Source organism: Populus alba, chromosome 9 (assembly GCF_005239225.2).
Source record: "Populus alba chromosome 9, ASM523922v2, whole genome shotgun sequence".
Lineage (NCBI taxonomy): Eukaryota > Viridiplantae > Streptophyta > Magnoliopsida > Malpighiales > Salicaceae > Populus > Populus alba.
The window spans coordinates 978,699-1,101,357 of record NC_133292.1 but is presented as its reverse complement, the minus strand read 5'-3'; the positions used below and the strand labels follow the sequence as shown (position 1 = coordinate 1,101,357).

The window sequence follows — 122,659 nt, the reverse complement described above, 5'->3', positions numbered from 1 at the left end:
TATAGGACAAAAAGTACAAACTACACATCATTTTCGGATTGGGTGGTTTGCAAGAGACACCTTGGAGTTCGCTTCAGCAAGATATGCAGTACTCGGTGATGATGTTCTCATCGCTGATACGTTCCACCACTTCTCCGTTCATTTCCAATACTGATCGTGAAACACCCATTTGAATAAGAGCAGCAGGATGTTGAGGTCCGAAATTCAAAGTGAAATTTTTGATTTGCCCGTTCTTAGTCGTCGTCATGGGAAAGAAAGGCTCAGAAAAGAAATAAGAAAGAAGATCATATTCCCTTAATATTCTTGTACAGTACTACCAGTACCATATAATGCATCTCCTTCGTCCTAGCGCGTCTACCTGGCGTGCCCGCCTTGCATCGCTATTGCCGCGGCAAAAAAAAAAATAGCTCACTGAGCGATGATTGATGCAGCCCCCACTCTGAAAGCTGAGGGAAGGCAGTGCCTCGATTGTTCCAAAGAGAGAAGGAAGGGAAGGATTCAATCCAGCCCCAACCATATAGGGTTCCTTACGGCTACCTTGTTTCGAACGAAAGCTCCCTGGGCCGGAAGTAAGTCAAAGATCCAGTGCGCATTCGGTGTCAGATTGCCATTTTGATTCACTACTATGTTGTCGAATCAGATTTAGCAGATTCTTTCTTATTTTTAAGGGTCCGCGCCATCATAAAAAAAGAGTTTTTGGCGATCTCTCATAAAGTGCGGCGCTTTCGAGAAAGTCCAAGTCCTCTCGGCCCCCATTATTACGAACAATACTTGCCACAGGTAAAAACCCATACCTCTACAATACTGGTGGCAGTCTTTCTGGCGAGAAGAAGGTATAAGACTCTACCAATTTTTTTCATAAGTCTTGTTCACGGAACACTGGGCTCGGCTGGCCCGCATGGAGCCGGAAGAACCATCCCGTACCAAACCATGGCCCAAAGTCGATCCATGTTATAGATATTTTCGGACAAACAAAAAAAGAGGTAGATAGACACCTAAAATAACCAAAAATAAGAATGATGGAAGAAAAAAGATATCGTGATGTAAAAATCCATTATCATCCCACTTTCAAATTCGTGTAAAAGTTGGAATCCAACTTTCTAATAGTTAGTTGTCCCAGTTCGGGAGAGAATTCCATGATTCAAAAAATGGATGTAAAAAGTAAAGGGAGAATGCCGCTGCTGTAAAAAGAAACAAGAAAAGCGGATCCGGGGGTCGATTGTCGCCCGACCAGAAATGCATCCCCCACGGAGATAAAATAGACTAACCACCCCTGCCCCTGAAGAAAGAAAATGGAGAAGATTTTAGGCTTGATGAAAAGAATCACTAACCATATAAAGTAAGAAAGATCCTGTAAAATCACCCCAAAAAAAAAAATGATCCCATATACTGACTTCTGTTGTAAATTGTGGAAATGTCCAGTCAGGTGGGAGATTCAATTGTGCGTGTCCATAAGCTGTTTTAGATTCTCAACCAGCTCGCATCAACTGTGTTTACTTATATAGAGGGTTTTCGACTGGGCAGGTAGTTTGAACTTGCTTTGCTGACTTTTTGATTTCGCAATCAATTGACACAAAGTTCTGTATTTTTAAGGTGAAGGAGTGAGACTTTCTTTTTCATGCGAAAATTTAACCTTCTTTGCTTTCTTTTTAAAATTAAAGACACATCGGCAACTGGCGTATCCTCGAAGAAACTTTGAAAACGTTTTTCTGGTGCGCTTCTAAATAATTGTTTGGAATTGGAAAAGAAGGAGTGGCCTCCCAAAAAAAAATGGAAAATGGGATTTTCTCTCATTCCAATTGTAACTTGGGGCTTTAGGTCCTCTGTCCCACTGAAACTTATTTAGGTTTGGATTCTACTTCTTCACTGACGCAATTAGTGAGTGAAGTGACCAGCATGGGGCACGAATTACGCCAAAATTAAGAAAAAAGTCTTCCTTCTTCTTCTTTTCTTGTTAGCGAAGGACCAATATGGAAGGATTTTGCACGAGAGAGTACTCCCTTTTATCTTTAGGTAGATAGGGATCTCTAAAATTTCTTCTTCTTAGCGCAGGATCTCCGTTCTTCCCGGTAACACTAAGACAATCGCCATTTTGAATAGGCAAAATTTTTAAAGTTTGAGTCCAGTTGTTTTTCAAAAAATTTATGGAAAATATTTGATTGTTAGGATGTTAAAAAATACTTCAAATGAAAAAGGAGAAAGTGAGTGAGAGAAAGAGCGGTTCTGGCTAGAAGCAGATACCCACACACTCAAGCCAATGAAGAAGTGTCGCATATATAATATCAAGACGAATCTTCTTTCTCTTTCCCATATTCAATTACAAAAAAAGGGCTAAAGCGCATACATAATATAGAGCTAACATAAGTCATAGTCGTTATTTTGCGACTCACATTCGTTAAGTTATTATGCAAAACCAGCCATAGGAAAAAGCTGGAATCGTTGAAGGGGCGGACATTTCCAAACTATTCTTCCCACCGTCTCTCCAACCTGCCCCGAAATAATAGCATACGTCTATCTTTGTGGTTGAAGCTTCCCCTTGACTCTTCAAGTGTATGACGAATCATTATGTTTTGCATATATTTATGCTGGGGGCTTAATCCCAAAGCAATCAGAAATAGACAAAGATGATAGAAGGCAGGAACGGAACATTTGAAACGCACTCCAATTCCAAGCCACATTTTCTGATGAATAAGCAGCAACAAGAGATTCACGCACCCTTGATGAAACATTGATTTTATTGTGAATTAAGTTGTACCTTAATATTTTCCACCCAAATGGGTCAAGCCAAAAACCTCGCTACCCTACCGTTACCTATAACCCATCTGCATTCCTTGAAGAACCAAAGGCCATACTTTTCTATAAGGAAGCAGTTCGGTTTGGTAGATTACCACAGGAGGTGCCTATACCCTTAACATACTTCCTTTCAAAATCTGCACCCAGAGTTTATCCGCGTTGTGTAATAAAACCCCATCCTAGGCTTCATGATAAGAGCTCGTTAAATTTTCCTTAGCTTTCAATAATACTAGACCGCCTGTTTTTTTTTAGGGCCAACATTCCCAACGCACCAAATAGGCTTTTTTTACACCTGAATCCAAAAAGGAAAATCTCTGGTTGCTTTTCAATCTCTTCACAAACCGAATAAGGAAGTGCGGGTCTGCATTGTATACGTTGGGATGGGCAGTGACTATCGATGCCAAGGTAGTTACGCCCCGCCATCGATAATTGGCTGCTTGTCTTCCACCTACTTATAGTCCTCTCATGAACTCGAAAATTTAAACAATATCAAATGGATATGTGGCTCTTGTCACTCCGATCATGGAGTGAACGGGACCCCAAGAAACTTCCCGACGGTTCCTTGTTTTGGAAACTGAAACCGAAAACCTCTACTGATTGCACAAAGAGAGACCATCAGAGAGGTTTTTTTTAGAAAATGTATCTTAATTTAGCAAGACTAACTTTCTAGACCGAACACAAAGGAGCTCCGCAAGTAAGTCTTAATGACCGAACTTGATCCATTCATGCTTTAGCGAAATAGTAAAAGCAAGTCATCACGCAAAAAACAATAGATAAAGCTGGGGGTACCATTCTTAGAATAACTGAATATGCTTCCTAATCCTTTGTCAACGCTAGATCATGAGCTATCTTTCCAAGAAAAATATATATATTAGATAATAAATAGAGTATCACCCTTCTAACTCCGGAGAAGACGGCAAAAAGGCATCGTGTCACCTTCTTCTCCATTCCAAAAAAACCTGCATACTACTCGTAAGAAATACACCATCATAATGAAGCTCCAGATCTGGACTAGGCAAAAAAATGCTTCAAACTAAGGTGTATCGAGGCCTCGAATGAAACCCACCGATCCGAGGCCTTCTCGATACTCAACCGTTCCAAGACCATGAATTCCTTACTCCGTCTTCCCTATTTCGATTTTCAATAGAGTACAAAAATGGTGAATCATTTACAAAGCCGAATCCCTCAAGACAATGAGACGCAAAGCCCCGCGTGAAACAGAGCTAAGACTAACTATGCGAAGTAAGATCTTTCATATGGATCGCACCCAACTTGAAACCAACGACGCTGTCCTAGTCGTCGAAGTCGAATAACACCACCCTGTTTGATTCAAAGCTTCTGAAGCGGTAAAACTTTATAAGGCCTGACAGGAACAAGTACCCCTTCCAGGAACATCCAGTACTTATGATACTGAAGTAAGAGCAGAACGACTTCTCTATGTGCCTCTAGGCGCAGCAAAAGCTTGTATGGACTATTGAATGACTTGGTTGACTTGACCCAAGACAGAAAGCATAGCAGGAAGGTAGCTCTCGAACAATGGAAATCAATCATCAACTTTGTTTTTTACCTCAAACGCAGATCAAGATCGCATTCAGGACTAAAAACCAAGAACATCGATAGATTGGCTGGATGAAACTAGAAAGCAACAGTTGTAGAAAGTTCCTTGCAACTCTCAATATGTTAAAAAAATGACTATACCTTTTTGCCTAAGCAAAACACGACTTTTATGATCCTTTCGTGTCCCTCCTTGGCTACTTCAAAGCGGGGATTGCATACCTCTTCACTCGCTTTGCCTCACTGTGCTTTGAATAGCCCTACTTTCGTACCTCATCCTGGGGCAATGATAAATCACCTAAGACCGCTAATGCCCCATCTAATTCAAAACAATTTCAAGAACAAGCCGCTTCTCGCCTTCCCCATGTGGAATAAGTTCCCGTGCGCATTCCATGTCCGATTCTTTACTATGGATTCAAAATTGGGGCCAATCCTGCTGCCTTCCTTGCTTTGCATGTGGTTTTGGAATTGACATCTATCCCGCCTACTCCTGCCCTGAGACTAGTGAAATCAGGTCTGCTCTTGCGCGATGCCTATTCTTTTACTTTTTTGATTCCCTGCTTGTAGATTCACTCTCTCATGCTCTAGGAAAGTTAGGGGAAGTAGCGAGATTCCGATTCCTTAATGGGCGAAGGCAGCCGCTCCAGCAGCTTTAGTACTTACCAGCCCTTATCCCGGTTCTTCTCCGGCTCCACCAGCAGCCTTTATCAGCTGCTATGGTTCCCTTCCCGAATGCGATCTCTTTGGGGCTATAGCCTTCTAATAGGACCCATATTAAATCTCTTAAATGACTTCTGAACACTAGCTAGCTCTGGACCTACCTATATTAGCCATGAGCGATCACCGAGCGGAGTTGAAAGAAAAGAGACTTGACATGCCGCTCGCGAGTTCGGAACGAACGGAGCGGAAGGGATCAATAGTTCCAGGGAGAAGTGAAAAAGACGAGCACTTGGGACCACGGAGCCACCGTTTAAGACAAGGCTAAACGAGGCCATACTTGTAGTAAACTCCTCTCTGAAGAGAGTGAGTCTATAGAGCCAACGAGCCGAATCTATTTTGTCTCTTAATAGCCGATCCTTTAGTTCCGTAGACTATTGTACTAGTAGGGCTCGCCCATTTTCCTCCAACAGTCAACTTAACTTTCCTCCACTCGCCTGAATTACGAGGAGTTATTATACCGAATCCCAGATCCCGGCCCCTTAACCCATCGCGAACTTCGTTCACTGCGGGATAGGAATCGAAAGGTATAGCTTTTACACGGGAACGGAACGAGCCGGAGCGAAGGAGGGATTGTACCACAGCTTGCTTCGAGACTGAAAGGAAAAGTGATCCTATTCCTCACTGCTCAGCTGTCTTGGTATCCGTGTTAGGAAGTCAAAAACGCTCCTTGCCGCTGCCAAACATGTATGTTGAAGTCTCGGAAACATGTTTAAGTCATTGACATTTATCAGAGAATCGACAATTCGTCTCGTCTCGGGGAATTCTAGATCAATCATAGATCTGGGCAGAAACGCCCTTCCCTAAGCCATAAGATACCTTCTCCTAATCATCGGCGTGACACCTATTCTTTCTTTTTCTCGAAAGATGCAGCTACGGCCTTTTTTTTCGGTTTCGAATGGCATTGTTGAAATTACACAGCGAACTCGACCAACAAAGGATGGCAGTACTTGAACCTCACATTCGCGAAAAACCTGGTAACATCACCCCCCTAGCAAAAAAAAGGGAGAACCCAATCGGTCTGCATCTGCATTTAGCATTGCCTTCACCTTTCAATGGATTGGCTGCAGTAGCGGTTCCCTCTTAAGAAGTTCGATCCATAGTCTTATGCCTCGTATCCTTCAAGTGTTTTCCGGCAGAAAAGGAAAAGGCTTCATCTACACCTTTCAAGGGCCTGATTTGACATCTTTTGTCTTGCGTGTGCCGTCTTGTTAATAGCGAATGAAGTAGAACCAGAATGAAGGGGCGATGATCCGCCCACACACATTGGTAGTAGGAGAGGCAGCCACTTGGGGCCTATCCATTCCATACCCAAACGCAACTCAGAATGCCTATGATTAGTATAGTTAACCGCCGGTGCTACTTCCTTAGTGAAGTATCCCATTCCGACTTCTGTAGGGTTTGTTTACCGATCACAGTTTCAGCATTGCACCTCACTAGGACGGCTTTCTTTCTTCCCTTAGAGTCCTTCTAGCGGGTCTTAGTGCCTTCCTCTCTTCCACAAGAGGGAAGATCTTACCAAACCTCAAATACATACTTTTCTTTAAGAATTGGATATAACAAACTACTTAATTAGCATAGAATTATCTTCAGTCCCTTCTCTTCTGGGCTAGGAGTGGAAATCGATCAAAAACCTCAGACCCAAACCCTTAAGTCCATCAGCTACCAATATCTCGTTCTTGAAAAAACAAACCTCTTTGCCAAAGAAACACCATAGGGAGGAAGGAAAACCCATTGAGAGAGAATCTATCAGTTACTTAGGGTGACACAGCTACCCACGCCGACGGCTGCCCCAAGATCGCTGGAAAACGTCCTTCCTACTTTCTTAGCGCTAGATCCGTCCTGAGCATGCTTGGCATCGCCAACATTACCAATCAAAGTAACATTCCTTTACCAAAGCGGGACGGCTGGAGAATTCTGTTGAGTTATAGTTCTATATCTTAAAGGGCTTGCTAGAGGACCCCTTTTAAATTAAACCGGGTTCTGTCACTCCTAAATAAGGTTTCAAAATCGTAGACTTGGGAGTGTAAGCTAGAGCAGAGCTACCTATCTTTGGCGAATTTGTCCAACCGGAGATCGTAGTCTCGTCTCAATCCTCTTTCTTATTCGAAGAGGAACTTTTCCTTAATAGAATAATAGCCTAATCCTGTCGCTATCGTCTTTAGTCTCTAAACCCTCGTAAGGCCTCAAATCTGAAGTCATCCTCTTTTATTCTTTCATCCGAGTTTCCTTCCAAATTAGAAGAAGAAATAAAAGCAAGACAGTCAGTCTATCGACTTCCTTTAGAGGAGAGGCTTCATTCTTCTCCAGCATACACCTGTCCGATAAAGAAAGAGAATATAAGAAAAATCCTTCCCAGTGCGAGGAGAGGAAAGTTCTTATCCTTCCAGCTCTTTTTCGTTCCAGTTTTCTAAGCCAAGTTGAAGAATCAGTCTTTTTCAGGCGTATCCTGCACCTCGAACATGAATGAAACTATCTTCCCATAAGTCGCGTATGGAGCGAGCCGTGTTGGCCGTGATTTCGAACATCATCCTAGGACAAATTAGAGCTATTAGATGAGAAGAGACTTTCACGCCATGGAACATGTCCAGGTCTACCAGAGAAGGCTTTCCCTTGCATTCCACAATAAGGTTAATATAGATAAAGTTCAACATAGGGGAGAAAGTCTTGAAAAAAGATTCTTTCCGGACGTGAACCTCACCCTTAATCTGCTTAGGGATTCAATGTGCAACAGGGAAACTCCATTTTGTGCTCGCTCTCTTCTGTCATGCATCATGGCTGGGTGAGTTGGCCCATTGCGAATTAACCTCGGTGCTTCCAATCTGGTCATGCACTTCTTTAAGATTCGGAACCTGGGAGCTTTCCTCTTCACTTCAAAATAGGGGTAAATGTTTCGTAGGGGGGTAAGGAATATGCCGAGGTCTTAATAGAAAGGGGTGTCTCGTCTGCTAGGCTTTTCCGAACTTCCCTTCGCCTTTCTGCCCGTGAAATCCTTTTATTCTGCTTTTTTCCCAACCCCATTATTTATTTAGTATTAGTATTGAAGCATCTATTAGTTAAGGGGGTTCCAGAGAATCATCCGAACATTCTGAGATAGGGTTGTCAAATGGGGAAGAGGAACGAGAGGAGCCCCTAAGCTTTCCGGCTCACTAGTAGGTGACGAGGGGATTTCAAAAAAAGGGGGTAATATTCTGCCGATGCATTCGTTCGGATACATTCTTCCTTCTTCACCTTTTCAACCCACCCTTCCTAAAAAAGCGAATTTGCCTCTTCCTGGTAATGAATTGAGCGGCAGCGAGGAGGTCCGGTTCCATAGTGATTTCGTCTGCTTTTGGAACTTCGATTCCTGGGGGTGACTCCGGAGTTTTAAATTCTCAGAACCTCCTTCGAATTACAGAACTGGAGGGGGTCTCATAGGCATCTCTCTTCGAGCGGCAGTGCAAGCTCGGATGGTGTTAGCGCTGGCAGAAGGTCCTGGATTAGTTTGTACCGGTGTAGGTCCCTGAGTGGTGACTTGTCCCCCTTGATGTTGTGGCATTGGATTAGTATAGATCCCCAATAGCTTCAGTGACATTGGCGGCTTTAAGGTATGCCTTAACTTCGTTCCAATTGATACGATTTTCATCATTCATGTCATAGATGACATCACGCAAAGTATGACACTCTTCGATGGTATGGCCTGCGTCTCGGTGAACTGGACAGAACTTTAAATAGTCGAGACCAGGAGGCCAGGGGAGTGATCTCTGGGTAGAGAAATGGCTTTCCAGGTCAGAAGGATGGAGAATAGGTAGGAATGGGTAGGGGTCATTTTGGTAGTGAGCTCCATTGGGTTGGGTCCCCAGGGTCGCTTGGGAGCACCTTGTTGCTGCTGAGGGGGGGGCGCAGCGTTGAGCGGGTCTGGGCGGAGCTTGCGCTTCGTTCACTCAAAAAGAATGGAATCCGAATCCGTAAGTGACTTCGATAGGCTTTTAGTTAAGACTGATTTTCTTCCTTACCTTATAGAGCTTTGTCTGATAGGGAATTTTCTGCTCGCTACGCCCCTGCCCCAAGCCAAAATAGCTTGAATAGCTTGATCTGACCGAACTCGCTCTAATGGAAGAATTCTATTAATATGGAATTTCCTGGTATGAGCTTAAAAAGCATTCCCCTGGAGCCTGAACCACGTGAAAGCTAGCCCTCCTCAATCCCAGTCGCATTCGATCTAGAATTCTTCTTCCCCTCGGCGGAACTACCTTAATGGAATTCCGGCTTCGCTAAAAGCACCTGGGCTATGCCTCGACCTCTTCGTTGCTTAACTTGAATTGAAAGCTTTCAGTCATCAAGCTTACCTGCCGCCTAAGTGGTGTGTCAAACAACCGAAAGCAGCCGGTTATACAGTCCCTAGCGCGTGCAGCAAGGAGCATGGTGAAGCGCTGCGCAAAGGAAACTAGCCTTTTGTTCCACTTTGTTGATCGAGAAGAAAATATGAAATGATTGAGGTTGAGAAAACCCTGCCGAGAATCGAGAGGTGGGAGGGCACCGAAGCTACCACCAGACTAGAGAAAGGTTTCCCGACGAGGAGAAAGATGAGCGAATGGAATGACATCATGTATGAAATTACCAACCTGTTGATTCCGGAAGTCATCTCCTCGCTACCTCTGCCAAGTTCCTCTTTCTAGCAGGATTTTCTCAACAAATGTCATGGTAAGTTGCTTTTGAGTTCTATTTTCATTACTCTGAATCTTCTTAGTTCGATTCTGCCTCTGCTCCCTTACTCACAGAATCCCAACCGAACAATTATCATTGCCCTGCTTCCCATTCTCTTGGCTACGACACTGGTTCTATTCAAACTGCTAACTATGATTCGGATTTTCTGCCAGACTTCAGGTTCCCTCCCCGTTCTAAAAGCAAGAAAGGCAAGTCGAATCCCAGGGGTACTTTACCTTTACAGATAGAGAGATCGTGGAATACTATTTAAATATAAGGATCGGCCTCGTCTTCCTTCACACCCCGAATAGGACTTTGCTAGGAGAAGGAGAGCAGTCGACTTGGTCACAGCTCTGATTCAACTGGGAACAGGACCTCCATCTCAGAAGGGAAATCCCACGGCACATCTTGACTAGGCATTCCCATCTCTCAATCAACAGAAGTAGCCCGTCCGATAAAAGATGCAATAGCAGTCCTTCCTCCAACAGATGCGGATTCATTAGCTGCTTCTAGTCCGATAACAAGAACTGGACCTGGTGAAATCTTTCAAGCTGCCCTTCTTCCTTCCACCAGATTACTTTACAGACTGGAATTCATTCAAAAAGAGTACAGGAACTGGTTTAACAAAAAGGGTCGAGAACTACAGTGATCTGATACCTTCTTGTCTGGAAGGTAGGTTATGTAGGCAACAACTCTTCCTAGGTTGTTTCGATCACAAAAGACCAAATAATCGATGAGTAGTATGCTTTATATTGCCAAAAGACCGATGAGCCTTAGCAGAGCGCATACTTTTTTTTTGAAAAAAAGACTATTCTATTTCCTTCTCGCACCTTCCCTTCAGTCCAATTGGCCTAATTGCCTTTTGAATGGGCGTGCTGAACGAAAACATCGCCACATCATGGAAACTCTTCGTGCCTTACTTCTCCCCCTATCTAAGGTAAGGTTAGGCGGGAAGCTTCATCAGGGCTAATATGGCATCTTTCTTCTGTCAGTGTAATTCGGTTCAAGAAAGCAGGAAATCCAGTAATTTGGGCTTAGGAAGGCATCCCTTGGGTAATCCTGCATCTATTGATTCAATTGGGATCGTTCTTATCGATTCATCTCTTTCCCTTGAGCCAGTTCCGACTTGCTTCGCATAGGCTACACAAGCCAGGTTTGAGCTTCTTTATCGGCTTGAGCTACCTATTGTATTGAGTTGCCTCCCCACTGAACTAATTTGGGAAAATAAGAACTGAAGCCCTATTCACAGCTTTTTCGATCTATCTAAGCTACTACGGTGATTTGTGATTCAATCGATGCTAATTCGGCTATTTGACCTGGAGCCGGGTATAGTTTATGGCCTTTTTTTCCTGGTCTTTCATCTGCCTTGAGGCCAGGTGTGGGATCGATCAGTAGGTCAAAGACCCGTAGTATAGGAGTGAAAGCCAAAGATGCATAGGAGGATGTGATGAACATTGACAAATAGGAGAATGACCTGCTCGCTGGGTGTGAAAAAGGAGGCTTGGAAGCGGAGCATTATTAAAGGTCAACAACTTCTTCCCTCCAATCCAATCGGCGGCTGGGCTCGTCACATCGAAATCAGGTATGGGCCACCTTTCCTTCTAGACGAAGATCACAAAACAAGCACTTTCTTATATATACGTTATCTTTAGAACATGATCTTCGAGAAGTGCTGTGATATGAGGCTTTCTTTGTCTCCAACTAATGATCTGTCCTTCAACAACGGGGAAACCCCTCCTCGGCAAAAAGGGACGAGATTCGCTCCGCTTGTATTTTTATTCTATTTCCCGCTCACGCAATTGGTCTATCGCGATGTAGAGCAACAGATGGTACTAACAAAATTTTTCATATTTGGTTGGTAGGCAGGCTGCCGTCCCATGATCAGCTTTCGTATCTTGAAATGCCACTTCGTAATATCTGCTTTACAGGGCAGTGCTTCTTTCTTCTGAGCTTAATAGGACTTTGGAGACGAAGTTGCCCTATACTTTAGGGTCGTATTCTTACCTCGGCCTCTTCTTGCCAGCAGAAGCCCAAGCCTTTAGCTCTTAAAGCCCCCCACCTCTGCCTCTATGTCCCACCCACTCGAAATGACAACATGTTAGGTACTGTAATAGCAATCTTACCCACCTATTGAGGTGAGGGAAACGAGAGAACGATCGGAACTAGTCATCGTATATTACGTGTATAATACTCCCATCTATCCATTCAAGATATTCCCTCTCCCGCGTATGATTGAGCAAAAGCTACAGTTAGAAGAGATTGGTGGGTAAAACTCACATGTGCTTCTAATCATTAACTCGCGAGTCCGAGTTTGAACAGCACGGCATTCTACCCGATTCTAAGATGAAGAATAGAAGTTCCGAGCCCTCACTATTTAGTGATTCGGGACGGGATCCAAGTACAGGTACAAAAGCAATCAACTGGAAGGGACGTGATCTAGCCTACGATCCCATCTCTCTTCTCTTATGAAATTGATAGTTACCCGGCCTTCTAACAGGACATTCATTGATTCACCCTACTCGGACATTCACATTGATCCAGTTTAGGAAGCTTTCAGTCCTGGGAAAGGAAGAAAGGTCAAGAGCGATGCCTACTGCCTACATTAAATCAATTGATTTAATGTAGGTATCGCTATAGCAGATTCTCGAGGCAGGATTAAATTCATTTTTAGTTTAAGTTCTCGTTGCAGCAGTCCCTGTCCCTTTACCAGATCGAGTTGCAGTGCTAAGTACACGAGCGAGGGAGTGAGATTTTGAGGCTTGTTATGCTTTAGCTTCTTACCCTTGGCTTTCTTCCTGGCTTGGCTACGAAACTCTTCTTTCTTAGCAATGATCTGTTATCAATTAATTTCTTCTTTACCGGAATTCGGAGATAGGACTTTTCCGGGTATTTGACTTCAGCTTAGCTGCTTAGCGAATGCCCTTGTGATGAATCGAATGAATGAAATGAGTAACTCACTAGCCCTAAACCATAACTGAAAAACTCTCTTCTCCAACCAAAGCCGCCATCCAGATTCAGAAGCGGAAGCGGAAAGAGTTTACTAAAGAGGCTTTCATCACCTGTTGATCCAGTTTCCCTTTTGATGATTGAGTTCGAGATTTAGGGAGCTGTAAAGGTTGGGGCCAATAGATAGTCAGTCTCTAGTCTCAGAAGAGTGCTTACCGCAATGAAATTGTTTTGCTGCGTCGCAGCTAGTTCCTACCGGCTCTATTCGTTAGGGATTTGGAAAAATCTCCCAGGCACGAGACCTGCTCTTCTATTTCGGTCAGAAAAGGGCAAACAGCCGTCAAAGTAACGAGAAAGACCGCCTTGCCCGATTATTCCTCGTGCGTCTTATTAGAATAATCTATTTTTTTTTTACGACTTCACTATTGGTGGGAGGACTCACGACTGCTGTTGAGAAGAAGAAGAATCATTCACAATCAGAAAGCTAGATCAAGAAAGCAAAGGAAAGGAGTAAAGGAAACCAAAGTCAAGGGATTCATTGAAGCATGAAAAGCGATCTTTATCTTTCAAGGGCTATTCCCAATGAGAGATTACAATAAATATCATAAGATAAGAAAGATCGTATAGCGTAGAAAGTCTTCCTTACTATCTCCTCCCTCCATCTAAGGTAAGTAGGCTTTCTTATAGAGTAGGTAGTAGCTTAAGCGCTAAGAAGCTAAAATCATGCTACAACAACGATATGCGATAACATGCAAGTCGTATTCGAGGTTGAGTATTGGACTTTTCCTGTCAGTCACGAGAAGGATTCGAACCTCCATCTCTGGGAAGCATGAGAGGATCCCAGCGAACTACCATTTATTCTAATCGTGACTTTGGTAACCCGGTTCACCTTTCAGCTACGTCCGGGGGAGAATTTGAAAATGGTGGTCTGAAAGTCTTACCTAAACTCTAAATAAAGCCTATAAAAAATCCTAACTACATACCTCCCAGAACATAATCAAGAGCTTGGGCAAAGTGGGGACTCTGCGTGCCCTGATTGACGAGATCTACATAGATCTGGTTTAGACATTGAATGCTTGCGTCGCTAAAAAAAAGACGTTCGGCTACCTCTTGGAGATTGACTCCTGTTGGTAAGTTCACATCTACAGCAGTATCCCTATAGACTCTCAAAATTCTTTCTAGTTGGGAAACGATTTAGTCTTTCAGTGCATTTATCGTTAATTCATTAATAAGTAATAGCAAGGTCACTCTAAAGAGGTATTTTTCTCCTTTTCTTGCTGCGCGTATAATGGGAAAGCGAGTTTATGAGCTAACTAAGAGCTCTCTTTACTGACAGCATGCAAGCTTACCTTCAAGCCATGCTTACACAAGCTGATTGCTTATATGCCCTAGTTTAACTACCTCGGTTCACTTAACTTGCTCCCATCCTTCTCCCGTCTGACTCTGTATTACGTAATGATCTGTCTTACCTCTAAAACCCCCTTCTCTTCACCTGATACAAGGCAGTCGAAGTCCCCGCCACCCTGCGGATCTCAATCTAGCGACGGCACCCGGAACCACACTGCTGCCGCTGCCCTTCGGGCACACCTCCTACGCTTATCACTGACCTACGCTCTTGCAGCATGCCCCCTTCAGGCAATACGGCTTTCGTAATACGCGAAGCAGCTGAGCGATAGCTCTTCGATCGTCTTGCGATAGCAAAAGCCTTAAGTCTTATTCTTTTGTTCCCGAACAATGATCATTCATTAGGCCGGCCCGACCAAAGACTGAAAGCCCGGTCCGGGCAAGCTATATTATGGAACTAATCTGACCAAACTGGGTCTAATGGAACAAGATCTCGATCTCAATAAGGAATTTGAATCTGGAAGGGCCGGCAAGAATCAATGCGATAGCGAGGTTGAGCAGTAGCAAGGGGCGATAGCGAAGGCGTGGTTCATCCTCTAAGAGAAAGTAGAGGCGAAGGTTCGGATCGAAGATCTTCGCGAGACGGCCCATGAATCTCGAGAATCGAGCGTGGGGCTTGAAGACCCTACCGCATTCCGGCCCCGGGGCAGCATGCCGGGAATGAATAAGGGGGGACATACTGGATCCACTCCCTTGGTTGGGGGCTGTGCCCCCCCTATCCTTTCAATTTATGGATTCCCTGGTCTTTTTTTTTATTCTTTATCTCTTCTCGTGACCTTCTTATGCGAGATAAAGTAACCCTTTATTATCTTATATCATCAGGGTAATGATCCATCAACCTATTGCTGCTATTTATGAAGCACAAATAGGAGAATTTGTCCTGGAAGCAGAAGAACTACTGAAACTGCGCGAAATCCTCACAAGGGTTTATGCACAAAGAACAGGCAAACCCTTATGTTATGGGTTGTATCCGAAGACATGGAAAGGGATGTTTTTATGTCAGCAGCAGAAGCCCAAGTTCATGGAATTGTTGATCTTGTAGCAGTTGCATAAAAAATAGCAGGAATTTAACACAAATCACGATTTGAGATTTTAGTTTCTTACCGTATTCTATTAATTTATTAATTTTAATTTTTTTTAATTTTAATAAAATAGAATATGAATATAGAAAGAATTCATAATCATCCGGTTAGGATCGATCTAAGCCAGCCCATTATGCATACGATTCAACATGCCAACTATTAAACAACTTATTAGAAACATAAGACAGCCAATCAGAAATGTCACCAAATCCCCCGCTCTCGGGGGATGCCCTCAGCGCCGAGGGACATGTACTAGGGTGTATGTGCGACTCGTTCAGATTTCAGATTGTGGGTTAAGATAAAAGAAAAGAAAGAATTTTTCCACTATCCGTGATCAGTACCGATGAATAGGATAGATTGGAAGACTCCCCTTCACTATCTAAAACGAAAAAAATAAGATCTAGAATATCCTTCTATTGTGTATCAAATTTATGGTTTCTATTGGTGCAAATTTAATTACCTCAATTTTCAATTGAAAATGCGAAAGAATTCCCCATTGGTAGCAAATGATTATCTGTTAAGCAGGGCAAATCTTATTTAAATTAAAAAGCCGAAAATGGATGCCTCTACTCTTGCAAGAACGGACTAACAAGGTCAACTAATCCGCATAATTAAATACCGTTACTGTAAAAACGGATCTCGTTGTGAAAGACCTACTACTGGGGAGGGTAGAGCCAAAAAGTTTAAACTTTACAAGTTAACAATAGCATTGATTCGATCAAGTAAGGGGCTCCGGTGTATAGAGAGGACCTCCCCGTTTAAGAAATAACCATAGAAACGATGGAACCCACTATTTATTTATCCATTTCTATTTACTACTACTTTTATTTTATTTACTATATTTTTGTTTGATACCTAGTACCAATAAAATTTCTTATTTCAAGGTATAAAAAAAAGAAAAAATCGTGGTTGGGAAGGTTAAAGTAGCAAAAGCCGTTGGAATTATTATTTTATACATTGGAAGAATCCGTTTTGTTATTCTAGAAAAGGGAAAAAGAATAACTGAAAGAAAGGAAATCAATTAGTTATTTATCAAAGTTTCGTTTATTCAATGACCAGAATTAGACGAGGATATATAGCTCGGAGGCGTAGAACAAAAATTCGTTTATTCACATCAAGCTTTCGTGGGGCTCATTCAAGACTGACTATTATTCAACAAAAAAGAAAAGCTTTGTTTTCGGCCTATCGGGATAGAGATAGGCACAAAAGAAATTTTCGGTGTTTATGGGTCACTCGTATAAATGCAGCAATTCGCGAGAATGCAGTATCCTGTAGTTATAGTACATTAATAAACAATTTGTACAAGAGACAGTTGCTTCTTAATTGTAAAATACTTGCACAACTAGCTATATTAAATAGGAATTGCCTTTATCTGATTTCCAATGACATGATAAAATAAGGAGATTGGAAGGAATCCTTCGGAATGTTTGACTTTGACATGGAATTCCTTGGAAAATGAATTCCGGGAAGGTAGAATAGAAATAAGTATGATAAAATATGATCATAATATGATCAAGTAGTCAAACTGAACAAAAACATTCAATAAAAAAATATTTATTCTTTTTACTTTACCCAATTCGTTTTTTTCAAATTGTCTTTCATTATTAAGAAAGGGTAATGAAGATAAAATACGAGCTTGTTTTATAGCAATAGTAATTAATCGTTGTTGTTTTAAAGTCAACACCGACAAAAATATTTTGTTGGTATGTACCAAGAGAATTACAGTGCGAAGAGAATGAATTAAAAAAAAGCTAGAAAAGTAAAACGATATGAAACTTTTACCAACAACTTTACCGATAGATTTAACTCGACGGTAAAGTTCATCTATATATATCGAGGGAATTACAGATGATATTATAATGAGATTCAAAAAGACAAATTGTATGGTGACGTGCACTTTTACCGATAAAATGATCAATGAAATACTCGATTGAATAATTTTATCAGTAAATCCATCGGTAATATTTAATTTTTGACCTAACGATCGACCCTCATCTCCCTTTCCACCATTTTTCCTTGTTCTTTATGCTTTTTTTTTTTGCAACAAATAATCACCCCCCCTCAATCTCAACACAATTCAACCTTCCACAACAAATCCAGCCATCACATGGTTTGTCAACATCCATATTCTGATTCAAATTTTATTGAGGTTTCTTCACTGTAAGTAAGCAAATTTACCTTTTTTTTAATTTTTTTTTGTCTATTTTTGTAATATAAGAATTTTGTTTGGGTATTTACTTGTTTTATAGTTTTTTCTCATATATTTTTGTTGTATGAATTTATTATTTGTACGTGTTATGGTTTGTTTTAGATTTTGTAAAATTATTTTTGTTGTAAATTGATGAAACTTATGTTGAATTTTTTAATTTGGTGTTTTGTGATGAAATAAATAATAGCTTATTTAACGGGTTCGTTTTATATTTTGTCAATTTTATTGTCAAGTTGTAATTTTCAATAAATGTGTAGAAATTTGAATTTATATAGATATATAATTGATAATGAATTAAGAGAACTATTAAAATAGATTGAATAAAATTGAGTTAAACCAATATTTTTACAAATTTATTTAGTTAATGTAGTTAATTAATACATGTTGACATTATTATTTAAATAGGTTTGATATAAGTAATGAATGATAGTTCATGAAAGTATCGAGATTCACCCTAGGGGTTACAGAGAATGAATTATTGTAACGAGGTTCAAAGTTTTATTAGTTATGCAGTATTAGATGTCCATGCAAAAGTTGTAAGAATAAAAGATTTATCGATCCAGATGTTGTAAGGATGCATCTTATGTGAAAATGGTTCATGAAGAAATACATGTATTGATATACATATGAAGAACCATATATTTCTCATGATACCATAGTAGAGAGGATGTTTGGGTCAACTTTTAGTATTAGCAACGTGCATGGAGTTGTAGAAGACAATAGTAATCCTTCCTTTAGAAAGGATCGTTCAAGAGTTAATTGGTTATCCATAGTGAAAACTAAACATAGGGGTCGTGTCGAGGTTGTTCAGGATGGGAATGATGAATTAACTATGGGAGATGATGTCTTTTAACTTGGTGAGTTAATTGATCCATATCGAATTACTTCGTCTAATGATTTAGTAGAAAATTCAAATTTTTGCATCACCAATAATATTTTTGTTGATGTTGATGTTGACGCTGAGGAATTGAATGACGTTTTGAGTTCTAGCAGATACACACAAGTCGATGAAGATGATGATAGCGACGAAATCAATGTAGAAGATTGTGATGGAAATGAGGACAAGTCAATTAACAAAGAAGAAGACAATTCTTATTAATTTGCACTACCCAATTGTAATGCCATAAACTATAATGTAATATTTATGGATAAAATTCACTTCAATATAATGACAATGATGTTAATATATTATTGAATGGCAATGAAATATTTATTTTATTATTGTGATGTGAACTGATGTTGTTGTGTTGTGCGTGAAGTTGTGAATTTAAGTATTTACAGAATGGATAGATAAGGAATATAAATACATTTTGGCATCAAACACTATTTTACACTTATGGAAATACTGATATAATGTATCCAATGGTATATTCGAGTGGTGATGGGAACAATTTTTCTTCTTCCTGACATTGTTCATGATGTTAATTACACATGGATACACTGATAGAATGTTTCCATTGGTATATTCCAATCGCAATGAGAACTATTCACTTCTCAAGATGTTGATAATTAATGCTTATTTTTACCAATAGAATCACCCACGAAATGGGAATTCCAATGTCTTAACAATTAATGCTTTTTTTTTTTACTGTGGTCTATGTTCCCCCGATGAAATTACCAATGGAATGGGAACTCCAAAGTGTTAGTAATGAATGCTCTCTTTAATTGTTGATTGTTTACTCTTTTACCGACAGAATCACTGATGAAAAGAAAAGTCATCGGTAATATTTGGAGGGGTTTCTGAAATTTTTCGTGTGAATTGAAAATTTCAACCTGACTTCACAAGCGGAATCACCAATATAAATCTTAAAGATATTATTATTTAATATTTCATCAAGAATTCTGTTAGTAAAACCTAATATAAAAGACCACGAGCATAGCTGACGAGGCTTCATATCTTCTTCATTCTTTTATTTTTGTTCATGACCGGAGCCAAAATCAAGCATCGTCTTCTTTTCTCATCCTAAGATATGTTGTCTTTCTTCATTTTTCTCCTTAATTTTTCTCTTTTTTTCAAGTTTTTAATAATCTCTTTTCATTTATTTTGTTTTTTTAATTCTCAGCCGACACTAAGCATGCCATAAAGGTAATAATTTTTCATTCCTTTTTCTTCTTGATTTTTTTTGCATTTTTCTGTTTTTTTGTCATTTTATTTTTCAATTTGTTGTTCAATTTTAATTAAATATGTAGGATTAATTTTAATTATTATTTTGATTTTTTTATTAATTTAGAATAAAGTTTTGTAAATGGAGATGAGATCACAAATGGGTGGTTCATGTGCTCCTCATTGGCCCCATGATTCCGATGACGACCAACCTCCTCCTTCTCCTCCTCTTACACCACCCATGTTTTAGTTTTATTATATTTGAACGTATAAATATTTAAAATTTTTAATACATAATTATTTTTTATATTATTTTAATTTCTTTTTATATATTTGATTTGTATTTATTTTTCTACTTCTGCTCAATATATTTTTTAAAAAAATATATTTTAAAATATTATTAATGAGGTTGTCGACGGAACACATTCATCGGTATATTCTAAAGAGTTAGAAAAGAATTATTGCAAATATCACTGCTACTGTTAACTCTCTAATAGAATTACAGTTGATATTCCGTCAGTGATATATTATATTTGCTGATGGATATACTGACGGACAAATAAAAACACCGATGGAATTGCATATGGTATTCTATTGGTTATATGACAAACTTCCCAAGAAAAATACTAACGGAATGAAGTGGGTAATTTTTTTGACGCACTTTGTCTGCATATAAATCCATCAATAAATTTATTACCAACAAACTTACCGATATAACAGAAATTACCAACAAGAGTTTTTTATGATAGGTTGTTTCTGTCCATGAGACTGTAGAATAAACTATGAATGTAAACACCCACATAAATTTTTGTAAGTAAAATTGTTAAATATGATAGAGTTGGCTCCTTCCTTTGACATGGTCGTTTACTATATATATATATAGAGTCAGTATTGGGTTAACTCTTAAATACTAAGGCAAATCATTGAATCGTAATCTATATAATATTTAAATTGTAAGTTTTTTAAAAAAGTTCTAGAATCATTCCAGGAGTTTTTTTTTTTATCTTAAAATAAAAAAAAACGTATATATTCTTTCAACCATACATATAAGTTTCTAAATACTATTTTGAAAGTTAGTTTTTAACCAAAGCAACTGTGTTTTTTTTTTTTTAAGAAAAAAAACATCCCTTTTAGAATTTCCTCAATAAACAAGTGTTTAATTTTTTCAACAAAAATATGAGTTTTTTTTAACACTTTTATAGTTTTCTCAACAAATAGGTGTTTAACAATGAAACTAACTAATTTTTAACGAATATGAAGGAGTTTATTTGTAAAGGTTTAATTGGGGGGGGGGGGGGGGCCACCATCCATTGTGAGTGCAATCATTTTTGTAATGTAACACCACGTCGTGGGTTAACAACTTTAAAGTTATTATTAACGATAATTTGTTGGATATAAACACAGAAATTAAATTACCCCACTGAAAAATTTATGGATAAGTTTAATGTACTGTTTTATTTAACATAATTATATATAAATATTATATTTGAGAAATTGCCAGCACGCTATCCATCCACTACTATATATATATATATATTGTAAGATGTGTTGGAGAGGATCTAGCCTTATATTTGGTTGAGAATTTGGTAATAGTTATTTTACAAAGTACTTTATACTTAGAAAATATTTAAATGAAATTTTTTATTTTTTAAAATTTATTTTTGATATATCCAATGTTGAAGGGCCATGACCTAGTTTATGAGACTAAAATAACCTTTAAGAAAAAAAAAACTTGATTTAACCTGGTTTAAGTTGCCCAAACTCATAACTCTGGTCATGAGATCAAGATATCCCTATAGAAGACAAATTAAAAAAAGATTATTGACATGACCAAAAGATTGATGTCTTCTCCCAGGTGCAGAAGTGTTGAAGTAATAAATAACCCGGCAAGACTGGGATTGAACCACAAAGAGGTTAATTGTATAAATTATAAATAACAAGACAACAACAACAATAATAACAATAACAATAATAATAGCAGTAATAGTAATAGTAATAGTAATAGTAATTAGTAATAGTAATAGTAATAATAATAACAATAATAATAACAATACTCAGTACGTGGCGTTGTTACACCTGAGAATGATCTAAAAGATCGAATCACAGGTTTCCAGCCTATATACTGAGTTTATGAAAAAGATCAAAGAGATATATTATATAATATAAACAGAATGTAAATAATAATAATACTAGTAGTAGTAGTAGTAGTAGTAGTAGTAAATAAAAGAAGAAGATGAAGAAATTAATGAGAAGTTTGAGATGGAATATTAATGTAAGGATTAAACAATGATAAAAAACAAATGTCAAGGTTAGAGGATCCACCAATGGTATTTCAAACAAGTATAGTATAAACTCTTATTACTCAATTTGGAAACCACACACGGAGGAGGTTCCAATCGGATGATTTGTCATTAATAGCTCATTATAAATTATTAACATGATCATATTAATTATCTTATTTACATAACACCAAACTTTTAAATATAGTCAGGAATTCATGATGTTAACTGATGTTAACAACAAATCAAGTTCCTTTCATAGCCCAAGTGTAGGTAATACCATACAATTGGGCTATGAGAGTGCCAAGCATTTGTTGTACCAAGTATTATACAACACAAATCTAAATTAACCATTTAACAAGCAAGGTATTAAGAATTAGTAAGATAAAAAGATAAGACATGTTAATATTAAATATTGAGGTCCATGTTGAGTTTACACCATACTTATTCTTACACCATTAGTGTAACCTTTTCACCTTGACATAATAAACTTAGCTAAACATAATGAAGAAGAGAAACATAAATAAACAAAACAAGAATTACAAAAAAAAATATAAAAAGAGAAATAAAGAGCATGAACTTGATCTGAACAACCAAACTCCCAAATAAATGGCAAATGCCTCCTTTTATAGGCCAAATTTTGAAATTATTGATTTGATGACTAATTGTTGAGTGGATGGCCAACTTTTGACTTCGTGAAAATTCTTATCTTCTTGTATGAATAAAACAAAAATGCTACCATCAGAACTGGGTCCACTAGAAAACATGAAAGTTGTAGGAAATTGACTCAGCTTTCCAGGAAAAAAAATAGAGGTCATTTGGACTTTTAGAACTCCAGATATGGGCCAAACACTGAACAGTGTTCGGGCTACAGGACAGATTCAGACTTCTCCGTTGTTGCTATAATTTGGACTTGAAAACGGCCTTCTTAGATCTTGATTAAAATATAAAAGTTGTAGGGCTATGTTTTCCTGAATCTGTGTAACAATTTGAGGTCATTTGGACATCTAGAACTTGAGATATGACCCAATTACCGAATAGTGTTCCAGTTTGGACTGCACCAACATCTCTTTTCTAAGTTTCACCCTCTCTTTATCTTCACAAATTTCAGTAGTTGAATTCATCAATCAATCCTTTGATTTATAGTATTAGACTTGTTATTATAAAACATGCTTTAGTTAAGGAGTTATTGATACTTTAAGTGCAAAATGATGATATAAAACCTTGATAAATATGCATTTTTAAGTATTAATCACCCCCCACCAGCTTATTATTAGTCCCTAGTAATCAAAGCGTTAAAATAGAAAAACAATTTGCAAATTCCATAAAGTAAGGCATTCATCATTCAACTTACTTTAATTTATCCAGATAAACAAACTCTCATTAAATTCATATATCTGCTCAATACCTCTTAAACAAGATATTACTAAACCTTTCTTTTGTGCTCAAAATATCAACATATAGTTATGGGGCCTTACTTGGAAGAAAAACAAATTTTTGTTCTAATGTTTAAGGTTAATTTCCTTAGGTTGGGATTATTTGTTTTTTTTCTTTCTTTTTATTTATTTATTTATTTATATACACATACAACTTGAAACACAATGTATCTTTAACCCATGTAACGAGTTTTAGGTTAATGACTCCTAGACCAGTTGGTCTTAGGGCATTAGGTGTTGAGACACCCCTACGAGCTTAGCAACTCGGGTTGCAGATACTGATACGTAAATAGTGCAATGCTTAATTCCCTTAAGCTTTTCTCCTCAATCCATGTAACAAGCGTTGGGTCAATAGCTCTTAAGTCAGTTGACTTTAGGGTATTAAGTGTTAAAACACCCCTTCGGGCTTAATTGCTTAGGTTAGGGAGGCTACGAAACCAAACTTATCTACCTTTTTATTATCATTATTATTATTATTATTATTATTATTATTATTATTATTATTATTATTATTATTATTTTGCAAATTATGTACTATCTCTTTCCCTTAGTTGTTACCTTTAACAAAAGAACATAAATAATGTAATAATCCAATGTGCAACCCACAATCATATGTTAAAGTGTGTGTGTGTAAATGAAGATTTAAGAATACTTGTTAAATGAGCATATGAGCAGAATTAAGTGCTGATAATACGAGAGTTTGTAAACCTGAATATTTCAAGAAGTATTCTGATAGACCTTATTAAGAATGTTTACTAAGATGCGTCTCAAGAGTCACTTTAACAAAAGAACTCCTTTTACTCTGTCATCCTAGTAACAACAGTTTTGCAAATAGTTTATGAAATAGAAAACACAGTTTTTTTAAAAAAAAATATCAACTATTACCCTTTCCCCCCAACCAAAATGAGACATTGTCCTCAATGTCCTAAGATGCGTCTCAAGAGTCACTTTAACAAAAGAACTCCTTTTACTCTGTCATCCTAGTAACAACAGTTTTGCAAATAGTTTATGAAATAGAAAACACAGTTTTTTTAAAAAAAAATATCAACTATTACCCTTTCCCCCCAACCAAAATGAGACATTGTCCTCAATGTCTTAAGGTAGAAAGATAGAGTATAGAAGACATCACCTGAAATAACGAACACTGACAAACCTGAAACACACTTAAACAAATATAAGAAACAACAAAACACAATAATAAAACCAAAAGACGCAAATATTTATAGATAAGAAATTGAAAATGCAATCACACCACCTATATCTAGGCCAGTCGTAGTCTCACACTCTCTCTCTTTTTATTTATTTATTTATTTTGAAAAAGCATGTGTATGTACAAGTAGTTGTGATTGTGGCTCACATCTTTCCTTGGTTTTACGTCCAAGAACGGCTTAAACGCCCTCTATGGGTCGGGGATAGGCTTCCCATCCAGTTTTCTTAAAAACTGGCAAACAGGGTCTTTTTTAGTCAGATTCCCAAGACAAAGTCGAGCATGTTCTTTATAGAATTGGGGTCATAAATCATAAATTGCACAATGCACATCTCCATTAGGGTGCGTCTCAAGAGTCAATAGAAGATTATCTAAAGACCCCTTACTCAGGCCATCCTTAATGAATGGTATTTTATATTCACGGTTTACAGATACCATTCCTAAAGAACGACATGTTGCATTACAAGTCCATCTAGCACATTTGTGACAGACTTGTAGTCGTTTTTATGTTTCTTTGCAAAAGTGTTTTTACCTGTTCCAGGCATGTGTGAAATGAAAGAATTGGAGGATTCACTTGATAACCGAACCTTTGCTTCAATCAGCCAACGAATATCTTCAAGAATTCCATGGTTCATTAACAACCTCAATCTTGCACATCTAGCACGGTAAATTTTTGTAATCGTATTCTGAGATAGAGCGGGAAAATACTTTTTCAATTTTTCAAGAGTGGTGTTCATTTTCAAATAAGAATTGGATGAGAGATTCAAAGAAAGAAGAAAGAGCAGAGAATTGCACAATTATATACACAGATATCAGTTATCATGGGAAACTGAAAGAACCGACTTAAGAGTCACGGAGTACCGTTATCCGCTATTTAACCGGGGTGAGAGAAACTAACAAAACAAAAGTCACACCAAAAAGGAACACAAAAAAAATATGAGAAAAACAAAATAATCAACCTTTATCTATAAGATCATTCAAACCAATGAATTCATTTTCACTAGGAAACTCATCAAAGTAAGCTTTCAAACGATGTCCATTTACCTTCAAAACATTATCATTTTTTGAATTCTCAATATCAAGGGCCCCATAAGGATACACATGTTTCAAAATAAATGGACCGCTCCATCGTGATCTTATTTTTTCAGGAAATAAATGGAGCCGAGAATTATAAAGCAAAACTTTTTTACCAGTATCAACTTTTTGACAATTTTCACAAGTTTTGCAGAATGTATGCGTGTCCTTGAACATGGTAGGCCAATAAAATCCATTTTGTAAGATTTTTGCAGTCGTTTTTTTTTTATGAGAATTGACTCCCACATACTTCAGAATGATAAAGTTTAATGACACTACTTACCTTATTGTTAGGAATGCATCTTTGAAATTTTTGATAAGGACAATATTTGAATAAGTTAGGGTCATCCCAATAAAAGTTCTTCACTTCGTTCAAAAACTTTCCTTTTTCTTCAGTACTCCAGTAAGCTAGCAAATCTCCTGAAACAAGAAAATTGATAGTTTTAGCAAACCAAGGCATTGAATTAAGAGAAAGTAAGGATTCGTTAGGAGAGTAATCATCGATTGGTGGGATGTTAGATGTCAAATCTGTTGTCACTCTTGACAAAAGATCGGCATCAATATTTTTGGTGCCTTTTTCATCCGTGATTTCTTCCTGAGAATAAATCATTTGCAAATCTTCAAATTCATCCGACTCAATTTTACTCAAAGTAGATTCAAGTTGATCATGAACTAATTCTTCAATATGATCTACTTCTTGTAAATCATTATCATCTCCAGGCTGCTTGCAAATGTTGAAAATATTCATCTCCAATGTCATGTTTCCAAAAGATAACTTCATGAGTCCATTCCTACAATTAATCAATGCATTAGAAGTTGCAAGAAACGAACGTCCTAAAATAACAGGAAATGAATTACATTCCTACAATTAATCAATCCATTAGAAGATCTCATTGCCAAACACAAAAGCAAATAACCTCTTTTCCAAGAAAGAAAATAACCGAGTTGTAAGATTTCAAAAGCAAATTGTTTTAGATTCACATCGAAATAATTTTTGTTTTGAAAATGCAAGATCAAGATTTCAAGATTCATTCTAGACCCATATATCCTTCACCAAACTGAAAAGGAGAGAAATGAGAGGATGGCCTCTTAAAACCATTATTTTTCCGAGTCACTGATGGAGCACACTTAGAGGCGATGACCAATACAAGGGGGCAACATTGTGCTTAGAAGGAAAAATTCAAGAAAATGAGATAGTGATTTCCTTCAACTAGACAACGGGGCATTTTGGTTTACAAAAGACAGCTTAATCCTTTCAGCAAGTGATACCGAATGTTTTTAGCAGTGAGACGAGGGGTAATGAATGATCCTCTCAAATTATTTGACGAGTCTGAAAATCTTTAGCAAACAAGTGGGTCACGATGGGAACCACAAAGGCTGAGTTGTGCATACAAATCTGGAAAAGGACTTATATGGGCTAACTCGAGTGGGCTAGAAAGCCAAACGACAAAGATGACTCAAATCAGATTTGTTTGCTAAAGATTTTTTCTGTCGCACCCGACATTGCGGCGGCCCTAAAAATAATTCTATTGAATTATGGAAAAAGAACAGATTTCTGGCATCCGGTTCTTTTGAGGAAAAAATGTCTCGTTTGAGGAGTCGCCACCTAGTATTATGGTCACTAGGAACCCTAACTGGTCAGCAGAGATTCTATGGTACGGGACTGGTTACGTAAAAGGGAAGATATTATCATCCCTTAAATGTTCTGCCTAAGGCAGACTGCATTGCTGGTTTTGTCCTAAATTGTTAAATGTTTATTAGTTTATGCCATGATGATTTGTTTATAATATTCCTGACTCTGGCGCTAGTGAATATTCGAACTCGAATAATTCCAACTCTGGCATTGGTAAAAATTCATAACTACGAAAATTAAATTAGATCAATATTTTGTATTCCCTACTCTAGCGCTAGTGAATAAATAAATAAAAATAAATTTATTTTTTTACGCTTGCACATATTTTTTTATTTTTCTAGCTAAATAAAATAAAAATACAACGAATAAAAATAATATAAATTTAAACCAGTATTTTTATTCCTGACTCTGGCATTAGTGAATAAACCAATAAATTTACATTATTTTTATACATGCATACACATTTTTTATTTTTTTGTATTTTTTTATTTTTTTTGTTTTCTATTTTTTTATTTTTTTATTTTTTTTGGGCTGGGCCCAGCTCAGCCCACATGGGCAGAAGCCCGGCTAGGCCACATGAGGCACGAGTGATCCAAATCACGCGTGTCGGGCCTTTAGTTTTAAAATCAAGACAGGCGGTGAAGATGAATTAATGAAATACGGGGAAAACAAAAACAGAGCAGAAGACTTGCCTCGTCCGTTTGCAGAGAGTTTGCGTGAGATGGCTAAGGCGACGTTTCTGCTTTGAGTTTCCTCTTACTTCCTTCTGCTTGTGTTCCCTGTTGTATTCCTTTTCTATGTCTTTATTTTGGTTTGTTTTTCTTCGTCTTTATGCTATGTTTTCAGAACACCGTCTCTCACTCTCTCTCTCGGCTTGTTTCTGGTTTCGTGGTTTTTGGCCAGTGTTGGTGAGGGAAAGGTTTGCTTCTGGTGTGGTGTTCTAAAACAAGTGTTTAAAAATCAGGCTGGTATCTTTGTATTGCTCTCTTCTAGTTTCGTTCGTCCCTCCTATCTCTCTCTAACTCTCCAACCAGCTCCTGCTCTCGGTGTTGCTCGGTTTATATAGGGCTCGACGGGTGGTAACGGGCGGTAGGCTGAGGGTCGACCACCATTAAGGCGGCCATAACTGAAGCCAACGAACGACGATTACTGCTGCAACGTTCCGCCTCCTTTACTGCGGCAACGGTCACTGGCTTAAAGGAGAAGATGAACAGCCAACAACGTCTTCAAAACGACGTCGTTTGGAGATAAAAACCGGTCATTTTATGTTTTGACCCATGTAGTTTTAAAAATCTTGTAATTAAGCCCTTGGTTTAAACTGTAATTGGGCCTTGCATTTACGCGCCATTTTCAATGTAATCCTTGGATTTTAATTTCGCAATTTGGACCCCAAACGTTAATATTTCTTCAATTAAGTCCTTGATTTCATTAATTCAATTAAATCCAAGTTCAATTAAGTCTCAAAACTTATCAATTCTCCAATTAAACCCTTAATTGGATTAATTAAATTAATTTCAAGCTTAATTAAGTCTCAAAACTTATCAATTCTCCAATTAAACCCTTAATTGGATTAAATTAATTAATTCCAAGCTTAATTAAGTCTCAAAACTTATTAATTCTCCAATTAAACTCTTGATTGGATTAATTAAATTAATTTCAAGCTCAATTAAGTCTCAAAACTTATCAATTCTCCAATTAAACCCTTAATTGGATTAATTAAATTAATTCCAAGCTTAATTAGATTAATTCCAAAGTTTAATTAAACCCCAAAAACTTCCAATCATGTTGCCCTTAACCCAAATTTTAATTCATTCTTCATTTATTTCATTTTACTTGTTTTTTCATCATCATCATTATTATTTTTTTCATCAATTTTTTTATCCTTTTCAGTAAATAAAATAATAAAAAAATAAAATGGTCAAAAAGTGAGTTATGACAGTTGCCCCCTCTTTATAATATTTACTATGAAAAGATAAAAGAAAATTAGCTTTGTGTAGTAAATTTATAAAGAAAAGTAGATAGAGAAAGAATCTTTTTTTTTTTTTTGAAAACTTTGAAAACAGTAGATTGACACACGACCTTTACAAAGAGATGTAGAAATCAAGAAACAAGTCATTTGGAAGACGACCCACATTTTTTGTTTTTTTTTTTTTTGAAAACTTTGAAAACAGTAGATTGACACACGACCTTTACAAAGAGATGTAGAAATCAAGAAACAAGTCATTTGAAAGACGATCCACTTTTTTGGTTTTTTTTCTTTGTTTCTTTTTTTTTTTAGAAGTGGTCTCATTGTAATGGGTGACCTACCCAAGTAAAAGAAAAAAAGAAAATGAGGGCTCGAAGGCGCACTCAAAAGAATGTGAGGGCTCAAAGGCACTCGAAAAAAAAAGCGAGTGCTCAAAGGCACTCAAAGAGGAAAGGGAGGGCTGAAAGGCGCTCCAAGAAGAAAGCGAGTGCTCAAAGGCGCTCCAAAAGGAAAGTGAGGGCTCAAAGGCGCTCGAAGAGGAAAGCGAGGGCTCAAAGGCACTCCAAGATGAAAGCGAGTGCTCAAAGGCGCTCGAAAAGGAAAGCGAGTGCTCAAAGGCACTTCGAGAAGAAAATGAGTGCTCAAAGGCGCTCCAAGAAGAAAGCGAGTGCTCAAAGGCACTCGAGGAGAAAAGCGAGTGCTCAAAGGCACTCAAAGGGGAAGGCGAGTGCTCAAAGGCACTTGAAAGGGAAAGCGAGTGCTCAAAGGCATTAAAAGAGGAAGGCGAGTACTCAAAGGCACTCAAAGAGGAAGGCAAGTGCTCAAAGGCACTAGTGCTTAAAGGCACTTGAAGGGGAAAACGAGTGCTCAAAGGCACTTGAAGGAGAAAGCGAGCGCTCAAAAGCACTAGTGCTCAAAGGCACTTGAAGGGGAAAGCGAGTGCTCAAAGACACTTGAAGGGGAAAGAGAGTGCTCAAAGGCACTTGAAGGGTAAAGCGAGTGCTCAAAAGCACTCGAAGAAGAAAGTGAGGGCTCAAAGGCGCTCCAAGAAGAAAACGAGTGCTCAAAGGCACTCTAAGAGGAAAATGAGTGCTCAAAGGCGCTCGAAGAGGAAAGCGATTGCTCAAAAGCACTCGAAGAGGAAGGCGAGTGCTCAAAGGCACTCGAAAAGGAAGGCAAGTGCTTAAAGGCCCTCGAAGGAGAAAGCGAGGGCTCAAAGGCGCTCGAGAAGGAAGGTGAATGCTCAAAGGCACTTGAAAAGGAAAGCGGGTGCTCAAAGGCACTCGAAGAGGAAGAAAAGCACGAAGATTTTTCAGATGGCTTATTTCTTATAGGCGGCCTTCCCATGTTGAAAAATTCTCAAAAATAAAAAACATTCAACAGCAATTTCGATCTTTAGCCATTTCAAGTTGGCCTTCCACTTGATGGATTCCATTGGAATTAAAAAAAAACTCATTGTCCAATGTCTCAAATTTTAGATGATATGCATGCATCTTTACCTGTTTTGAAATATAGGCCCCCATTTCTTCTTAGTCTTCTCGTTGCTTGACTGATGAGGACTTGCCACCTCTGATTTGGGTCATCTTTGTCGCTTGGTTTCTAGCCTACTTGAGTTAGCCCATGTAAGTCTATTTCCAGATTTCTTCCCATAACTCAGCCTTTGTGGCGCCCATCGCGACCCACTTATTTGTTGAAGATTTATGACTCGTTAAATAATTTGAGAGGACTTATTCATTACCCCTCATTTCACTGATAAAAACATTCGGTGTCACTTGCTAAAAGGATCAAATTGTCTTTCGTAAACCAAAATGTCCCCTTGTCTTGTTATAGGAAATATTCCTCTTTTTTTCTAGAAGAGAAAATACAATGTTGCCCCCTTGTACTGGTCATTGCCCCCAAGTGTACTTTGCCAGCGACTCAGACAAATAATGGTTTTAAAAGACCATTCTCTCATTTCTCTTTTTATTCATTTTAGTGGAGGAATATGGGTATAGAATGAATCTTAAAATCTTGATCTTGCATTTTAAAAACAAAAATTATTTCGATGTGAATCTAAAACAATTTGCTTTTGAAATCTTGCAACTCCTTGGTTATTTTCTTTATTGGAAAAGAGGTTATTTGCTCTTGTGTTTGGTAATGAGATCTTTGGTGAAAATACGTCATGAGATGACCTTTTCTTTCAAAGTAAAGGGCTCAAGAAAAAGCTCGAGGTTTTGTATGAGAAAAATTTATCTCTTTTTGAACATTCATTTTTACCAGCATGAATAATAATGAGTAGTTTACTCTTGATGTCATAAATCTTATGAAAAAGTATTCTTTGCACTTTAAGAGCATTGTTTATTGTTCCAGGTTGCTTACTTGCTTGATTAGAAGGGACTTCTACAGGCACATAACGTAGGCTGTGGTTTTTGGCTATGAAAGAAAAGGATTCATAAGGCTCAAAGAGTGTTTGAGGGTTTCAAAGACTAAGGATCACTATCAATAGTTTGACTTTTGATGTCATTCCTATTTTATTTTGCCGCACTTCTTTGATTTATTGCTTCTTCTTTTTTATTGCTTTGCTAGGGTATACTCACTTTATCTTGGATGTCACTTTTTCTAGTGATTTGGGCATGCCCCCTAGCATTTGAGTTTCTTGAGCTCTTATGCCTTTTTGGCTTTCTCACGGCTTTTTCTCTTTTCTCATTGAAGTTTTCTCTTGCCCCCCAGTGGGGGGTGTGATCCTAGTCAGGATTTTTTCATGAAAGAAAAATTATTTAGGCTCAAAAAGGGATCGCAAGGGATGTACTTATTTCAGAATGTGAAAGGAATAACAAAGATGGCCTTTCCTCATTTCAAGCACAAGCAGTTAAGATCAGTAAACTTTGACCTCATCTGATATGATGTTTTCGTCTTTGCAAAGATGCATTTCATGAATTATGAGCAATGAGTTCACTACGTACCATTATTCGTACATTTAAAAACACACGATTCAAGAGTCATAGTGTAAGGGTGTTTATTCATTTCTCTTTTTTCTTTTTTTTTCTTTTTTCCTTTTCTTTTTGGTTTATAATTTAGTCACCTCAATGATGGAGTTGTTTGATTCAATTGTTATTCTATAAATAGAATGTTAAAAATATCATTTTTGAAAGAACATCAAATTATTTTTTGAAATCAAAATACCATATCAATTTTTCAAAACTCCAATAAGGAAATGGATTTTGGTACAAGAGATGAATTGCGTCTATGAGATCACGCGAGGCTTCAAAAGTGTATTCGTGAGTTCTTATAAGAAAACTCTCTTAAGAAGATGAATAATGATTGGTCGTAAACACGATTGAATGAGAAACTCATTATTTCATTGAAACTTTGGAAAATAAGTTTAACAACAAAGAACTTATGCCAACATGAATACTGGCATAATAACACAAAAGGGGCTAAACATTTAGTGATCATCCATTGGAATTTTTAAAATCTTTCAATCATTCATTCTCCTCGACAAGGGCATCTTTTCAACACTTAGTCGCAGTCGCATGTAGACCATTCTTGACCTACTATCACCATAGCTTTATCTTTAAAATAGTTGATTTCTGGGAGTCGGTGTGAAGCAATTAGCTATAGGAACGATAAGTGTATTGGCAACCACCTTCAATGAAATTGTTCTTCTCAGTCGAGTTAGCAATCTTACCTAACCCAATGGCTTGTTCAATCCTCTCAACTATAACGACCAGGTCAGTGAAATATTGTGCAGAGCTTCTAACCAAGTATTCAAAGTACGGAGCTTTAAAGGTGTTGGAAAATAAACCGATCATCTCTTTTTCCAACATGGGAGGGTTAACTTGTGCAGCTACCTCGCTCCATCTTCTAGCGTAGTCCCTTATGGACTCCTTGGTGTCCTTCTCCATAGCTTGCAAGCTTAACCGATCAAGGCCCACGTCTATATTGAACTTATATTGCCTCATGAAGGCATCAACTAAATCCTTCCATTTTTTAACCTTGGTATTGTCCAACCGCATATACCAAGTGAGGGCAGCGTCACTCAAGCTGTCTTGGAAGAAATGAATTAGCAATTTCTCATCATCAACCACCTCAGTCATTTTGTTGCAGTATGCTTTGAGATGAGTTATAGGGCATTGAGTTCTCGTATATTTGACAAATTCTGGCACTCTAAACTTTTTGGGAATGACAACGTTGGGCACCAAACACATATTGACAGCTTTCACCAGGTCATACAAATGGTTTCCCTCAACTGCCCTTATCCTCTTTTCTAAGGTAGTCCATTTTTCCAAACCCTCTTCTCTCACCATCTTGCCCTTTTGAGATTCTTTCTCAGTAGAATCAATTGTAGACGAAATTCTTGAGGGGTATACTGGCTGGAAATGCATAGCTTGTTGAAATTCAGATGACACCCTATTTGCCCCCAGATTCTGCGGATCGAAAAGAGTTACATGCATATCTTCAGGCTGAGCTCTAAGTGTTGCTTTTCCGAATTTATCTCTCAAAGCCTGCTTGAGTAGACTAGTAAGCCCTGCGACTTCTTCCGTAAGATTGTCCAACTCTTTTTTATGTTGGGCTTCCATCTGAGCTCTTTTTCTCGAACTTGCCCTTCACGGGGTGACAACCTACTAGAAAGATCCTAATTATTGAGTGCATCAAAGGGTTGGTCATTATCTAGTTTCAAAAGGTCTCTCGCATGCTCAGTGATCGTCCATGAAAGGTCGATATGAGGCTTACAAGTAGTGTGAAGATAGAGGCCCTGAGTAATATCAGTTTGGCATATCAACCACTTCCAAGTAAATAATCAAGCGAGAGTTGGATGGTTTCACGAGTCTTACCCAAGCTAAAGCCATTGGGGTACCGATACTTCCCCACTTATCCTAGGTTGTAAAGTGTGTGCTCCCAAAGTGATGCATGACAACATAAACAAGGATGCATGCTAAAGCAGTAAATGCAAGAAAAATAAATAAACAAAAAAAAATAAACACAACAAACAAAATAACAATAATAAGACAAAAGACAAAGCTTAATCCTAAGATTCCCCAGTAGAGTCGCCATTCTGTCGCACCCAACATCGCGGCGGCCCACAAAAATAATTCTCTCGAATTATGGAAAAAGAACAGATTTCTGGCATCCGGTTCTTTTGAGGAAAAAATGTCTCGTTTAAGGAGTCGCCACCTAGTATTATGGTCACTAGAAACCCTAATTGGTCAGCAGAGATTCTATGGTACGGGACTGGTTACGTAAAAGGGAAGATATTATCACCCTTTAAATGTTCTGCCTAAGCCAGACTGCATTGTTGGTTTTGTCTTAAATTGCTAAATGTTTATTAGTTTATGCTATGATGATTTGTTTATAATATTCCTGACTCTGGCGCTAGTGAATATTCGAACTTGAATAATTCCAACTCTGGTGTTGGTAAAAATTCGTAGCTATGAAAATTAAATTAGATCAATATTTTGTATTCCCTACTCTAGTGCTAGTGAATAAATAAATAAAAATAAATTTATTTCGGTTTGTTTTTCTTCGTGTTTATGCTCTATCTTCAGAACATCGTCTCTCTCTCTCTCTCGGCTTGTTTCTGGTTTCGTGGTTTTTGGTCGGTACTGGTGAGGGAAAGGTTTGCTTCTGGTGTGGGGTTCTAAAAAAAGGGTTTAAAAATTAGGCTGGTATCTTTGTATTGCTCTCTTCTAGTTTCGGTCGTCCCTCCTCTCTCTCTCTAACTCTCCAACCAGCCCCTGCTCTCGGTGTTGCTCGGTTTATATAGGGCTCGACGGGTGGTAACGGGGGTAGGCTGAGGGTCGACCACCATTAAGGCGGCCATAACTGAAGCCAACAGACGATGATTACTGCTGCAACGTTCGACCTCCTTTACTGCGGCAACAGTCACTGGCTTAAAGGAGAAGATGAACAGCCAACAACGTCTTCAAAACGATGTCGTTTGGAGATAAAAACCGGCCATTTTATGTTTTGACCCATGTAGTTTTAAAAATCTTGTAATTAAGCCCTTGGTTTAAACTGTAATTGGCCCCTGCATTTGCGCACCATTTTCAATGTAATCCTTGGATTTTAATTTCGCAATTTGGACCCCAAACGTTAATATTTCTTCAATTAAGTCCCTGATTTCATTAATTCAATTAAATCCAAGCTTAATTAAGTCTCAAAACTTATCAATTCTCCAATTAAACCCTTAATTGGATTAAATAAATTAATTCCAAGCTTAATTAAGTCTCAAAACTTATTAATTCTCCAATTAAACTCTTGATTGGATTAATTAAATTAATTTCAAGCTCAATTAAGTTTCAAAACTTATCAATTCTCTAATTAAACCCTTAATTGGATTAATTAAATTAATGCCAAGCTTAATTAGATTAATTGCAAAGTTTAATTAAACCCCAAAAACTTCCAATCATGTTGCCCTTAACCCAAATTTTAATTCATTCTTCATTTATTTCATTTTACTTGTTCTTTCATCATCATTATTATTATTTTTTCATCAATTTTTTTTATCATTTTCAGTAAATAAAATAATAAAAATAAAATGGTCAAAAATTAAGTTATGACATTTCCAAAAGATAACTTCATGAGTCCATTCCTACAATTAATCAATGCATTAGAAGTTGCAAGAAACGGACGTCCTAAAATAACAGGAAATGAATTACATGCTTCAACAGGTTGCGTGTCCAAGACAATAAAATCCACAGGATAAATGAATTTATCGACTTGCACCAACACATCTTCAATTATTCCTCTAGACACTTTTACAGATCTATCAACAAGTAAAAGAGTTACAGAAGTTGGTTTTAACTCACCTAGATTGAGACTCTAAAAAACCAAATATGGAAGTAAATTCACATTAGCTCCAAGATCAAGTAAGGCTCTTTCAATTTTATGTTCTCCAATAAAGCAAGAAATTGTAGGACAACCAGGGTCTTTATATTTCAAAGCATTATTATTCTGAAGAATAGCACTTACTTGTTCGGCTAAAAAGACTTTCTTTTTCACATTTAGTTTTCTCTTCATAGTGCATAGATCTTTCAAAAATTTAGCATAGGAAGGTACCTGTTCAATAGCATCTAACAAAGGTATATTGATCCTTACCTGTTTGAAAATTTCAAAGATTTCAGAATTGTGATTGACTTTCCTTTGTTTGGTCATGGCATGAGAAAATGGAAGTGCTGGCGGAGAATCAGTCTTTTCTTCACAATGTTTAGATTCAACCCCTTCCTTACCCTCAGAGATTGACTCATCATCTTTCTCACAAGGTTCAAGAGTGGGTTTTTCAATAGCCTTACCACTACGAAGAGTGATGACTGATTTGACTTGATCCATGGGTTGGCTTCCGGAACTACTTGCATTTGCATTGTATTGTCCCTTTGGATTTTGTTGTGGTTGAGATGGAAACTTACCTTTCTCTTGGAAACTGAGAGCAGATGTCAAATGCATGCAATGTTTTCTCAAGATTTCCTCTAGGAGGTGGAGCATAAGGAGGTGCATATCCATGAGAATTTTAAAAATTATGGTGTGCTTGAAACGGTGGCTATGAAATTTGTGCATTGTTGCTATCACTCTTCCAACTGAAATTTGGGTGATTTCTCTAACCATTGTTATATGTTTGTGAGTATGGGTTATGGTTGGGTCTTTGGAAACTGTTTAAAGCATGGGCTTGTTCATGGAGGCATTTCCTAAAAGAAGGCAAAGTTGGACAATCATTTGTTGAGTATTCATTGGTTTCACAGATTTGACACACAATGTCTTGAACATATTTTAATTGACCACTCTTTTTCAATTCAAGTGCTTCAATTTTTCTAGCTAAAGATGCAAACTTGGCTTGGAGGTCATGATCTTCCCTAAGGTTGTGCATACCTCCACTATATGTATGAGGTTGAGTTTTACTTGGTGCCTCATAAGTACCTATGGTGTCCCAATTTTGAGCATTTTCGGCTAGCAAGTCTAGGTACTCCATTGCTTCATTAGGGTCTTTATCTTCAAAAGTTCCATTGCACACCAATTCAACCATTTGCCTATCTCTAGGTGTAAACCCTTCATAAAAATGTGAAACCAATCTCCATGTTTCAAAACCATGATGTGGGCAAGTATTAAGCAAGTCTCGAGACCTATCCCAACATTGGTAAAATGTTTCTCCTGGCTTTTGAGTGAAAGTGATGATTTGTCTTTTGAAAGAATTTGTTCTGTGAGATGGAAAAAACTTCTTTAAAAATTGTTGTTGCATTTCATCCCAAGCACGAATAGATCCAAGTCTCAAATTTTGTAGCCATGTTTTAGCTTTATCTTTTAATGAAAAAGGAAAAGCTTTAATCTAATGGTGTTCATGCTACAATTTGAGTCATTATAGGTATTACAGACCTCCTCAAATTCCCTTAAATGCAAGTATGGATTTTCTAGGTTTAAGCCATGAAAAGAAGGTAAAAGTTGAATAATGCCTGGCTTAAAATTAAAATGAGATGCATCAGGAGGGAAAACTATGCATGAGGGTGCACTTATTCTTGTGGGATTCATGTATCTCTAAGTGTTCTCATATGGTTATTCTCAGTATTCTCATTATGAAGTGACTGGTTATCTTCTTCGGCCATATTTTCTGAAAATGATGAGGATACCTTACAAAGTCTACCACTTAATGTATGTGATCAAACACTCATGCACGTGTAGAAAGATAATAAAAGGAAGAAGAAAATAAAAGAAAAAGAAACAAAAAAAAAAGAAACAAAGTTAGATACAAGAAAAGCGAAAACAAAATAAATATTATAATTTGTACAAGAATTTACCTCCCCGACAACGGCGCCAAAAACTTGACACGACCAAAAGATTGATGTCTTCTCCCAAGTGCAGAAGTGTCGAAGTAATAAATAACCCGGCAAGACCGGGGTCGAACCACAGAGAGGTTAATTGTATAAATTATAAATAACAAGACAACAACAACAACAACAACAACAACAACAATAACATTAATAATAGCAATAATAGTAATAGTAATAGTAATAGTAATACTCAGTACATGGCGTTGTTGTACCTGAGAATGATCTAAAAGATCAGGTCACAGGTTTCCAGCCTATATACTGAGTTTATGAAAAGATCAAAGAGATATATTATATAATATAAACAGATCGTAAATAATAATAATAATAATAATAATTATTATTATTATTATTATTATTATTATTATTATTATTATTATTATAGTAGTAGTAGTAGTAGTAGTAGTAGTAGTAATAAAAGAAGATGAAGAAATTAATGAGAACTTTGAGATGGAATATTAATGTAAGGATTAAACAATGATAAAACAAATGTCAAGGTTAGAAGATCCACCAATGGTATTTCAAACAAGTATAGTATAAACTCTTATTACTCAATTTGGAAACCACACACGGAGGAGGTTCCAATCGGATGATTTGTCATTAATAGCTCATTATAAATTATTAACATGATCATATTAATTATCTTATTTACATAACACCAAACTTTTAAATATTGTCAGGAATTCATGATGTTAACTGATGTTAACAACAAATCAAGTTCCTTTCATAGCCCAGGTGTAGGTAATACCATATGGTTGGGCTATGAGAGTGTCAAGCATTTGTTGTACCAAGTGTTATACAAAACAAATCTAGATTAACCATTTAACAAGCAAGGTATTAAGAATTAGTAAGATAAAAAGATAAAACATGTTAATATTAAACATTAAGATCCATGTTGAGTTTACACTATATTTATTCTTACACCATTAGTGTAAACTTTTCACCTTGACATAATAAGCTTAGCTAGACATAATAAGCTTAGCTAAACATAATGAAGAAGAGAAACATAAATAAACAAAACAAGAACATAAAGAAAATACAAGTTAACTAAGTAAAGAAAAGGAAATGAAAAGCATAAACAAGAGATTAATGAAGGCAAAATTTAAAAATTACAAAAAAATATAAAGAGAGAAAATAAAGAGCATGAACTTGATCTGAACAACCAAGCTCCAAAATACATGGCAAATGCCTCCTTTTATAGGCCAAAATTCAGAATTTTTTTTTTTTTTTTTGATCAAATGTAAGAAGTATATAGATCAAAAATGTTTTGCAAGATAAGCTTGCGGTACAGGCTGGAAACCAGCAGAACAACTGTAAGTAAGTCCAGGCAAAGGGAACAGACTCCCTTTGAATAGACCATAGCAAGACAAGCTTGCAGTACAGAAAGTAAAAAGTAATATAACGCAAAGGGAACAAGCTCCTTGAATAACAAACCAAAAGGAACTGACTCCCTTGAAAACAGGAAAATATACATGAACATGGACAGCCCCCATGTAGGCAAAGTCGAAATATCTGCAAAAAACATGCAAAGCAGCTTGGATAGGAATAATGACTCAGATTTCCAGAAAAAAAAAAAATAGAGTCATTTGGAAGAAACCTTCTAGAACTCCAGATATAGGCCAAATCAGTGAACAGTGTCAACGATCCATATTCAGACTTCTCCAGTTGTTGCTATAATTTGGACTTGAAAATGTTCTTAGATCTTGATGAAAAAGCATGAAAGTTGTACGCCTCCATGTATTAATGAATCTGTGTAAAAATTTGAGGTCATTTGGACATCTAGAACTCAAGATATGACCCAATTCCACCGAACAGTATTCCAGTTTAGGGACTGCAAGGCCAACATCTCTTTTCTAAGTTTCACCCTCTCTTTATCTTCACAAAAATTTCAATAGTTGAATTCATCAATCAATCCTTTTGATTTATGTGATAGGCCTGCATTTAAGATGAATATTTCACCATATATTAGGGTATTAGATTAGACTTGTTATTATAAAACATATGCTTTAGTTAAGGATTGATACTTTTAAGGACTTCCTGTTCATAAAAATGGAAAATCAAATCTTCCTTCAAAGCTTCTTTTATTACTGTTCAAAAATACTTTTTAAGTGTAAAATGATGATATAAAACCAATTGATAATTATATCACTTTTAAGTACTTAATCACCAGGAATATAGGTAATACCATACGGTTGGGCTATGAGAGTGCCAAGCATTTGTTGTACCAAGTGTTATACAAAACAAATCTAGATTAACCATTTAACAAGCAAGGTATTAAGAATTAGTAAGATAAAAAGATAAGACATGTTAATATTAAACATTAAGGTCCATGTTGAGTTTACACCATACTTATTCTTACACCATTAGTGTAACCTTTTCATCTTGACATAATAAACTTAGCTAAACATAATGAAGAAGAGAAACATAAATAAACAAAACAAGAACATAAATAAGATACAAGTTAACTAAGGAAAGGAAAGGAAAAGTATAAACAAGATATTAATGAAATCAAAACTTAAGAATTACAAAAAAAAAATATAAAAAGAGAAATAAAGAGCATGAACTTGATCTGAACAACCAAACTCCAAAATACATGGCAAATGCCTCCTTTTATAGGCCAAAATTCAGAATTATTGATTTGATGACTAATTGTTAAGTGGGTGGCCAACTTTTGACTTGGTAAAAATCCTTATCTTCTTGTTTGAATAAAACAAAAATGCTACCATCAGAATTGGATCCACTGGAAAACATGAAAGTTGTAGGAAATTGACTCAGCTTTCCATGAAAAAAAAAATGGAGGTCATTTGGACTTCTAGAACTCCAGATATGGGTCAAACACTGAACAGTGTTCGGGCTGCAGAACAGATTCGGACTTCTCTGTTGTTGCTATAATTTGGAATTGAAAACGGCCTTCTTAGATCTTGATAAAAACATGAAAGTTATAGGCCTATGTCTTCCTGAATCTGTGTAAAAATTTGAGGTCATTTGGACATCTAGAACTCGAGATATGACCCAATTACCAAACAGTGTTCTAGTTTGGACTGCACCAACATCTCTTTTCTAAGTTTCACCCTCTCTTTATCTTCACAAATTTCAATAGTTGAATTCATCAATCAATCCTTTGATTTATGTGATAAGCTTGTATTTAAGATGAACATTTACCATATATTAGGGCATTTTATAGTATTAGACTTGTTATTATAAAACATGCTTTAGTTAATGAATTATTGATACTTTAAGTGCAAAATGATGATATAAAACCTTGATAAATATGCACTTTTAAGTACTAATCAATTATAAAGCTCAATTCTCAACTGACTCAATATTGAATGATGAAATTAAAAAAAAAAATTACCTGAGTCAACTTGATTTAACTTGCTAAGTATTATTCTCAACCGGGTTATGAAATCGAAATAACCTAATAGATAACAAACCAAAACAGATCATGAAGCCTAATTCTCAATCAACCTAATATTAAAGGATGAGATTGGGAGAAAAAATAATTAAGAAAAAAAAAAAAAAAGTCAGCCGAGTTAATTTGCAAAACTCACAAACTCGTTTCATGAGAGTGGGACAACACAATAAAAAGCAAATTCATGGATAAAATTAACAAAAAAAAAAAACTCTGATTGAAAAAAAAAAAAGCATTATTTTAATGAATAGTATTTTTCTGATAAGGGGTATAGTAAAATCTCCTCCTTTTTTAGTTTTTTTTTTTTTTTGTAGATAAAGGATGAGATTAGAAAAAAAAAAATATATATATATATATATATATATATATATATATTAAGAAAAAAAACTAAGTTAATCGAATTAATCTGTCAAACTCACAACCTATTTCATAAGAATGAGACAAATCAATTTAAAAAATCCAAAAAAAAAAAACCATTGATTGAAAAAAAAACATTATTTTAATGAATAGTATTTTGTGAGAAGATGTACAATAAAATCCCCTCCTCTTTTTGTTTTTTTTATTAATTAGACCATTGGCCCGTGTTGTACTGTCATGTGGATTAAATTAATTTTTTTAATGTAAAAAATATTCAAGTGTTGTTAACATATTCTTTTATATGTATTGTAAATGAAAATATTAATTTTACGTTTCCATTCAAGTGTTGGATAGTTTTTTAAAGGGTTTATGTTTTTAAAAAAATTTAAGATATTATTGCATGATCTAATTCTCAAAGTCTGTTACAATGAGAATTTATTCTACATTATAACTATTAGTATATACAAAAATTTGAAATATATAACTATAAGAGAAAACTTTCGAACTTTTAAATTGATATATTATGATGTAGGAAAAGAAAATATTGTATATGTGAAAGACTTGTTCTTTTAACTATCTTAATTTATGCAATTTTATAGATGATTTCTTCACTAAAATTAGAGATTAATAAAAAAAAAATTGAACAGATTTTAGGGACGCATGATGCAAACTCGCGTCTGGGTTTGGCAAGCACACCATACCTAAGCTACTTGGATCTAACAATCATATTTGGGTCTCACATGGTTGTCAGACTCAGGTGCGAGTTATTGTTGTCAAACCCATGTATATTGAGTTTGATAAAGAGTTGAGTGGAGATTTAAAAATTAATTCACATTTAATAACATTATTAAAATATTTTTTATATTCTTAATTTTTTTATATATTTTTTAAAATTAATATTAATAAGCTATAGAGTGCCGGAAATACACATATCTTTTTGAAAGTATGTGAATCTTCCATAATTAAATCAATTCAGCACATAGGAAGCCTAGCAATAAACCCCCGCAAGAGCCCGTGTGGCTCCACCAGAAACCTTAGTCAATGATGGAGATTAGATATATTTATAAATATAAATAATATTGAAGACATGCATGCACAAGTTGCTGTGGTGTAGTGGTTATCACGTTAGTCTTACACACTAAAGGTCCCCAGTTCGATCCTGGGCAGCAACATATGTTTGTTTTACCCTCTTGATCTCTTATTAAAACAGAGAGATGTTTTTCCTTCTCATAGAAAAAGAATTCAATCACCTTGCTTGTGTTCCTTCTATTTTCTTTTTTGCCATTTGATTCCATTGTCTTAAAAATACTTTTAGAAAACCATGCACATATTTTGCCAGCTATGCTTCCCAAAGCCATAAATACCAAAACCAAATTACCTGACACGTTTTGTGTGAACATAAGACCTTAAAATCCCAAACCACAAAGAATAAAACAAACTCATCTAACCCATATAACTAGACCCCTAGAAAATGCCCCAACAAACAAAACAATTATTACCAGTGAAACTATATAAACTTTGCCTAACTCTTCAAGAGATAAAATGAATTATTAATTAAATATTATATAAACCAGTACATAAAAAAAAAAAAAAATGATTGCCCCCATCAATCACAGACATAAAATTTATCTGCAATCCCTTGAATCCAACAAAATCCAAAAACAATAATTTTATAAAAAAAAAAAAAAAACTCACCACAGTGAACATTTATACTTGCCTAGAAAAAAAAAAACATCAAAAAAACCATTGTCATCTCATGCAAAATCAACCGAAGTCTCATTCAACTACACTAGACCAACACTATCTCAAGAACAATCACGCAACCAAGTACATCATAGGTAAGGCTTGTATTTAACTACCAGCCATTTTATACTGAATAAATCAAGAAAATGACAACCCACCAAACGCCTCTGACAACAAACAACCAGCAACTCAACGCATGCCACGCACACTATGAAAAAATAGCAAAAAGCAAATTGCTCACAACTTATCACGATAACCAACTAATTCCTCGATAAGCACTACTCTAATTCACAGTGAAAACACTCACAATCTAGAATACATGACTAAGATCTTTTAGTTTTTTTGATGATGTAAATGCCTTAATTCACATGATATACTAATGAGCAACGTAATATATAATTTGTCCTTTGGAAATACAGTAACTTTTGTGATTTAATGAGTGGTATACCATGACAATAATATTCTACAACTAGTTTGGTACCATTCTAAAAATCACTTTTATTTTACTAATGGATTATTTCATTGGTATTTAGACATTAATTTTATTAAAATTACTTTTTATCGATGGAATCATGGATGTTGAGATAGACATATGATCTATGTAATAAAAAACGATCCAACTCGAGTTAATTTGCAAACCTATAGCCTGAGTCATAAGACCAACATAACTCGATAGAAAAGAAATTGAAGAAAACTACAAAGGCAATATTTTTCTAAAAAAAAAAAAATATTAGACAATGAAATTGTAAAAGAAAATGACCTAAAAAAAGTTGACTTGCTTTAACTTTTTAAACCCATGACTCGGGTCATTAAACTGAAAGCACCATAAATAATAAAAAATAATTATAAAGTCCAATCCTCAACAAATCAAACATTGAAGGATAAAACCAAAAAAAAAATTAATTACATAAAATGATCTAAAATAATATATATATATATATATATATATATAATTAAAAGAATGAAGGTGAAAATTGAAATAAAAAATAAATTAGAGGGCAACCAAAAATTTTATATTGAAGGGTTAAATTAAAAAGAAAAAATAACTTTAATAAAATGAAAAAAATATATATATCAAAAGAATGATGACCATTTTGAAAAAAAAAATACACCAAAAAAATTGATTATAGAATGCAATTGAAAACCAATAAAACTTTAACAAAAAGGTAAAGAAAAAAATTAGAAGTCAAAAGAATAAAGGCTTAGTTGAAAAAAAAAAGATAACAAATTGAAAACAAACAAGATTTTTATAAAAGTGCTAAGAACGAAAATTAAAAATCAAAAGAATAAGGACTAAAACTGAAATATCAAAAACAAAGAAGGGTAACGTGTACTTTTAAAGGGAGAAAAGAGAAAAGAAAATGGAAAAACAATCACTACAAACAATATATTTGCTTCCATCACACATCGCACTAAAAAAAGAGGAAGTGACACTGTTTTCAACGATACAACAAAAAAGCAGTTTTGGCGCCACCTATGCTACCTAAAAGGCACAGCTGCCTCATATGTGCTGGCACATGAAAAGCACACGCCAACAACTTTTTAAATTTAAAAATTATTTAATCAACATAAAATATCAAAATGCCCTCCTTAATTTGAATTAACAAAATAAAAAACATATATGGAAGGAAAAACATGCCTCTGGGCTTATGAACTATTGTTTTCTAATGCCAAGGGTAAAAGTATCTTTTTATTATTCTTTAAATAATGAAAAGACTGAGAAATTTGTGGTCAATAATTCTAAATTTTTTTAACCTTAAAAGGTAAATAAGTTATTTTATTGTCTTAAAAAAAGTAAAAAGATGAATATACCCTTGAAAACCATTTAATGACTAATAGGCCATTGAAAAAGACCAAATTACTTCCAAAATAAAGACATCCATTTTTTCATCAAAGAAAAAAAATAATAATTTCACTATAACAATTCATAGTAATTTGTGTCTAGTGCTACACTAAAAAATCTTTATAATATCATATAAATATATATTCATAGTACATTTATATTTTTTTAATTTAATATAAAATATAAATATCATCATATTGACACAATAAACACACATGTGTGTGTGTGTCTAATTTTATCATTATATATATGCATTTTACAATTTTAATTTATATCTAATGATAAATAGTATGGTATCTATATAAATACCCAAACAAATAAATAATAAATATCTAATTTTTCTCTTAATTGACAATAAATATGATATAGATATCATAAAAACTCAACCCGTCAATTCTCATTGCTTCCATATCTGGCAGATAACAATTGTTTTGGGCCTGTATTTGTGGGTTGAAATAAATAAGGCCCTTCTTGAAAAAGAAAAAAGGTCTGTCACCGACCGGTGTAAAAGAGAAAACAACAGATCTCTCCCTCCTTGCGCAGCTGCTCATAAGATCTCCTTCACTACTGTGATGATAACGAAGACAATTCCAAGGAGCTGAAAATCATCATCATCATCATCATCATCAATCAGCTAAGATTAAGAATTATGATAAACCTAAACCGTTCGGTTTCGATTTGGATCGTATTATCATTATTTCTCTCACTCTTCCTTTCTCAAGCTGAAGTTATAACCCTAACTCCTGAAACATTCTCTGACAAGGTGGTTCTAATTCTTTCTTTTATTATTAATAATTAAATTGGGTTTGTTTATGTGTTTTATTTAAATAATAACAATAATATTATGTATGTAGGTGAAGGAGAAAGACACGGCATGGTTTGTCAAATTTTGTGTTCCATGGTGTAAGCATTGGTAAGTGATTTTATTTATTGATCCTCTGCTTAATACTATACTTATATTTTAATTTTATATTTATTTATTATCAGTAAGAATTTGGGGACCTTGTGGGAAGAGGTTGGGAAGGCAATGGAGGGGGAAGATGAAATAGAGGTTGGAGAAGTTGACTGCGGCGCCAGCAAATCTGTCTGTTCTAAAGCTGATATCCACTCTTACCCTACTTTTAAGCTCTTTTTTGATGGAGAAGAAGTTGCTAAATATCAAGGTTTTACTGCTTCAATTACTTTTCTTTTCATTCTGAGGAATTTATTTAGTAAAGCATGAGACTTTGGAACTTTTCGTTAATTACTCTAATTTTTTTGGTGTGCTTCGGTCTTGCTTGATGTGCTTGAATGTGTTACTTAATGATCTGATAGACTTGACTTGCATTGCTGCTATGAATGTGTTGACGAAATGAGTTGTTTCACTGGGTTTGTTGTTATAGGGTAAAGATGCATATATTCAGCGAATGGCTAAATTTTAGTTTTTCAGCTACTTGATCTATTTTCCCATCTGGGTTTTCTTTGAGTTGTGATGGGCGCTTCTTGAGCTATGAAGGCATGTGGTTTTGAGTTCGTTGCTTGTGGCATGATTTGAATTTTTTGCACAATTTTCTCTGGCATTCATTTGCTCCATCCTAATTTTGTGACGGAAGTTTCAACAACTGGTTATGCAACTGCTTTTCACTTTTCAAATGGGGTGATCCAGGTTATGGAAAATTCTGGTACCTATTTTTAATGATGCAACTGCAAAAGATGAGAGAGGTGTTGCCTTAGGGTCAATATTTGTTCCATTAAGCTAGAGGGCAGCTGATATGTTGACACTTAAACAATGAATGATACTCTTATGAGCCTTTTCAAAAGTTAGTTGGATATCTTGCTGATAGAAATATGTATAGATGAGTTTGAGTTCAATGTGAAGTTATTGAAGGAATATTTAGTGAACTATATCCAAACACAATTTGCAAAGTAATTGTCTGGAAGATAGACATTGGTTCAAAGTATTTTCATCACTTATTTGGGTAGACCTCAGTATGTGAATGGAAGAGTGTTTGTGAAAAGGTAAAGAAAAAACAGAGGAAAGAAAATAATGCGATTTGTATTCTCAAGTTGATTACTTGGGTGACTTAACTTTTTGGTGAGGAACCCAAGTAAAGAAAAGACTATTAAATCTAACAAAGACAGATCTTGCTTAAGAAAAGAAAGAGAATGAAATGATAATGAAAAGAAGATCAACAAGAATGAATGGACTTAATGCATGATCCCAAAACTAACAAGTCTCCTTTGATTTAGCCAGCAATAATAGTTGCGGTCCAGATGGGCAGGAACTTAGAGAACAGTTTATAGTTTTGCATTTAGCTGGTGGTATAAACTGTTCAAATAATGAATGTGTATTTCCTGAGCTTAGTATGCAGTTTAGCATGCCGTGGCTCGTTGTGGTTGCTTGCTATTGTGGAAAATATCATATTGGAGATGCAATGCTCTGGACATAGTTGTGATCTGCAATTTGTATGTGGTATTGTTGAAATCTATTGGGATCTTCCCTAAATATAAAGATGCTTGTAGCATTAGGTTATTTGTCAGTTTAGCCATGAATGCAAAATATTGGATTTTGTTTTAAGATTCAACATAGGGGAAGGCTTGACATTTTGTTTCTACTATTTTATGTGTGTTTAGATTCATAGGATAATGGATTGTTTTCAGGAATGATTCAATGAAGTTAAATTCAACTTCTTTATATATCTTTCAGCATTAGAAATCAATAACCATGCTTCTGTTGCATTTGGCATCTTTTTCACCGGCAGTTTTGTGTTAGTTGGTGCGATGAAATGCTTTTAACCAATGGTTATGCCTCTTACTGAAATGAACAGGGCCAAGAGATGTTGAATCTCTTAAAGCATTCGTTTTAGATGAAGCAGAAAAGGCAGCAGCTAAAGCACAGCTTGGCTATGATAAAGATTTGTGAGCGTTTGTAAGGTAGACTCCAGAATCACTTCAGTGTGCTCTCAATTTAAGGGGCTTGAATTTTCTGTTTTTCTTTGTTGTTTTTTCCCCTAAATAATCCTCTTGTTAAGGTTACTAGGGAAAAACAATTTAATACCGTTTATTATTCTTTCATTCAAATTTTGCAGGCAAATCTCCTTTTCAATATTTCCATCTGTTTGTCATAGTGATTTATCCAGAGACGTTGTGGACATCCCCATTGGGGCAGTGGAGCCTCACAATGGAATAAATTTGATTTTGCAAACGCCCCAGTTCAGATTACCTTGTGCGTTGTAGCAGATAATATTTGACAATATGCCCATTTTGGTTGTCATCTTGTAGGAGGAGGTCTGCAACAATGGATGGAAACCCCAGTCAGGAATATAACAAAAACTTGTAGGCACTGATAATGGATCCATTGCGAAGTTATATCATCCTTACACAGGAATTTCAACATAATGTCTTGAACAGTTTAATTATATTAGCGAGTGTAATTGGTAACATATTTTCTCTTCTAAACAAGCGAAGTTAGTGATGGAGCATTCAACATAAACATAACATAAATATAGAACCGAGTATCCAAGCTATATAATTCCCATCTTGAATCCTTTTAGCAAAGGCATTCACCTAAAATTAGTGATTTGTCGTGCTAAAAACCTTCAATAAAATTCTGTTTATTTTTTTATTTTAAAAAAATTTTAATTTTTTTTTTAAATTAATATTTTTATTTTGGTGTTTTTAGATTATTTAGAACATTTTGATTTTAAAAATAATTTTTAAAAAAAAAAAAAAATTATTTTAATATATTTTTAAATAAAAAATAATTATAACCATATTTTTAAACATAATTTTAAAAATATTTACTATTATTTTTTAAATACACCAAGTTGTTGATGTGAAGGATGCACTTCTAACAACAAATTAATTACTGGAAACCTTACCGCGGACGAAAATAACATAATTTCAAAATATAATGACAATGTAGCACCAGGTTTTGTTGAGACCAGGGAATCTGGAGTGGATTTTATACCAATAAATTATTTTCAAAAGTATACTCGAATTTTAATAAACACAGTTTAAAAGTTTGGCTGAGATTATGAAAATTGAAGAGTAAAATTTATCCAATAGATTAAATACTCGAGTTTTAATAATCATACGTCTTTTCGCACCCTGAGATAGGTAAAGAAGAGAGAGAAAAGGCCAGGCTGAGAACTGAGAACAGCAACTGCACCCTTGGAATATTCAACAGATAGTTATATATATTCATTAGAATTTGGTCGTTCATCAGTAAGAAATACAATTTTATCATGTTTGAGCTTCATGAGATCCCCTTTTCCATAAAGCATCAAACATTTCGTAGCTATATTAGGTAGATCAAAAGGATCTCTTAGAAAAAGACCTTCACGAATTAATGGAACAGAGAGTTAAGCAACCTTGATATCTTCACATCTGTTCATCAGTAGCTGTAAATGGGACTATTGCACTCGAGTGTCTATCTATGCCACCATCAGAAATATCAACAGTATTTGGGAGTGATGCAGTGGACTGTCCTGTTCGGCCACCATCCGAAACATTGTTGCTGCCTTCTTTCTGTAAAAGTATATGACATGAAAAATTTATATGAACTTCCATGTTCTTTTTTAAGCCAAAATTTGTACATTGAAGCAACCATCGAAACACCAAAAAACAACGAACCGGTGGGAAATTTGACCAGGAACACACTGCCTTCACCCTCCTATGATGACATAAAAACATCAACTACGTGTATCTGACCATTTGATGCTCAATTTCATTTTTATATTTCTCATCCATGAAAAAACAATCAACTGAAATACTATTTGAACTAAATATAAATGCGTTCTCTTGCATGCTGCAATACAAGCATCCCATTAATACATTCTTGAAAGCCCTGACCGTGAGTGCCTGAGAATTTCATTGCAGTGCACAAAACATAGCATGAACTAATCTATCCGACATTGCCAAGTATAGAATTCGGTCTAACTTTCTTTAGCTTATGTTTCCATCTGCTTACAAGCGGCTAACAATTTTGGGTAAGGAAACTTAACAAAGTATCAAGTTCTGCGATTATGTCGAGTTCATTTATTATCCTGCATGCCAAGCTCTAGAGGTCTTTTGACCGTGGTTTTGGGGGTGTCAAATAAGCTAGCAACCCTATACTTACTGGTTAAACAGAAAGACTAGTAGGGCAACCACATTTGTATCCGACACTAAACAGAGCGCCCATATAGCAGGAAGACACTGAACAAAAATATGTGAAGTTCAAACTTGAAGATTCTTACTGGCTTCCACCAATTCACCTTCTTCATTCTCACTCCTTCTAAGTTTGTTGACAGACAGAAAACAACACTACATATAATATGATATTTATTGATTAATTCAAACAATTTATGAAAGCAAAAGCATACCAAAATATCTAAAGAAGACATTTACAGAAAGTAGCAGAGAGCCAGATAATTCAAGCAAAAAACAAATTTAGTTAACCAACTCCACCTTAACCATTTTCTCATTTATTCCCCACAACAAATTAAACTACACTAAACTATTTCTAGAGCATTGGTTTTGATCCAATAACTAAACCCAATCAAACAAAAATCAATTGATACAGATTGTATAGAAAAAAGAAAAGGCAAATTAATAATTAAATAACAAAAACAAAATACCTTTTTACTTAACCCTTGAGCAGCCATGAGATCATAAAATTTGCGCATCAGCATTTCCTCCTCTACCTGCAATTCATCAAAATTTAGGATGTCTAGTTTAGAATTTAAAATAAAATATGTGTCTCTGTGTGTGCACGCGCACGCATGTATATGTACACACACACACAAACACACACACATATATATATACATATAATTTAAAAAAAAAAAAAAAAAAACCTGGAGCTTGTGCAATTCATGTGACATTGAATTATAAGCGCTCGTTAATAACTCATTCTGCTTCTCTAAATGCCTACACAACACCCACACACAAAAAAAAAACAATTACTAATTTCGATAACAATCTACTCCTCGTAACATTAAATGAAATGGAGATGCAACTACAATTAAAAATAAAAAATAAAAATAAAACTGAATAGATCTCAATGCTTACTTGAGTATCTCTCCAGTGTATCGAGGATCCATATTTGATTTACCTTATGGAGTCACTGAAAACCCTAGACTAAAAACACCCTGCTCCTCTGTTTTTTTTCCTTCTTTTCAGGCCACGATTTCGATAAAAACTGTTGTTCACATGCTCTGCCTGCACAAATAAATCCAGGAAATTAACTGATTTAACCTTCATGCAATCTCCATATTGCCCCTGCTTTCAATAATTAGTGGATCTTTGTGCATTGCTCGTTAGGTGTTGAACTTTGACCTCAAAAATACAGAATGATTATGTAGAATTTTTTTTTATATAATAAGTATCATTTTTCAAAAATAAATTATAAGTTAGTCTCTATAGTTTTTCAAAATACATTGAACAGTCACTTTATTTTTTAAAAATAATTATTTAAATTCAGTGTTGACTACTTAAATTTAATATTAGTTGATTTCAAAAAATATCTTCTTTTCTCATCAATCTTTTAATAACATCTATATATTTTTTTACCTTTTCTATTTCTTAACAAAAATAAATTAAAAAAGACATGAAATGAATGAAAGTAACTAAATAATTAATATTTGAAACTAGATAAATTTTTTAATTCGTTTATAAACACGTGGGACTCATTTATAGTTTACCCATTTTTATGTTATAGATAAATGAATCATACTTAGGCATAGTTTTAAATCTGATCAGCAGTCAACTTGACCTGGGTCGACTTGGAAAACCAAAAAACAAAAACAGCATTATAAAGTTCATAACCAACTTGAAAAAAACAGCCTCAAATGAATTTGTTGTTCACTAATTCAAATCATCATTTTTTCCTCACCAGCACATTTCCTTCATTTTCTAAATATTGCAAATTACACATAGAAACCACTCAACCTAATTATGAACCAAAAACACAAATTTAATTCCATATCCAAAATACAAACCAAACATAAATTCTAAAATATTTAAAACATTCACATTTAAAACAAAGTTTCCACAAACATAAATTCTAAACCTGATCTTCACTTTGGTTGAATAAATGCATTGAGGTCTTCGGCGTCCATAAAAGCAAAATTTTAATCAAACGTTAATTAACAGCAGGACATTTTTTAATCAATAGATTGATACTACATTCATATCCCATGCCATGATTTGAACGAGCATAATTTTTAGTAATCAAAAACTAATTCAAACACAAACACTCTTAAAAAATTCCATGCCCAACAAAAAACTCCCAACAGATCACAACCCTCATTATAGAATAACCCACATTACACATATTCCTCCTCTTCAAGCAATCTTGACCTCAGTAGTCAATTTAGGTGGTAATTTCTCAACAGTAACAGTCAAAACCCCATCTTGACAAACAGCAGAAATAGCATCAGTGTTGGCATTCTCAGGCAAGATAAATCTCCGCATGCAACATCAACAATAGCAGGGGATTTGAGCAAAAAGGAACAAGTAGGAGATGCCATAGAATAAAATCACTGTATCTAGATCCTAGATTTAACAGAAGAACTCCTAAATTTCTTCAATTCAGTACATAAAAAACCATTAAACCAAAACCCTAAATTTCCTCAGTTTAGTAGATAAAAAAACGGAATATAGAGATGTCATGTACCAAATAATATCAACTCGTGCATATATATAAAATAAAATAAGGATTTAAGCCTTTAACGAAAAAAAACCCGAAAAATCTATGTGTAAAAACTGTGGGTTGAGACCATTGGAGAGAAGGAGAAGAAGAGAGATGTTATCTTGCCTGAAATTGAAAAGGTCAGTACTCAGTAGTTATGGATTAGGAAGGCAGATTGGGTGAAGGGAAGAGGGGAAATTCTCTTCTGCGTGGCTACCTGTTTTGGGAATTAGGGATTTTATTATCCCTAATTCAAAATGGCGCCGTTTATTGAAATAAAAAAAAAAAAACCAAGGGTTTTTTGTGAACCCGGATCGGTCCATCAGTTCCTGGGTCAACCCTCCGGTCCGGGTTTTAAAATACTTGGGTTGTTCTTATCACATATTTGGCATTTTACAAAATAATAATCAAAACTTGAAACTTATTGTGGAAGGATGAGGCGGAGCAAAGAGACTGGCAAAAGGCAAAGCCGCCTCTCCTCCCCATCCAGACCCTCCAGATCCGGCCCATCTCCACCCAGGTCACGAAAATCCACGCTTAGCTCCTCCGCCTCTAGTGTCGATAACCTTGAAGTGGTGAGTGAACAGCAGTCCCCATTCACTACAGGGTCTGAGCTCTTTGATGAACCAAGGAGTTTCCCTTACAGCGTGAAGCAGCAATGCTGGGAAAAGGCAGAGAAGGTCAAAGGCCGAGACCCAGATCGGTGGCGCCGCGACCCTCTCGGTAATATTGTCTTTAGAAAGCTCGTGGGTTGTCCTGGCTGCCTCTGCCATGATTATGACCACATCGTTCCCTACTCTAAGGGAGGAAAAAGCTCCCTGGAAAATTGTCAGGTTTTGCAGGCAACAGTCAATCGTTCTAAGGGAAACCGGACTGAGCTGTCTAGAGCTGAGCTCATTCGAAGAAGTTCCTACTGTCGAGTTTCAGGTCGTGACATGGATTTTGTTGAACTCTCAGCCTATGGCAACGTACGCCGTGAGCAAGAATCTGGTGGTTGTAGAATCCAATGACCACTTAGTTATCATAATTTTATTATTTGTGTAATTTCTCATTGCACTCTGGATTTTCAGATTTTTCATTATTCGAATATCCGTTTCAGCATGTACAAAGTTTCTACACGGCTTTCTTTATATAAAATAGTTGCAACCCCATAGGCCAAAAAAGGATTGATTACATTAACAAAGATCTCTAATACAATCGACTATTATATATTTATTAATGATCATGATCCCCTTTTTTTAATTATTTTAGAATTTCTTCACAAGTTTTAATTCGATTTTTTCAATTAGTAATTACAGTATTGTTTTGTCCTAGTTTTTCATCCATTGATCAATTTCAAGTTATAAACAGCTTTAGAGATAGGGATTTTCACTATATTATATATTTAAAAATATTTGGTTAATCAAACCTTAATTAAAAAAAAGCTACAATATATATTTTTTAAAATACCTATTTTTCGAATTGCTATCTCAAAAGCTAAACGCATCACGCTACACGTTCGAAGTTCGAACAGTCACCTTTGAGAACATCTATTTTTATCTTGAACGCTATAAGCTACATCAAAACTCTACACTATAACGGCATGTACAAGGTCAACTAGCTAACACAATCTTCTCTCTAATCAATTCCAGCATGTACATGATCAATAAACACAAAGTTCGTTTCATTCTGATTCAAAGTGTAAGCGAGGCCAGCACTGACTAGTGCAAAAAGGCAACAGTTGCACCTATTAAAACTTTTGCAGTGTCTGGAATTCATAAGCCACTTTACACGACGAGCACTTTTGCGTGTGTTGCTCAAATCTATCCAACACCTGCAAGACAAAATATGTGAAGTAAACAATAAGTATCAGGAACAAGTTCAATCCTCGCTACCTGCAGGATTTGATTGATACACACCAGAGCCGCTTAAATTTGGTGAACCATACTCGTTTCTTTGAAGAAGCCAACAATTTCATGAAAAGTACAACTTGTGATAACATTCCAATACTATATGAAAGTACGAGAAGATTTCGTTTTTAGGGGAGGATGATAATAGCTGCAGCAGGAAATTCATTACGATATTGCTGCCATCTCACTAACACCATTACTGTAATTCTGTCAGTTTCAGTGATTATTCCACGTCCATTGCTTTTGGAGTACTTGTGTGTGTGTGTGTCTTATTTCTGTGTTCTAACAAATCAAAAAAGGTCCTGCCACTGGAGGGGATAGGGAAAGGAGGATGGGGGTTTTGTACCTCATGTTTTGATAAAACTGCTGATGGCAAAGGTTGTTGGTCGGTGAACCCAAACCACACGGGTTGACTGTTGCCATGTCACCTCAGCCAAATACAAAATGCCAAAACAAAGCAATCTGCTTGAGTGTGTGTGAAAGTGAGCAGCAGAACCTCCCATGGATTGTGAAAGAAATACCTTCTCTTGCCCTGAAGGAAGATCATATCTCCAATGTATACCTTATTCGAAGTCCAATGCTCATGCCATCTTGGAACCACGTGACACAAACTCAATTTGATATTAATGATTTGATCTTGATGAGGTTGACACCAATTTAAATCAAATATAGATTTGATTGCCCAGTGGCATTGGCATGGAACATTTCAAGTAGAAAGCAAATCTAGTGCGGTGAAAAAGATGCTCATTCACAGTAAGCAATGATCAAGTATGATAAATTTGTAGCATATATAGACAATTCATAACTTAAGAATGATCCATCCTATCTTGTTAATATTTTGATTATTTTCTCATTCAAGTGGGATGGAGTGAAATCCACCCTACAATGAAAGCCACTGTAATTTTGGGATTTTGAATTCCACTACCAATATATGCAGCCAGCAAAATTGATGGCAATTGACCTCCAACCAAACACCTTTCAAATATTAGAGAGCTTATCTCCTGTTCTCTAGTCTCAAACTTACATTTTACAATATAAGTCTTTTTTTCCTTTTTCTTTTTCAATATCTCACAACACATCTCTTGAAACTGCTCCAAAACAGAATGTTGCTCCTAATTAACTTGAACATATGCATGGGAAACATTGACCTTTTTTTTTCGCGGGGCAGGGTAGCCAAGCTTCAATAGCTTGAAATTTGTTACCTCTTATAAATACCATATATCTAATAAAATGAAAAGAAAGATCCATAAGCATAGAGCATGATGGCATTCTATCTCTACATACTAAAGGACACGTTTCATCAAAATATCATTCCATATCAGACAAGATAGAATCAACTAGTACAATCATAACACAGGATATGCAGCATTAAACACAAAGGAATCTGAAATGATGAAATCTAGTAGGACTATAACTGGGCAATGGGACAATCTACGATTTAAATCACAATGTTATATGCATGAAACAAATGCTATTTACCAACCATTTTCAAGAGCATATTTTTTAATTCCAGTGTAGTGAGATATGATGGACGAAAGAGTCGTGGCTGCTTTTAAACAGCCACTGCGTAATTGTAAATATCAAAATCATAATCTCTCCTAGATGTGGAGATGCATTGGAGAGAAACTACAAAAATTGACATGGGAGTGAACCTCTCAATTTGTAATAATTTGTCAGATCATGTAGGTGGTGTCATCGAAATGAAGACCAAAGGGAGCTAACATGATTGTTATTACACTAGATAAGGAAGACAATTTATACCCTAAATATGATGAGAAAATATAAAATCTAAACTTTTAAGAAGTAGAAAGTACAGTATGTGTGACAATAGAGCAAGATAGGGCTATATCATGGTAAATAAATAAACATCAATGTACTTGCCACAAGATAGAACACATAAGCACAACCAAAAAATTAGTTTAACCCTGGCATTGTGAACTGGAAGAAGTTTCGAGCACTGCAAACAGTTGAGTGGATCTTCCCAGGTGCCATTGGCACATCGAAGGAACAAATCCATATAATCCATTTCTGAGCACCAACAATAGGAAGTTTTGTGTCTATCTCCACTCTGGAACGAAACAAGCATCACTAAGTTCTAGAATCAACAGCTCCTTGGAGAGGGATGACAGATTGGAAGAGTTCTATACAATTCAGGACAGGAAAAATACATAATTAATATCCTTGAACAACAGTTGGTGTCAGAATAAACAATCCCACCATGCACTTTCATTTGTTATTCACTTCATACTCCAGAATACAAGTTTCTCTCAATATCCTTGGAGCATGGACAATGCCAAAGCTCCCATGATCAGAAACATAAGCTGGAGTGAGGAGATGCATTCACTATACAAAAGCCCGCCCCAAATTGTATTCACAACAAAGGAGGGCCTCTTTACCAGACCTCAAGTGATGAAATGAGGAGGTTGTTGAAGAATAAACTCCAGATATTCTAATTGAAAATTTGAATTACAGTAGCTTGAACTTTTTTGTTAAAACAGGAAAACTACTAAGGTCCCCCACAAAGAAACAATAGAGCACATAAGTGAAAATTTTGTCAAAATGAAACCTTGAAAGCAGGTGCCAAAAAGTTCATTGAAGACGTTTGCAATTCTTTCTCCTAATTATACTCACTTATTCATATAGTAACAAGGTGTGACAAACTCAGCACTGATCCTTGGGTTCCCATCATTGGTTCCAGCAAAGGTCCCAGGAGCCACTAGACTCTGCACCTTAAAAAAGGCTTGGCTATATCTCTCCTTCCTGTAACCTGTGGATTCATTTATCCTAATTAGTAACAAATATGGGAAGAAGTTTTCAGGCACTGATATATACCAGGAACCCCAAAAACAACTTTTCCCATGTTAAACAATGTAATCCAGATTAAAACATCAGAATATGCAATATATCCTTGTGAATTTTAGACTTCATACTGTCAAAATCACAAGTAAGAAAAGTTAAACATGGTTTAGTATACAAATAATTTGCCACCGACATGCATAAATTTCACTGACATATTTGCATTAGGATTATAACAACATTGCCCCAGGCATAAACTGCACGAACATGTGTGTAGTTTTCTCCTTGCGAATGGCCAAGACTTGCCCGCAGTCAGGTTTTCAACTTGAAATCAAGAAAGCACTAATTTTTCACCAGAAACAAAGATAAAGATCCTAAAATTACTAATTTGACCTGAGCCAAACCCCTTTCAATCTTTCACAAAAAGCTTACTTGACACATGAAAAACTAGTTGGCAAAAAATGATCCAGATTCCAGAAGCAGCATGAAATTCATGACGCTTCTTCTATCAATCCTTTGGTTCCAGAATGACTACTCCCAAAGACATTTAGCAGATCTCCATCAAGAAATATACATGCACATGTGATAACTACTGTGAAATTGATGTCTTTGACAAATATGAAAGTAACAAGCCAAACAATATACAAATGACAGATGTTCCTGGCACTGTATACTGCCCTTGATTCAACTTAGCAACATTGAGACTTGGCATTACCTAAACTATGTGATGAATTCTTCAAATCTTACGCAAGCTATGAATCTATTGAGAGCTAAAAGTACGAATCTTCAATCAAGATGATTAGACACATCTTTATACCTTGTGGTGCGAAAAATCAATGAGCGAAGGGTCAGAAACATTCTCCAAGAGGGTATCATAACAGTAGAGCATATCATGCTGAGTGATCACCGTTGAGAACTCAGGTTTATCTAAGTCAGCAGCTAACCTAAACAATTACCATAGAAACATCATTATAAGCGTGTGGCATTTTCAGATTAGATAATTCGATCATTATATAAATTATAATTCAAACATTGAAATAAGAAAGGATCAATCGCATGGGGGGTTTGGTGGCTTGAGCTCTTTCCCAACCATTTTCATCTGGCCAAACAAAGAGCAGACCTTGGGACACCATTGTAGGAGATCTGGTAGCATAAGCTCTTGGAGAGTTGACTGCATGAGCTTCAGGGCCTTCAAGCATAGCCTGAGGAATTTGTGCGCACCATCCACACCCATCAAATGACCATCCACGATATGAACATTGCAGGTGCCCATTTTCATCAATCCGCCCTTCCTACCAAGTCAAATTGAATCTATAAAAATCATCTACTTGGACAAAATAATTTTCAGTTTTGTTTCCTAAGAGTCTAAGACAACATGGAAAAAAAGAACAAAAGAAACAGCAAACGTAACTTTCAAATATTTATCTCTAACCCATGCACAACCCAATCAAACAATCTTAGCCCCAAATTTAGCTTTTTTCACGAACAAGAATGCACGATTAGATTTGAAACATGAATCAGTGTCAAGAAAATGTAATCTGATTCAACTTTTTCACTCAATTAAGACATTCCAAGAAACCACAAAAGGGACCTAACCACAGGGTAGCTTCCAAATTATCCATGTTATGGAGTAAGCAAGCAGAGAACAACTCCAATTAAGAGAAGGGAAAAAAATAAAACATAAATTTGCAAACTTACTGACAAAGGGGCAAGTCTATGGGGACATTGATCATCAAAAGCAACCCATTCTTGATTAGCTTTATCAAACCAAAGAACTAGGTCACGAACCAGAAGCTGAAATGGAGTTGGAAGTAGAGGGTCCAGATCCTCAAGTGAAGAAACACGGTACCAATAATCCCTCCAAGGGAATTTAGAATCATTAACCTCCTCTCCACTCTCATCATCAACTCCGTACTCTGTTTCTTCTTCTTTTCGTAAAGATGGTGGTGACTGTGAGGAGGTGCTGCTACATGTAAAGGAGAGGTCTTTAGAGCTCTTCTAGTTGGTTCTTTTGTGTTTAAGGTTTTGGTGAGTGAAAAAGGAGTGGAATTGAAGGGGGTTGTTGGATTAGTTTGTGTCAAAGATTTGGAGATGCAAGCGGTAGAGAGAGGTTGTGCCATTTTTATTTTTTTAAATGATCTTTCTTTCCAATACATACAGTTTTTGAGGTTTCTTGTTTTTTAGAGAGGGAGGGAGGTGGTTTGCGTACAAGGTTGTTAATCGACTCACTCAGGATGTGGAACTGGAAGTGTCCAACTATACTGAAAGTGATAGCTCTGAAAAGAAGCAAAAACCAACATCCATGCTTCTATTAATTTTATTTATTTACTTACTTGCGAACCTCAATCAGGGCTTATTGTTGCCCGGTCATGGTTGGGTTTTTTTTTTTTTTATCAATGTAAAAAAGAATGATAAGATAAAAAAATCATATACCTAGTCTAGTCATGGGTTCAATTAATAATTTAAATAAAAAGTATAACAAGAAGATAAAAAATAACAATGCAAAAGAGACAAAAAAAAAATTTTAATTTTAGTTCATTTGAATTATCAAATAACTCAATGTTAAAAAATAAAAATAAAAATAATTTTAAAAAACAATAAAAAAAAGCATATTAAATTAGATGAATTTGTAAATTTCATGATCACGAGTATAAAACTGAAATAATCCAAAAAAAAAAGCAGGAAAAATTTTAAATGATGAAATTAAAATGAATCAATTTAAAAAAAGAACAAAAAAAAATCAACTCGTGTTAACCTTTAAAACCAATAATTCTAATCATGAATCCAGAGCTAGCCCCATAGAAGACAAACCGTGAAAAATAACAAAGCAAAACTATAAAAAAAAATATATTTTAAAAAATAAGAAAATATCTTATTAAAAAAAAAGAAAAAAAAATAAGTAAATTCAAGCAAACCTTCTAAACCTAGTTTAATTATCTAAAACAAACAACCCGTATGAAATTCCTAGACTCAGATTTAATAAAGAAGCTTAATTCCTAACTAATTTAATTTTAAAGGATAAAATTATGAAAAAAAAATATATTAATAAAAAAAAACTTGCAAAAACAAAAAAAGATAGCAACAAAAATAAAGGGGGTAAGATTTTATTGAAAAAAAAAACTCAACAAGGATGAAATTATTAAAAATAAAAAATAATCTCGAACAAAACAAATAACAATTAAAAAATAAAGGATCAAATTTGAATGGTTAAGAATTTATAGGGTGAAATTGATAAGTATTTAAAATTTAAAAAATTATTTATAGATTAAAAAATGACAAAGGTGAAAATGAAAAGCTTTTATAATTTTTATAGATTATTCAAGATTTAAATAATAATAATAATAAAAAAGGTAGGGATCAAATAAAAAAAAATAATTACTGGGTTGGTCTGAATCTTTAAAGAAGTTGGTACTTTTAATTTTTTATTTTTCTTTAGTTTTTTTTAAAGGTTTTATACTCTTCAAATCAAATTTCAAATTAAATTTATGGTTTTTTGTAATAGGAATCATGTTTTTTTTTTCAAATTTATTAATAATGGCTTCCTTCACTCTCACAAAGACTCCGCCATCTTGACCTGTAAAAAACAATTCTTTCCAAATAAACAAATTAAAACTTGCAAATGATATGCCTCCATTAAACAGCAAAGAAAAACTGAAAATGCTCAGCCCTTTTATTCACAGGGCACTTCCTCATGCAATTTCGAGCACTGCCCTTTTCTCTTCTCTATTTTCTCTCTACTCTGAAAGAAAGTGCACTTGTTATACTATTCCTTTCCTTGTAACTTTCTCAGTAACCAAACAATTACTCTATATTTAGTTACCACTAAAACATAACAAAAAAAAAAATCAAATTCTTGTACTTGTGCTTTAAAGCATAAACAAGAGTAACAAAAATATAGCAAAAAAAAAAAAGGAATTTAAGTTTAAGAAACAAAAAAAGGGCAGACCTGGCGGATTGCTGTAACCAAGAACTTTAAGATGTTTGCCATCTCTAGGGTATCTACTATCAGCAGCCATAACCCGATAAAAGAAATCTTACGAGTTTCAAAGCTACCTTTTGCTCTAGCACTCGAAAAGTAAAGGTACAATTTGATTACTTGTCTTGTGATGAAAAAACAGAGATAGACAATGAGGTAGAAATGTACTTGGTCGAAGAAGAGACAGTGATAAAAAAATATATTTTCAGAATAATTTTGGAGAGATGTATCATCTCTATTTATCCTGAAATAATAAACAAACACTACCCCTATTCTCAAAAATAAAACTTGTTTGTTTTGAAATTTATTAATGCAAAACCAACAGTCACTCACGAGCTTTTATTTTGAAAACATTAAGTTTTTGATTTGAAAAATCTTGTTTTCAAATTTGCTTTTTTAAAACACAAAAAACTAAAACGACACTCCCTGCCTGATTGGGAAATTTGATGTGTTTGATTTGGAGATCTCAAATTTATAGAGGAGCAAATAAAATCGGGCCCCTTCAGGCAGGGAACAAAAGGCAATACAACAAACGAGAAAATGAAACTAAAAATTGCATTTTTGTTCTTTTTGTGGTTCTTGTAAAACCTACAACATCTATTTTGCTCCGACTGAAGTGTGCATTCATGGTGAAAAACCTACTTCTATTTTGCTCCGATCTAAAAGAGAAGAAATGGTCTCCCAGTACGAGCAACTCAAAGGAAAAGCACGCGTTTGTGGTCGTGTCCTCTCCAATCTAACAATTTAAACATCTGTGTGCCCAATTCATTTATTTTCATCTATTTTGCTCCGATTAAGACGAAGATACATTCATGGCACAGCTTGCAGCCTTCTCACCAGCACATTTAATGCCATACGTAGATAGATAATGGAGGGGCTTACGGAGAACTATTTAACAGGAAACACAACCATCACAATGCTACACCAATGGCAAAGGGCAAATTTAGTTCCCCATGACTCGTATTTTTAAGAAAAGCCTCTTAATTACCAAAATGGATGATGACAAAGATTGTATCACATCCACCATCCATGATCAAGACTCACATTTTGAACAACAGCTTCTAAAATGGATGCTAAAGATCTCATCAAATCCATCATCCATAACCTAGACTCACATCTTGAGCAAAAGCTTCTTCATTATCGAAATGGATATACCAAATCCATCGTCCACGATCTATAGTGAACGAGGGTCGGTCATGTTGAATTCTAGTATCGATATTCCTAATCCACCACAACAACAAAAATTACAGAACACCAGAAACAATCTGCATTAACAATCTCTCCTTCCAACAAGGCAACAAAATGAAGGTCACCATAGAAACACTGGATACCTTAATCTCAGTAAGAAACATACTCAGAACAAGGCATGCCCCTTAAATTCTTTACTTCTCATGCCAATCTTCAACTAGATTTTTCAGGCTAGTATTTCCTCCACCCCTAATGATAATAATGCATACCGTTGTCAAGAAACTACAGTTCAATCACACATCACAGTATAAAAAATATCCATCCACACCAACAAAGACAATTATCTAAATTGAGACTTGCAGTAGCAACCACAAAAACAGAGAAGAATATCAACAACAACCCATCATTAAACTTCCATCAACATCTAATTAACCAGTGCCCATAACGTCATCAAACAACACATAAAAGAAACAAACAAACAAACAAACCCTGACGACAAAATTCTCCACAAGAGAGAATCACAACACGATACTAGAAAATCCCAAATCGTTTACGCAGAGCATAAACCAAAGTATTTCCATTTTTTGTATTTCTTCAGCTATTATAATAATAATAATGATTATGATGATAAGATATAAGTATTCGGCGTAAAACCTAATCACTTAGCAAGAACTTGATTCTCCTGTTGCTGCTGAAAGTTCAAAGGCCTCCTAAACAGCATAATGTGTGGCTCCGGGCGATGTATCGCGTAATGGACCCACCCACGGCTTTGTTGAACTCCAATCGCACGCCACTCACTCTACAAAAAAAATATTTTCAAATTTCACCCCTAAACCTTTCATTAATTCTTTCAACTAACTCACGTCATCAATTAAAAAAAAAACGCATTTCAATTATTTCCGAATTTTTAAATAGTTACAAAATCAAACCCTAATAATAAAAAAAAACCCTAACAATTGGAAAAACTTACTTCAGAGAGGAGGCGATTCTTAGGGAGAAGTTTGGCGACTTCAGGAGGGAGCACCACATGCCTGTACGATTAAGAAAAATTAAAAAATCTGCCAATCCAAACAAAACTTAATAATAATGGTCGCGGCGACCATAATAATAATAATAATAGTAATAGTAATCAATGAAATAATAATAGCAACAAGTAGAAGAAGAAATACCTGTACTCAAAAGTGTCATCGAAATACTTCTCGGAGTACTGGATCTGACCCATTTTTAAGAGAGTTTTTCTTTTTTTGCTTCAAGAAGTTACTCCACTATTTTGTCTCGATCTGCGAAAATAAAATGAACAATTCGTTTCAAAAATAAGAAATTTAAACAATTTTAGCAAAAAAAAAAAACATAGAGAGGTAATAACTCGTTGTGTAGTGCAGCAGAGAGTGAGAGGAGAGGAAGAGGACGACAAAAATGAGAGAGCATGTTTGAGGAGAGGAGCTCTATATGCACAATATGGTAGCAACTATTTATGTGGGGGGTATTATCGGAAAGTCATTATGCTATGCTTCCTGTTAATGTTTTTTAAATTTATTTATTTATTTATTTTGAAAAGAAGGTGGGGGCGTTTTTGAATTTTGAATTTTGAATTTCTCCCGCTTTTGTCTTGTCATTTCAGGGCTACTTCAATTGAAGTAAAGGAAAGGAGGATGGTGTTAGGAAGCGAATATTAGTTGTGTTTTAAAATAAAATTTTTAAAATTTATTTTTAATATTAATTTTAAAAAATAAATTTTAATTTTAATTAAAAAAAGGTTAAAACTAACTCTTATACACCCATACACTCTTAAAAATCATTTTATTTTTTTAATAAAAGAATCGTCGTACCAACAATTACAACCTCTTTGTAATTATCTTTCCCATCTACAACATTTTTTTTTTAATTAAAGACAAATCTCAAATCAAATCGATATGTATTCCATCTATATTACATTACTACAGCTTTGTTGGTTTAATTGTTTATAAAAAAAATAATTCATATTAATATTTATTTTAAAATCATTTAGTTACATGTAGTTCAATGGTTAATGCGTGGAAATAATAAGGTCAAGGTGGGGATTTATTTTATTAATTTTAAGTTTTCTAAAAAAGATAAAGTTATTCACCCTTTATAACAAACAAAAAAATAGCTCAGACCTACAAGTTTAGGCTTTGTTGTGATAGACCCCTTCAAGTTTTTGTACTGGCTATTTAGACTTTTTCTTGGCTCTTTTCTCGCGATGTTTTGATTTTTTTTATATATATTATTTAAGATGTTGTTTTTATTTTCTTTGGGTTTTTTGTCCTTTTTTTAATTTTATTATTTAATATAATATTTTATTTAATTTTATTATTTAGTATTGAGTTGTTAATAAATTGATTTTTGTATTTTTTATCATATAATAAAATTTTTTGTTCATTTTTTAATTTTTTTTCAATTATATCTTTTAATATAAAGCTATTTATTTATTTATTTTTATCTGTAAGTATTAAGTTGATTTGTTTTTTGAACCTACTTTATAAACAATGTTAAATCATGATAACTCCCACACAATTCAATTTAAAACTCATGTTAATAAAATACTCAGTTAGGATTTTTTAAACTTGAATCGTTATATTGAGTTTGATGAGAGTGTTAAAAAGTTTTTGATTTCCTATATATTATTTTTCTATACTCATATTTTTTCATCAACGCTACAATGACAGAGCAGTTAATAAACTAGTATATATACTCATTGGATGATAATATGTTGCGGTTCATAAAAAAATATATATACTATGTTGCAGTTCATAAAAAAAATACTCAGATTATGACGAGTCAATCTTAAAATTGAGCTATTTTATATGTTATTAAATTGAGTCAATCTTAAAATCTAGCAATGAAAGTTACCTTATCATAACCCAATTAGCTTAACAAGTCCAAAACAACTTAAACGATTAGAAAAAAATATATAATTTCACTCATAGTTATTAAACCTAAATCGGCTTAGCGGGTTGACCTTGGACCGATCGCTGGACCAATCCAGGTAAGGTGAAAGACCGGCAAGAGAAAAAAAAAACAATTAAACCCAAGTAACATGATAGAGACTTTTTTTTTTTAAATGTGTTTTTTCTCCTAGCTAGAGACCTCTTTCTTTTTATATTTTTTAGTTGATTATTAACCATTTTCAAAGTTTACTATGTAAATACTAAAAGTATATTTTTTTTTTTTAATGTAAAATTTAAGCCCTTTAGTATATATATTTTTATGTTTATAAGAAAAAAATTATTTTTTTAATATAAGATTTGAAGCATTTTAATACTGTTCACAATAAAAAAAATTATATTTTTTCAATGTGAGATAAAAAAACTTTTTTGGTTTAAATATTTCAATTTAAAATGATAACATAATATCTTTTCGATGTGATATAAAAATACTTTTTGAAATAATATTTTAAACTTCATTATTTACAACATACATAGCCTACATTCGCATGGATTGTTTTTAAATTTTTTCATTTAAAATATTAAAACTTTAAATATTTTTTTTTATTTTTTTCGGGTTGACTCGGGGTGACCCACATCAACCCAAGACCTGGCCTCTTGATCGAGTCAACCTTGAATTGGGTTTGATAACTATAGCTTTACTCCAAATAAGTTTTTTTAATATTAAATAACATATTAAATTGTCTCAAACATCATAACTTAATCTGCCAAACATGCAAACCAAAACTCCATTTAATTTAATAATTTTTTTAAAAAATAATTTTTTATTTGACTATATTATAAACAAGAATAGACATTTATAAAATCAAACACAAACAAAATATCAAAATGCATGTTTACGATTATGATAATTTAATAAAAAACAAACCGAAATAAATTATAATGATTAATTTAAAATTATTCAAATGTTAAAGAATGAGATGAAAAAAAATAAAAATTTAAGAAAACTTAATGTTGAATGGTTAAATTACAAGGGAAAAAAGAGAGAGAGAGAGAGAAACCATTAGGATTACTAATGTTTTTACTGACTGTATTTTCATGTTAAATTTTATGCAAAAGGAGGTTTACTGGCACTAAATTTTGGACAATAAGACTAACAGCTCTGGCTGCCCAGTTAGCAACGCAGTTGCCCTAACACAAAGGTTGAAATAAAATTATTTGAAAGCAACAAAGTGTGGGTTTGTTTTTGAAATAATTTTTGGAGTTATAATTTTTTAAAAAATATGTTTTTAAAAAATATAATTTAATATAATTAATTAAATTTAAATATTTGATAAATTATAACTGAGATTTATGTATATCAAAGTAATTATGAACTACTTTTCGAAAGTATTATTAGTTATAAATATATTAATTTTTTATTACTTTTTAAAAATTATTTTTAATATCAGAAAAATACAAAAAAATATTAATTTAAAATAAAAAATTAATTTTTTAAAAAAACACATTTAAAACATAAAAACAAACATACCTTTACAAAATTCAATTACAAAAATATATAAAAACTCCATTTAAAACTCAATTTTTTAATAAACCTCATAATAAAAAAAATATAATTTGATGTATTACCAACTACCTTGCTCATTTTTTACACCGCACCACAACAAACACGGCAGCTTCAGCTTCTGAAATCAAGTTTTAGATGCTTCAAAATTTTGGACACGCAAGCTGCTTCCAACTTCCGCATATCTAATCAACTTTCTAAAATCCCCCCCCCTTTTTTTTTTTTCCTTTCTGTTTAATTCTACAAAAAGAATTATAACAGCCTGTGAGCTGCTCCAACTATGAGAATATCTTAAGTCATTTTTTACTGTACACAGATGCCTAATAAAGATCCTGTACAGAAGGGAAAGGCCGTCAAAAAAATTGTTGTCATCAACTAAAAGCCCTGACATTCAACCGCCTTCTGATTTACCGACAACTCGACACTTGGGAACCGGCTTTTGCAGCATTAGTGACCCTTGAAACTCCATTATCTGATAACTTTTCCTGTATTCCATCAGCTGCAATACAGCAACACAAGCATTTGTCAAATAATACATAAGGCATGGATGCATGGATGAAGCATAAACACACCCGTACCTCATCTTGAGTTATCGAGCTAAACCCAAATTTGTTTGTCCAAATAGATTCAACTTCTTCAGCTGCAGGAAGTACAAGATTCTTCACATTGAGAAACCCAAGTAGCTTTTCAATACAAGTAAACAATGTCTGAAAATAACCCTGCAGATTGAGAGAGAATACATGTTTTTCAGTCGGAAAAGTTTTCTCCTTGTATAAAAATTAATTAGGCTACAATTGCAAAGGTACAAACAAAATACAAGTTCATCAACACATCTATGGTAAAAAATAGTGCCTATTACCTGTCCTTGCAATTTGCTACTTGTTGCAACTATGGGCAGCTCAGCCAGTTCCTGGCCAAAAATTCTCATGACTGCCGCTGACACTACCTCATGGCTGCATGGCATGTAAAATTTCTCAGTGTGTAAAATTAGAAGTTCTACAAAATAATGTAGGAAAGTTTCATCGATAATTCTTACTTAACCAGCAATACAGCACAGTACATGCCACCTAGATCCTGCCCTTTCATGTCCCCACTGCCAAAACAATTAACTTAGTCAGTCACACGAGAATGACTTGGCACAAATATAAATAACCATGCAGAAAGACACTATTGAGTTCTAACATTTTACATGATAACAAAAAAAGAGTATAATATATATATATATATATATATATATACACACATGTACTTTTTGCACCCACAAAGTATGTAGAACTGCTTACCCTTTAACCATGGACGGAATGAAGTCATGGTCATCACGTTTACGTTTGGTCTTATCCACAGTTATTGGAGCAAAGCGCTCCTGAAGTCCAGGAAAAAAGAAAGAAAGAAAAGTTAGTGCTTAGTAGCAACAAAGCTTCCTCCTTGTTCATTACAAGGAATGGACAGAAGAGTCTTTAAAATTGAACAGAACTAAAACTGCAACTGCAGTTGTAGACCTTCTTAAGCAGCATTCCACAAAAATAAAGGAAAGTGTTGTGTGAAAGTTAACACAGTGAAGAGCAAAATGTTTCTGGCACAATTATGAACATCCAGGATTATTCTCAACACAGGACTCACATGGAAAATGGCAACAGCCTCAGACAGTAGGGATTCAGTAACATCAGAAGGATCTGTTTTCTTACTAAGAAGCCTCCATCTTATATCACCACCACCACCACTCTCTGAGGCACTTTCCTCGTGCTTCTTCTTTATAAAATTCAGGGAAGAATCAGGAAGCTTCTCTTCCCCACGGATAACCAATTTCTGCAAAGCAGAATGAATTCTTTCACATCCAGTGCAACAGAACCACTTTCCCGTTGGCAACTCCTGTTGAACAATTCAAGTCAGCATTTTTTTCATTGAATAAAAACTTAATTTTGAGTGATAAGAACACATATTGCCTTCAGATCTTGCAGCTGATGTTCCTTTAAACAGCCAACATGGAACTCCTTCTCACACTGCAGAAATCAAGCACATATTAGTGCAAATCTGAAATAAAAAACACAAATAACAAAATACAGAAGTAGAGGCCAATTGTTTTTAAACTACATGTAGAATTTGATTTGCAGAACATACCTGATCACAGATAATCACAGTGCGAGGACCAAAAGTTCTTTCAAAATCATGACCTCTGCAAAGGTTAAAAATATGTCAAAAAATTACAACAGGAAAACGTGAGAGAGAACTGCACAGATCAGTGCTAAACATAGCAACCAAACACCCAAACTCTTACAGAACAAGACAAACCGACAAAAAGTTCAATCATATTCTAGATAGTAGGACCAATTAACTCAACCTGCAGAAAACACATCCACCAACTTCAGCCTCAAAAGTTTTGACAATACGAATGCATCGCCTGGTTATTTGTTCTATTGGATCAGTTCCTGCAACCCTTCCTGCCGCTATTGCATTGGCATTCCGCTCCACAAATTTTTCTTTCTCAAAAGTATTCAGGCAATATTTGCAGTACCATTTACCCTTAGGAATTGAAGGTAGAGAAAGACATTCTGCATGGCATAATTAAATATTATACACAAACAAAGAGTGGTGATCAATCAAATTATAAGTAGATTGCACATGCTGACCAAATAAAGAAAGCTGAAATCCATATTTACAATCCTAGTTTTTCATTCGCATTCCAATATACAGCCTGAACCAGCAGATTAGTTTGAGATTGATGCTAAATGAAAACATGCATGTGTACACGCTTGCCTGAACATGCAGACACAAGAAATTGTGTATATATTTATGCACAAAAGTAGGTATAATAATACAGTGCAAATTGCAGATTAGTTTGAGATTGATGCTAGATGAAAACATGCATGTGTACACGCTTGCCTGAACATGCAGACACAAGAAATTGTGTATATATTTATGCACGAAAGTAGGTATAATGATACAGTGCAAATGAGAAAGAGTACTCCCACACTTTGTTTAGAAGCAAGTGCCTATCAAAAATATATTTCATGCAAAAGTGAGGTGTGTGACATTTTGGCATATATTCTGTCTCTTTTCTTGCTTACAATAACAATAACATCAAATTTCCAGGGCTAGAAGCTCTTGCTTTTTACTCATAACAATGAGTTCCTGACACCTTGTCTTTTCCGATTCCCAATCTTCTAACCAACTCTGGGCCCATGGTACCATAGTCTCTGCAAATACCACCTAAGCCACTCCAACTTCATACTTAACAAACAAATCTCCAAAATCACAGGTGCTGAAAGAGTATAGAATCTCTTTCTATATGTAGTGAAAGTAGAAAGTGATGGTAGTTGACATCGAGTGATAGTTGAAAGTGATAGTTGTTGACCAATGCCAACATCAGTCATACTCATCAGGTGAGGGGCGTTATAGCAGGTCTAACAATATCTATGATGGAATTGTGACAATGTAAATACATGAAATCATTTGTTATGTTGATTGGCCAGAATTAAGGGACAAGTTTTCACAAGAAAATTATGTTGGTTTTTGAAAGATGCTGATATAAAAAAATATACAGGTTGACTCTAATCTAATGGCATCCATAACGGACAAGTCTGCAATAGATATATATTGATTCATCTTCATCTTGATTAAACAACATTAACAGTGACAAACTTCCACAGTGCTAAGCTTAATATAAAGGATTACAAGAAGCAGTGCATAGGATAATCAGTAGGTGGAAGAGGTGGTTATAGGACCAAGACAGCCTACTAAAACTGCATACCAGAGATCAGTATCCAGATCCAATTAGTATTATGATCTATAATGTTTCAGAAACAAAGACACAGGTATCCTTGACAACTCGAGTTAGTAAAGCACTTATCTCTTTTTATTTCTCAGTATATTAAATAACTATCATCATAATGCTTTTAACTTATACATTGCAGCCATCTGGGAGTATATAACAAACAAAAAATTGAAGCCAAATCCATCTAACTGCTTCTCAATAAAGAGCCAACAGAGTAAAGCATACATCTAACCTATCAATGCACTGTTATATGATTTTATACAATCCGGAGTGTAAGCTAGACACCCTGCTTACCTATGAAAAGTTTTGACACTCTCCACAGCAAATACTTCCAGTTTTACATTATTTCATGATAATTACATCTGTCCTGTATCTGCTCTACCTTGTCTATTTTCTCAAGATGTAACTTCTCTTTTCTAAGAATCCAATCTCATCGCACCTATCTTATTCCAGAGATACCAGTTCCAGAGCAAAATAGTCCAGTTCATCTTAATTAATTACATCAACGATAAGAGCAATATTCTAAGTAAAAGTTCACCTTGGTGAAAGGCTCTTGGGCATGCATCACAACACAATAGTTTCCCACCATCTCTACAGATCTGGCACAGGTCATCATTCTCCTTGGTAGAGTGCCTCCGACATTTTGACAGAGATATTGCTAATTCATGAAGAGACACGCCATTGGATGTGTAAATGTGTAGGTAACTGTCCAAACAAAAGTTCAGTCAAGAGGAAATAATGAAATGAAAAGGGAGATAAAGAAACAATTTGTTATTTGTCTAAATTTCCCAAAACCTCCTACCAGCAATCAGATATTAAAACTAGGGTGTTAAAAAAAACCCGAGTCATCTGTAATGTTTGCATTATCTGACCCGACTCAACCCGTCAAAGTTGGTTGATGTGGATATTACAAATAATAATGGGTCAAAAAACCGAATAAATGGATATTACAAGTTGGATGTGGGTTGAGATTTTTAAAAACCACCCAACCCACATAACCTATTTAGTTAGTGAGTAACCCTAATACTAAAAAAAAAATAATAAAAAAAAATATATATATATATATTATTTTTTCATCTCATGTTTCAATATGTCATTTTTTATGTTTTGCTAACTATATGTTTCAGATACTGTAAAACACATTGCAATATCAGTTGTGATTAAAGACAAATAATTATATGCTTTTGAAAGTGTATTTTTTTTAGAATCATTGATGAATAAGGGAATTTATATGGTCAACCCACAAATATCTATAATATCCACAAAATTTAGCTCAGCCAGATATATCCAACTTGCTCGGTTCCAAAGATATTTTGAATGGGTTGGGTCTACAATTTGTAAAATATCAGAAGTTGAGTTGCATACAATTACGCATATCAGCCCAACCCGACCTGACCCATGAACACCCCTAATTAAAACCTTGCCATGTGGAATTAAATAATTAAATCTTGAACTTTAATCATTAATCAACATTGCAAATGCAATAAAATCATGTCATGTGGAATAAAAAGCTTAACGCTTGGACTTTTATATTACTCATCATTGCAAGCAATAATGCAGAGTCAAGAGGCTCAAGACCACCCAAGTTTGAACATATAAATACTCACGGTTTTCGACGTGATGCCCAACCAGCATGAGCTTCAAATTGAGAAGGGCTAACCTACTCATTAAATGTCAAAAAAATTAGATCTCTGACCAAATAAATACTCAGGCTAACAAAAAATCAGCAGAAGAAAAGTTACCTCAGAATTGCAGCATGAACAGAAAATTCCAAATCCCTTCTTGTAGCCTACCAGCAATTTCTGCCCAACACATTTATACTTAGAAAACAACAAACAAATCAAATCTATCAAATTATAGCATGTCATCATGGTAGCACCACCTTTCCTTGAGAGTAATATCCAACTTCAGTTCCATCTGGCAAGACCTCTTCTTCAAAAACTAGCTTATGCATTCGAATATCTCTATTAAAATTAAAAGAGTACATGAAAAATAAGAAACAACTCAAACAAATTAAAATACTGAACTTAGAAACCTAAAAAAGAAAGGAGCAAAAAAAAAAAAGAAACACAAGTAGATTACTAACTTTTTTGTAAGTCTCCCTTGACTATTGCTCCGTGATGGGCTAGACTTCAACAAAGCGCTAGATGACTCTGGAACTGGAGGTGGTCTTGGTGTTCTGAAATAACACCAAGTAAAAACATCAAGACTGGAACAACTAATGAGAAAAGGATGGGCACAGTAAAGGAGGCTGCAATCTATTTCATCATTAACCAAAAAAAATAGTTTTTGAAATATCAGCAGTCGGATGTCCACACAATACAGGTATTTAGCATGCACATGGGTGTAATTGAATGATGTCAAATTACAGATTGCACATGCAGCTAAACTTTGCATTAAAACCCAGCTAAAGATCAGTGTCCTAAAATGGAAAATCAAAACAAACTTGACACCTTTATGATCTAGTATCTACCAATAACAAGAATCCACAAAAACATTTGCTGTTAATTAATTTAATGAAAGGTGAATTCATCTTTATCTTTGATGGCAGGACAAGTTCCACAGTACAAGAAGTACCAAAGTTACATGAATAATGTGTTGCAAAAAAATTCAATGGGTTTCACAGCTTGTAAAATGTCACTACCAAACGCAACAGTCTAAAGCACACACAATCATTATTGATATTTGATAACCAGAAAAATAATTTATCCAGTAGAAACAGGGAGGTCTATGAGACACATCACATTTCATTAATTGCATGCTCCACTATCCATGCTGGAAAAAACATGTAAACAAACAACAGGTATTGGACCTACATAAATAGACGGTGACAATAAAACAAGCAGACCATTTATTAAAACAAAAGATGTTCTAAATATCATACTAACATCATTTACTGAAAAACATACCTTTCTTTTGTATCTGTTTCTGGTGCTGAGATAGCTTGTGAATCTTTCAATTCCAAGCACTGACTGCACAATACCTTTGATTTCCTGGTGCCAGCCCCTGTAATTGACCCTGTAATCCATCAAAAATGTCCAAACCAAAACAGTCAAGAATATTTATACGGAACAAAATTAAACGATATCCAATATGATGAGAAGGAAACCTCTGCAGCTCAGACAGAAATTAGATTTCTTGGAAGGTGTAAAGCCAATAGAAAGCCGAATAGCTTCATCCAATATATCCAACGAAGAATTCTTGCATGCATTCATTACATCTCGGAGTGTATTTCCATTCTCCAGGAAAATATACTCTGGTGGACGTTTATTTGCACTGCCCGCATGCAGCTCAAAAATAGTAGGAGTAACAACCTATATTGACAATTAAAAACAAAAAAGCGCTCAATAATTCAAGCTAATAACCAAGATCGGACAAAAAAATTGAACAAAAAAGATAGTTGACATTTCAAAAGTACACAAAATACTAACTTCCTTTCCTTTGCAAACATCGCAGAAACACAAAATTCCCGATTCCTTGACCACCCCGTGCAACCCCTTCTCTCCAGGACCTCTTACCTACAATTAACATTTAACATCACTAAAGGCTGAGACAATAGAAACAACTCCGGTGTTCATCTAAATTATATTGGCATGCTACGTCATACCTTGGGACCTCGCAAATACTTCACCTTTTGTCCCTCGAGTATGCCTGAATCAAGAAGATCCTTCAACTTTGTTGGGAACTTCTTCAATCCATGAATGGCAAACATCTTCGTAGGTGGGGTCGTAATAGCAGCAACATATGAACTGCCTGTGTCATCAACTTTAACCCCGTCAGAGGAGGATAAATCCAAAGGCTCTATCTTCGGCTTCAATGCTGACCTGGTAAACCTCCTAAGAGGTTTTTCTTCTTCCACCTTACATTTACTATCACCATTAACTACAACTGGCTGGAATGACGCATTAACATATCCTCCCTCATCATTTTTAACCGAAACCGAGGACAACCCACTAGTCCCTTCCTCGCATGCATCATCCTTCTTCAATTCACAATCACTCTTGCTCTCTAAGACCCTATTCACCGTCGCCTTTGAATCTTCATCAATCAAAACTAACCCACTAGACCCTTCCTCACATGCATGAACCTTATCACCCTCCTTTACTTCACCACCACCCTTATTTTCTATAACCCCACTTTCCGCCATGACCCCATCCATCAAAACCGGCACCGGCCCATTATTCTTTTCTTCACATTCAACTTCCTTTTCCTTTGCTTCTTCAAATTCCTTCACTTCCACAATCTCCCCATCACCATTGTTGTTCAATAAGGGAGTCAAGGATTCAACCCTTGCCTCCTCCAAATCAATAACAGCAACCTCCTCACCTTTTTCTAACAGACCACCTTTTTTCCTGCCAGAAGACTTCAACTTCTTACTGTTGTTACCGTTACTTCCATTGTTGCCTGGAGAAGAGGAGACCCGAGAGGACCGGGTTCGGCCCAGAGACCCGCAGATCTCAGAATGGGCCCTGAAAGCAAACTCAAACTCTCGTTTGTGACCTGGTCGGACCTTTGCCACTGCCGCATCCTTGGCATCCGTACCGTTTGCCATAATGATTGAGATATAAAGAATCAAAGGCACTAGGCACTCTCTTTTTGGGTTTCTTTAGATTTCAATAGCATCAACAAATACGCATGTTATTTTTTTTATTTGGATTTATTTCTGAAATATGAAAGAAAAATTAGGGTTTGTTTTGAAAGTAACAGAGGATTAGAGAGGAGGAAGAGGAGAGAGATACAATAGGGGCGAGAGAGATACGTAAGGCCACCTTAAATTATCTTAATTGACTGTTTATTTTATTTTTATTTTTATTTTTATTTTTGCTCTCATTTACCAAATGGAGATTGCTTTTGTTTTTAATTTTTAAATGGTCCTTGGAGTTTTGATATTGTATACTCTGGACCCTTCACTATAAAAGCTTCTCGTTTATATCCATGAAATGCACCTCGGTGTAAAATCTCTTACAGTAAAGTTAAATCATTGATGTATATTTAGAGACGCAATGCATTTATTATATAGTTTGTGGCAATGAGCAGGTGAAGAACAATGATGTGTTATCTGCGCTAGTAGTTGAATTTTAATATATGCTAAATCTAAAAAATGCTTTCAAATCCAAGGTCTCAAGATTGACCACATAAAATTAATTACATGAATAATCCTTTTTTTTTTTAATAATCTTTTATTGTACGTGTGTGAGGTTGGAATGCTCAAAAAAGTAAATCCCAAGCATGAGGGCTATAGCCTTGTCGCTGGCCTCTTGCTTTTCAATTTTATCCTACATATGAGAAAGAGGTTGGGAATTACTAGCGGTTTGGTTTAAGAGTATGATAATAGTCATAGTTTAAATTATTTTTTGTTTGAAAATATATTAAAAAAATATTTTTATATTTTAGAAATTATTTTTTATATTAATTTATCAAAATAATTTAAAAGTATAAAAAAATTAATTTTAAACAAAAATAAATTTTAAATTTTTTAAAAAAACCATGTTTCCAAACATTGCCTAAAAAATTAAATATATGAGTTTTTCATGTCATGTAATAACATAAAATTCCTTACTTGTGTAAAATAAGAATAGTATGATGTGTTTAACAATCTTAGAATAGCTATCCGATTTCATGTATAGTGTTTTTCTTTACTCAAGTGTACAATTATACATCATGAAAGCAAATAGACAACAATAATATTACATGTCATGTAATTATTTAAATTTTATTGTTTTTGTGTTTTGATCATATATTAGTTATAAATCAATAAAATTCTTAATACATGTAGGGTCAAATTACTCAAAATATAACTCCAACTAGAACTTTAATCGATGAACTTGTGATGTTATAATAATATAAAAGTCATTTCATTTCAAACCTTTTTTGACTCCATATTTTTCTAGCTTTTACATACAACAAAAATATAGGATTAATTATGTTCCATAGAAATTATTTGCAACTAGTATATGGTGTTTGGTTTTTTACTTATGTATACACTTATTTATTATAAATATGAATAAGCAATCACAATATCATCTAAGTATCATGTAGTTATTTAATTTTTTTTTATTATCTAGAATAAATCAATTGTAAATTAATATGATTTTCAATTTACATGTAAGATCCAATTACACAAAAGGCAACTCTAACTAACATTGTTTTCTAATAACGTCATAGAGTTATAATAGTACAAAGATCACCTCACTTTAGGTGTAACTTATAAAACAACCGTTGATTCATCTAATTTAAGTGCAAGAAGAATCAAATTCATATACAACACGGGCATGATGTGTCTAGCCCTATGACAACCTTGTTTAAGCAAGATCCTAATATTATAAAGATTAAAAGTTAGCAATTATTTTTCTTTTTATGCAAGGTAAATTCAGCTATATCAGATCTTTAATGGGAGATGATTCTTAGCATTCCAAAGAAAAAAGTTTCTTGGTCCACCAAGGAAACTAAGGGGTGGCAAATTTGTTTTCTAAGATATGAAGGATTATTTAATGATTCTCCTAGTTTGGAAAGAAAAATAATAAAGTCGACAACTATGGATGAAATAATCGTTATTCTTGTCCAAGTAAAGCAAGGAAACCAAGTTCTATAAGGAAAATCTAGAGGTGACAACAAAGATCTCCAAGTCAAAATTGATTCTCCTAATTTATTTGGAATTCCTAAAGTCAGCAACTGATCCTAAAGTTACCAGAAAGGATTATTCAACCAAGAGGACTGTTTAGGTTAGGAAATAATATTTTTTTATATTTTTTTTTCTTTGTTACTTGAGATGGCATGCTTCATGCCTTTATTTTGATTTTTATTTTCATGTTTTTGACTTGATTATTAGTATTTAGGCTTGTTTAATTAAGGGTTTGTGTTTGATTATTAGTGAGACTTATACAAGTCCATATCTTGAGTATTCTATGGTTTAACTCGGGTTATTACACATATAAAAACACCTTTGTAATCTAAGTATTAGTTTCATATTTTTGTTTAATAACAATTTAAATTGCCACGTCTCTTTTTACAAGTGTGTGATGGTAAGTTTTCTCTCTTACTATGGTTCACTAATGAACTAAATCGACTTATCAAAAAACAAACATCTTTGTGGTGCCATCATATACTTCTCATTCACGAATCGTTATTTGTTGGGTGAGGGTTTCAGATTCCAATAATATTGGTGCTTAGGTTAAAGGTAATTTATGTGTCACACTTCCAAACCTAATTTCATGGCTTTTCAAGAGTTGTATCATTTGCGTGTGAGTTATGTGACCAAGTACTCACGAGGTTCACATCACAATTAAAATCCAATATACTAAGAATGATCCTATCATATGAGAATTATTAGCAATAAAAGAAGGTGAATACAAGTGACATTGGTGTCATATAATAACATAAAGTTTTTTGCATGTGTAAATAAAATTAACCTGACATTTTAACTTATTGAATAATAATTTTTTTTTAAATTTAGTACATTGTTTTTAGTTTTTGCTTTCATGTAAAATTATTTACAATAAAATCAAATAAGAAACAACGATATTATCTTTGACATATAATTTTTAAAATTTTATTGTTGTCAAGTTTCAATCCTGCATTAGTTGTAAATGAATAAGATTCTTGATATAAGGTGTGTTTACCCTAAAAGTAACTCCAACTAGCACTTTTGATTGATAAAACTTATGGTGTTTTAATGATATAAAGGCTACCCCATGTAGGGAAATATTTTAGCAATCAATGGTATTTTAAAGAAAAAAACTACGAAACTAAATTCTCAACCAGCTCAGTATTAAAAAAATAAATTCAACAAAGACCATTTTAGAAAACAAATTGATAGAAAAACATGTGGGGAAACACTGTAGCAAGAAAAAATTACATGGGGAAACATTGTAGCAGTCCACAATGTTTTAAAGAAAAAACTAAAAAGCTAAATTCTCAACCAACTCAATATGAAAAAAAATAAAATCGATAAAGACAATTCTAGGAAAAAAAAAAAACAATGCGGGGAAAAACTATAGCAATCCATAGTGTTTTAAAGAAAAAAAACTATAAAGCTAAATTCTCAACCAGCTCCATATTAAAAAAAAATCGACATAAACAATTTTGAAAAAAGAAGAAGATAATTTTTAGAAAAAAATAAGAAATAAAAATAAAGAAAAAAAACATGTGGAGAAAGCTAAAGCTAAATTCTCAACCAACTGAATATTAAAAAAAATAAATTCAATAAAGATAATTTAAAAAAAAAACACATATGGAGAAATATTGTACAAAACAAAAACCATGTGGGGGAATACTGTAGTAATCCACTATGCTTTTTTATATAAAAAAATTACAAAACTAAAATTTCAACTAGTTCAATATGAAAAAAAAAAACCTGAAAAGGACTATCATGGAAAAAAAATTCATAAAAAGAAAGAAAACAAATCATACAAAGAAATATTGCAGCAATCCATGATGTTTTTTTTTTTTTTAAATGAAAGAGCTAAATTCTCAACCAATTCAATATTAAAAAAATTAGTAAAAATAATTTTGAAAAAAAAAAAATATATTTTTTAAAAAGTCAATCATGAGAAAAGAAAAAAAATATGTAAAAAAAACAAAACAAAAAAAAATTATTATAATGAAAATAAAAAGCGTGTATTTTTTTTTCACACGGTTTAAATTACAGGTAAATAATAATAATAATAATATAAAAGAAAAATGAAAAAAACTCAATGAACTTGCATTATATTTTGTCAAAGCGGCTTTTTTGTTTCTGCATTTCAAAAGTGTTTTTGAAAAAAAAATTATTTTTTTTATTTTTTTATTGACTTCAAATTAATATATTTTTAGTGTTTTCAAATCATTTTGATATATTAATGTCAAAAATAATTTTTAAAAAATAAAAAAAAATATTATTAACATGAAAAATTATTTAAAAAATAACCACAATCACATTACCAAATAATCTTACAAAACTTACACTCCTTACTAGAAGTCTCCTTAGCAAATGGATGCCCACGAAACTTGCACTCCTCACTGCCATCATTTCATCTTCTCAACATGATCCCAAAATGGATAAATATTTGAGCTAGCCATTTTTTTAACTTTTCCTTGATAAGTGGCAACCATGTTACAAAAAAAAGATCTCATTAAAGGTTAACAATCTTTTTGGCCTATTCCAACGGACTGTCAACGATAATATCCACTGTCACAGTATTGATCTACGACATTTCTACAACGAAAAATTTAGAGTTTTGAGATTTTTATTTTTTAAAGATGTTGTGTCAAAAAACGAGCAAAAAATGCTCTGATGCATTTAAAAAATATATTTTGCGTGTGTGTGTGTGTATCAATTGCTTGAGAACAAAAAAAATTTAAGAAAAAACCACTCGCATGGAGCAAAAGTTCAAGCAAAACCAAAATAAGTACTTGAAAAAAAGAAAAAAAAGACTTCGGAATCAACATCCTTTTCTGGTTTCTCGAATAAAGCATGCAAAACAAGGACATAATTGCAAAGTCGATAAGAGTTTCAGAACTTGTGTGTAATACAATAATCCAAAAATACTATAAAACAAAGATTCATTTTCTTCTCGCCAGTAAACGCTAATCTCCAACACCCAATAGCCAAATAATTTTGTTATTTTTTTAAACATGTTTACGGCCTTATTCATCCCTATACTATTATAACTTATTTAATTAAGTACCCCGACCGTCAAAATAGTTGAATAAGTCCTTGTTACAAGCAAATCTCATCCCTTTACTTGTAACAGCGTCAACATTGAATAGCGACTAGCAGAGCTGTGCGGCACGAGTCCCTAGACTCTTGCTTGCTTCCATTTTCTAAAAATAACTACAGTATTATTATTTTTAATTAATTCTCAATTGGATGAATTGAAACATAAGTTTTATAATCTTCTAATTGATAGTTTTTTTTTTAAATTTAATCCATCTTCATTGTTAGTAGAAAATATATTAAAAATTAACAAAGTTTTTAATTTTTTTTCATTTTAATTCATGTTGAATAAAATGAATTGAAACATCAATTATAATCTTTATTAATTAATTTTAGCACTACTTAAAAAGCTTTATAAGAATTTGTAAAATTATAACTAAAATAATAAAAGTAAATTGAAGTCGAATTTTAAAAAGAAAATAATATCATTTTAATAAAAATAATTAACATGATGATCTGGCCTAAATCCGGGCTCTTTTCCTGGTCTGCTTCTGGATCGTGTCTGCAACTACAGTCTAACTATTATTCATTATGAACCCATTATAAAATAGAGAGGATTCAATAAAGTCCTTTTTACGATAAAAGAACTATATTGAACATTTTAGCAGGAGTGCAAGGACGAATAGAGTCGTAAACCCATCTTACGAGCTGATCAAGCATAAACAGACGAAGCATCAAAACCAGTCGACTCATAGCGCGTTGCATCACGTGTCTTGTGCCAGTGTAAGAAATAAGAATCTTCTAGGCGCCCCGATGATTCTCTGGTGTTGTGATTATTTTTTATTTTATAAAGGCGCGTGATGGAATTCTGTGATTTACGTAATTGTAGAGCTGGGAGCTTGGAATTTCTGTTAATTCGAATACTTTGGTGGTCGCGGGAAAGTATTGTGGTTTGCCACGTGGACATCCGGTTTAATTATTCAAATGGTAAGGTAAGACGAAATTTGAGAGTGAATGAATAATTAACACATTATGGAATAAGGGTAGATGCTTTTGTTAAATCTAAATAAATAAAAGTTATTGGATATCTAATTAAACACGTTATCAATTAATAATGCATACAAGCTCTTATATTAGATTGCATTTGGTTAGTTTTTTTAATAAAAAAACAAAAACATGTTTAATTAGAAATATAAAATAACTCTAGAATAAATTTATGTATTCTCAAGATAAATATGTACCCTCCACGTATCTTTTATTTCAAGAAATCATTCAAATGCTACATGAAATACTCACAACAATTTAATTACTAAATTCCATTCCTCCCCAGATTGTTAGCATTATCTTCTTCTTCTTCTTTTATTTTTTCATACTCAGTTAGAATTTATTACGTTGATTATTTTCAGTTTAATTGGATTTTTATAAAAAAAAAAATAACAAAACCAAATTTTTTTTTTAAAACCGAAACCGGTTCAAACCGATCAGTTTTAGTTTGGTTTGTTTAGAACAAAAACCCAGTTTAAACCGGTTTGGCTTGATTTTTGGGTTGGCTCGATTTTTGTCAGCTTTCGGTTCGTTAGTTTTTTCGGTTTCAGGCTTATAAAACCGGACCGAACCGGTCAGTTTTTTTAAAAATTTTAATTAATTTTTTTTTACGATTTGGTTTTTTTAATTATTTTTTTTTCTGATTTTCTCGGTTTAATCAGTTTTTTTCTCACCGTTAAAATTTATAAAGAACATTCACATTCATATGAATACATTTATAAAAATATAATTTTTTCTTATGATCTTTGGAAAAATTCTAACCTTGGATTCGAATATTAATGAATGGATGCTAGGAGAAATAAAAACGTGCAAAGGACAACGGTTGATGAAGAAGATATTCCAATGGATAATTCATAATTCATGTGTAAAATCCTATCGTATTTTCTTGATACAAGCAGCTCCCCTAAACAAAGATTTTATAAGCTATTCCCAAGTTCAAACACTGTGACAGGGGCTCTCGTCCGTCTTCCAGTCATAAATAAAAATCGAGTTGTGTTTTTTTTTTTTGAGATTGTGGTTGTTTTTTAAATAATTTTTTATATTAAAATATATGTTAATTATATTTTTTTATTTTTTTAAAATATTATTATATTAAAATGATTTGAAAACACTAAAAAATATTAATTTAAAGATAATAAAAAAATAAAAAAATTTAAATTTTTTTTAAAATACTTTTAAAATAAAATGCAGATACAAATAGGTTTAATACTGTAGCTAGTGCTGTCAAATTGCTTGATTGCAGGGGTTTATTCGTAATTTTATAATAATTCTTTTTTAATAATTATTTGCTCATGGAAGCTAGCATTGCACGTGTTAGCGAGTGAGTCGTCTTGCCATTTTCTGGCAACGTGTGTGATTGACTCCGATGATTGAAACCATTGTTCCGTCATGACATTCAATTCTTTTTGACGTCTTCTTCCTCTCTAAATAACAGATGTGATCAAAGGATTTTTAATTCGGTACTCGCAATCTTTTCTTTTTTTTCCTCTTCTTTTCCCTCTCCTCTTAGAAATTCACGCTTCAACCTTTCAAGCCTTTTCTCTTTGGATTTGGTTCCTTCATTTTTTTTTCTTATTTTTTTATTTTAATTAATTTCTAAAATTAATTTTTTTTTAATTTTATCATCCTTCAATTCCCTAGTCTATCATATTTGAGATAATTTTGTATTTTAATTTTTTTTTTCTCAATTTCACCCTCTATATTTTTTCTTTCATATTTGATAATCATTCTTTTTTATTGCTTTAGTACACTTTTTAAATTGAGCTTCTTTTTTTATTTTATATTTTAACATTAAATTGGTTGAGAATTGAGTTTCTTAACTGAATCTAGATCTATGGTTTCACATATTATAAATTTAAAACATTAACTTAGATATAAAAGATTTGTTTTTGTCAATCATTATGGATTAAAACAGAATATTTACAATGCTTGCTCTCTTTCAATTACTATAAATTATTTGTTTTTGAATTGATCAAGGTTATTATTGTCTTTTTACATAATTAAATTACTAAATTACTCTTAAAAGTGAAATAAAACTTAACTCGTGCCTTTTTTTTTTTTAATAATATTTAACTTTTCAAGGCATGGTGTAATTACTCTATTTCTCTTAAAATAAAATTTTTTTTAAAGCTCGACTTTGAGGGCTTATTCATAATCTCGTATTGGTTTTTTAGTTATAATTATTCGGCCTTAGGGATAATTTGGTGTTTTAATTAATATCAATGATAATTAAAAAAAAAAGATTGTTGCACGTGCAAGCCTTCCTACCGTCTAAAACTGTTGTGCGTGACGACTTACAGTAGCAAATGATTAGCTTCCTTGGTGTTTTCCAATCATCTTGGCTGAGTGAACCTCCCTAAGTGGCGCATGCAAGGGTAATTCTATTTTGTTTGGTATCAACTCAAGTTCCTCATTTTCTATCTCCTCCACCTCGATTTGCGTATTATCCCTAAAACATTCATACCAACCCTTTAATTTTTTTCTTTTCAGATTTAATTCTATTTTTTTAATTATAATTTTCTTATTTGAAAAAAATATTTTAAATTGAAAATTATTTTTTAATTTCATGTTCTTTCAATTTTTTCATCTTCGAGAATTTAGTTTTCATTATTTTGATTGCTATTTTTTTATTTGAGATAATTTCTAAAATTTTTTTTTCTTTTTCATCATTTTTTTTTTATCAGATTTGTTTTTTTTTTTTTTGTTGCTATATTTTTTTTTGACAAGTATTTTAGATTGATTTTTTTTAATCTTTCAATATTAAATTGATTGAGAGTTAAGCTTATTAATCTAGCCTGAATTTGAGATTTCACGGGTTGTGATTTTAGAATATTAACCTAGATTTAGAAAATTTGCTCGAATTTGTTTATTTTTTCATATTATTAAATTTAATTGCTTTTTTAATAATATTAAATTAACCAAACTTATTAAACTCAGTTAACTCAATGTCTTGTCTTTACAATTCCTAGTCTGCATGACCATTTTTCTTCTAGTGTTTGGAAAAATTTGGCTTGACTCATGTTGTTGCGCTGACCACCAATATTGGTTTCTTCAAATCACTTTATTGGGTTTTTTTTTAAGAAAAAATTGTATTTTCCATGTTCAAGCTTCAATAATATTATAAGTGGGCTTTTACATGGTTTTATCATGATTATATTTTAGATTATGAGTTTTGTGGTTAATCATGATTGGTCTGGGCCGATTGAATATATTGTTAACTTAATATTTTTTTTATTATAAAAAAATATATCATTCAATATGTCATTTAACATGTCATTATTTAAGTATTTTTAAAAGTATTTCGGCAAGCATGCATCACATTTTTAGCTTCATGAACGTGTTTATATTTTTTAAAAACTTAAAAAAATAATAATATGAATCACGAAATAGCGCAAGTAAAAAAAACTGTTCTCTGACATAAAGTCTATCAAACCTCCAGGACTAAATAATCACATTAAGTTAACAAAAAATTAATAACCCAGCATCCCACAGGATATTCAGAGAGAGTCCAATTAAATTCTTTATTCAAAATCAATATTATGTTGAGCATTTTGTTACAGTTACAAAGAAAATTAATTTCCGTCAAGTTAGAACAGGACCCAATATGGTTGTGATTAAAACTTAAACCAGAGTCCAACAAGATAGCATCCATGCCCATTGGAGGACAAGAATCAATCAAGAATAGTGATGGACTAGATAATTAGTTGCATTACACTACGAGTCCAATTTAATTATTTTTAATGTAAAACAATATATATAGGCATTGTTTATGTTTTCTCTAGTAGAAAATAATTTAAGTTGTGTGAGATTTACCTGATATTAACTCAATTGACTTGATAAATTCAAAAATAATATAAATGATCAATAAAAATATATTTTAACTTAAAATAAATATTTAAAATGACTTTAATATATATATATATATATATATATATATATATATATATATATATATATATATAGATGACAACATAATAAGTGGATCCCAAGTTAACCTATTAATATGCATGTTAGGTCACGGGATCATGATAATTTCAAAGAAAACAAATCAAAATAAATTACAAAGTCAAATCTTTAATAAATTCAATATTGAATGATAAAATTAAAAAAAAAATCAAATTAAAATAAATAACCTGAGTCAATTCATGTTAACCAGCCAAACTCACGGCTTGAGTCATAAGACAAAGATAGCCTAATAGAGAAAAAAATGAATTAAATTATGAAATCTAGTTCTCAGTCAAACCTAGGTTGAAAAATAAAATTAAAAAAAAAATCAATTAAAAAAACACAAAAAAAAAATCAAGTCAACCTAGATTAACTTACAAAGCTCGTGACTTGAGTCATAAAACATGGATAACTTCATAAAAAGCAAGCTAGAATAAATCATTAAGCCTAATTTCCAATCAACCTAATATTGAAGGATTAAATTGAGAAAAAAAAACAATTATTACAATGAGAAAAATAAACTTATGCCAACTAAGTTAACCTGTCAAACTTATGATTCGGGTCATAAGTTTGAGATGATTTCATAAAAGGTACACTGAAAAAAATTATAAAGTTCAATACTCAATAACTTAAAGTTGAAGAACAAAATTAAAAGAAAAATCAATAAAAAAAGAACATAAATAAAAAACTCGAGTCTACCCGAATTAATTTGATATACTCATGACACAAGTGAGATATGAATAATCTTATAGAAAGAAAACTTAAGTAAATCACAAAACCTAATCCTCAATCAACCCAATGTTAAGGGATGATATTAAAAAAAAAATTAAAAAAACTCGAGTCAACCCGTCAAATTTGCGGTTTGGACCATAAGACTAAGATGACCTCTTAAAAATTAAATTGAAAAAATATTTGAAGTCCAATCCCTAACAAACCTAATGTTGAAGGAATGAATTGAAATTGAAAAATTAATTAAAAAAACTTTAGTGAACCTGGGTTAAACCCACTAAACTCGTGACCTGAGTTATAAGACGAAAATAACTTCACAGAAAGAAAACTAAAACAAATCACAAAGTTTAATTCTCAACCAACTCAATATTGAAGGATGAAATTGAAAAAAAAAATCAATTAAGTAAAGAAAAAAAACCTCAAGCTAACTAAGTTAATCTGTCAAATCAATGACCCGGTCATGAGACTGGGGTAACTTTAGATAAAAAAATTATAAAGTTCAATTCCCAATAAATATAATGTTAAAGTATAAAATTGAGATAAAAAAAATATAGATTATATATATAAAAAATAATATTTAATGAATAATATTTTGTAAAGAGGTTATAATAAAATCTCGTTCTCTTTGAGTTTTTTTTTTTTATGTGTTAATTGTTTACTGTAATATTGCATATGTACTAAATCCAAAGGTTGGAAGAGACTATTATGCTCTTAATTTACCTTGTAGAAAATGGTGTGGAGGCTGGCTTCGGAATTTCTTCGAGGCAAGGCAAGAATCATTGCAGAAAACAGAAGTTAATGGTCCGAATGGAGAAGCTTTCTTCAGTGGTTGGAGGAAGAGCAAAAGGGCACATTGTCAACTTTCAATTGCATTAAATGGCAGCGATGAAATTGTAATTTTCATAAAACTTATAAATGATTCTTAGGATAGATTTTAGTTTTTTTTTTTTTAAATATGTTTTTGTTTTGCATAAAATATTTTATAGAAAAATATTTTCTAGATTTTTCCATGTTTATTTTTATAAAATATTTTACAATAAAACTAAACAATAAAAAATATTTTATAGTCAATCTTTAAATTTAATTTAATTTATTAGAAAATAATTTCAACTAATGAAATTTTCTAAAATTTTTCTAAATATTAATTTATTTATAATATTATCAAACTATTTCAACCATTACCTCCACCATTTATTCCTTCACAATCATCATTTTTTATTTTTTTTAATTATTATCATGATTATCTCACCACCACCTTTATGATCTTTTTTCTTCATCACCATCACATTATTTTTTACTAATGCCATGATCACCCAATTATTATTAAAATATATTTTTCGAGCCAAAAATTAAAAAATAATTTACAAGTAAAACATTTCACGGAAAAAAAAAATTGACATGTAAAATGTTTCCCAAAACAAACGGCCCTAAATCACATTTTAATTAATTTAGCCATGAAAAATGTCATCTAGGAGAAGCTGAGGCCTTGAAACATGCAAATATAGGCACATATATACCAAGGGAAGCTGAGGCCTTGAAACATGTATAATAATTAATGTTCTTCTTCTGTCCAGTCTCCAGTTGTCGGAATACCTTGGAGGTGAAGCAAAGAACCCGGAACAACTAGGAATTGAACAGTAAATTCCTTGGATTAATTTTCATATGCTCATGTTCTGTTAAGTAATGGTAATGAATTGTGATTGGTTTTGATGATTTAGTTAATTAACTGAGTTTATTTTCAAGAGTATATATACAGATCCTCCCCTCAATCTCTAAATTTCTAGCTTGGCCCTACTGTAGCCTATAATATGTTAAATATCCTTTTTCAATATTTTATGGGAATTCGTCCCTAGCAAGATCTTCCAAAGTGGCATGAGTGTAGTCAAATTACCAGCATCTTGGATGATCTAGTCCAGAACTTTTCTCTGTCCATATATATATAGATATAGATATAGATATAACAACAGGTAAAGTGAATATTGAATATTGACACTCATCGATGGATAGTTTGTCTCTCTGGCATATTCTCTTTCTTAGCATATTCATATGCAGTAGACAGTGCATAAAGCAGCCTACGTACACAGCCTGGTGCAAAGTGGCCTACCTATTGTATATATATGTAGAGATGAATCTTAGAGCATTCAATCTGAAGAAAAGAACAATATTGGAACCGGATCAATCCCTCAGATGTTTTGAGTTACGTTCAAGAAATCTTAAAGAGGAAAAAAAGTGCTGTGATGACAATGAAAAAGGGCAAAGCCTCAATATTCTGAGATAATCTTTTTAGTTCAATAGTTGCAGCAGCTAGCAAGTCCTTCCATGCAAAAGCTAGCAGTGTTGCTTGTTGAGCACAACATTCTCCACCTACTCATCCTCTATAAAACAACAACATTCGCGTACGATTTGAACACAACAACACCTGATCCTCTCAAAATGGCAAACTCAGCCGCGCCGCCACCAGCAGCCCCGTCGCCAGCCTCGAAACTTGTTCGAATCATAGTTGTAGTCATACTGGCTTTAATTGTTCTTTTTGGTTTAGCAGTCCTCATCACTTGGCTAATAATCAAGCCCAAACAGCTTGTTTACAGGATTGATAGCGCGTCAGTCCACAATTTCAACCTCAAGAACAACCACCTCAATGCCACGTTTGATCTTCTCATAAAAGCTCATAATCCTAATGGCAGGATGTCCGTCTACTATGATCCAATCGAAGTGTCCGTGGCATATGATGGTCAAACCATCGCGTTCAACACCCTCGAGCCATTCCATCAACCCCGTAGAAACGTGACTCGACTAGATGCTACACTCGTGGCTCGTGACGCGGCATTGTCAGGGGCTTTGTCCAGAGACTTGAGGGTTCAAAAAAAGGCAGGAAACATTGGAATGGATGTCAGAATCAAGGCAAGAATTCGGTTTAAGGTAGGAATATTCAAGCTGAAGCATCATACGTTAAGGATCTCATGCTCTCCAGTGAAAGTGCAAATGTCTTCATTAAAAAATTTCGAGACTGCTTCTTGTGACTTGGATTGGTAATTTGTGTCAATGTTGGGGCTATTCCATTACCTTTGCTATGTGTCTTCATTTTTTTTTAAATTTTTCATGACCCTTGGTAGTTGCTTGACCATTTTATTGTACTTTTCTTTATTTTCTTGGATTGTTGCGTGACATTAATTTTTATTTTTTTTTCTATTTAAAGGCTCAATGTATGGATGTTGACGTCCAAAATGCATTTGTGATATCAATAATGATATTTGTTTGCCAAGTTCATATTCGCAATGAGTAATGTTTGTGACAATTTATTTTATCCGGTGTGTTGTGGGTTCCTTTCTTTTCATTTCTGTAATATGCAAGAGAGAACTCCAACTTCTTAGGACTCCTTTTTACTTCTTTTTTCTTCTTCTGAATTTAACTAATTTAGATCTTAAACGAGCAGGCAATGCTATTGAACAATGTACACATTTATACTTGTCGGTCCAAATAATGAATAAACTCGATCCATATATTATATGGTAATCATAATAAAACGAAAATTGAAACTAAAATTAAGGCCAGCTACTAGAGAAATGGGCTATGGCTGTTGGAGGGGAGAGAGGCCCTTTTCAGCACTGAACACACATGCCAGTGTTGTTGCATTGTTGGGAACAAAGGTACCAAGAAAGAGAGAGAGAGAGAATAGTAAAGTGTAAAAAGAAGGGGAAGATATTGAATGTGATTGTTCCCTAGGGATGACTCTCACGCCAAGTGAAACAATTGCTTTAGAATATGAAAAACTACGTCCATAATTTAGTATTTCCAGGTAATTTATTCATTTAGTTGCATTAATACGTTGCAGTTGATGTCTTGTCGCATCGATCTGTCAACATATTATATGCCTGATGAGCTTTAGTTTTATGTGAATATAAATCTTGCAAGAAAAGGGGAGCCAAACACCAGTAAAACACAGGACAATCAAACACCAGCACATGAACAAAATTTGCAAGCCTTCATTAACAACCACCCACAAATACCAGCAAAACACCCGGACAACAGCCAACCATCTAGATGGTGATCCAGTAGTAAAAACTTGAAACCAAGAGATTTGCTTCCTCTGTGGTCTCAGGTTCGAGCCCTAAGTTGCTCATATGATGGCTACTGGAGGTTTACATGATCGTTAACTTTAGGGCCCGTGGGATTAGTCGAAGTGCGCGCAAGCTGGCCCGGACACCCACGTTAAACTAAAAAAAAAAAACACCAGGACAACAGCCAACAATAGCCCTCTCCTCTCCTTCTCACGGCCAAGAACTGACCCTAACATTTACTGCCTAGCCACCCTCCTTTCTCTTACCATTAAATATCCACCACCATCAACCTCTCTTTCACCCACAACCATCAAGTTTGGCTTGTGGCCCTTTTGACGGTTTGTACATCATGTGTTGAAAAAATGATTTTTAAAAAAAAAAAACATTATTGGCATGCTTTTCAGCACGAAAAGCTATCAACCGCTATCCTGGTTTAGTTTAGTAGATAACATCTACTATCATCTGCCCCTCGTGAATAAAAAAAAGAAATCAAATTGAGATAACACCGGATTAATTTATGTATCTTGCTAAGAGAGCATAGGTTTAAATTGTGAGGTTAACAAAAAAAAAAAAAACTATGTTGCGAAGAGGTTTTACTATACACACATGTACTACGTATCACACGTTAGATTCAAGTATTTTTTTTTTTTTTTTAATTTTGATCTTTGATTTTTTTTTTTTGATCTGATTTTTTTTAGTCAAATTTATTGTCAATCGCTTTCATTTTATTGATGAAGGGCATCCTTAAACATATAGGGACTAGAGTGAAAGTGACAGGGAAACTAGGTGACTTAGAATTGTTTCATCAATTAAAAAAGTTAAAATTGACCTCTTGCATTTGAAAGTCACGTGACTTGTGTACAAACAAATCTGAACTATTAATTTATTGACTTATTTTTGAATCGTTATGTGAACTTGACTCTTAAATAAAGAAAGATTATATTTTAATTTCCATTTTTTGTTTTTGTTTGTTTTTTATGCAATTTAATTTATTATTAAAATTTTTATTTTTATTTTAATCCATACACGTGGAGCTTACCTAGGTCTTGATTTGGTCAACAAATGCTATAATATATAATCAATCTAATAGAAAAAGTAGATGGGATGTTTAAAGTAACAAAAAATTAAAAATAAGGGATTCAATTTGACTAAATTGTTTGTAAAGAGTTTAAATTGACAAAATTTCAATAATAGAGGGACAATTAATTGAACCCTTCAAAATGTAACAGAATGATCAAATTTCAAAAGGATGAAAGTTGCAAGAGATCAATTCATTTTTTTTTTCTAGTGGGAGAATCAATTATCAAATGATTTAAATTTCAGAGAAGGTTTCACTCATTTAGCACGTATGAAAATTTTAAAATGTATAATACTACTAAGAACATCTCTTATAATTTTATATTAATTTTTTAACATATTTTTTTTAAAATGATGAATTTATAATTTTAATTAAAGAGAATAAATTTAAATTTATGATAATAATCACAAAAATTCTAATTTTATATAAAAAACTTATTTCAATTCAAAAAAAATAAATTATAAAAATAATCTCAATAATAATTTTACATTAACCCCTTAACACCGGTCACAAATATTGTTGATTAAAAAAGGTATGATGCAAGCCCAAAAACAATATATCACGCTTGTATTAAATGAATCAGAGTAGAGTTATTAATTAACCCGGCTTCAAGTGATTTACATGTATTAATATCTGAAATTGCAATAATAGTTGTTTTTTAAAATAATTTTGTTTAAAAATATATTAAAATAATATTTTTTTTATTTTAAAAATTTATTTTTAACATTAACATATAAAAAAATTTTAAATTAAAAAAATAATTTAAAATAATTTTTTTTAAAAGAATTTCAAAAACATTTTATTTTTACGTAAAAAAGGACACATTCCAGCCTCTGTTAATAAATAACTTTGTGTTCTTTTCAAAAACACGTGCAATCAAACCACCAACAAAAATTAATCAAAATTCTCCATATGCAGTACACTCCACCCAGGTGTAGTCAGGTTTCTTTGGAAAAGATTTTTTTAAAAAATAGGCAATATGACGTCACTCTTTTGAATTGCTGCTCAAACGGTTATTTGGCGGCACGTGTAACTAAACTAAGCTAAACTGACAAAAATCCCTCCCATTTTAAAGTTCTATTTACCCTTCCCCAACAACCAAACGCGAAAACATGGAAACGGCGCCGTTAGTGTGGTAGGTAAAAATCAAACCTTGAATTCGGTGTCGTTTAGTACCTGTCTCCCAGCTTCAAATCACTTCCCGTTGCATTCAAGATTTGCATTTCTCCGAAAACACCCTCGCCAAAACACCCTCGCCATGAAAGAGATACTTACCACGTGTCGAGTCTTGGTTGCTCCGAAAATTTAAATACTCTAACGTTACGGCACGAGTTATGGGCATAATATGTGAAACCATGACGTGTCCACCTTCCCATTTATTAGGGCAGACTATATTTTTAATCGTCCACCTTCCCATTTATTAGGGTAGACTATATTTTTATCCTTATAAATTAATCAATGTAACATTTCTCATATAACCCTATTTGTTTAAAAGATTTAATTTTCCCGTAGTAGCTTACTACTAAATAACTATTTTTTTTCACATGTTTTTTATTAATTTTTATCACTTTCTTTCATATTCATTAGTAATAAAATTTGAGTTATATGAATAGTAAATGATTTTTCACTCAAGGAAAAAACAAATAACTATCATAAAATTTATATTGTTTGTTTGTTTCTATAAAATCAATCATTTTTAAAATAGGTTATTCAAAATCAAAGGTGCCATTGAACCTCTTAGAAACTAGAGGGCTAACATTTAGGAACGTTGAAAACTATAGGATCAGAGTCGAAATATTGATAAACATATAAGGACTAAACTGAAGCTGTACCTATTTGTTATGGCGACTTGTCTGCAATAAAGATAAATCTTCCTCCCGTCCTGCCTTCCTCCCTCCCTCTAAAATAACAAAACAAAAACGAAAAACTCTTCGTTCGTTTCTCTCTCTCCCCTCTCTCGCTGAGTCTGAGTCAGTCCTTTTCGCTACGGTTTCGTTTCCTTTACTTCGAAATTAGCAGGGCTTCAGTCTCACGTTTACAGGAATCGAGCCATGTGTATAAACGGTGCGTCGTTTCTGTTAATTTATTGGTTTCTGATATGGAAATGGTGATGCTGATTTATTAAAATAATGGAAAAATAGAGTAATTTTATGAATCTGTTTTGTTTTGACTTTTTTTTTCAAAGAATGGAAAATGTGAAGGATGAATTTTCTATTGCTTGTATTTTCCTGCGTTTTCTCGGCGACCAAGCGGAGGAATTAGGAATTGAGTAGATTCTTTGGAACCTGTTCTTGTTGGATTCAGATGAGTAAAGGTTACTATAATTGAAACAATAGATGCATCAAGTTCTTGAGTTTTCTTATGTATTTAGAAATTGAATGAAATTTTTTTAATAGGAGTAATTTTGAGTTTTATTAGATTTACAAATTTCTGAGAATACCGTGATTGACATGGTTCGTTTTTTTCAATTTTGATGCAGAGGAAGAGTTGCGTCTGTGATGAGTTGAGGGGAGAAGATTGGATGATTTAATACGGAGGCCATATGATAGTTACATTGCATTGTATTCATTTGGCTTTGTGCCGATGGTGATGAGGAAAAAGATGAATTTAAGGGTTGTTGATAAAATTATGATTTATGCACTGATCTAATTTTGGAAGTGATCACCTGCTTGTATTTATTGTAAATAGATGCACTATTTTTCGTCAACGCATTTTAAGCAGATGTGTTGATAGGTTTTGTTTTTCAATTTGGAGTTTGGACTAATGGCTGTTGCTAGTGTACACAATGTTTCTGTGCTTGATTCTTCTTTCCTTAGGGCATCTCAATCCGAGGCAGTGAGAAGATGGGGTGATGATGGGAGGGCAAGCAACAAGACATCGTCACACCTGCAAATACAGAGGGAGCTTGAGGATGAGCATGTGGTGAGTCATGTCCAGGCGAGGGTTACTGATAGATTGGTCCAATGTCAGAGTGACGGATCGAGTACTGATCTATTGAGGGTGGATGCATCTGATAGCCACAGTAATGACCAAAGTGGGTCTTCAGAGGGTGGGAGTGCTAGGGAGAGTGAGTGTGGACAATGGCCCCCATCTCCAATTGGATTGGAGAATGGACAGGAGGATTCTTCTGATCTAGGAAAGGTTGAAAGGGTGAGGGTAAGGCAGATTTTTCAGGAATGGATGGATTGTGGTGCAAGGGAATGTACATCCAGCATTTCCCGAAGGAACAGTGGTTCTAGAGCAGAATGGCTTGGGGAAACTGAGCAGGAAAGGGTAAGAATTATAAGGGAGTGGGTACAAATGAACAGCCGGCAGAGAGGTGCTTGTGTTGATCGCAGAGAAGAAAAAGGTGCTGAAGTAGCTGGTCAAATTGAACAAGTTCTTGATGGATTGGTCGTTAACCACAATGAAGGCCGAACTGAGCATACTCGGAGGGGTATTCGCAGATTGTGTGGCAGACAGGCTTTGCTTGATATGCTTAAGAAGGCTGAGAGAGAAAGGCAAAGTGAGCTTCAAGGTTTGTTGGAGCATCGCGCTGTAACAAAATTTGCTCATCGAAACCGCATTCAGGTTAGCTGCTATCAAATCTTGACATTTTCAATATGTATGAATCTTGTTTGTATGTTATTTGATTGCATACCATCCATTAATGTTAACAACACAATGTATAATCCATAATGGTGCAAGTTGCACTACGATGAAGGCATTTGAGGTTTAAATATTTACTGGTTACACACGAGGATTGTTCCATAAATCAATGATCATAGGAGATTCTGGGTTTTGAGCAGTTATTTACCAGAGGCAGATTGAAAGCTTGCATATGATTCATATTTTCCATTGTGAATCATTTTTTCTTGGTAAAGTCAAGCACTTGTGGTAAACATATGGATATTTAGCCATTGATGTGCTTGCTTGTGAATTATTTGACATGTTTTCTAGCATTTCTAATATGATTGCCGTGGATCATTTGTTTTGCAGTCATTACTTCGAGGCAGTTTCTTGCGAAATGACAGAATTGTTGAAGATGAGAGACCCACATCCACAGCAGCAAGCGAATTGGGTTTATTGAGGCAAAGACATACGGTATCTGATCTCAGGTATTGGATCTGCATGCTGTATCTTCCCCCCTAACTCCCTCTTTCTAAGGAATCTAATGCTTTTGCAACCATTTTCTAATGGTACTAATTGGGTTTTTCTAAGCAGAGCCTGGATACTTCATTTTATTGTTCCAAACAAGCGAACAATAAATTATTCTAATTGGTAATATTAATCTGAATACCTCCAAAGCGTAGATCTAATTGCACATTAATGCCCCTTCACGCCCTAAATTTTGGATGTATTTGAATTGTATTTTCTTTCGCTTTCCTTTTCTTTGATTGGGAGGATTTCTAATCCTTTATTCTGAAATATTCTTTCTTCCCCATATCATTGAATTCTTTTACCATCCAGAATAAAAAGGAAAGCATGTTTATTATTTAGGGTTCTGTATTTGATTGTAAGAATGTTTCTGAATTCAATACTGCTGCTGTGAATTCAGTATTGAGTGGTACTGTGCTCTTTCATGCTTTATTATTTAGGGGTTTCTCCATATTATGTTTAGCCTTGTCAATTTTATGTGCTGATTGTGTTTTGTGTCACCATGTTATTTTTTTTTTTTTTTTTTAATTTCTACTGCACAATTCTGGAGAGATTTTAAACTAGTAAATTAGTGCTTTTTGTTAACAATGCTGTGTGAAATGTTGGTTTTATGTAGGGAAGGATTTTTCTCAAGATGGGACCATTCTGTTTGCAGACAACTAAGCAGCAATGTCAGTGATACCTCATCTAACATTGATGTTAATGGTAATAGAAGTGAACAAAACAAAGCAAAAAACTCACAACAGGTCATAAATGAATTTTATGAACAAACTGAGTCAAGTTCTGAGGAAAATGGTAGCCTTGGGTTAATGGATAGTAGAACTGATATAGAAGATAACAATGTTGATGATGCAAGTTGGCAAGAAATTACTGCTCATTTAGAAGAGGGGCCAAGACAAGTTTCAGACTCAAATGCGAGAGAAAGGCAACAGTTAGCCAACATTGCGTTTGTTGAAAGGAGGGATGGTACTAGAGAAGAGGCTAATGGAAACCAGCAGGAAGGTACTAATGGCGAATCATCTCAAGAAACTATGGGAAATGAAGTTGAGGAGAACAAGCAGCTGCTATCAACAAGGGAAGTATTTTCTCAGCAATCCGAGGTAGATAGAGGGGGAAGTGCTGTCTCCTTGTTATCCAATCATTTGAGTGATTTGGAAGCCACTGTAAATGAAGATGTAAATTGGCATGAATCTGCTGAACCATTAGAGCAGTGGCAGAACCAACTCCTGGAAAGTGAAGGGCAGCACTTGTTTGGAGCTAATCGAGAATGGGCAGATGGGGTTCAAGATAACATTGATGGACGTCAACATGAAACTGCTGCCAATGAATGGTTGGAAAATGAAGATAGAGAAGGGGCCTCTGAAGTTTGGCTTGAGGATGGTGGTTTTCAAGAGGCTGTGCAAAGTTGGCTAATAGAGCCTTCTGACCAGGAAGCTATATCAGTTGGTAGGGTGGATCCATTTTATTTTTCTGATGATGACAATGTATACAGTATGGAGCTCAGGGAACTCTTGAGCAGGTATGAAGCTCAAGACTGAAGGGCCCATTCCGTTCTTTTTGCCGTTTTAGGTCATGAAATTATTTATGGAAGTTTTTTATTCTTGTGGTAGGAGAAGCGTCTCTACACTTCTTCGCAGTGGCTTCCGTGAGAGTCTTGACCAATTGATACGCTCGTATGTTGAAAGGCAAAGCCATACTCCCCTAGAATGGGAACTGCAAGAAACATTAGCTATCCCCGCATCGGCAGAACAAGATCTGGAGCAGCAGACTGTGGATCAGAATGAGAGTCAGGGGAATGCTGTTCAGAGTCCTTCACTTGCTCTACCTTCCCCAACTATACCGCCTGTAGAGCAGCTCTGGGATCAGGAGTCACACCATTATACTTGGCCACAGCGTGACATGCATCTGCGCATTGGAATTGTGCGTTCACTCATCCTAAGTGATTCTTGGAACTGGATTCTTGTTTACATCATTGCACTAAAAACTACATTTGAATGTTTTCTTCTCTTGGTGAATATTTTTTAATAGCTTATTAGGGGCAGGTAAATACCTTTTGATAACTTCTACAAACTAATAGGGTTGGTCATGATGCGTTCACATTAATATAAAAAATATATATTCAACTGAAACATTGATTTGATTTGATACAGGAATGGGACATCATAAATGATCTAAGGATTGACATGGCTAGGCTCCAACAAAGAATGAATAACATGCAGGGGATGCTGGAAGCCTGCATGGACATGCAGCTCGAGCTGCAACGGTCAATACAGCAAGAAGTTTCAGCTGCCCTGAATCGCTCTTCTGATTCACCAGGTGTGTTCCATTTTCAGAACGATTCTGTTTCTGCTCTTTTTCTTGGTTGGCTAATCATGATTTGTGCAAGGCAATTCTTGGGGAAATAGCTTCAGTTTGTGGTCCAGCCTGTATAGATATTTTTTCTTCTAGCGAGGGCCACGCATATCATTTCTCTTAAGTCCGCTTTAGGAAGAAAATAGTTTTCTGCATGCTATTACTTTCTGAACAAAAAAGTCTTATTTGGCCTGGTTTACTACCAATGCTGAGGGGAAAATGTTATTTTTAGTAATATGCGTGTAACAGAAGGATCTGATTTCAAATGAAACATAATTGAGGGAGGTCAAACCTCAATATGGAAGTTGAGAGACTGATTCTCAAATGACTGGAAGTTTTAACCTTTTGGCCATTTTTTAATGTTTTCCAGTTGGAATTGAAACACTTCTCTTTTTTAATTTTTTATTGGATGTGTTTCTCAGAAATTGTATTCACGCGACTATTACCTTTCATTAGTTAGATTGTTTCTCCTCTCTCGTACTTTGTCGTATCATTTTATATGCTCCTTCCGGAGTTGACCATAAAAATACCATTATTTTATTGCAGGGGTGTGTGAGAATAGTGTTCCGGAGGATAGATCTAAATGGGATCATGTGAGGAAAGGAATTTGCTGCATATGTTGTGATGGCAGTATTGATTCTCTACTGTACAGGTAAATTTCAGTGGAACCGTACAAGTTTCTGACGTTGATGGGCCAGATAAGAATAGGACTTGTTGCATATTTATCTAATCTTGCATTTCCCCCCTTTCTTTTGGCTATCTTTTTGTTACAGGTGTGGGCACATGTGCACATGTTCGAAATGTGCTCATGAGTTGGTCCGAAGCGGGGAGAAATGTCCAATGTGTAGGGCACCTGTAATTGAGGTTATCCATGCCTACTCTATCTTATAATTTGATGGTTGAGAAACTAGAGGACAAAGTAGAAAGAAATGGTATGTTTGGTTTAACAATGCATGATTCTTGTGGGGGTGTTTGGTGCTGTGGTTGGACCATGATTTTCAAAACTTTTGGATTTGTTTTGCCTTGAATTAATTTTTTTTTTTTTTAATGTTTTTGAAACATCTTGATGTGCTGATATCAATGAATTTGAAAAAATAAAATAAAAAGCATTATTTTCATGTGTTTTCCAAGCAAAAAACATTTTAATAAAAAGGAACTTCTACCATTGATCCAAACACCCCCGATTTGCCTCTGGATCCCCCACCAGGTATTTATTATTTCCTGGTTTTTTTTCGTCGTGATTTTGATAATTCGATTGTATGATTGAGATAACAATTTGGCTTCTTTGATTCATTATTTAAATGTGAATAAAAAAATATTGAGTGGAAGAATGTGTTGGTGTCACTGTGTTTAGATAACCATTTCTTTTTCCCGGATGCCGAGTGCATTACCGCCCTCATTTCCTTGATTCCAAAAAACTCTCAAATTGATGATACCTTCTGTTTAACAGCGCGCGCTGGGACACTTTCCTGTAAGGATATTTGGCACCACTCAGCTTGATTGAGTTTTTTTTTTTTTTTTTTTTTTTTTTAACCTTTGGCGAAAGCATGATTGCATTGATATCTTGCATCTTTTTGAATTGTACGTACCCCCACATTGTGGCTCAATGATCAGCAGAAAGTGGGATGGAAAAAGTTTTAGCCTTATTGTTTGACAAGACTATTGATGGAAATGCAATGTTTTATTGGGATATTGCCTAGATCTTTGACTGGGATTTTCTAGCTAGAATTGACTTCGGGCATTTCTTGAACTTCACGTGCTGCTATCGTAATTTGAAAATTATCTTTTGAGACAGTTAAGGATTACATGTTATATGATTTGATTTTACTTTTGAACTTGTGATTTTGATAATATTGACTGACGGCAAAAGACGAGAACATGTTTGCCAAGCTGTACCACCTTTGATGAGAAAATGATTTAGATTCATTCCCAGGGCGTTGTAGAGGAGTCCAGGGCCCCATATCACTAGTTGCTTAAGAAGTAGTGGTATCATTAGTTAAGGGTAATTGTGGAGGATCCTTTAAGATTCATTCTGTGTAGTCAAGAATGTTTTACTTTAATTAGTTAGAAAGTCAACACACCATAATTCTGGTACGAGTTTTATCGAGAAACCTCCCTTGAAATTTTGAAAAAAAATAAAATTGTTGATCCTAAATGAATCAAATTGCTCTTTATTTTCTTTATTATTTGATGAGTGCAATTAATTTTTTTAAATAATGCATGTTTTATTTTTTAAACCATTAGTCATCAAATCTTTATCATTACAATGTCTCAACGAATTTTGATTTCATTAGGAAAATTCTTAGTCCACCAAAAATTTGAATTCTAACATTAATTGTCAAATTCAAGGGATAGCTGGATTAGTTAAAGAGGTTTAGTTAAATAAAATTGATTTTTTTTTTTTAAATATGAATGTTTTTATTTTATTTTACGGTAAGGAAATCAACTTGCAAGTCAATGATAATTAATTTTTTTCTGAATGATTTTAAAAGCATATTTCTCATATCAGTCTGGTGCATTAAATTTCTCTAAGTGTTGTTATTATTATTGAAATCTAAAAAAGTAAAAGAATTAAAATTTAATTTTAAAATGGATAGAATGGTTTAGAATAAAAATTTAATTACTTGATTTTTTTTTATATAAAAAACCCAGTTACATCTCAACACCAACTCACTTATTTTCTTACTTTTACTTAAAATAAGAAATAACCTAATAAAGATACATAAATTCATCACTTCTTTTCCAAAATATGTTCCCAACACAGAGATTTATAAACTAAATTCTATTTAATAAAATCGGAATCAATTTAACTGAAGAATTGGTTAGTAATTTTGGAGGGAAACCAATGAAAATGAATTATAAAAACGAAAAACTAAAAAAGAAAAAAGAAAAAAGAAAAAAGAAAAAAGAAAATAGAAAAAAAGAAGTACCGGGCAAGGTATGCTGAGCCCCTGCTTGTGGGTCTGGATATGTGGCCCGCACTCCAGGCCTGATTTCAGCTATGGAAGGCAGACAAAAGCCCAAGTGTTTTCTATTTTTAGTCTCTCTCTCTCTCTATGAAACATGATAATGGCTAAACAATTTAAGAATAGAAATTGGGTTAGAACTTAGAAAAAAATATAAAAAAACGCATCAAATATTTTCTTTTTGATATTTGCTATATTTGAAATTAAAATGAGTATTCTTTTGAAAATAAAGAAAAAACTAAAATTGTAGCTATAAATTGTAACAATAAAATTATTATTTTTCTCTTCTTACCAAAAACATATGGCTTCCTTATGAGGGATACTAGGGTCTTTTCATATTTTTTACACAATAAAATTAATAACTTATCCTTAAAAGCAAAAAATATTGAATTAGCATGTTTTAGACTTTTTATTTTTTTAAGTACAATAAAATTACAATATTTTTCTTAAAATAAAACAAAATTTAACTAGAGTTCATCGAGTTGAATATGGTGAGCTTTTGTAATTTAATGAATATAAATATTATTAAGAAAAAGTGGTTGACATATAGCTTGAAGCCACGCTATTCAGGCGGCTTGTGTAAAGTGATTTGGTGGCCAAATGGTGGCTTCCAGAGCGGTATTCGAATAGTCTCGACAGCCCCTGTATTCCTAGTTGCCGCATGTGTTGTACGAACATTCAACTTGTTATCGATAACCTTTTTGTTTCTTTCTCTCCTCCTTGATTTTAGCGCTTGAATTATAAATTTTAAAGTAGTTTTTTTTTTTATTTTTTTTCCTTTTAGATTTAGTCCTTATTCTTTTATTATACATATTATTTTGATTACTATTTTTTTTTTTATTTGAAATGAGTTATAGATTTTATTTTTTTCAATTTCATCATCCTTTATTTTTTTATATGTCATATTTAACTCTCATTCTTTTGAATCATTTGCTTATATATATATAATATTTTTTTTTTAAATTTCATCCCTTAGCATTTAATTTAATTTAATTATGTTAAATTTAGTTCTTATTTTTTTGATTGCTATTTGTATTATGTTGGCAACTTTTTTAAGATTTAAATATCATTTCTGATTTCATCTTTCAACATTAAATTGATTGGAAAATGAGCTTCTTGATTGAATCCGAGTTTATGATTTCATGGGTTGTGAGTTTGGGAGATTAACCTAGAATTATAAGATTTGCATGATGTTGCTTAGTTTTGTTTTTGTTTTTTTTTAATCTCTATGGTCTTCTCTCTCTTTGAATTTGGAAATTATGCCATCCATATACACTTTAATTTTTTTATGCATCAAGTCATGGAATAGAGTTATTATTGCCCTTTGATAAATGGTCCTAATGTTTTTTAGTATGAATGAAATCACTTTAAAGCAAAAAGTTCCCCACAGAGTAACAAAGATTGTCTTTTCTTTATCTTTGTTGGCTATTTTGATTTGGTTGTACCTAGAGAAACTGTTCATGAAGGAGTATTTTAAGCTACACACTGCATTATCAATTGGGACATCGATGTGTGGCAGATGAAAGTTGTCTTTCGAGCTTGCTTTATTTAAATATCTATAGTCTACATATGCTCTGATTTCATCTTTTTTTTTTTTTTTTATAGGAAATATTACTATATTAGATAATCATTGTGGATGCCTAACCACCTTCAAAAAACCAACATCTCATTGTTTTTTTTATCTTGACTTTCACTTTGAGCACCATATCTAGACGAGTTCTTCATAGTTTCTGTTTCATAAGTATACTTTCTTCATTTAATGGAACCTTATGTACTATAATGTTAGTATCTAAACCGAACATATCTTCATAGGACTAAGCAAACACATCGATATACTTGCATAACAGTAAGATCAAGTTTTCTTTTTCATTAGCAGTGATTTAAGTCTCTATTTCAATTCCTTTTCATCCTGCCTCGTACCAACATTAATTATCTCATACTTTTTTTTTGCTGGTTTCCAAGCTTGCTCTGATTGTTCTATTTGCTTATAGAATTCTTTTACATCATTATCTTTCCATTCATTTTCTTTCATTGCAATTGTGTATTCATCAAAATTTGGCCATTCATTCTCAATGTAAGAACCGACATGTTCATGATTTCGTTACCATGCTTGCTAATGACCTTGTTTTTTTTTTTTTTCATTTCACATGCGAAACTGATGATAATATTTTTTTTTATTAGTTGTTTTTCACAAATATATTTAACCAATAACATTTTTTATTATAGACTACGGTTCTTAGACGCGAGTCATGCCCGATGGAGCTTTGTGTTAAAATGCATGTGCGGAGTGATGAATGCCAAAAAAGGATGCAACAGCTCATTGATAGTCGAGCTCAGCGCTTTGTGGTATGTTGGTTTTCAATCATTTTTTTTTCTTAAGTTATTATTTCCTTAAATTTGATGAATTTATTTTTTCTTTTTAGGATACATAATCGGTTGAAGAAAAGATACGAGAATAATCCTTCGACCTATCTAGACATCGATCTAGATTAATTTTTGGAGGTAGGATGATCTAGTGGGCTCGATAAAAATTGAATATACGGACTCTCTAACATTACGCTCGAAAACTTATGGAGGATCCGTAGTGCTTTGACAATTGGATGTTTGCAATAGATTCTGAGCGTTCAAACTCTGGAGTTCATGGCGATACCAACAAGTATAGGATCAGAAAACCCATATTAATGATAAATATAAATGACTCACTGTTGATTATGAAGAACTCCGTTGATTGGTAATGAAAATGAGATCACATATGGGTGGTTTATGTGCATCCTCTAATTGGCCCCTATGGTTTCGGCGACGACCAACTTCCTTCTCCTGCAGCACCACATCTATTTAAGATTTATTGTATTTAAACGTACAAGTGTTTAAATTTGTAATAAATATTTGATTCTTATTCTAATTTATTTTAAAATTATAAAATAAATTTATTTTAATTTTTTTTTTACTTCTGTTCAATATATATATATATATATATATATATTAAATATTTTTAAAATTTTACTGACAGAGTTATCGACAGAATTAGACCGTCAGTATATTCTAGAGAGTTGGAAAAGAATTACTGTAAATGCCACTATTATTGACAGGGTTACCCATGAAACTATTTTGTCGGTATATTCCAGAGAATTGAAAAAAAATTATTGTTAACACACCGACAAAACTACCGATGGTATTTTATCGTTGATATGTTATATTTACCAATGGATATATCTATAAAGTAAAATGAGTAATTTTGTTAGTTTGTTTTTTTTTTTTCTGTAAATTCATCAATATATTTATTACCGATAATCTATAAATTATCGATGATAGTTTTTCTGATGGATTGTTTACGTCTATGATTCCATCGGTAAAATACATATCGATGGACTGCTGGTATTAATATCGACAAAAATTTTCGTTGATAAAACTGTTAAATCTGGTAGTGTGTGACTTAATTGACTTGGCTAGTTCAAAGGCAATTTAATTGACCGGTAAAAAAAAATATGAGGATGAAATTGATATAAAAAACTTTTGACAAGCCATCTTGTTTAGCCTCAAGTTTAAATTAAATTATATAAGAGTTGTTTCAAATCTAGTTAATTTGATTGATTAAAAAATAATCTAGAAAATATAAGTACAAAGCTGAGAAAGAAATATCAAAATTGAAATAAAAAGAGGAAATGAAAACAAAAGAAGGGGGAGGGGTGATTTTTTTTTTTTTTTTTTTAAAGAAGATAGTAAAGCACTGTAATGATTTCCATGTATTTTTTTTAATGTAGAAGGAATTGATCTAATTAAAGACTATAACTTGGATGATGTCCCTGGATCGAAATACCGACATTACCCTATGATTTGCATCTCACTTCATTTAGTAAACGAATATTGAAAAATAAGTAGAATAATTAATTAGATACAAATTCACTTCAAAATTAGTTGGGGTTAGACAACATAAATTAATCCTTTTAAAGCCATTCCGTGTGATTATACACTAAATCTAACTTCCTGCTCCTCCACACCCACGTCTGATCATCTTCCTCCTCCTCCTCTTCTCTCTTTCATCAATCGTAGAATTCCTCCATCCTTTATTAACTTAATCATCAATGAGTTTCATAATGTAAAAGAAGACTTCCTAGTTTTACAGATAATACATCAGCATCCACCTCACCTAAGAGCAAGACGCTAGAAAACACGACTTTCTTGGATACCCTTCTCCTATTTTTTCACCGATATGCTCTACAATCTTTTAAAAGTTTTTAAAAACTCCTCTCCTTTATTTTTATTTTTTTTTTTTTTCATTATTATCAAAAGAAGACAAGAATATTGAAGTGTATAGTTATTGAGTAATGCCCCTTTTCCCTTCGTTGGCGTGGCCTTCGATCTTCATGGCCATCAGGACAATGTCTTATTTCCCTAGCTAAGATTGTAATCCTACAAACATATAACCTCCATAATGCAGTTCTTAGCCTTTTCTCCCTGTCTTCTTTTTTGCTATTTTGTTTGCAAAAATAGCTTCTTTGAACAAAACAATTTTACCATAAATAATGCAATTTTGTTCACATAGAAGGGAGCAAAGAAACATGAAAGATTGTATTGGACTCCAAGAGTAGCTAAAAAAGATTTTTTTTTTTTTTACTATTTTAATTACAAGATGCAACAAAAAAAGGATAATCACGAGTTAATTGTAACAATTTAGTTTTGTGTTGATCAGTGATCGAGCAGTAACTGATATTTTATTTATTTATTTCACATATCTTGGGAGATTCATTCATACATATCTCTCCATGAGATCAAATGTATTATGTATAGAATAAGGTATTCTTGGCTAGATACACAGTGCATATAATTAATTCATTCATGAAAAACTTGGAGAATCTGGCAGCATAATATGTACACATGTAAATCTCACATTTATAAAGAGATTTAAACATACAATTAAAATCTTAATTAGTTAATAACTTCTGCATCTTCTTTTCATGGGACGAGATTCATTGACACGAGTAGATATCTCAAAGCTTGATCGAAAAAACGACTCTACCTCATCGTTATTTGTAGTTTCGAAGAACTCTGGAAGTTTTCTCTTATGCTCAAAGACCTGCATCTTCTTTCTCGGTGTTGGTGGGCAGCTTTGAATGGCAGGTATCTTGTGATCACCAGAGGTTGGTGTTTTGCACTCTTCTTGATCATCAACTTGAATATTCTCTAGCTCTCCTTCTTCTTGTTCATGACCTTGTGATACGGATTGTTGAAGTTTTTGTAGATTCTTCTGGGTTTGGTGATCTTTAGACATGGAGGTGAATAGGTATGGAAACCTGCAAGGGAAGCAGTTTGGGGAGAGACTTTTGACAAGCGGCCTGACGACAATTTGTATTCTTGTAGGAATACTCCCTTCTTATCTCTTGAAAATTAATTATATATCTCATGACATTATTTTGTAATATTTTACTGGCTTTCCACTCAACATCTATCTTTACCTGGTTTGGAATGCCAAGAGTGGCAGTTCAATTACCACGACTAAAAATGAATCCCATGGATAACATATTACAGGAAAGTAAGTAGATTTTTTTTTTTTTTTTTTTATGCTGGTTACATTGAAAATTAATATTATTTTCTAATATTTGGATGTACTATGAAAAATAAGTAGAATTTTTTTTTTATGCTGGTTGTACATTGAAAATTAATTTTTTTTTATAATATCCTATTTTTTAGTATAATTTACTTGATCGAATACTATTATTGTATAATATAAAATGTTGTATATCATAATATATTTCTGACAATGTTATATAAATTAAAATATTTAACATTAATATATTAAATTAATATAATTTTTATATATTATATAACAGTTATATTAATTTATTATATATTTTTCTAAAAAATTACACATGCACACTTTCTTAAATATATTATATATGCTAACATACCATATTAATATAACCTCATTATAAAATCTTCATAATACATGTATTTTAAAGTTTTTTTTAATTAAAAAGTAATTTTGTTAACAAGTTACTCAGTATATAAAAAATAAAAGGAAATTCTTTACAGAACATTAAAGCTTGGTTTTGTATTGCGGTAAAAACATGATTTTTATGTTTTTGTTCGGGTGAAATCTTTGATATAACCATCATAACAAATAGATACTAAGGAAATGTTTGGTATTGTAATAATATATGTTTTTTGTCTAACCACAAAGAAAAAATTATTTTGTTAATCAAATTATTTTTGTTTTTTTATTAGACTCCACATATAATTCCATTTCAAATCTTGATATTGAATAAACTAAAATAACATATTTTTTATTTATGAAACTTACTTTTTATTTAATTTATATGTAAATTTTTATCTCACTCTAATTTTAACTAAATATTATTTTTTTAAAATTGTATTAAAATATTTTTTTAAAATATATATTTTTAAAACCATTACTAATTTTTACATTTGACTTATCCAATATAATTTGGGGTACATGATTTCCTTTATTTATGTGTGTGTGTAAAACTGCGAGGATTCCTTCTGGTTCACGGAATTGAAAGATAGCAGTAATAGAGAATAATGATTCTTGTAAAAGAAAAGAAAAGAGATAAGTAGAGGATAATATATGATTCTTGTTTTAGAAAAAACAAATATAACACTATGTTTGCTCTGAAAAATCACCAGACAATTCTAGTGTTTACAGTTGTTTTTCTTACTAGATTGGTGACACATATTTTGTCGTGGGCAAAATGATTGTTTTGTAGCGTAAAAATATAATACTCAAATATTGCTATCAATGTATTTTAAAAAATAAAAAAAAAATAAAATCCATGAAGTTTAATCTAATAGAAGGCAAAACAGTAAAAAACATGAAGTTTAATTTTTGTTAAAATTAAATTTTGAAGGAAAAATAAAAAAGGATAAAAAAAAACGACCTAAAAAACAACCTCAGCCACCTAGCTAAACCTTCCTACCTAGATCATGAGATATGAATAACCTAATTGAAAGAAAATTGAAGAAAATAATGAAGTTTATTATTCAAAACAAACAATTTTGAAGGAAGTAATCAGTAAAAAATGCCAACCCGTGTTAACTTTTTAAATTCATAATCATAGTCGATGACTAAATCGAAAGCATCGCATCTGGAAAAAGGTACTATTTTAAAACTTGGTTCAACTCAACAGGTTGACCTGTGATTCAAGTGACTCATGACATAGTTTGAGTTGATTTTCAAAATAAATTGGGGGAGAATCGATCTAGTATAAAACGATCAAAAACTTGAGTTGATCTATGTCCCAGTTAATCCAGGGTAAAAACAATTGATTATTTTCCTTGATTTTCTAATTTTTTTTAAAATGATATTATTTTTATTTTTTATAAAATAAAAAGATTTGATTGACTTTTGGGTTGAGCTTAAAAACAATGAGAAAAACTGAGAAGACCAAATTTCAATAAATCAAATGTCAAATGATGAAAAAAAAATAAGAGCAAAAAAATAACAATCAAAAGAGTGAGGACCTCATTTGAAAAGCAAAATGAGAGGACAACCTAAAACTTGAAAAAAGGTCAAATTAACAAATAAATCTAAAATAAAAATAAAAATCAAGAAAATAAGGATCAATTTTTTTTTTTTTAAATCAAGATTATGGATCTAATGATAAAATTGAAAACAAATTAAAATTCGATAAAAGGGTTAGGAATCAAGGTTTGAAATCAAAATATTAAGGGTCAAACCTGAAATATCATCAAACTTTGAGTTAAAGAGGAAAACTAAAAAGAAAAATTAAATTCATAAAAGAATCCAAAACAAAAATAAAAATCAAGAGAATAAGGATCAAAAATTAAAAAATTAAAAAATAAAATTATGGATCCAATGATAAAATTGAAAAGAAATTAAAATTTGATAAAAGGGTTAATAATCAAAATATTAAGGGGCAAACCTTAAATATTATAAAATAAAAGGACAAATTTGATATAAAAACCAAATTTCAAAGGATAAAATTGAAATAAATTAAATTTGATATAATTAAAAAAATGAGGATCAAATGTAATAAAGTTAACAAATAATATATTTTTTCTGATTTTTTACAAAAGCAACATGTTTTTCAAGGTTGAAGTAAAAGAAAAGAAAAGAAAAACATCGTCGAAACTCTACCGTATAAGGAGCAGCAATATGCGCCTCACCATCGTGAAGGGGGCATGAGATGAATCTAATACTGCCCCGAAATGTGATGTACAATTGTCAAGAGCTACTACACGTGTCACCTAAAAAGCGTAGGCACCTTCCACAAGCACCGTCAACTCTTTTTTTTTTTTTTTTAGTTTAATTTATACAAATACCTAAATGCCTATGCCCCGCATAATATTAACAAAAAAACAATAACAAAAAGACCAAAACCCTAGCTATAAATTATTTGACTCAAAGTTACAATGTGCTAAGAAGGAGAAAAAACCGAATACCCCCATGCCCTAGCAGTTAAGGAATTTTAATTTCTAAGAGTATTTTAGATATTACAATATACAAATAAAAAGTTAAAAGATTTCTATGTTCTCATTTAATATTATAACAGTAAATATGTCTCCCGGAAAACACCATGTTATTCTTGAAAACATACTATAAAATTTATATAGTTAAGAATAAAATAATAATTTTACTGAAAAAATCTATAATAAAATGTAAGTGCACGAAAGACTAAGTTATTTTAGCATTTTTGTTTTTTGTTTTAACTTAACAGAGAGAAGTCATGTGACAGTGTCTCGTTAGGTGATAATATGCAAAGCTATAAATGGTGAACCAAACTCCATGAACCTGCCTCTTGAGAATCCCATGAAACACAGTGTCTCCTAATCTTCTGTTCTTCACCTGTCATGTCAGACCCTCTCTCCATTTACTTGTCTGAATGCACACTTCGGGCATAGGATACCCTTTTGGCCTTTTGGACTTGTACCATTATTTGACACTTGAAGGAGACTTGCCATTCTCCGGCACAGATCATGTGCTGTGCTCATCATCTATATATATATATATATATATATATATATATATAACAACAGTCAGCTACGTTCCAAGGTTTCTTTTCCCATTTAGGCTCTATTTATTTCTTCTATCTTGCTGTGATCTTATCTATGTCATATATTTGAAGGTGTTTAATTAATTAAAACGCTATAGTTATTATGATTATTTTTCAAGAGATCTTTATGTAAGCACAGTAAAAAATAAAATAAAAAAAAAAATGATGTGATGTGAATGTAATATTTCACGATAATCTACATATCTTTCTATTATTATTATTATTTTAAAATCTATATATACACACACACACGGTTGAAATTAATTAGAGGGCACGTATGTGATAAGGTCAGCAGAAGTTCAATGCTACCTGGGATTGCAATATTTATGACAGTTACTGGGGAACCACAGACCAACCGAAAAAACACAAGGAAGTACTAAAAAATCTCTTAGTGAAGCAGACAAAAGGCGTACTGTTATATAATACTAGTTTGAGGTGCGCTAAAGACGAAATGGCAGGAGGCAGAGGCGTGCGTTCAGCAGTTTCCTCCTCCTTGCTGCTTATTTTCACAAATCAATGTACATCAATGACCGGTAGGTTACACTTGTTGTAATTATTTTAAGTTTTTTAAACATTTTCTTTTTATATAACTTCATTATTGACGGGCTCAGGAATCACCACCCCTGGCCCTGACTGCTTCTTTTAAACCCAAACTGAGCACATCAATTGCGCGGAGGAGAGATGGTCGCCCATCCCATCCGGAACCCTCAAGGATGACGTCACTTTCAAGATAGAGTCCAAGAAGCCTAGAAAACACGATCCCAGCCTGTCCAAGCGTTTCATTGGCTTTGTAATGAGGGTTTGTTTTCTCCTATCAGGATAGGTAAGGGTGTCGTGATAATATATAATTGTTATCGTGATAATAATTTTTTTTTTATTATAAAACATATTAATAATACTAAAATATATTTTTATATATAAAAGTAAAATTGTTCTTACCCCCAACACTTTAATGTAGTCCCGTCTTAGACTTGAATGAGACATTACACTCTACTAAAATACATAAAATGCATTAATGTGAATTCATAGTGAAAGGTGGATTTTACTCCTTGATTGATAAAATAACATGCCTTAAGTTTAGGAGTATGGTAATATTTTTAATGAGACGCATTGGTCCTTACTTGAAAGGAAAGGACTAGATGATATTTTTGTATTATCTTTACACAATGCGATTACTTAATTGCCATTAAAAAATAAAAAAAATCATTTGGGTCAATAGGATTTTTAGTATTTGAATTGATTTTTAAATAAGTTACTTTATTATCATTGAAAATTAAAAACAATTATCTTTGACTTAGGAGCTTTTTTGTCAATTACATGTGGTCATTTTGTAGTTATTGGGTGTTCTTGGAGGCAGTAGGTTAATTTGGTAAATAAAAAACTTAAAAAAGAAAAAGAATTCGATAAACAATGTTAGCCATCTTCAAACAGCGTGTGTGGCGTTGTTCGGTGGCCAAAACTGTGATTCCAAGGCTGCTTCCAAATCATCTCAGCGTCCTGACATGATAAAAAAATTGATGTTTTCTTCCAAGTGCAGGAGTGTCATAGTAATAAATAACCCGGCAAGACTGGGATCGAACCACAAGAAGGTTAATTGTATAAATTATAAACAACAACAACAACAACAACAACAACAACAATAATAACAATAATAGTACTACTAATAATAATAATAATAATAATAATAATAATAATAATAATAATACTCAGTACGTAGCGTTGTTATACCTGAGAATGATCTAAAAGATCATGTCACAGGTTTCCAACCTATATACTGAGTTTATGAAAAGATCAAATAAATATATTATATATTATAAACCGAATGTAAATAATAATAATAATAGTAATAGTAATAATAGTAATAATAATAGTAGTAGTAGTAGTAGTAGTAGTAATAATAATAATAATAATAATAAAAAGAAAAGGAGGAAGAAATTAATGAGAACTTTGAGATGAAAAATTAATGTAAGGATTAAACAATGATAAAAATAAATATCAAGGTTAGAGGATCCACTAATGGTATTTCAAACAAGTATAGTATAAACTCTTATTATTCAATTGGAAACCACACACAAAAGAGGTTCCAATATGATGATTTCTCATTAATAGCTCATTATAAATTATTAACATGATCATATTAATTATCTTATTTACATAACACCAAACTTTTAAATATTGTCAGGAATTCATGATGTTAACTGATGTTAACAACAAATCAAGTTCCTTTCATAGCCCAGGTGTAGGTAATATCATACGGTTGGGCTATGAGAGTGCCAAGCATTTGTTGTACCAAGTGTTATACAACACAAATCTAGATTAACCATTTAACAAGCAAAGTATTAAGAATTAGTAAGATAAAAAGATAAGACATGCTAAAATTAATCATTAAGGTCCATGTTAAGTTTACACTATACTTATTCTTACACCATTAGTGTAACCTTTTCACCTTGACATAATAAACTTAGCTAAACATAATGAAGAAGAGAAACATAAATAAACAAAACAAGAACATAAATAAGATACAAGTTAACTAAAGAAAGGAAAGAAAATCAAAAGCATAAACAAGATATTAATGAAAGCAAAACTTAAAAATTACAAAAAAAATATAAAAAGAGAAATAAAGAGCATGAACTTGATCTGAACAACCAAGCCCCCAAATGCATGGCAAATGCCTCCTTTTATAGGCTAAAATTCAGAATTATTGATTTGATGACTAATTGTTGAGTGGGTGGCCAACTTTTGATTTGGTAAAAATCCTTATCTTCTTTTCTGAATAAAAAACAAAATGCTACCATCCGAACTGGGTCCACTAGAAAACATGAAAGTTGTAGGAAATTGACTCAGCTTTCCAAGAAAAAAAAAAATGGAGGTCATTTGGGCTTTTAGAACTCTAGATATGGGCCAAACACTGAACAATGTTCGGGCTGCAGGACAGATTCGGACTTCTCCGTTGTTGCTATAATTTGGACTTGAAAACGACCTTCTTAGATCTTGATAAAAACATGAAAGTTGTAGGCCTATGTCTTAATGAATCTGTGTAAAAATTTAAGGTTATTTGGACATCTAGAACTCGAGATATGACCCAATTACCGAACAGTGTTCCAGTTTGGATTGCACCAACATCTCTTTTCTAAGTTTCACCCTCTCTTTATCTTCACAAATTTCAGTAGTTGAATTCATCAATCAATCCTTTGATTTATGTGATAGGCATGCATTTAAGATGAACATTTACCATATATTAGGGCATTTTATAGTATTAGACTTGTTATTATAAAACATGCTTTAGTTAAGGAGTTATGGATACTTTAAGTACAAAATGATGATATAAAACCTTGATCAATATGCACTTTTAAGTACTAATCACCCCCCCAACCAGCTTATTACTAGTCCCTAATAATCAAAGTGTTAAAATAGAAAAATAATTTGCAAATTCCATAAAGCAAGGCATTCATCATTCAACTTACTTTAATTTATCCAGATAAACAAACTCTCATTAAATTCATATATCTGCTCAATACCTCTTAAAGAAGATATTACTAAACATTTCTTTTGTGCTCAAAATATCAACATATAGTTATGGGGCTTTACTTGGAAGAAAAACAAATTTTTGTTCTAATGTTTAAGGCTAACTTCCTTAGGTTGGGATTATTATTTCCTTTTCTTTTTCTTTTTTATTTATTTATTTATATACACATACAACTTGAAACACAATGCATCTTTAACCCATGTAACGAGTTTTAGGCTAATGACTCCCAGACTAGTTGGTCTTAGGGCATTAGGTGTTGAGACACCCCTACGAGCTTAGCAACTCGGGTTGCAGATACTGATACGTAGATAGTGCAATGTTTGATTCCCTTAAGCTTTTCTCCTCAACCCATGTAACAAGCGTTGGGCCAATAGCTCCCAAGTCAGTTGACTTTAGGGTATTAAGTGTTAAAACACCCTTTCAGGCTTAATTGCTTAGGTTAGGGAGGCTACGAAACCAAACTTATCTACCTTTTTATTATCATTATTTTTTTTTGTTTTTTGTTTTTTTGAAAATTATGTACTATCCCTTTCCCTTAGTTGGTACCTTTAACAGAAGAACATAAATAGTATAGTAATCCAATGTGCAACTCACAATCATATGTTAAAGTGTGTGTGTGAAAATGAAGATTTAAAAATAATTGTTAAATGAGCATATGAGCAGAATCAAGTGCTACTAACACAAGAGTTTGTAAACCTGAATATTTCAAGAAATATTCTAATATACCTTGTTAAGAATGTTTACTAAGATGCGTCTCAAGAGTCACTTTAACAAAAGAACTCCTTTTACTCTGCAATCCTAGTAACAACAATTTTGCAAATAGTTTATAAAATAAAAAACACAGGTTTTTTTAGTTTTTTTTTAAATATATATATTTTTTAAATATATCAACTACTACCCATTCCCCCCAACCAAAATGAGACATTGTCCTCAATGTCTTAAGGTAGAAAGATAGAGTATAGAAGACATCACCTGAAATAACGAACACTGACAAACCTGAAACACACTTAAACAAATATAAGAAACAACAAAACACAATAATAAAACCAAAAGAGATAAAGTTTTTACCAACGAAGGCTCAAATCCAATCTAAGCTTTTTACGGTTTTTCTTAGATGACCAATTTATGCGACTCATGGAGGGATTAATTACAGGGATGAGAGATTGTAATTGGTCAATCAATTGTTTAGCAGTAACAGCAGAGATTATGATTTGTCGTGCTGAAGATGTTAGAAATTCATGTTCCACAGCATGATCAAGAAAAGACAACAACTTATCATAAAAACCATTAACATTTAACAAACCTATGGGTTTATGGTGAATGTGCAGTTGGGTCTAAGAGGAAATATGAAAGATCTCTTCCAATGTGCCCAGACCACCTGGTAAGGCAATGAAGGCATCAACATGGTTAAACATTGCATTCAGTCGATCAGACATTGTGGGGACCTGTAATTACTCTCAAATTGTTTTTTCAATGATGTTCCCTTATGCTAAAGCTTTGGGGAAAACCCCCAAAACTTGACTACCTCCTAAAGATGCAGCTATTGACACTCCCCCCATTAACCCAAGGCTGCCTCCTCCATACACTAAATGAATCTTTCACTCAGTTAGTACCTGACCAAGATGATTTGCTGATTCTAAAAACTCCTTTTCTTTTCCAGAACTGGATCCACCGAAAACACAAATATTGTTTATGTGATTACTTGAGGAACCTACCATTTCTACACACGCCTGTATTTGGTGAATGTATGGGTTGAGTAGAAATGAAGGGAAGGAAGAGAAGAATTTATAGATGAGAAATTGAAAATGCAATCATACCACCTATATGTAGGCCAGCTGTAGTCTCACACACACTCTCTCTCTTTATTTATTTATTTTAAAAAAGCATGTGTATGTACAGGTAGTTGTGATTGTGGCTCATATCTTTCCTTGGTTTTACGTCCAAGAACGGCTTAAACGCCCTCTATGGGTCGGGGATAGGCTTCCCATCCAGTTTTCTTAAAAACTGGCAAATAGGGTCTTTTTTAGTCAGATTCCCAAGACTAAGTCGAGCATTTTCTTTATGGAATTGGGGCCATAAATCATAAATTGCACGATACACATCTCCACTAAGGTGCGTCTCAAGAGTCAATAGAAGATTATCTAAAGACCCCTTACTCAGGCCATCCTTAATGAATTGTATTTTATCTTCACGGTTTACAAATACCATTCCTAAAAAACAACATGTCGTATTACAAGTCCATCTAGCACATCTGTGACAGACTTGCAGTCGTTTTGCAAGACGTTTCTTTGCAAAAGTGCTTTTACCTGTTCTAGGCATGTGTGAAATGAAAGAATTAGAGGACTCACCTGATAATCGGACCTTTGCTTCAATCAGCCAACGAATATCTTCAGAAATTCCATGGTTCATTAACAACCTCAATCTTGCACATCTAGCATGATAAATTTTTGTAATCGCATTCTGAGGTAGAGCGGGAAAATACTTTTTTAATTTTTCAAGAGTGGTGTCCATTTTTAACTGAGAATTGGATGAGAGATTCAAAGAAAGAAGAAAGAGCAGAGAATTGCACAAATATATACACAGATATTAGTTATCATGGGAAACTGAAAGAACCGACTTAAGAGTCACGAAGTACCATTATCTGCCATTTAACCGGGGTGAAAAAGACTAGCAAAACAAAAGTCACACAAAAACAATGTGAGAAAAACAAAATAATAAACCTTTATCTACAAGATCATTCAAACCAATGGATTCATTTTCACTAGGAAACTCATTAAAGTAAGCTTTCAAACGATGTCCATTTACCTTCAAAACATTGTCATTATTTGAATTCTCAATATCAAAGGTCCCATAAGGATACACATGTTTCAAAATAAATGGATCGCTCCATCATGATCTTATTTTTTCAAGAAATAAATGGAGTTGAGAATTATAAAGCAAAACTTTTTGACCAGTATCAACTTTTTGATAATTTTCACAAGTTTTGCAGAATGTATGCGTGTCCTTAAACATGGTGGGCCAATAAAATCCATTTTGTAAAATTTTTGCAGTCGTCTTTCTTAATGAGAATTGACTCCCACATGCTTTAGAATGACAAAGTTTAATGACACTACTTACCTCATTGTTAGGAATGCATCTTTGAAATTTTTGATCAGGACAATATTTGAATAAGTTGGGGTCATCCCAATAAAAGCTCTTCACTTCATTCAAAAACTTTCCTTTGTCTTCAGTACTCCAATGAGTTGGCAAATCTTCTGAAGCAAGAAAATTGATATTTTTAGCAAACCAAGGCATTGAACTAAGAGAAAGTAAGGATTCGTCAGGAGAGTAATCATCGATTGGTGGGATGTTAGATGTCAAATCTGTTGTCACTAGATTAGTACTTAAAAGTGCATATTTATCAAGGTTTTATATCATCATTTTGCACTTAAAGTGTCTATAACTCCTTAACTAAAGCATGTTTTACAATAACAAGTATAATACTATAAAATGCCTTAATATATGGTAAATGTTCATCTTAAATGCAGGCCTATCACATAAATCAAAGGATTGATTGATGAATTCAACTACTGAAATTTGTGAAGATAAAGAGAGGGTGAAACTTAGAAAAGAGATGTTGGTGCAGTCCAAACTGGAACACTGTTCGGTAATTGGGTCATATCTCGAGTTCTAGATGTCCAAATGACCTCAAAGTTTTACACAGATTCAGTAAGACATAGGCCTACAACTTTCATGTTTTCATCAAGATCTAAGAAGGCCGTTTTCAAGTCCAAATTATAGCAACAACGGAGAAGTCCGAATCTGTCCCGCAGCCCGAACACTGTTTAGTGTTTGACCCATATCTGGAGTTCTAAAAGTCCAAATAACCTCAATTGTTTTTTCCTGGAAAGCTGAGTCAATTTCCTACAACTTTCATGTTTTCCAGTGGACCCAGTTCGAATGGTAGCATTTTTGTTTTATTCAGACAATATGATAAGGATTTTTACTAAGTCAAAAGTTGGCTACCCACTCAATAATTAGTCATCAAATCAATAATTCTGAATTTTGGCTTATAAAAGGAGGCATTTGCCATGCATTTGGGGGCTTGGTTATTCAGATCAAGTTCATGCTCTTTATTTCTCTCTTTATATTTTTTTTTTCTAATTTTTAAATTTTGCTTTCATTAATATCTTGTTTATGCTTTTCATTTCCTTTATTTAGTTAACTTGTATTTTTTTTATGTTCTTGTATTGTTTATTTATGTTTCTCTTCTTCATTATGTTTAGCTAAGTTTATTATGTCAAGGTGAAAAGGTTACACTAATGGTGTAAAAACAAGTATAGTGTAAACTCAACATGGACCTTAATGTTTAATATTAACATGTCTTATCTTTTTATCTTACTAATTCTTAAAACCTTGCTTGTTAAATGGTTAATCTAGATTTGTGTTGTATAACACTTGGTACAACAAATGCTTGGTAGTCTCATAGCCCGACCGTATGGTATTATCTACACCTGGGCTATGAAAGGAACTTGATTTGTTGTTAACATAAGTTAACATCATGAATTCCTGACAATATTTAAAAGTTTGGTGTTATGTAAATAAGATAATTAATATGATCATGTTAATAATTTATAATGAGCTATTAATGAGAAATCATCATATTGGAACCTCCTTCGTTTGTGGTTTTCAAATTGAGTAATAAGAGTTTATACTATACTTGTTTGAAATACCATTGGTGGATCCTCTAACCTTAACTTTTGTTTTTATCATTGTTTAATCCTTACATTAATCTTCCATCTCAAAGTTCTCATTAATTTCTTCCTCCTCTTCTTTTTATTACTACTACTACTACTACTACTACTACTACTACTACTACTACTACTACTATTACTAGTACTATTATTATTATTATTATTATTATTATTATTATTATTATTATTATTATTATTCACATTCTATTTATATTATATAATATATCTATTTGATCTTTTCATAAACTCAGTATATAGGCTGGAAACCTGTGACCCGATTTTTTAGATCATTCTCAGGTATAAGAATGCCACGTACTGAGTATTATTGTTATTATTATTACTATTGTTGTTGTTGTTGTTATTGTCTTGTTATTTATATTTTATACAATTAACCTCTCTGTGGTTTGACCCTGGTCTTGCCAGGTTATTTATTACTTCGACACTCCTGCACTTGGGAGGAGACATCAATTTTTTGGTCGTGTCTTCACTCTTGACAAAAGATTGACCTAAACATTTTTGGTGTGTTTTTCATTCGTGATTTCTTCCTCAGAATAAATCATTTGCATATCTTCAGATTCATCCAACTCAATTTTACTCAAAGTAGATTCAAGTTGATCATGAACTAATTCTTCAAGTTGATCTACTTCTTGTAAATCATTGTCATCTCCAGGCTGCTAGCAAATGTTGAAAATATTAATCTCCAATGTCATGTTTCCAAAAGATAACTTCATGAGTCCATTCCTACAATTAATCAATGCATTAGAAGTTGCAAGAAACGGACGTCCTAAAATAACAGGAAATGAATTACATGCTTCAATAGGTTGCGTGTCCAAGACAATAAAATTCACAGGATAAATGAATTTATCGACTTGTACTAACACATCTTCAATTATTCCTCTAGGCACTTTTACAGATTTATCAGCAAGTAAAAGAGTTACAGAAGTTGGTTTTAACTCACCTAGATTAAGACTCTGAAAAACTAAATATAGAAGTAAATTCACACTAGCTCCAAGATCAAGTAAGGCTCTTTCAATTTTATGTTCTCCAATAAAGCAAGAAATTGTAGGACAACCAGGGTCTTTATATTTCAAAGCATTATTGTTTTGAAGAATGACACTTACTTGTTCGGCTAAAAAGGCTTTCTTTTTCACATTCAGTTTTCTCTTCACAGTGCATAGATCTTTCAAAAATTTAGCATAGGAAGGTACCTGTTTAATAGCATCCAACAAAGGTATATTGATCCTTACCTGTTTGAAAATTTCAAGGATTTTAGAATTGTGATTGACTTTCTTTTGTTTGGTCATGGCATGAGGAAATGGAAGTGCTGACAGAGAATCAGTCTTTTCTTCACAATGTTCAGATTTAACCCCATCCTTACCCTTAGAGATTGACTCATCATCTTTCTCACAAGGTTCAAGAGTGGGTTTTTCAATAACCTTACCACTGCGAAGAGTGATGACTGATTTGACTTGATCTATGTGTTGGCTTCCGGAACTACTTGCATTTGCATTGTGTTGCCCCTTTGAATTTTGTTATGGTTAAGATGGAAACTTACCTTTCTTTTGAAAACTGAGAGCATATGTTAACTTTGCAAGAGTATCTTTAAAATCTGTCATGCCTTGAGCAAATTGAGTGTTGATTACCTCTTGCTTTTCAATGAATGCATGCAATGTTTCCTCAAGATTTCTTCTAGGAGGTGGAGCATAAGGAGGTGCATATCCATGAGAATTTTGAAAATTATAGTGTGCTTGAAACGATGGCTATGAAGTTTGTGCATTATTATTATCACTCTTCCAACTGAAATTTGGGTGATTTCTCCAACCAGGATTGTATGTTTGCAAGTATTGGTTATGATTGGGTCTTTGGAAACTGTTTAAAGCATGGGCTTGTTCATGGAGGCATTCCTTGAAAGAAGGCAAAGTTGGACAGTCATTGGTTGCATGTTCATTTGTTTCACAGATTTGAAACACAATGTCTTGAACAGATTTTAATTGACCACTCTTTTTCAATTCTAGAGCCTCGATTTTTCTAGCTAAAGATGCAAACTTGGCTTGGAGGTCATGATCTTCCCTAAGGTTATACATACCTCCACTAGATGTATGATGTTGGGTTTTAATTGGTGCCTCATAAGTGCTTGTAGTGTCCCAATTTTGTGCATTTTCAGCTAGCAAGTCTAGGTACTCCATTGCTTCATTAGGGTCTTTATCTTAAAAAGTTCCATTGCACATCAATTCAACCATTTGCCTATCTTTAGGTATTAACCCTTCATAAAATTGTGAAACCAATCTCCATGTTTCAAAACCATGATGAGGGCAAGTATTAAGCAAGTCTCAATACCTATCCCAACATTGGTAAAATGTTTCACTTGGTTTTTGAGTGAAAGTGGTGATTTGTCTTTTGAAAGAGTTGGTTCTGTGAGATGGAATTTTTTTTTTAAAAAAATTATTGTTGCATTTCATCCCAAACATGAATGGATCCTGACCTAAGATTTTATAGCCATGTTTTAGCTTTTTTTTTTTTTAGTGAAAAAGGAAAAAGCTTTAATCTAATGGTATTCATGCTACAATTTAAGTCATTACATGTGTTACAAACTTCTTCAAATTCTCTCAAATGCAAGTATGAATTTTCTAGATCTAAGCCATGAAAAGAAGGTAAAAGTTTGTCATAACCCAATTTTTTATAAAAGAATATAAAATCAATGATTATATATATATATATATATATATATATATATATATATATATATATATTTGAGAATGGGCTTAAGACAACAAATTTTGAAGTTTAGGGATAAAAATATCAGATTTAAGAATAAATTGGTCAGAAATTGAAGAATTGATAAGTTTGAAAATTTATTTAAAATTTGGATTAGTTTAATTAATGAAATTAGAAGAATTATTAAGTTTGTGGACTTAATTAAACTTTGGTTTAATTAATTAAATAAATTCAGGGACTTATTTGAAATTTATCAAAAAAAGGGCAGAATTGAAAGAATTAATTAAGGACCAAATTGAATAATCCAGGAATTAAAGACTATTTTGTAAACATTGCACCAATTGAGGGACTTAATTGAGATTTATCCAGAAAAGGGCAAAATTAAAAGGAATTTTTATTTAATTGAGATCCAACTATTACAATTCCAAAGTTTAGGGGTCAAAATAAAAATGCCACTGTTGCTGAAACGGTGCCGTTGATACTGGGAATCCAGTGTTGCCAAAACGTCGTCGGTGCGGGTGGAACAGCCGTGTTCATCTTCTCCATCCCGAGTCAACAGGCCAAGAATCTGCAACAGATTGATCCGATCGTGGATCACGACTCTCACCCACAATCTCGTTCATGGAAGATAACAGTCCTGCAAAGGCAGGACTGAAAGGGGGTGTCTCTATAAAATGGGGAGAAGCAGCAACCCTAGGGAGAGAGGAAAAAACCCAGGGAATTTTACCCAGAAAAAGCAGAGAAGAACGAGAAAAACAGAGCAAACAAGAAAAACACAGAACCAACAAACAGAGCAAATCACAGTATAGAAACATAAACAAAAAACACAAAAAAAAAGAGAAGATACAGAGAAGAACAACAACATCAACCCAGCTTTCGCCCCTGCTATAAACCAGTTTTCATCTGAAACTGTTTTCGCCCTTTGCAGAAACCCAATTGACCACCGAATCATTGGCATTTGACAGAAAGCAGTATAACCCATACCAGCGTTGCAACCACCCCTCAGCATCGTTTGAAGCAGCAAGCAGTCGAACTCCATCAACGCTGCAGCCTCCTTCAATCGCCAGAAACATGTGCGCCTTTTCCCTTTTTTCTCTGTTCTTCGGTGTTGAATAACATTTGAACAGTGCGAAGGTAATTTAATTACCTTCGCACTGTTGATGCACGCGTGAAATTGTTTCACGCGTGCATCTGTTTTCTTTCTTTACAGCCGGGTCACTGGCTTGGGCCAGTGACCCGGGTTAGGTTGTCTGGGCTCACCCAACCGATGTGGGCTGAGCTGAGCCCTGCCAAAGATTATATGCTGGGCGGGGTTTTAGCCCAGCCCAACCCCAAAAATATACATGCTGGGCTGGGTCTAGCCCAGCCCAGCCTAAAAAAAAATATATAAAAAATAAAAATAAAATAAAATAAATTAAAAAAATAATGAAAAATGCATATGCATGAATAAAAATAATATAAATTTATTGGTTTATTCACTGACGCTAGAGTCAGGAATAAAAAAAACACCGGTTTAAATTTATATTATTTTTATTCGTTGCATTTTATCTAGCTAAAAATAAGAATTGCATGCAAAAAAAAAATAACATAAAATAAAATAAATTCATTGGCTTATTCACTGACGCCAGAGTCAGGAATAAAATATACTAATAAAAATTTATTTTATTTTATTTTATTGTATTTTTTTTTTTATTTAGCTACGTAAAAATAAAAAATAATCTGCATGAGTAA

The 122,659-nt window shown here is 33.6% G+C and overlaps 6 protein-coding genes, 1 non-coding gene and 1 pseudogene across 10 annotated transcripts; 5 read left to right on the top strand and 3 right to left on the bottom strand.

Moving 5' to 3' along the window:
* The first annotated feature begins 42,750 nt into the window (after window positions 1–42,750).
* TRNAV-UAC (transfer RNA valine (anticodon UAC)) lies at window positions 42,751–42,823 on the top strand. The gene has a single exon. It is a non-coding gene; the product is annotated as a tRNA-Val (tRNA).
* A 2,901-nt stretch (window positions 42,824–45,724) lies between these two features.
* On the top strand, window positions 45,725–48,691 carry LOC118034619 (protein disulfide-isomerase 5-1). 2 transcript variants are annotated; one of them, XM_035039959.2, is made up of 5 exons: window positions 45,725–46,000; window positions 46,092–46,150; window positions 46,225–46,400; window positions 48,045–48,150; window positions 48,499–48,691. In XM_035039959.2, exons 1-4 carry the CDS (start codon window positions 45,887–45,889, stop codon window positions 48,137–48,139), a joined length of 444 nt encoding a protein of 147 aa, XP_034895850.1. In that variant the 5' UTR covers window positions 45,725–45,886; the 3' UTR covers window positions 48,140–48,150; window positions 48,499–48,691. The 2 variants fall into 2 exon arrangements, with proteins under 2 accessions (XP_034895850.1, XP_034895849.1); XM_035039958.2 differs by having other exon boundaries at window positions 45,726–46,000; window positions 48,306–48,691.
* A 2,146-nt stretch (window positions 48,692–50,837) lies between these two features.
* On the bottom strand, window positions 50,838–59,874 carry LOC118034610 (pheophorbide a oxygenase, chloroplastic-like; annotated as a pseudogene).
* Window positions 53,326–53,992, top strand: LOC118034615 (uncharacterized). Its single transcript, XM_035039952.2, has one exon. The coding sequence runs from the start codon at window positions 53,326–53,328 to the stop codon at window positions 53,899–53,901; it is 576 nt and encodes a 191-aa protein (XP_034895843.1). The 3' UTR covers window positions 53,902–53,992.
* Window positions 59,875–63,127: 3,253 nt separating the features above from the next.
* On the bottom strand, window positions 63,128–64,262 carry LOC118034609 (cyclin-dependent kinases regulatory subunit 1). Of its 2 annotated transcripts, none has more exons than XM_035039945.2 (4): window positions 64,107–64,262; window positions 63,910–64,020; window positions 63,711–63,771; window positions 63,128–63,539 (listed from the first exon to the last, which is right to left on the bottom strand). In XM_035039945.2, the coding sequence occupies exons 2-4, from the start codon at window positions 63,960–63,962 to the stop codon at window positions 63,399–63,401; spliced, it is 255 nt and encodes an 84-aa protein (XP_034895836.1). In that variant the 5' UTR covers window positions 63,963–64,020; window positions 64,107–64,262; the 3' UTR covers window positions 63,128–63,398. The 2 variants fall into 2 exon arrangements, with proteins under 2 accessions (XP_034895836.1, XP_034895837.1); XM_035039946.2 differs by having other exon boundaries at window positions 63,910–64,021; window positions 64,124–64,205.
* Window positions 64,263–67,248: 2,986 nt separating this feature from the next.
* LOC118034608 (uncharacterized) lies at window positions 67,249–75,754 on the bottom strand. Of its 2 annotated transcripts, none has more exons than XM_073411402.1 (18): window positions 74,590–75,754; window positions 74,414–74,500; window positions 74,092–74,296; window positions 73,892–74,000; window positions 73,069–73,161; window positions 72,865–72,946; window positions 72,725–72,784; window positions 72,590–72,642; window positions 71,521–71,687; window positions 69,549–69,759; window positions 69,329–69,383; window positions 69,154–69,210; window positions 68,831–69,079; window positions 68,494–68,573; window positions 68,247–68,303; window positions 68,070–68,163; window positions 67,789–67,850; window positions 67,249–67,709 (listed from the first exon to the last, which is right to left on the bottom strand). In XM_073411402.1, exons 1-17 carry the CDS (start codon window positions 75,532–75,534, stop codon window positions 67,800–67,802), a joined length of 2,655 nt encoding a protein of 884 aa, XP_073267503.1. In that variant the 5' UTR covers window positions 75,535–75,754; the 3' UTR covers window positions 67,249–67,709; window positions 67,789–67,799. The 2 variants fall into 2 exon arrangements, with proteins under 2 accessions (XP_073267503.1, XP_034895835.1); XM_035039944.2 differs by having other exon boundaries at window positions 67,789–67,929; window positions 74,590–75,753.
* A 12,898-nt stretch (window positions 75,755–88,652) lies between these two features.
* LOC118034623 (uncharacterized protein At1g08160) lies at window positions 88,653–89,596 on the top strand. The gene has a single exon (XM_035039961.2). It carries the CDS (start codon window positions 88,654–88,656, stop codon window positions 89,365–89,367), a length of 714 nt encoding a protein of 237 aa, XP_034895852.2. The 5' UTR covers window position 88,653; the 3' UTR covers window positions 89,368–89,596.
* Window positions 89,597–93,332: 3,736 nt separating this feature from the next.
* On the top strand, window positions 93,333–99,311 carry LOC118034624 (uncharacterized). The gene is made up of 8 exons (XM_035039962.2): window positions 93,333–93,534; window positions 93,950–95,040; window positions 95,449–95,567; window positions 96,224–97,126; window positions 97,218–97,527; window positions 97,758–97,923; window positions 98,506–98,611; window positions 98,733–99,311. The coding sequence occupies exons 2-8, from the start codon at window positions 94,234–94,236 to the stop codon at window positions 98,848–98,850; spliced, it is 2,529 nt and encodes an 842-aa protein (XP_034895853.1). The 5' UTR covers window positions 93,333–93,534; window positions 93,950–94,233; the 3' UTR covers window positions 98,851–99,311.
* Window positions 99,312–122,659: the final 23,348 nt, after the last annotated feature.

Bases quoted from the DNA above. Each gene is read 5' to 3' on its own strand.
- LOC118034608 (XM_035039944.2), bottom strand. From the start codon at position 75,534: ATGGCAAACGGTACGGATGCCAAGGATGCGGCAGTGGCAAAGGTCCGA. The intron at 73,162-73,891 runs GTATGTTTTTCA...GTGTTATTTCAG, and splicing joins GAAACAGATACAAAAGAAAG to AACACCAAGACCACCTCCAG. The intron at 67,710-67,788 runs GTACGGGTGTGT...GCTGTATTGCAG, and splicing joins GCTCGATAACTCAAGATGAG to CTGATGGAATACAGGAAAAG.
- LOC118034624 (XM_035039962.2), top strand. From the start codon at position 94,234: ATGGCTGTTGCTAGTGTACACAATGTTTCTGTGCTTGATTCTTCTTTC. The intron at 95,041-95,448 runs GTTAGCTGCTAT...TTTGTTTTGCAG, and splicing joins CTCATCGAAACCGCATTCAG to TCATTACTTCGAGGCAGTTT. The intron at 98,612-98,732 runs GTAAATTTCAGT...TTTTTGTTACAG, and splicing joins ATTGATTCTCTACTGTACAG to GTGTGGGCACATGTGCACAT.
- LOC118034609 (XM_035039945.2), bottom strand. From the start codon at position 63,962: ATGGGTCAGATCCAGTACTCCGAGAAGTATTTCGATGACACTTTTGAG. The intron at 63,772-63,909 runs GTATTTCTTCTT...TTAATCGTACAG, and splicing joins GATGACACTTTTGAGTACAG to GCATGTGGTGCTCCCTCCTG. The intron at 63,540-63,710 runs GTAAGTTTTTCC...TTTTTTTTGTAG, and splicing joins AGAATCGCCTCCTCTCTGAA to AGTGAGTGGCGTGCGATTGG.
- LOC118034623 (XM_035039961.2), top strand. From the start codon at position 88,654: ATGCAAAAGCTAGCAGTGTTGCTTGTTGAGCACAACATTCTCCACCTA.
- LOC118034615 (XM_035039952.2), top strand. From the start codon at position 53,326: ATGAGGCGGAGCAAAGAGACTGGCAAAAGGCAAAGCCGCCTCTCCTCC.
- LOC118034619 (XM_035039959.2), top strand. From the start codon at position 45,887: ATGATAAACCTAAACCGTTCGGTTTCGATTTGGATCGTATTATCATTA. The intron at 46,001-46,091 runs GTGGTTCTAATT...TTATGTATGTAG, and splicing joins CTGAAACATTCTCTGACAAG to GTGAAGGAGAAAGACACGGC. The intron at 46,401-48,044 runs GTTTTACTGCTT...TGAAATGAACAG, and splicing joins AGAAGTTGCTAAATATCAAG to GGCCAAGAGATGTTGAATCT.